This window comes from Oryx dammah, unplaced genomic scaffold (genome assembly GCF_014754425.2).
Source record: "Oryx dammah isolate SB20612 unplaced genomic scaffold, SCBI_Odam_1.1 HiC_scaffold_21, whole genome shotgun sequence".
NCBI lineage: Eukaryota > Metazoa > Chordata > Mammalia > Artiodactyla > Bovidae > Oryx > Oryx dammah.
The window spans coordinates 75,956,404-76,095,123 of NW_024070205.1; the positions used below are offsets into that span (position 1 = coordinate 75,956,404).

Below are 138,720 nucleotides of genomic sequence, written 5' to 3' on the forward strand. Positions count from 1 at the left end.
TCTGCCAGGGAACCCTGACCCAAGAAGGCAGAGGGGCCTCCAAATCGTTGGAGGCCACAGTCACACAGGCTGGGTGACCTGTGTACCCACTCAACATGGACACGGCTAAACAGCCACATGAGTCCAAAATTGCCAAAGAGGTGTCTGCTGACCCCAAGTTCAATGCAGACCAGCAAGACGATAGAGCTCATGGGATCTACATCATGGCAAAATTTAGGAGGTGATGATTCTGTACCATTCTCTGTGCTGGCCTGATTTTGGCTGGAAAGCCAAGTCCCATTCTAGAGACCATGTTACAAGAAAAAAGCAGATAAATGGAAAGGATTCCAGAGGACATAGGCCAAGGTGTCAAAATGTTTTAAATCCAGTCTTCTAGGAGGAATGACTTTGGTTGAGAGCAAAGAGTTATAGAGTAGAGAAAGACTGGGAGTGGATATTAAATTCTTGAAATAGTATCTAGTGGATTCTATAGGGAGGCAATAGAAACTCAGTGAGTAGACAGACTGGAGCTCTCCACTTATTTGGTCTCGCGAAAGGGAATAAATTGTGGGGTCCAAGCTCTATCCCAGAAGAAGAGACAATGACCACTCCTCCTCTGGGATTCAGGGAGAGTTGGTGTCGCCTTGTAGAGGCGAGAAGGGGCAGGGCAGGGCAAAGCAGGCCAGATCTGGGATCCTGTGTCTGCTTTCACAAATGAATTCTTCTCTAACTGCCTGGATCCTCTGAGCTCGAACCCCTCCCTCCTCGAGCCTGATGTTCTTCAGAGGGCAGCACCCAGGGCTGGGTGAGGACAGAGGAAGGGACTAGTCTCCAGCCCCCTTGACAGACAGGCTGGGATGTCCTGGGCCAGGCCAGGGGTGGGGATGGAAGATGGCTCATTGGTGAGTCACCCGTGGCTATTGTCTGCTCCTGCTCCTTCTGGGGGAGGGTGGCTAGGGCAGACGAGGCCTCTGGCCAGCTGGGCCTGTGAGGACAGGTCTCCCACGCCTGGCCTCACAGCTCCGGGGCCCCTCCTCACCCACCACCCAGCAGGGCAGGGCCCTGGGCCGTGTTGAGGGGCGTGTGTCCACCTCCGCCACTCTTCGCTAAGGGCGGGGGTCACACAGGACAGCCCAGGGGTGCAGCCTGTGGGAGAAGCTGCCTGGCCCATCTGGCACAGCCGAGGAAGCTGGCGGGCGTGCCCCCTCTCTGGTGACCACACCTGAGCCTGCCCGGTGCGCCCTCTCCACCACACCCATCCCAAACCTCCTTCCAAACTTGCTCTCATCAAGCAGGCCTGTCGAGCGCCGCGCCCCACCTCAGGGCCCTGGGGGAGCCCGGGGTGAGCGAGGTAAGCGTTGGTTGGCCCCTCACCAGGGCCTGGTCTGCTCTGCGAGGCAGGCAGGCCTCCCACCTCCAGGCGAGTCTGGGTTCCTGAGGCTTCCTGGGGTTGGAGGTCGCAAAAGTGCAGAATAACGGGCAGTTATATGTTCGGAGACACTGAGGCCCTCAGAGAGCAGACACAAGCAGCAAGCTGCTGAGTCTGCGGCAGGGAGGGCTGCTGTTCTCGGCGCCGGGCAGCCTCTGACCGGGGAAAAGCCTGAGGGGTGGGGCCGCCATACAGCTCTGCTGCTGTCATCCTTGCTTCTTTGCTTCTCTGTGGGCCCATGTGAAGGTGCTCCAAGGGGCAAAAGAGAGGGGTGGCCTGTGGGGACAGCAGGGTGGGCCCCGGAGCCAGACACATGAGGTCAGAGCTCCGGTTCCTGGAGAAGGAAATGGCAACCCACGCCAGTATTCTTGCCTGGAAAATCTCATGGACAGATGAGCCTGGTGGGCTAGTCTGTGGCATTGCAGAGTCGTACACAACTCACCAACTGAACACCATCAACACACAATCAGGCAGACTGCGATTCGGGGAAATAGTTCTTGATGGAAATGTGACATGAAATGAAGAGTGAAGTGACCTAGCAATATGCAATGCAGAGTTTTGTAAGAAATTAATGTTTGTGTATAGAATAATAATTGCAAATATTCACAAAATAAAGTCCATGGGATGGACGTGAGTCTGAGTGAACTCCGGGAGATGGTGATGAACAGGGAGGCCTGGCCTGCTGCGATTCATGGGGTCACAATGAGTCGGACGCGACTGAGCGACTGAACTGAACTGAACTGAAAGAAGGTCAGGGAAAAAAAAAAAAAGAACCCCGGTTCCTGCCACCTCCTACCAGCGGGAACGTGACCCGTGTCTAGGTCTCATTGAGCCTCAGCTTTCTCACCTGCAAAATGACAATTGCTTAGCATCTCGAAATGCAGAATGTACTTCAGCACGCATCTAGCGTCTCACGGAACTCTCACAGGAACCCTTTGCGGTGAACGCTGTCTCCAACCTTCAGATGAGAAAACGGGCTCAGAGGTCACATCCGCCGTCAGGATCTTGGGAACCCCGTGAGCGGCAGAGCTGGGACATCACCCGCGACAGTCTGATCCCAGGGCCTGCGCTCGGGGCCGCCCCACTATTCTGTTCCTTTCCCCCCAGGATGGCTGCGAGAGATGACGGGTCAAGTGAGGGAAAGGCCGCAGCACCCCCGCCCCAGGCCTTGATGGGGTGTCACAGGGCGCAGAGCTGGGTGAGGGAAGACGAGAGAGGGGCTTCCCGGTCCAAAGCAGGGGCCACTGAGAGGGCGCCGGGTCCGGGGCCGCGGCACTTCCGGTTAGTGGTCGGGAGGCGCCGGAAGTCTGCTGGAGGCAAAGCCAGCGCAATGGCTGCCCTGTGGCTAAAGCGGCCCCTCCGTGTTCCTGAGCCTGGGGCGGAGGAAAACCAGACTCAGCCGCGTGTGCCAAGCTGCCCCCGGGGCTTTCCTCCGGCAAGGAACATTTTTACTCTCTCTGCCTCATACTGTTTGCACTTTTTACACCAACTGTGCATTATTTGAACTTTCTTTTAAAGAAAGAATAAAGGTGGGTGGACGGCATCTTCTGTTTTGGAGTTTTCTCCAATTTTCTACAACAAACATGTGTTAATGATCTTCAGGAAATGCTATTTAAATGAGATTGTACCTGTAGTGTCTGGAGCAGCACCCCGCCATGATGGAAATGTGCCCCATCCGTGCTGCCCAGTACGGCAGGCACCGTCTGCAAGTGGCTCCTGAGACTTGAAATGTGGCCAGTGCAGCGGAGGAAATGAATTTTTAATTTTATCAAATTTTTATTAATTTACATTTAACTTAAATAGGCCTGGCTTTTGAGGGTTCAGTAAGACAGACAGTGGGTGATGATGCTGGGCTTCGGAAGTAAGCTTTCTGCCCTGTCCCCATCCGAACCCCTCCTGACAAGGGCCTTCTTCCCACCTTCCCTCTCCTCCCTGTCTGCAGTGCTTCCTCTAGTCAGGGTGGAATCTGGACCCCCTCTGTCTCCCTCAACCACCTAACCTTCCTTCTCCGACCCTGTACAGAGTACAGGGGTTCCTCAGTCTTCCAGGTGTGTGTGTCATCTGCAGTGAGAGCTCAGACTCAGCTGCACCTCACTGTGGCCATCTCGAGCAAGTCACTGCCCCTTTCTGGCCCTCAGTTTCCACATCTGTATAATGGGAGCATTGGCTAGAGATTTCATGAAGGCCTCACGGCTCTCACTTAGCTGCTGAAGTCACAGGCTACGATAACTGGGCAATGGCCAGGAGTACTGGGCACTACTGAGCAAGAGGGACTTAGGTGACAGAAAGGACTGTCTGGCTGGAAGGCTTCCGGGGCATGAGTGAAACGTATGTGATGAAAGGTGTGTCATCAAGGGACGAGAACTTTGCTAACCCAGCTCTCCTCTGGCAGCTAGATGCTCTTTCTTAGATCATAGCTTCATTGTAGCAGTTGCCGAGCTCTATTGTCATTTACCTATTTTTACCTTCATCTTTCTGGATAGATTTTAAGATGTTCAAAGGGAAAGAGTTTGTCTAGTTCACCTCAGTATCTTCCATCTCTGACATAAAGACCTTCGGTGAACAGATGAATACATTGTCTCTTTGGATCTACCCTAGCCTTTTCCCTCTGGGGTTGGTAATAAGCTCTGTGCCTCAAAGGACTCAAGCTGGGGAAAAATAGAAAGTCAGTGAAATTTGTAGAAAAAATTTTTTTCCTTTTTTCCTCCTTGAAAATGTTTTCTCCTTAATCTTTCAAACCCTAGCCTTTTTTTCCTCTGGCAGAGTAAATAAAGTTCTCTGAGGGATAAACTAATTCATACTAACATATAAAGGGCTCAAGGTTTACTCCTAGGGGCACCTGCATTTGTACATGTAAGAAGCAACACTTAAGCTGACTGTGGGTATCAGGTTTCAATTACAGGCAGTGGCATTGTCAGCAAGCCTGGGTTTGTCCTGGGGCTGCCATTCACCAGCTGTGTCCATGAGTAAGTTCCCCTCACCCTTCTGAGGCTCGGTTTGCTATCTGTAAGTGGAGTCTTATGACATCTCTCTAGTCACCCTCTAGGGTTATGATGGAGATAAAATTAATCCATGCACACAAAAAGCATTGTGAGCTGTGAGTTCCTGGCTAAGAAAAGGGATTGATATTGCCATGGCTTTGGGCCAGGGTGGGGCCTCCCCACGCCCTCAAAATCATACCTGAGCAGATGACGGCCGAATGGAAGCCACCTCCTTTTTGATCTTATAGCTACCAAGAGGAGAAGATAACTCTGGCACCTCTCTCATCTTTATCCCCACCGCCAGGGGAAGGTAAGAGGGAGGCCAGGAGAGACTTCAGGGCCAACCCAGGTCTCCCACGCACCCTCAGCCGCCTCCCACCCACTCTGGGCATCAGCAGTTAGGACCCCAGGGCTGGAGGACTAGTCTCTTGACTCCTGTCTGCCTGCGTTCCTGCTCACAGACCTCGCCCAAATCAACCCTCCCCTCCACCACTCCAGTCTGCTTCACAGAGACACATTCTGAATCTCCCAGACTCACCAGCTTTATCAGTCTCTCCATCCTAAATTCTCCATTTGTGTGAAGATAGGGACCCTAAGGCCCAGAAAGTTTGCGTGATATTCCCAGTACCACACAGCATAGTTGAATGTGAGCCCCCAAGTTCCTAATTTTCCAGATTGTCCCAGCTCTCCCTGGCTTATCTCCCCAAACGCCCCGTGCCTTCCCTCTCACTTCCAAGCACAGACAACCCCTCTGAGACCCCCAAGCCTCAGAAATTCTGGAGTGGGGTTCCCTTCCCCTCTTTCTGCTCCTTCTCCCTGGAGCGGCCTTAGAAGCCCCTTTCCCAGGTGGTCTGCCCTCTAGGGTGAGGGCCGGCAGTATGCCTGAAACACTGCATATTCCTGCAAGCCTTCCGTGATGCCTCTGCCTCACCTGCGAAACCAGGGCCTGACCGAAACCATCTGCTACAGGACACTCCCCCTGCTTGCCTCTTGCCTGACGGGTGTTCTTGCCCTTTGCTTGTCCCGTGTTCGGAGAATCCTCTTCAAACTTCCCCATCAGAGTAGAGCTCTCACTCCCTGGGCCTCCTCCCACCCCCAGCTCTGCTGCAGTGTTTATCTCTTCCTGCCTCTGTGTGTGTGTGTGTGTGTGCATGTGTGTGTCCCCACACTAGGCCATGGGCTCCCTATGGATATGGACCCTATCTTGCTTTACTTTTTGTCTCCAGTGCCTGGCACAGAGTAGGTGTTCAAACCTGCACTTCTTAAATTTCACTGAACCCAGGGCTCAGGGAAACTGGAGGCCACCCACCTGAACTCCAGGCTGCCCAATTGTGATAGGAGCTCTAAGACCAGCAAACAGAGAGGAAGGAACAGCATCCCTGCTCAGCCCCTTCTTTCTAAGCACGTGTGCTGCCGTTTTCCAGGTCTCTCCATCCCTGGCCTGGCCCTGCCTGGCCCTGCCTGGCTGAGAAGATGAGGAGGGGACGAGACTGAGATACACGATTGGTCTGTGCTGGTGACCTGTCTCTTGCATGAGTTTTTTTAAGGCCCAGTTTCGTGGGAAGTCCTCTCCTCATCACCTCCATCTCAACTCTGAGTGCTTGGGCCTGGGCTGGGCTCAACTCGAAAAAGAAAAAAGGGACCCAAGAAAGCAGCACCAAGAGAATTCGGCCTGCCTTAGGAGCCCAGAGATCAGAGCGCTCAAACCAGCCGGAGAGCTAGATCTTTCTAAAGCCTTTACTCTGGTCTTACCAGCGGTGCACTGAAATTGCTCTAAGAACAGGCAATCAAAGAACTTTCTGGCTGGGAAGCTGGTGGGCAGCAAGGCAGCTCCCAGCTCCTTTGGGAGGTTGGCTCCAATGCTTCTTCCTGAGGGCCCCTGCTGTCCCTTCTCAAGCCCTGCCCAGGCCTGTCCCGGAGCAGGTCAGAGCCTTCCTTGGGGACCCCTGGTGGCCTGCTGCCCCAGGGAGACACCCAGAGCTTGTGAAATCTCCTGTGGAAGCAGAGCCAATCAGTGAGTGGCTCCCCGGAGGCAGGATCATGGCCAGGGTGGCCGGTCCAGCACCCTTGGGGCCAGGACAGTTAGCCTTGGGAGGTGGGGCCCCAGGGATGGGCTGCAGTGGGGTGCAAACCTCGGGGAGGACCCATGTTGGGAAGCAGCGTTGGCATCCCCAGCCTGGACCGTCCTTGTGGCCGGCTGGATGACTCAGGTCCTGCCAGCAGGTCTGGATGTGCTGTGGCAAGTCCAGCCTCCCCTCCCTCCCCTCTCCTGTCTCGGCACTCCAGGTGGAGGTCGGGCCTCCTCCTTCCCACTCTGCTGGGAGGGTGGCTGCAATGCGTCAGCCTGAAGGCCACCGCCGGTCACTTTCTCTAGCCCTGCCCCAGAGCAGGTCAGAGCCCTCCTCCATGGGGGACCCCAGATGGCCCAGCAGCACCCCTACAGGCGTCTGCCTCAGAGAGAGATTGGGAACCTGGAGGGCAGGCACCCACATTTCACATCTTCTCTGAGCCTCATGAGCGCCCTGCCCCTTAGCCAGCGCAGGCGTCCTTATTTCAGACGAGAGGACAGAAGCCTGCAACCTCATAGCTAGTGCCGAGTGGCTGAGCGTCCACTTAAACCTGAGCCTCCAGATGCAGATTCTCAAGTGCACACCAGGGCCCATGGTCTGGGGGAGGCAGGGCCCCCCACACTCACAGGACCTGGGCCAGGCAGGCCTCACCTAGTCCTGGCTCAGGCTGGGGCCTGATTCCTTGGGACTGGATTTGTCTATAGGTCTTAGGATAAAGGTGTCTGGAATAAGCAGGTTCTCAGCTACCAGGGAAGGGGAGCTGTGAGCTCCTACTGGGCCTTCAAGAGTTGAAGGCCACAATCTCCTTAGTCACCCTCGGCCTCGCTTGTATCTGCGGGGTCTGCTGTAGACGTCTCTTGAGCAGTTCTGCACTTGAACATCCCTTGACTTCAGGAAGGAGGAGGAGTCATAACTGCCTCGGATTAGTCCTTTATCATGTTCTAGGCACCAGACTAAGGTCTTGACACACAGAATGTCTTCTCCCCTGCACCCCAAACCTGCGAGCCAGGTATCGTTTGTGTTCCTATGGGCAGAGGAGGAAGCTAACGGAGACACCGGGGACCTGGTCTAACCTGAGTGGTGGTGCTGGATTTGAGCCCAGGTCTGCAGGCGCCAAAGCCCAGGCTGTTACACGGGAAAGCTGACCCCACCTGAGGGCCCTGCCACACTGATCCAGCAGGCGCCCTGGCTAAAGCTCCCCTCTTCCCCCACCCCGGGGCTCCAGGTCTCCCCTTCCCACCCTGGAATCACCCTTGAGTAGCTCTGCGTGGTGAGGGTTAGGCGGCCACCCTCTGCCTCCTACCGTCCGAGGCCTTTGGTCTCGGCCCAGGCTACGCCTGCTGCAGCTCCAGTCTCCACACAGCTGGCACAGCAAACAAGCTGGCTCCAGGCTGGCCAGCTCCCTGCCAACTGCTGTTGGAGCCCTGGCCCCAGGCAGTTCTGCCCCCGGCCTGGGTGGCTGAAGCCGCGGGAATGTGCCGGCCAGGCCGAGCCCTCCGAACCCCAGTGTGGGGCTTGGGGCTGAGAGGGGCCTGGGACAAAGGCTGCCTGCTGTTCTGCAGTCCAGAGGACGGTGGGCCCTGATTCAGCGGCTCACCCTGTGAGCCCGGGCGGGTGAGGCCGGTGGGTTCAAACGAGAGCAACTCGTCCACTGTTTACAGAGTGCAGGGAGGCTCGGACATAAACACAGAAGGGCAGCGACTGTCAGAAGGAAACTCAGCTCCTGGTCAGGCTGGGCTTTGCGCGAAGCCGCTTGTCACAAAGAGGCCAACATAAGGCCTGCCAGTTCCTCTTTTTTGCAGAAGATGGCTCTGTAGGCGGGTGCCATCCCCCTCCTCAGGCTGTTTGCTTTGCGGCCTCAGGATCTGCTGAGAATGTCCCCCCTCCCCCCTCCCGCTCAGTGTGGACCTCGGCTGGCAGTGGCATTGAAGAACCAGTGCAGAGAAGGCGCCTGACCTTGGGGAGGAATGTGTGAAATGTCGGCAGCCACCCCCAACCTGGGGCCCAGGAATTCGGGTTCCTGGCCCAGCAGCCCGTGGCCCCCAAGGGAGGTGCATGTGTGGCTGGAAGAGAAGGTGGGTGCGGGGCCCAGGAATGGCATTGTTGGAAGGCCCTTCAAGGTGAGACTCCCACCTGGTTACAGAAGGTGAAGCTGAGCCGTCCGGCTGCCCTCCTGGAGGTGCCAGCCCAGCACTCACTCTGATCCAATTATGGCCACAGTCCCTCACCCCTAAAGGCCCCTGAAGCCCACGGCCATGCGTACAGCTGTGACTTGACTTCTCAGACCTTCAGAACCACAGATGTCAGAGCCCTTCATCCATCCATGTTGCAGATGCGGAAACTGAGGCCCAGAGAGATGGGAACTGGCCACAGGAGCACTGACTATGAGCCAGGTCTCGGGGGTGGGGAGTGCTTTCGCTACACCCCTCCCACTTCCATGAAGCCGGGGGCAGGGGCTCAGGTGGGCCCACCAAGCTCCCACAGGTTTCCAGCTGGGAATCCAGCGCCTTCCGCAGGTGCCCTTCCCTGTCAGGGCAGACACTCAGCGCTTGACCTCTATGCTCCGGCTCCTGGTGAGCCGGCAAACCTCTGCTCTGGCCACACAGCATTAATAAGGCCAACCCAACTGCAACCGACGCTCCTCTCTGGGACTGAAATCCAAGGACGTGCTGAGTAAGGACACTGCTGCCCTCTTGTGGCCATGCCTGGGCATGACTGCTGTCCTGCGGGCCTCCAGTGGCTTCTCTCTGATTCTCCTCCTCCTAGAAAAAGCAGTGGGGGCCAGACAGGGTGGGCACTATCTCACCCCCCTATCACCAAGGCCAACGCTTCAGCTGCAGAAAGCAAACGGGAAGGCTGGATCTGCCGACGTCAGATCTGACAGGAAGGAAGAAGGTCTCGTTACCCAGAACACTTGAGTGTTGGGAGCAGCTCGGTGGTTTCCACGGAAACAGCCTAATGACCAACACTAGACAGGGTGGTTTGAAAATCTGGAGGATTTATTTCTCGGGAAGGTCCACAGCAACTGGCAGGCACGCCCCTCCCCTGTTCCCAAGAGGTTCTCTCTCCTTTGGTGAGAGAGCCCCTCTCTTCTCGGAAGTGCCCCTGGGGAGACTGGGATGTGGAGAGAAACCACACGCAACACTCCAGAGCCTTAAAAAATACAGCCACAACGACCTCCCCCACACGAGTACACACATAGAAAATAAACAGACGTATAAAAGAGGCTGGCCCCACCCCCAGCCGGGACTACCCAGAGCTAAACCGACGGAAGTGCCCGCCGGCCAAGACGCGGCCCTGGCTTCAAGGAGGGCACCCAGGAGGCGGGCAGGGGCCCTCTCCCTGGAGCTCAGGACAAGGTACCAAGGAACAAACAAATAAATAAATAAATAAATAAAGCCCTAAGAGCTTGGGCTGAGGCTTGGGGCCCCCAGGGGCGCCTTCCCTGAAGAGCAGATCCAGTGACCAGCAGAAAGAAGAGGGAAAACACAAACCCAAAGCCGCACCCACCCGGCCTGCAGAGCCGGCATCCTCAGATCCCAGGAGGGCCCCACCCAGGACCCAGCTCTGGAGGAAGGAGGGGTGAGCTGAGAGCCTCCTGGGCCAGGGCGGCCACCCCTGCTCCTGCCTTCATCCCGACCATCTCTGTGAGCCGGGGCTGGAGCTGTCTGCTGCGTGGGCTCCCCCCCAGGAAAGCTCTCTTCGGCCTTCCTGACCCCAGGCGTCTGCTGGGAGAAGTCCTGCTGCGACTGTAAACGATCCAAACGGTCCATCCGGGTCCTTAGCTCCGCGCGGCCACAGGCATCTCCCCCACCTCCTGCGGAGGCTACACTTGACGCTCCCTTCAGGTCAACAAGGAAAAGGCATCAGACAGAAGAAGCACACACAGAGAAGGGGGCAGAAGTCGCCAGGACGGACAATTTGGGCAGGAGGTCAAACTAGACACGTGAAGATGCCCCACAGACTCAGGAGCCCCAGGGCCGCCCCCGATGCAGCAGGGCCCAGCGGGGAGCTGGGGGGCGCACGGGGCCCTCAGCTGGGCAGCAGCACGTGCTCCAGGAGGTAGGTGAGGGAGTCCCAGTGCTTCCAGAGCAGGAGGAGGACGAGGGCCAGGAGGGCAGTACTGGAGACGCGCAGGCGGGTCTTCGTGAGCGGCGTGATGAAGCTGGCAACGGTGGACACGAATACCAGCAGCACGGCCATGAGCGCCAGGACCACGCTGATGAACTTGCCCAGCAGGGCCCGCGCGTCGGCGTTCTCCACGCCCTCCAGCTGCGCCACCTGCTGCTGCTGCTGCTGGAGCTCCAGCTTGGTGACCCGGGTCAGGCAGGACTCCACGGCCTCCTGTGGGGGCACAGGGGCGGGCGAGCTTAGGGCGGGGAGCCCTCCAGTCCAAACCCCACCTGCTCCTCGGGAGGCGACGATGCCCAGGGCGCCCCCCTCCAGAGGATGGTCAGCTGCAGCTAGGGGCCCCTGTCCTTTCATGCTGACTATTTGGAGAGGCTGAGGGGAAGTGGAAGTCTTGATTAAGGGGAAGGGGCGGAAGCAGCCCACTCCCAGCTTCCTCTCAGGGCTGATGTACCTGGATGTCCCGGGCCCTCTCGTAGGACTGGTAGGCCACCTTCTCCTCCATGCTGGCCAGCTCCTGCTTCAGGTTGGTCATCTCATTCTGGTGAAGTTCGGTCAGGTCATTGAGCTGTTCCTCCAGCCGCTCGTACCTGGCAGAGGGAGAACGTGTGACGCCAGCCCTGGCTCCCCAAGTCTCCCATCTCCTCCCCCAGGGTCAATGTCACTCATTCTCAACAAGGACGCAACCCACCCCGTGTCCAGACCCGTCCAATTTTAACAGCAACAAGAAAGCTACTATGTACACAGCAGGCTTCCCAGGTGCTAGTGGTAAAGAACCTGCCTGCCAGTGCAGGAGACATAAGAGACGTGGGTTCAATCCCTGGGTCAGGAAGATCCCCTGGAGAAGGAAATGGCAACCTACTCTTGTACTCTTGCCTGGAGAATCCCATAGACAGAGGAACCTGCTAAGTCCTAAGGTCACAGAGTTGGGCACAAGTGAAGCGACTTAGCACACACATGTATATACACAGCCCTTCTTAGAGGCGGGCTCTGTGCTAGGCACTTTAGCTACATTGCCTCCTGGGGTCCTCCTCACAAACCTTTGGGTAAGGACTAGCACCATCTGCACGTTACATCCGAGAAGACTGAGGCCCGGAGGGACTGGGGACTGCCTGAGAGCACAGAGCTCATGGAAGGAGGATCGGGGCCTGACTGCCCACAGCCTGGGCCCTGGGCGTGGGCTAAGGTGCTCCCCTGGGGACAGGGACCCAGACGCACAATCCCTGTCCCAAAGGCACAGATATCAGAGGACGACTGTTACGTGGGAGCACTGAGTTTTCAGGCAGGTTTCTCCCCCCGTTTTCCAATCCTTCTTCAAATATGTCAAGGAGGAAAAGTGCTATCTAAAGAAAAACTCTCTAAGGATCCCAAGGAACAAGTGCCCAACACCACGCGCAAGGTACAGAGCAGAAGCAGAGCCAGCAGAGGGAGGGGGTGGGGGCTCCAGCTGACTCCAGGCTGGCTGGAGAGCTCCGGCCAGACATTCACACGGACCGTGCCAGATACCTGCACAGGGCGCAGTCCTCACAAACCCTGTGAGCTGGGATTCACATTACTCCCGCTTCACAGATGAGGACACCAGGTGCAGAGAGCAAGTACTTTGTCCAAGCTAAAGAGTGGGAAGAGTGGAGCTGGGGTCCAAACCCAGGTAACCTGCCTCTGGGGTCAGTGCTCTTAGCCAGAGTCTCTCCAGATAAGAAGCTGGCCCCTGCCTCGGTTTCCCCTTTTGCACAACCACCATGTAATCAAGTAGGGATGCCATAACGCTCCTTCCAGAGGCCCCGTCATCCTATCTTCCAATCGCCCTGGACGCTGGTGTAAGGCTCCTGGGGGCCTCCTCCTGGCCCCTTCCAGCAGCCCAGGGCGCTGGGAGATGCTGCGTCTGCTTCCACCACTGACCCTGAAATCCGGCCCCTCTCACCGGCGGGGCGGCGCACGCACCTGTAGCGCTCCTCCTGCAGGCACTGGGTCATGTAGGTGTAGTCCCTCTGCAGCTGCGCCTTCAGGTCCTCCATCGAGTCCTCCAGGTGCGACTGGCCCTCCTTGATCTCCCGCAGTTCTTCCAGCACAGCGTCCGCGTGGCCGGGGGCCCCGTACAGCGGGCCGGACTTGGGGCTCCCGGGCGCGGCGGCGGCAGGCCCGGCCCCCGAGTTGCTGCCCGCGCCCGCCGAGCTGGCGCTGGCGCTGGAGCACTCGTCGTCGCTGGCGTACTTGGGGCTGGACACGAGCGTGGCGCTGCCGCTCAGCGCCCGGGCCGCCTCCTCGGGGGGCCCGTCGTCCAGGGGGTCCTTCAGGTGCGCGATGTTGTCGGCGCTGCCGAACTTGTTCCGGATGAGGCTGGCAAACTCCCGGGGCTTGGATACCACGGCGGAGTGCGTGGCCTGCGAGAGGCCCGAGAGGCTGCCCTTGACGCCCTCCACCACGCCGCCCCCGAAGCCGCTGATGCCCGCGCGCACGTTGGCGCCCACGTCCTTGAGGCCCTGCTGCATGTCCCGCAGCACGTCCTTGGGCTGCCGCGACGGCCCGTTCTGCTCGATCTCCCTCAGGCGCCGGCGGTAGTGCTCCAGCTTCTTGTGCAGCTGGGCGATGGTCTGCGCCGACTTCTGGTTCTTCTTCTCGAACACCTGCTTGATGCGGGACGCCTGCTGCTTGTCGGCGTTGTTGGCCAGCTTCAGGTACTCGGCCACGTTGTCGTCCCGCGCCTCCTGCTCGATCTTGATCTGCTCCGTGATCTTCAGGATCTTCTGGTGCAGGTGCTCGATGGCCGCCTTGGTCCGCTGGGGGTCTGGGGCCCCGTCCGGCACGTCCAAGCTGATGGGGCCATCGGCGTCACCGTGGCCGGGGCCGCCGGCAAGGTTCAGAGCCAGGAAGTCCGCCTTGTCGACCTGGGGAGGAAGGCAAGCAAAGGAAGCTACAGTCCATCAGGAAACCGAGGCGGGGGGGTCCCCGGAGCCTCTGGACTTGGTTTTGCTCTCTGTAAAATGGACGCAGGATGAATAGGAAATTTTTAAGGAAGGAGTTCAAGAGAGTCCCAGCAGTGACAACAGAATCCCCTCCCGCCGTCATTTATGAAGGGCGTGCACACCTGCCCCCTGCCTGATCCCTACAACGTCCCTGCCATGCAGTTAGGCAGACCTGCACCTCCTTTGGTGCAGAGAGTTCAAGCAACTTGGCTGGGGATAAACAGCTACAGGAAGATAGAACCAGCAGCCCAGGATTCTTGCTGCCCCATCACATGGACCAAGTAGGCCCGAGGCTTCACCATTATTCCAGGTTATTTCTCAGGGAGCAGACACACCATTCCCCTGGACTCAAACATCCATAAGGCTCCTGCCTGGAGCAGTCCTCTCTCTCAGGCTGACCGGAGCCTCACTTGGGAAGTAACCCCCACTTTCCCACGTGGGCTTCCCGGGTGTGGCTCAGCTGGCTCCCCAGTTCTGCCGATGCCTCTCCCCGTCCTGCCCTTACCTTGCCGCTCCCTGGAGTTGTCAGCAGCCTCTTGCACTTCATGGTGGTGGGGGCGCCTGGGCCCGCCCTGTCCCAGAGGAGCAGGCGAGGAGCACACACCCCTGCCTGCCGGCGGGGTCTCAGGGGGCTTGGGTCCCAGAAGGCACCCACAGGCCGAGGGACGCAGGGCCCAGGCGAGGGGCCTGGGGACACCTGCTGCCCAGTGTGGAAGGAGCTGAATGGGCGGCAGGGAGATGACAGCGCCTTTTCCTCTCCAGCAGGCGGGCTCCCCGGGTGTATCAGGGCAGCACAAAGAGAGGAGCCCAGAAAGGAGACAAGATGGGGGGTGGGGCGGAGCGAGGGGCAGGAAGGGGCACAGAGGATGGGCGAGGGGGAGACAGGATGGAAACGGGCAGGCCTGGAGCCCCACTCTCCAGGGCCGGACCCCCCTCAGCCTGCTGGAGGACCTCGGTCCACAGCCGAGTCCCCAAGTGTCTTATCACCATGCAGCAACGGAAGCAGCAGGAAATAGCTCAACCCCATGTATTTTTACACACAGCACACCCCAGGACAGCGGCCGGGTCAGATCGTTCGCTCTCTATGTGTATGTTGTGGTGGGGGCAGGATGAGGTATACGTGGGGGAAGGGGTTAAACACAAACAAAGTGGCCCCTTCAGCTCACGCCACGGAAGCAGCCCGTGCCAATTACAGGCAGAAGTCACTGGGCTCCATTTCTCGCAAGGTACAAAGTTATTGGAAAACACCATGAAAAACAACAGCCCTGCCAAACTCAGGAGCCCGGGGAGGGTGGCTCCCCTGTGGGCTTCCTCTCCAGCCTTTCCAGGTCATGGTGCCACTGGGGATGCTGGGAACAATACCATCCCTTCCCATCCCTCCTAAGGTCGGGACTTTCCTCATGTTCCCGTGCCCTCTGCCAGGTGCTGGGGACTTCATGACTTTGCACACCAGAGGAGCCCACACCGATCCCAAGGTCTACTCATCACAGCGACTTCAAACAGCCTCCTCCAGTTAAACCCCTTCCACCTGTGCTGCTCCCTACAGTGATGGCAAACAGACGGCCTCTGGACTTTCCGGACCCTCGGACTTCCCCCCTGTAGAATGGGGACACTCGTATCTCTTCTCAGGCCTCTGGTGACGGGCATGCCACATGATGTCCAAGGGCACTTGGCACAGTGTGGGCACACAGGTACTCATCTGTGCTGGCTGGGTCTGGCAGCACAACTTTGTGTGGTGGAGGAAATGAAGTTTATTTAAACAATGATACCAAAAAATTCACTCATCATTGAAACTACGAGACAAAATTAAATTCTATATGCAACACAGCTTTTAATACTAACTCATTATTGATTGGGGGATTTTTGCAGAAACTAATGCTTGTGGCTGGCAATTTGCTGCACAGTGATATTGAAACCTCTCTGGTCAATAACGTTCAGGTAACAAAAGATGTTGGAAGTGTCGGTCACACAGTTGTGTCCAACTCTTTGCAACCCCACAGACTGTAGCCTGCCAGGCTCCTCTGTCCATGGAATTCTTCAGGCAAGAATATTGGAGAAGGTAGCTATTTCCTTCTCCAGGGGATCTCCCCGACCCAGGGATCAAACCTGGGTCTCCTGTATTGCAGGTAGATTCGTTACCATCTGAGCCACCAGGGAAGACAGTAGAAGCAAAGCTATGGTTTTTCCAGTGGCCATGTATTGATGTGAGAGCTGGACCATAAAGAAGGCTGAGCACCAAAGAATTGATGCTTTTGAACTGTGGTGTTAGAGAAGATTCTTGAGAGTCCCTTGGACTGCAAGGAGATCCAACCAGTCCATCCTAAAGGAAATCAGTTCTGAATATTCATTGGAAGGACTGATGCTGGAGCTGAAACTCCACTACTTTGGCCACCTGACGTGAAGAGCCAACTCATTAGAAAAGACCCTGATGCTGGGAAAGATTCAGACCAGGAGGAGAAGGGGATGACAGAGGATGAGATGGTTGGATGGCATCACTGTCTCAATGGACAGGAGTCTGAGAAAATTTCCTGGGAGACAGTGCAGGACAGGGAAGCCTGGTGTGCTGTGGTCCACGGGATGGCAAAGAGTTGGACACTATGCAGCGAGTGAACAGCAGCCAAAGATACGTCTCTGGTCAATAATGAGTTAAAGAACTTGACCCCTTTATAAGGCCGCTTTCCAAGGTGCTTTCCAAAGAGACTCAACACTTTCCCTCTCTTCCGCTCTCTTCATGGGAGAAAGAACAACCAGGAACGATTGTGACCTGGCTGCCTCACTGCCTGGTGCTCAGCTGGGCCCTGGGCTCGTCTTTATAAAGAGGAGCGCGTCAGTCCGCCCACTGGAGGAGTGTGGGAAGAGCTAATGAGACAGGGACTCAAAAAGCCTGCGAAAAGCAGAAGTTCTTGGGATTACAAGGGAGTGTAAGACGGCAAATTCCCTGCCTGTCCTGGCTCCAGCCTGGCAGCTCTGAGCCTTTTACCCCTCGATCTGGCGGCTGTCTAGCTTACAAGTAGAAAAACAGAGTTGCAACTGGCTGTGAAATCCCCGTGAATGAGAGAACAGACATTCCAGGAAACCAGCAGGGCTTGGTGGTGAGCTCTTCCTCACCAGCTGGCCCTCTTCTCTGTCGTGCAGCCCAGACTCAAGCCTAGGGGTCCCGCAGCAGGGCCCCAGCTCCCTCCTGCCCCTCCACTGAGGTCTACAATGCCTGCAGCGTCCGGTCACCTCAGGTTACAAAACACCCCACTTCTTCCTCCGTCTCCCCCGAGGGAGGCAAGTAGGGAGTTCTCCACCCCTTCACGTCCCCCAGCACATCCCCCAAGCCTGCAACACCCTTTTAGAACTAAAGGAAAACAGGGTCCCCAGGGAAAGAGAGCCGAGGAGGCTGCAGACAGACGGGCAGAGGCTCAGAGAGGGATTACGGTTTAACAAAGGAAGGAAAATTAGAGCATTAGGAGAAAAAGATGAGAAAGCTGTTAAGGGGGCCGTAACAAGCAGCCCTGGAGGAGAATGAGATTTGCCCAAAAAAATGAAGAAGAATGGCAACGAGAGAGGATGCAGGGCCCATGCAGGCCACTAGAAAGGGCACGAAGAATGCAAGAGGACACTGGCTTAGAACGCTGGCTCTGTCCCTCACCAGCAATTTGCCTTGGGATATGTCACTAACTTTCCTGGGACTCAGCTCTACCCACCTCGACAGACTGTTGGGGGAATGAAACGAGACCGTGAGGACAGTGGCCGTGGTGTAGCCTTGGGGCACAGACACAAGCCGCAATCAACCGACAGTGCACACCCACCAGGACAGCCATAGTTTAAAAAGGGAAATAACGAAGGCTGCCAAGGATGTGGGGAAATCAGAGCCTTCATACCGTGCTAGTAGGAATGCAAAATGGTGCACCTACTGTGGAACACAGTTTGGAGGCTCCTCAAAAAGTTAAACACAGACTTATCATATGGCCCAGCAACTCCACTCCTAGGTACACCCGCAAGGAGTTGAAGGTGGGTATTTAAACAAGCACTGGTGCACCCGTGTTTACAGCAGCACTATTTACCATAGCCAAAGGGTGGTGGACACAAGTCAGATGTCCGCTGATCACTGGTAAGCAAAACTAGTACAGTCACACTATGGAATATTACTTGACTATACAAAGAACGAGGAAGGACTGATAGACGCCACAACACGTATGAACCTCAGGAACACTAAGTAAAAGGAAACAGATACTAAGGGTCATATTCCTTTTATATGAAATGCCCAGAAGAATTAAATTCTTAGTGACAGAAGGCAGATTAAGGGCTGCCAGGGGCTGAGGAAGGGAGAAATGGGGAGTGGCTGCTTAACAGGCCCGGGATTCCTCTGGGGATGATGAAAGAGCTCTGGTGCTAGACAGAGGTGATGGGGCAGCACAGCCTGGGTGTGCGAGGCCTGGTCCTCAACCTGCCAGCCTGCGCTGCAGGTCCAGCCCATGCCCTGTTACAGAGTGGGTGGCAGGAGGGTGTCTGGCTCCTTCCTCTTACAGCCACATTCTGAACACAGCAGAAGCTCTAACTCACTCCCTCAAAAGAGGAGCAATACAGATCACCAAGCTCCAGGTCGCTAGCAGGAGGAAACTCCCAGGGCCCAGCGGCCCCCGAGCACGGCGTCGGGTGGGCTACACCGGCCCCAGCCCTCCGTCCAGGCCCAGCCACCACTCTCCCGTCTGAGAGGCCGGATGCTCTGCAGGTGCCTGGCCCCACAACGAATCCCTGAGCGCTGTCGGATGCGGGGCAAGTTCTAAGAAGAGGCGAACCATGAGGGGTGAGCCCTGCTTCCTCCATGACCCCTACCCACACAAGGCGGCCAGGAGGCTACCAGCAGGCAGTGGTGCTCCCTGCTCAGGGCGACTGACAGCCAGGGCTGAGGGTGTGGACACCAAGGTCCCAGAACTGCTGATGGACGCTCTGGGAGAGCCAAAGTGGGGGCACTGCCTGCGTCTGGGATACAACTCTCCCTACTCGTCTCCTTGCTCTGGTGAGACCCCTCCACACGTCCCCGAGAGCACCCTCATACAAGGCTTCACAGTGCTTTGGACTCTCCTCCCTGCTCCCTTCCAGCAGCACCCAGTGAAGCCAGATCAGGCGCTCCGCCAGATTACAGGGCTCCCTGCCCAGGCTCCCCAGGGCCTCCCAAGACTCCCAGCTCCTCCGGGGCCTGAGCTCATGTCCTCGGGTTAACCCCACTGGACACGGGTCTTCCTCCCACGTGCTAGCCCAGCAGCCTGGGTCTCTGAGGCTCTCATGAAGCCTGTCCGTACAGAGGGAAAGGGCACTATCGTGTCAGGGGTCAGTTTCCTCAGCAACAGGACATCATAACCATTCTTCAGGATGGACCACATGCACAGTCACACCTGCAAGGGGTGCGTGCTCCACACCTGTGCTCCCAGGTTCCCAGGACAGCACAGAGGCTCCCCGCCTGCGACTCCCCTTCTCTGGGGACAGCAGCCCTGCCTACATTTACAGAGTGCTCCCTGCTTACAAAGGGGTCCCCAGAGCAGGCTGACACGGAAGTTGGGGCTGTCCTGTTTTAGTTCCCTGTTCAGGAGTCGAAAAGCCAATGCTAAGGTCTGTTTTAGGGAAAAAAGGGGGAAAAAAGCGTGTGGCTCCTCTGCTTCCCTTTAGGAGGTCAGGGTGGCCCCGACATCCTGGGCCAGGTGGCCTGCGGTCCCCTTCCAGGGAGGAGAGCAATGGAGTCAGGCGTCCATCCCTCCTTGTCTGTGGGTCTGGCTGGGCGGGCCGAGCCCACGCAGGGCATTACCTCTGGGCAAGGCCTGGGCAGCAGAGGCCAAGAGCCCCGCAGGCAAGGGTAACGGGGTTGTGGGCCGGGGTGACTCAGCAGAGATGCCTCCATCTGCTGACTCCTGGCCCCGTGACTGTGATCTGAGCACCTTTCTCAGAATGGAGAGCACACGGATTCCTCTTCCACTGGCTCCCCGAAGGAAAGGGAGGGGAGTCAGGCCAGGGTGGAGAGGGGCAGTCATGGCTGGCTAACATCCCTCTGCCCAAACAGGCAGGTGCCCCTGTGATGAAGCTGGGAGGGAGGCAACCTGATGTCTCCCATCCGACCTGACGCTCGGGCCAGAGCAGGCTGGGAGGAGGACGCCAACCCTGGGCCCCGAGTTGATGGCTGGCCCGTTCTTCCAGATCAGCAGGTGTGGCCTGCGGGCTCTCTCCTGCTGCTAGGGACAGGCAGGCGTGTGAGGCCACTCACCCCAGCTCTGGAACATAATGACCGCCAGCCCAAGCCGGCGGGGGAGGGCCGGGAAGGCGAGAGTGAGGCGGGGAGGGCACCACTTTCCGCTGGCGCCTGGGAGCCAAAGCGGCTCTGCTCCCGAGGGCAGGGAGGCCAGTGTTTAGATAAAGGGGCACACGTGGAGGAGCACACACGCGCCTGGGTCTGGAGAAGAGGAGGATGAAAAACTCCTGCAGTGAGGCCCCAGAGATTCGAGGGCAGGCGCCGAGCGAGGGCTGGCTCCGGATGCAGCGCCCCGTCCTCCTGGTACCCCACCCTCAGCGGATTAACCAGGAGCTTTACCCTAGGGCCAAGTCCACACAGACGGGGAGACTCACTCCCTCCCCGTTCTGTGCAGTGCCCACAGTCTCCAGGCAGCTGGGCACTGAGGCTTCGATCAGCCTTCCCCAGCAGCCCAAGGGTGCCCGCCCACCCTGGTCCTAGGGGCAACTCTGCCTGGCAGAATGTCACGACTCTCACCCAGCCCTGGGATGCCAGTCCTTTCCTTGAGGCCCACCCCAGTTCTGGTCAGAACCACACCCTCAGTTTAGCGGCCTCCTTTCGCCCTGCTGAGCACAATGGCCTTCTGTCCAGCAGGCGGCCTGCGATCCCCTCTGCCTGCTCACCCCTTCCGCCTAATTTCACGGCAGCTCCTGTGGCCTGAGTGGAGTGACACACTCTGCTTGTTTCTGCAGGGCTCTGTGCCGGAGTCCCCTCCCCCAACCCCAGGGGCCCTGCCAGCGTCCAGCGGCCCAAGTGTGGAGGCCTGCTGGTCAGCCCTGCCCCCTCTCCCATCTTTCTGATGCAGACACTAGAGGAAAGGGGCTGCAGCCCGAGAGAATGTGGGGAATCCGATTCATCCGACAAACAGCGTCTTTCCCGCCCCTGCCCCTGCCAGGGCCTCACCTGCGTGGGCACTGCTTCCCGCAGCCGGGCTGGCGACGGGGTGCCAGGGGCTCTGAGGGCCCAGCCTTCTGCAGGCGGTGCCAGGCCCCCAGGGTCACATTCCCGGGGCAGCACTGGGCTGGCCAAGGGAAGCCGGGCTCTGCGAGCAGGTGTCCCGGAGCTCCCAGGCTCTGCACCCGCCATCTCCAGTCTGAAGCCAGGCCTGGGGATTAGGGGCGGATTGCTCGGGGAGATCCCCGCCCCGCCCTGGGGCTCACAGCTGCTCCTTCCCATCTGGGAGGAGGAAGGGAGATCACAGAGCAGGGGGACCTAGCTCCGATGAGGGGCCCCCTCCACACCGCCCATCCAGCTGTTGCCACTGAGTCCAGCGTGCAGGAGGACATCCGGGTGTGACCGACAGCAACTCCTGCCTGCAGGCAGGTTACAAGAGCACGTGGTGACTCGGTTCCTGCCTCTTTCACCAGCCCAGACGCATGCTCGGCCTCTCCCACCTCTCATGCATGGGTGCAGATGCTTCTCGCCCTCAGAAAGCCCCCTCACAAACAGGCACGGCGCCACTGACTCCCTTCATCAGCCTCAGAACAGAAGCACACCTCCTAGCCAGGCTTCCAGGGTGGAGGCGAGCTCCTCGAAGCCATACAGGCTGGAGCCTGGAAGGGGCTCCCTGACAGACCCCAACACGGCCGGGCCAGCCCGAGGTCCTCTGCCCCTCTCCCTGCAGCCCTGCCCACAGCTGAAGGCACCCTCACTCCCCAGACATCCTTCCTACTCCAGTGGCTGTCTGCAGGACAGCAGCCAGCCTCACCCGGGGACTTTCTCTTCTCTGAGATCCTAGAAATCTACTTTCTGCGCTGGGCACCACTGGCTTCCACTTCCCATTCCTCACCCCACCCCCCAGCAAAAGCGCCCAAGATAAACAGATGGATGGCAAACTCACAGCCTTCTCCTCTTCCTTGGACTTCATCTTGCCAGTCCCAGCAGGAAATCCTGCGAGTGGCCAGCAGAGGGGGCCAGAGATCCACAGGTGGGGCGCGCACGCCGTGAGGAGGGCGCAGGGTGGCCGGCGGCGTGCAGGGTCTCCTGGGTCCAAGGACAGCCTCCAACAGCAGGATCACCAGTCAGAGATGACGCAGATTCTGTGCCCACTGGGGGGTGACGAAGGACTCGGGGCTTAAATACGAAGGATCGGCATGGATCATGCTGACGGGGCGGTCCCCGGTTCAAGAAGGTGCACCCAGATAAGGGCCCAGTGCTATCTCCAGGCCCCAAAGCCAGAGCCCTCAGCCAAAACACCGAGAGCACGAGTCCCCACACCCTGGGCTGGGGGAAACCTTACAAACATTTGTGGTGGCGATGACCTGGGGTCTGCGAGGACAGGAGCCCAGCAAGGGCACAGCACAGATCCCAGTTTGGGGGCTGGCTCAAGCGGGAGACCCAGGTTCGATCCCTGGGTTGGGAAGGTCCCCTGGAGGAGGGCATGGCAACCCACTCCAGTGGTCTTGCCCAGAGAATCCCATAGACAGAGAAGACTGGTGGGCTAGTCCATGGGGTTGCAGAGTTGGACACAACTGAGCAACTAACTTTTTTTTTTCAAGCATGTGCGTCAGGGACACATGGGGTCAGGAACACTTTCAGCAGCTTCCCTCGTCTGTAAATGACCTCCTGCCTAGGCACTCGATTTTCACTTCATGCTTCCCTGGTGGCTCAGACGGTAAAGCCTGCAATGCGGGACACCCGGGTTCATCCCTGGGTCGGGAAGATCCTCTGGAGAAGGAAATGGCAGCCCACTCCAGTACGCTTGCCTGGAGAATCCCATGGAGGGAGGAGCCTGGCAGGTTACAGTCCATGGGGTCGCAGAGTCGGACACGACTGAGAGACTCTCTCTCTCTTTGGGCACTGTGCGATACTCCTCTTGCATAAATGAGTCGTAATGCTCTGAGACAGGCAGGGGTCAGATCTTAACTATACCCGGCCCTTCACTGTGCCTAGCATAACAGGCGTGTGTAATGACCACCTGACCTACCCCACTGAGCAGAGATGGAAGGAACGCCATCTACTGCAGTCTGTCCAAGGTAGCCCCGGAAGCAGCCTGGACTTCTCACTCAAGACGTCCCTCCTCTGCCCCCTCCCTTCTAGGCTCCACCAAGCTAGTCTTTGTAGCCTTTCCTTACAAGCGAAACAGTGGGAGGGAAAAAGGAGAAGGCAGGAGCCCAGAGGCGAGGAGGGGGCTGAGTCAGCCGAGCGGTGGGGCTCTCACGACACTGTGCAATCTCACTCCCGGCTGCTGGTGTCAGGAAGGCTCAGAAACACCAGGAAGAAGTCCCTTCCAGGCCTCACTGCACCAGTGAGTGCACTCACTGCACCTCAGGGAAGACCCTGAGGAGGCGTCTGGCATCCCCTTGATGGGAGGCTCAGCTCGCCTGCAGGGACGCCTCACCCACCAGCACAATAACTGGAGAGCAGGAGAATGGAGGGCGGAGCTCAGGGCAAGAGAAGAGACAAACAGGAGCTGGGGGCAACTGCCAGGCAAGCCAGCCGGGGCGAGGTCCCTTCTCCTGGAGTGTCGGTTCCTGTCCTTACGTGTCAAGGATGCAGAGCTTCCTGTTCTAGGGGTGAGGAGCAGGAGCCCAGGGCACCGTGATGCGGCGGGGTCCCATACCGGCTATGGGACCTGGGTCAGGTCGGTACAGGTGAGATGCAGTGTCCACAACTGCCCTGGGCAGAGCAAGTGAAAGCAGGGCTTGGAAAGTCCCAGCAGAAGGGATTGTGTTGCAGGAAAACATCTTGCTCCCTGGGGGGCAGACCTGTCTTTCAGTGGCAAGGCCGAGGATCAGGTCCGAAGGCCTGATGTAAATCCGCACCCCGCCAACTCGCTCCTGATGTACCCTCCACAAGCCCTGTTCACCCCTCTTCACAACGGCGAGAAGAGGCGGCAGCACCCACAAAGCAGTGGCTTGGAGAAAGAGGCCCCAGGGACGAGACTGGTGGCATCAGGAGCCAGAGGAGAGGGTGGGCGAGCTGAGGCCTGCAGCCTCTGCAGCTGAATCTGGTTTCTCAGCTGCAAAACTGTACATATGACTGTTACCTCCCAGAGCTACACTGGGGATCAAAGGGGAATATGAGTAAAAATTCCTGACACATCTTACGTTTTACTGAAATCCATGAGTCCTGAGGCCCCTTCACAAGAGTATATACACACACCCCACAGTCACTCTCTAGGAGGTGCGTGGAAGCGTGCACTTGGGACAAAGCCAGAAAGTAGCTGCACATGGAGCAAAGCCGGGAGGGGCGCAGGCGGACGCGGAAGAGTTGCACTAAAGCAACAGGCCCTGCGAAGACAGGAGCCCCAGGCGTCTGTCCTTGCACGGAGAGGAGGTGCCCTGGGTATCCGCCCCCAACTCCTGGCCACCCTGCCACCTCCCCTCTGGCCTGGTGGAGACGGGCCCCACCTGAGTGGGGCAGGGCAGTCACCCGCCCTTCACAGGTGTGCCTGGCTCTCTCCACTCACCGGCGTTAGCCCCCGTCCCGAGGCCACTGATGGGCTCCCATCGTCTTGGAAGGGGCCGGCCTTCCTCTGCACGCCCTGCAGGCCTCAGCCCTCTCTTTCCCTGGGTGCCCTTTAGCTTCCTCTTCCTCTTCCTCTCATTTTCACGCTGTGCCCCCTTTTTCCTTCCATTTTTTCTTCCTTTGGCCTTACTATTATTCTTCAGGTTCTCCCCACCCACCCACCCACCACACACATTTTAAACCTTATTTCAAATCTTCCTACTTAGTTTTCTTTCTCTTGGGGGAAAAAAGCACACACCACACACACATTCTGAAGGGTGGGAAACCTGAGAAGTCATAGGTTTTGAGAGCAAAGACAAATGCTGAAGAGCAGCTAAATTTAGTCATTTCAAATACCAGGTGAGGCCTTAAAAAAAACTTCAGGCTTCAAATGTGCTGTGAAAATCTCCCAGTTAGGGTTCCTCCATAAAAGGCGAGCCGCTGCTCCAGGGTTACCTCTCAGAAACGGGGGGCAGGAAGTGGTCAGTCCTCAGCGGTCCCTCCCCTAATACTCTCTCTTACAGCCAGCCAGTCAGTGCGCTTTCTTAGAAACTCAAGTCACCCAGGAGCCCTGCTTCCTCCTGGAACACACAGGAGAAACGGGCATCTTCTCCAGGGTGAACTGGAACAGCCAATGTGGGTGCATTTCCCAGGAGCACGTGGAGAGGATTGGCCACACGAGCCGGCAAAGAAGACCGGGGAGGCCAGGGTGGACTGCTGCTGGCACGCATTCCATGCTGCCTCACAGCTGCTTCCAGGGAGGGGGGCCGTCTCTCCCGCCCTCAGGTTCCCGGCCTGCCTAATGCCACGGACACTCATGCTACAGAGTCCTGCTCAGGCACGGTCACGAGCCAGACGCTGGGCAGTGGAGACGACCACACACCTAAGGTCACTTTTAGGAAAATCAGAACTGGTGCCAGGAAGGTAGGAAAAAGGCATGATTCCATGCCTCCTATAGCCGCTTGACTTCCCTGCGGGAGGTGATGCTGGGCACGAGCCTGGAAGAAAGTGACCCAGAGAGGAAGCAGCCTCTCCTTTTGGAGGAGTTTTGAGGAAGCAGAGCACCCTCCACCCCACCCTACTTGCCAAGAAAAATTTAGACTGACCCCTTTCTAGGAGCAGAGGGCTGAAACACAGAACGCTCGGGGCATCCTGTTGACGCAGGGGATCAGAATTTACCATGGAATGACGGGAATTCAACGAGAAATGTATGTAGAAGCAAAGCAGTCTGCAAACTGCAGCGTGCTGCCCACTGTGGTGCCAGTGCCAGGAGGGCTCAAAGGGACACATCGAAGGCCCGGGCTGGCATGGACTGGGGGTGCCCACAAAGCCAGCAGACAGGCACAGTGCCCAGATTATATCTGCGTCTGAAGCCGCCTTCTCGGGCACTGAGGAAACCTTATATAATGAGGCTAACACTACAGAGCACTTTCCTTTGCAGGGCAGGGCTCGCCTTTCCGGCCACCCAAAGGAGGCCTTCTGGTTACGGTATCACCTAGGATCTGGTTTAGCTTCTGCTGAATTATTCACTAGCTATGGATATTGCTCAGCTCGGGGTCCCAGTGGTGGGGCACCTGAAGAGGCTGAAAAGGACGCAGCGAGCACACTTCCCAAGTCCAGACCTGGAGGAAGGCCAAAGAGATGACAGACGCAGGCGCAGCAGGCTCAAAGTGTGGAGGACACGGGTATAGGGGCTGCGGCAGTGGAGGGGTAGGGAGGCAGAGAATAGTCAGACCCGCCGCCTGTCACTGGAGAGGGATGGAGGTCAGAGAAGTCTGTTGCCGCAACTTCGCTCTCTGCCCCCAGCCCCCACTGCAACTCCGGGGAGCCCTGGGTTTCTCGGAGCCTGGAAGGAATGCAGCAGGGTGTGTGCAGCCTCCTTGCTCCCGTGTCAGGGTCCTCTGCCCTGCAGCACAGGTACAAAGCCTAAACTGTGCCTTTGAAGAGCAAGAAGAGGCGGAGCAGGGATCGGGTAAACAATACTGTATTTCCATTGCCTCATCTGGCACCAGAGGGGACCAGGCTCAGGTTTCGCATCCCAGGGATGTGCTGGGTCCACAGAGGAATGTGCCTGGTGGCGGGGAAGACCTGGGCCAGCTCCCGTGACCCGGCCCACACCACCAGTGCTGGCTCCCCGTCAGCAGGAGCCGAAGACACAGACTCCTCTTGCTGCTGTCATCAGCGTGGGCATTGAGGGCTGACACCCAAGCCCTGGGCCACCGCCCCCCGGGGCACTGGGCCGGGTGCAAGGGGCTGAGGCTCCCGAGGGGGAAGGCTGGGCCTGACAGGGCTTCCCACCTGTGTCTGAGCTGGAAGCACCTCACCCTGCTGGGGCAGGGCTTGGAGTCAGGTGCGGTGGGAAGGCATGCCATCTAGGCCTTGCCAGGTAAGCTGGACATTATCTAGCTTCACCCCCGTACCCAGGGGGGATGCTGTATTCCCAGAAGCCAGAGCTAACCTGGGGAGCACTGGGTACTTTCTGTCTGGAAAGAGTCGTGGATGTCAGTGCGGAAAAGATGAATAAAGGCTAGTTCCAGAGGCCGGCGGCCTCCTGGGCCAACTGATCCCAAGTCCTGCCCTAAAGAGGCTGCTGTGTACAACCTCTGCTGCCAGAGCGGGGACTATGGGGCAGAGTCTTCTGTTTTCTTGACCTCTCTCCTGATTGGAGAGGACCCCTAAAGGGCACAGGTATTTCACCTGAACATGAGGCACTCAAATCAGACTAAAGGAAGAATGTCTTAACTCACCAGATCCCACAAACACACTGGGAAATAGGGGCTTTTAATCACTGAGACTGGAGAAGGCAACGGCACCCCACTCCAGTACTCTTGCCTGGAAAATCCCATGGACGGAGGAGCCTGCTGGGCTGCAGTCCCTGGGGTCGCTAAGAGTTGGAAGCGACTGAGCAACTTCACTTTCACTTTTCACTTTCATGCATTGGAGAAGGAAATGACAACCCACTCCAGTGTTCTTGCCTGGAGAAGCCCAGGGACGGGGGTGCCTGGTGGGCTGCCATCTATGGGGTCACACAGAGTCAGACACAACTGAAGCGACTTAGCGGCAGCAGCAGCAATCACTGAGACAGGGAGCAGCAGTTCACGACGAAGCACGGAGGCACCGGCCTGGGCCTGGCGAGCGGCCGGCAGCCAGAGGCCGCCGGGCTGGGGTGGGTGCCTCCCATCTGAGGAGCCTCCCCACACACACAGGAAGCGAGGAGGGAAGAGGAGGACACGGGAGAGGGCAGCCGTCCTCCTAGCCACCGGTGGCGAGCTCGGGCTGGCAGACTCCGCGTGCACACAGAGACTCTGACGCAGCTCTGAAGGTGGACGCGCTGGTGTGGATGGGCGGGCAGGCGGGGCCCTCGGCCTCTCAGGGAACCTGGCCGCTCACACATGTCAGCAGGCCTTGCTGACGAACAGGCCAGCCTCCCCGCGCCTGGGGGACATGTTCGGAAACCTCTCTCAGCAGAGCGGGCCCCACCCACCTCCGAACCAGCTCCCAGCCATAAATAAACCAGGCCCCTTGACACCTGCCAAAATCTGTCTTCTTGGCAGCAGCCTAGGACTGAGGGCGGCCCCTCACTTGCCATTCCTGCCAGTAAACAGGGGTGCTTGTTTATGGCCCTTATTTACCAGGGCAGAGTGGAAATCTTGTTGTTGGATAAATCTGGCCAGAGTGTACCAAACAGGCTGTCCAGAGCTCTGGTTTACGTGATGGGCGGAGCCCCCCACCCCTCCCCGGCCTCCCCATCTGGGACCTGGAGATAACACCTCAGTGAGGTCACGGCGAAGGTCCATGACGACATCATCTCCAGGCCCTCCCCGCAGCACCCCGCCTGCCCTCAAAGCCAGGGGCCACAGACTGGCCTGTTGCTAAAGTCCTCCGGCCACTGGGCAATCCATGTCAGTCTCCTAAGGCTCTGGACACCCTCTGTGAGCTTTGGACACCCACCCCTCAACCCATGCCGTGCCTCGTCCTTAGGAGGACCAGCCTCTCTGCACAGACGGGGCAGGATGACCAGGGCAAGGTCAGGGCCAGGCTCTCCCTCTCCAGAGACGCTCCCACTGAAGCACCCAGCTCAAGCCTTCCATGAAGCAACAGCTACGGAGAGCTTCTGAACAAGGCCAAGAGGGAAGCAACGACCCAGCCCAACTTGGGAGAAAGGGAAAACGAGTCTCTGACCCCTGCGACGACAAATCCACTCTCTGGAAGTCTGGGAGCAGGTTGTCAGGGTAGGACAGAAGAGTTGCTAGGCTTTCCTGACAGTGCACTACGTTTTCTAAGAATTGCTGCTCAGCAAAAGAGAGACTGGGAAGAGGGGTGAAACTTCTCTGCCGAGGAACCAAGCAGCCTAACTGTTGCCACTGCACATACCACCAGAGGTTCCTGCTGAAACCGCCAGGGCCCAGGTTTCCAGAGGTTAAGACCACTCGCAAACGGGGAACCCGGATGTCACTGCCTGCTCATCTGCCAGTGTTCCAGGGCAACAAGGACGGTAACTTCATGCATCTGCTTTCCAGATATAAGAGTGGTTATCTTGCTCAGTGTCACACCAATAGTAGAAAGCAGAATGGCGAGGCTGAGATGACAGTCTGTGTCTGTTTTGAAAGGGGAATCATTTAAGGCACAATCTCGAAGTGGATCTGGAGGCAAACCACACCACCAGGGCTGAGCTGCCTCCTGGGACTACGAACCCCTCTCTGTGCCTCTGCTGTGCCCTGCCTTCCATGGGGCTCCAGGTGCCCCACTTTGCTAGGGAGCAGCTGGGCTGAGCCTCTCAGGACAGCTGAGGAACTGAAGCTGCCTCCAGGGTGTATGGGCAATTCCACCCCTGGCAGGGCCGGCTCTGGGCTGAAAGTCAGCTGCTGGTTTCTAAACAATGGCAAGGGGTGTGGGTAGTGGGGGAGGCTTATGAATTAAAAATAGATGCTAGTAATCACCAGGGAGCTTGCAGAGAGCATGTGGGGCTGTGTTTACTAGAGAGAGAAGAATCCCTTCTATTCACGCCCAGAGACCAGGGCAGGACCAGCTTCGCACACCAGCCAAGGAGGCCTCTGGGTTTGAGGGAGTCGGCTGACCACGCAGGGTTCACTGACGCCTGGAAGACCCCTTTCCACAGGACGTGAAGGCACCCTCTCTTCTCAGCATCCCCCAGGGCCACACCCATTCCTGGGGGACAGTACCAGGTCAGAAGGGATGTACACAGAAGGGGAAACGGCAACCATGAGATAAAGTCATTGTCCTTGGGCAAAGGCAACCCGCTCACCATGGGTGTTGCATAAAAGGTCCCTGGTGGTTTTAGAGACTTCAGATCTCTGATTGGTCTTGCAGACATGCTAGAAACACAGGGTCTAGTCGCCTCTCTGCCACAGACTAGCCAGGTGCCCTTAGGCAAGCAGCCTCCTGATTCCTCTAGACCTCAGTCTGCTCATCTATAAAATGGAGATAACAGTACTGCTCTGGCAACTTCACAGAGATGTCATCAGGATTAATCAGGCAACAGAATGGGAAAGACTAGAGGTCTCTTCAAGAAAATTAGAGATACCAGGGGAACACTTCATGCAAAGATGGGCTCAATAAAGGACAGAAATGGTATGGACCTAACAGAAGCAGAAGATATTAGGAAGAGGTGGCAAGAATACACAGAAGAGCTATAAAAAAAAGATCTTCATGACCCAGATAACCACAATGGTGTGATCACTCACCTAGAGCCAGACATCCTGGAATGTGAAGTCAAATGGGCCTTAGGAAGCATCACTACAAACAAAGCTAATGGAGGTGATGGAATTCCAGTTGAGCTCTTTCAAATCCTAAATGATGATGCTGTGAAAGTGCTACACTCAATAGGCCAGAAAATTTGAAAAGCTCAGCAGTGGCCACAAGACTGGAAAAGGTCAGTTTTCATTTCAATCCCAAAGAAAGGCAATGCCAAAGACAAACTACCGCACTACTGCACTCATTTTGCACGCTAGTAAAGTAATGCTCAAAATTCTCTAAGCCAGGCTTCAACAGTAAGTGAACCAAGAATTCCCATGTGTTTAAGCTGGTTTTAGAAAAGGCAGAGGAACTAGAGATCAAATTGCCAACATCTGTTGGATCATAGAAAAAGCAAGATAATTCCAGAAAAACATCTACTTCTGCTTCATTGACTACACTAAAACCTCTGACTATGTGGATCACAACGAACCGTGGAAAATTCCTAAAGAGATGGGAATCCCAGACCACCTTACCTGTCTCCTGCAAAACCTGTATGCAAGCCAAGAAGCAACAGTTGGAACCAGACATGGAACAACAGACTTGTTCCAAATTGAAAAAGGGAGTACGTCAAGGCTGTATATTGTCACACTGTTTATTGAACTTATATGCAGAGTACATCATGAGAAATACCAGGCTGGATGAACCACAAGCTGGAATCAAGATTGCCGGGAATCAACAACTTGAGACACCACCCTATGACAGAAAGCAAAGAGGAACTAAAGAACCTCTTGATGAAAGTGAAAGAGGAGAGTGAAAAAGCTGGCTTAAAATTCAACATTCAAAAACTAAGATCATGGCACCCAGCCCCATCACTTCATGGCAAATAGATGGGGAAACAATGGAAACGGTGACAGACTTCATTTTCTTGGGCTCCAGAATCACTGCAGATGGTGACTGCAGCCAGGAAATTAAAGGACACTTGCTCCTTGGAAGAAAAGCTATGACCAATCTAGACAGCATATTAAAAAGCAGAGACATTACTTTGCCAACAAAGGTCTGTACAGTCAAAGCTACAGTTTTTCAAGTAGTTGTGTATGGATGTGAGAGTTGGACCCTAAAGAAGGCTGAGCACCAAAGAATTGATGCTTTTGAACTGTGGTGTTGCAGAAGATTCTTGAGAGTCCCTTGGACTGCAAGGAGATCCAACCAGTCCCCCTTAAAGGAAATCAGTCCCGCATATTCATTGGAAGGTCTGATGTTGAAGCTGAAACTCCAATACTTTGGTCACCTGATGCGAAGAGTCGACTCATTAGGAAAGACCCTGATGCTGGAAAAGATTGAGGGCAGGAGGGGAAGGGGACGACAGAGGATGAGATGGTTGGATGGCATCACCGACTCAATGGGCATGAGTTTGACCAAGCTCCAGGAGATGGTGAAGGACGGGGAAGCCTGGCGTGCTGTCGTCCATGGGGTCACAAAGAGCTGGACGTGGCTGAGCGACTGAACAACACAGGCGACGAAGCTCTGGAAGGATGAACCTTCTAAATAAGGATATAAGACAGTCCCCGGAATAACCATTTTCCCCATTTCCATCCTGCATCTCGGGAACCATCCGCCAGTGAGCTCACCCAAGAGTCTGCAGTCATGCCTTCCACCAGCAACAAAGAACAGAACCCTGTCTGCCTCCTGGATATCTTGGGGGCAGTGTGAAGACCAAACATGAACCTCGTGGAAAAACTACCCAGCTGATGCCCTCCTGTCCCCCCAGTCCCCTGCACTCCCACTCAGCAAACAGCAACAAACTTTGACAGCCTCCAAAAGTGCCCTCTGTGCACCTACTCCATCTGCTCAGACAGCTTCAAGACTACAATGCCCATGTTCTCTCTCCGTGTGAAATGGCTCCAGGACCAGAGACCCTGTTTTAGGATTGTTCTAAAGTGACTTTTAAAAGGTATCCACTGACTCAGTAGCAGCAAGAAGCGGGCCTGGTGCTGCAAATAAAATACTTGCTCACTGGGAATTCTGTAGCAGTCCAGTGGTTAGGGCGTGGCACTTTCACTGCCAGGGCCCAGGTTCAAGCCCTGGTGGGGGAACTAAGATACTGTAAGCTGTGCTACATAACCAAAAATAACCCAAAAGAAACAAAAACCACTTGCTCATGAAGGGCTGAACAACTTGCTTCTTGCTGCCAGTTCCCTCCGGGTCTCCCTTCCTTCCACAAAGCCACGTTTTCCTTTCAGCCGACACATCCAGATCTCATTCTTGGCACAGTCGTCTCTGCAGTTGAAACTAAGCTTCCATCGTTTTAAATACTCTATATGCTGACAACCCCTAAACGTCTGTCTCCAGCCTGGGTCTCTTCCCAAGACTACAGACTCCAACATCTGACTGCTTATTTGGCATTTCCACATGGATGTTTAACAATCATCTCAAACGGAACATGTCCAAAGACTAGCTCTGATTTCTGCTCCCATAGCCCCTCCAGCTGTGCTGGTCCAACTCAGCTAATGGAAATTTCTTCTTCTCAGCAGCCAGGCCGAAACCTGTGAGCCCTCTCTGCCTGCTCCCTTTCTGCCCTGCCCAGCATTCTTCAGGAACCGTTGTTGTTTGACCTCTGAGGGGAGTCCAGAACCCAGCCCTCCCCTGACTCTCACCCTGCAGTAATCTCTGGCATCTCACCTCTGGGGGCTTCCAACAGCTTCCTAGCCTCCCTGCTCACAGCCTGGCCTCCACACAGCACCCAGATCCGTCTCCTTAAAGGGTGTCCCTCATCTGTCCAAAACCTAACGGCTTCCCATTTCACTTTGCAAAGAAGTAAAAAGCCTTTTTCCTGACCCACTAAGTGATCTGTAGCCCTCTCTGCCCGTCTTCTAAAAACTAACACAAACCAGACTGCTCAACCAATTCTGTCCTTTCTCCCCCCAGAAGAGCTGCCCCTCCACTTCTACCATCTCCACAGTCTACTAAAACCAGTTTCTTGCCACAGTTATCAGTGACCCTCACTGCTTGACACCGTCTACATACGTGTCCAAATCCAATCTGACCTTTCACTCACCGCATTTCACTTTGTTGAAAGCCTCCTCCCTCTGAAAACTCCTCTGTCGTGCTTCGACATCACCCCTCCTCAGGTTCACTCCTACAGACCTGTTGCTGTCCCTTACACGTCAGCTCTGTCCTTGGCCTCCATCGTACTTCACCCTTGCTTCAAAGTCTCATCCACACCCAGCTCAGTTCCATCTTCCACGTCCACTTTCTTGCCTAGTACCATTGATGAGAACTGCCAGGGTCCTCTGAGTTTGTCTCTGCCCTCCCATCCTCACTGATGAGGCCTAGACTCCAGCAACAGCTCTGATAATGGTTTCTTTGACTCCATTCCTGCCCCGCTTCCTAATCTACCGTCTACACTAAGACCCAGCGGGGCCTCCTCCGGCCAGTTTCCTGCCTAACACCCTCTGACAACGTCACACTCCCCCAGGCTCCACATGGCAAGACCTGGTATGATCTAACCTCTGCCTACCTGTCAGTCCCCCAAAGCACTGGACACCCCAACTGCAGTGACCCTGAGGCAGTCCCCAGCAGTGGCTTGTTTCTCTGTACACTATACCCTTCCGGCCCCCACACTTGTCCCAAGTCCTCTGGCTAAATTGTACTCCTTCTTCAAGACTCAGCTCAGTGGCTTCCTCCAGGAGGTCCTCCCCAACAAGTTCTCACGTCCTCTGTCACACCCTCATCACCCCATTGTGTCTGTTCACCCCTCTGTCTCCCTTCTATTCAGTGAGGACAGCCCTAACCCTACTTGTTTCCTCCAGCTCATTCATTCTTACAGTGCATAACAAGTATGCACGAAATACTTAGTATATGCATGAAAATGTGAACATAGAAATTCAGAAACATCCAACTGGATTTTCTCCCTTCCAAACAGCCCTTCATGGATTCTTCCTCGCTCATCTTGGGTTGGGAATAATAAAAACTATAGCACACCAGACTCTATTCCAAGAATGTGACATGTAAGACCCTATTTAATCCTAGAGCAATTCTACTACTATTATCTCTATCTTCCATTGAGAAAAACTAAAGTGCAAAAATATTGAGTTGACTCAGGCAGAAAGTGGCACAACCACAGTTGACGCTAGTCCAAATTACCGCATGTATTGTTTCTTGAGCAAACGCTTAAGGAAAACACACCAAAATTACTATCAGCCCAAGGAAAAGATAATTTTGAAAAGCTAAATTCCTAAGCAAACAAAAATCGGCTCTGGGAGGCTCGCCCCTTGCTTCTGGCTTGGTCCTCTCTCTGGCTCCTTCCATGAAACAGACAGTTCCCCAGAGGCGGGGTGTCTGCACCCACCAGGCCAGGCCCCAGCTCAGATCCTCAAGGCCGGAGGCCCGAGGCCCCCTGCGCGGCGGCCCCAGCCCGGAAGGCCCGCCTCACCTTGTCACCGAGACCCTCGGCCTCCTCCGCCAGGAGGGAGCCGCCGTCGGGCAGCAGCAGGGCCGTGTCGGTGGTGGAGGAGGAGCGGGGCCGGCCCTGGTGCTGGTGCAGGATGGCGGCCAGGCCGCTGTCCTGGGGGGCCTTGCGCAGCAGGTGGGGGCTGCCGCGCTGCGGCTCCAGGGAGCCGCTCTTGGCGCGCCGGCTGCCGCCCCCGCCGCCGCCGTGCAGGCTGGCGCCCCGCTTGATGGAGGGCCGCGCGCGGATCTGCTGCAGCACGCGGTTGAAGGCGGTGGGCCGGGCGGGCAGGTCGTGCAGGGACATGGCGTAAGACACGCGGTGCATCTCTGGGGAGCGCTCCTTCTCGTCCGGGGACTCGTGGTCGGACATGCCCTGCTGCTGCTGCTGCTGCGCGTCCTGAGACGACGAGTGCTCCCTCTCCCGCGACCGGCGGCGGCTGTGGAACAGGTGCTTCAGGCCGTGGCCAAACATGGAGCCCTCTGAGAGCTGCTGGATTTTCTGAAGGGAGAAGGAAGAAGAACCCTGTGAGTGCAAAGCTGGTTGGGGGCAGAGGTAAGGGGTCTGTTCCTGGGATACTAGCGCAGCTCCTACAGCCGCCTGAAACTGGAAGATCCCCGTGAACGGCTGCGGGAAGGGGGCAACCCAGACCCACTCCTCTCCTCCCCAAATACATGTATCCCCATGGCTTCCCTCAGGACACTCCTAATCCACACATGGCTCAGGGTTACTGGTCACGGTATCCTTGTGGCTACAGTCTGGGGCTCAGTGACACATGCTGGCAGCAATTGGGTCATGAGTTTTATCCCTCTAGATGGATTCTCCCCCCACCCTGAGACCTCCCTCCTTCTAGATCAGATCCTTCCTCAAGATCCTCTTTTGGCCCAAAGGATGCCTCATTGCAATGCTCCTTGAGAAAATCAGGGTCTATGTAGCAGATAGTGTTAATCACCTACCCAAAATCTATTCTCCTTTCTTCCCAAATTGCATGGCCTTCCTGCACCACACTAAAAATTCTTGCTTCATCAGAGGCCCTGGCAGCCTGGGGTAGCTACATGACACAGTCTTGGCCAATGAAAAGCAAGATGAGCTTTCTGGGGGAACTTTTGCTTTCCTAATAAAGGCACTAGCCCTTCTTGCTTCTTCCCACCTGGAATGTGGAGGTAATGCCTGGATCATGCTTTACCAACAGCCATCTTGGTAAAGCCCCCAGGGATATGCCTGGGAACATGATGACCCTATGGAGTCACCAAACGGGGTGTGGATGCCTGCCCTGGGATTCTTGGTTCATGAAATAAACAAGTCTATCTTTACCTATATAACTTCAGAATAATTTTCTCTTATTTATAGCCAATCTCATTTCTGACATAGCAATAAATGTTACTGAAGCTTCCAGGTTGATGAACACTTCCACATGCCAGGAGGGTAGCACATCCCAGTTCCAGGGCAACAGAAACTCCTGTACCCAAGACCCTTCCAAACATCTTCCCTGGAGGTTAGTCGCTCAGGGCCTAACCTGTGCACCCAGGTTAGTCGCACCCATAAGCGAGCCTCTTCATTTGGCTGTTCATTTGCATCCTGCATAATAACCTGGTAAATGTAAAAAAGCACACAAACTACATCTACAGGCACACCTTGCAGTGCAGGCAGTAAAGTGACGACTTCCTCGGCATACACATTAGAACCAGCCGTCCACAGGCTGGGGCAAACCAAGGGGGCGCTGGAGCCCAGTGCTGCCCTGGCGTCAGGCTTTCAGAGTCTGCCCCTGAGGTGCTCCACCTGCTCCCCAGGCAGAACTGCTCAGACAGGGGCAGCCTACTGCCTGGACAGGGCGAGGCCAAGGGCGGGATAACCCCAGACCACTGCTTCTGCGTGGGGGCTGGCTCACGTGGTGGCGCCGACCCTCAGCAGAGAACTTCAGAGCCAGCAGGTGGAGGGCTGGGACTTGGAGGGCCAGCGGAACCCTTAACTCCTGAGAGGGGAACTCGGAACCAAGCGACCCGGGGCTCCATGAGCTACAGGAGGTCTTCATCTGTAAGGAATGCCCTCGGGAGGCAGCCTGTCAGCTGGGAAACCTTCCAAAGGATTACAAGTACTGGATTCTTTTTTTCTAGAAACAAACTTATAGAGGAGAAAACTTGAACCATGCAGACACCAAGAGAAAACCATCTTCAGATCTGTATTAGCCGACCCCACTCTCACTGTAGGCTACCCACTCCAGTATTCCTGGGCTTCCCTTGTGGCTCAGCTGGTAAAGAATCCGCCTGCAGTGCAGGAGACCTGGGTTTGATCCCTGGGTTGGGAAGATCCCCTGGAGAAAGGAAAAGCTACCCACTCCAGTATTCTGGCCAGAATTCCATGGACTAGGAGCCTGGCAGGCTACAGTCCATGGGATCGCAAAGAGTTCGACACAACTCAGCGACTTTCACTTTCACTCTGTTAAGGCTTTGCTGGTGGTTCAGCCGGTAAAGACTCCGCCTGCAATGCAGACCCCAGTTTGATTTCTGGATTGGGAAGATGCCCTGAAAAAGGGCATGGCAACCCACTCCCATCTTCCTGCCTGGAGAATTCCCATGGACAGAGGAGCCTGGCGGGCTGCAGTCCATGTGGTCACAAAGAGCTGGACACGACTGAGCGACTAAGCACAGCGCAGCAGCACTCTCACTGCTACTTGACACCTCAGCGTGGTTTGTGCAGACAGCTGCACTTACACCTGATGTCAGTAACTACGCACACTACGGTGGATTTGTGTCAAAGTGGAGGATTTTCATTTTTCACCCCGTTTGAATAGTCCCACAATCTTCGAAGTAGGTGGGGCCTTTATAACACCCATTTTACAGACCAGATAAGTTTTATCACCACAGCTCACTGTGAACTTATGGTTTACAGTTTTCAACATGCTCTTTCTCCTGCATGATCTCACTCGACTTTCCCAGAAACTAATAAAAGCAACAGCAGCAACATTTCCATTTTTAGGTGGGGAGATGAAGGTGACCACCACCGCTCCTCAAGAATTTAATCCTGGGGCAGCCCTGGAGGTGCTGGGTCTCCCCATGGAGCCACCGTCTCCAGGGCCAGCCCGGGGCAGAGTCGGGTCAGGTAAAACCACCACGTTCAAGGAAGGCCGGACTGAGGTGTGCATTCTGCCAGACTTGGAAACCGCCAGATCCTGTGGCCTCTGGACCAGAGACAGGCCGGGACACCCTCCCCCCTCCTCGGGCCCAGGCTGATACCAGACCTTCCTGCAGACATCACGGATGGGGCCAGCTGGCTCTGGCACTTGCCCAGCAACTTCTGCCAAGTGGTCACATTACATATTACAAACGGTCTTTCTAGCATTCTACTCCAGGCCTCTTCCTTCCCTCCCTGGCACTCCCAGCCTAGCTTCTCCAACACTGAGGCCCCTCTTCCACATCGACTCAGATACTGACTTCCTTCAGAAGACGGCACTAGAGTTCTGAGGCATCTCCTCTCCCTGAGCCCCGGGAGGTTGGGGTAGGCGCTGGGGACAGCAGTCACCACTGTCTGCCATATTGCTCTGCATCCAAAATACCTTGGTCAGATTATTTTAAACATCATACGACAGCATTTTTCAAGGTGCTTTCCAACGTATGCTGTCCTTCTCGCCTGACACGAGTGTAAGCCTGGGAGGCAGGATGTGTCTCCATTTTCCAGATGAAGAAATGTAAGCAGAGCGCAGCTAAGTGGCTCATTCCATTCCCGGAGAAGAGTCTCCAACTTCTACTCAAATGAGCCTCCACTGGCTCACACGCCGATTCCGAGACTAAAGCAGACACAGTATTTACACAGGTCCCAGAAGAGAATTGGCATCACTGACTCAATGGACATGAGTTTGAGCAAGATGCAGAGATGGTGAAGGACAGGGAAGCCTGGTATGCTGCAGTTCACGGGGTCGCAAAGAGTTGGACACGACTTAGCAGCTGAACAACAACAACGCAAGAGCATCACAGGCAGGATCAAAACAGAACAGAATGCCTGAGTCACGGGAAGCTCAGTCCCCTGAACTGCGGCGGTGGATCTTCCCGTGTTACATTGTAGGATGTGGGCAAGACCTGTACCCAGTGTAGGTCTTCCTTGCCCACCCAGCTCTCCGTTCTGCAGGTCAAGGGGAGACAGGGTGGCCCAAGGACCTTTGTCCCAGCAGCACGGAGGAGTCTGCTAAAGTCCATGATGGGGAAGAAGACAAAGAATGACGGGGGGAGGGAGGTGGCTCCGTACAAAGGGGTTTTTCCTCACAAAGTGCAAGGCGAGAGAGCAGAGTGGTACATGCATGTGGGTGTCAGAGAGGAGATGGTTAAGGAGTTTTGACGTAACATGGTAAGTATTTTAAAAAAAAACAAAACAAAAAACCCAGCATACACACATAACCAGCCTCAAGTTTTGGAAATGAGGAAAACCATGGTGACTAGCTTGAGGGAACTCAGCCACCAACGCAGCAGAAAGCACCACCTGCTCTGACTAACAGGTTCCAGCTACTAAATGTCACTTGCTTCTCCACATTGCCTCCTGCTTTTCCCCAGCTGCCAGGAGCCATTTTGGTGGCCGAATGCAGCCATGTATTTATTAGGAGAAGAGAGCTGAGCTGCTTCGGAGTGAGAGGTGGGATACAAACAGCTCTCCCGAACCACGAGAATGAGTACAACCTGTCCCACAACTGCCCAGCGGCTGGAAGGGAGGCAGGATGCAGAATGCCCCAGGGCCAGGTGTCCACGCCTGCAGAGGGAACTGAGGGACGTTTGCTGCCCTCCCCTGAATCGTCTTTAAGGGCAGGAAGGGCCCCGCCTCCTTGGGGTGCCATCATCCTCTCAGGAAGAAAGGGTGGACTAAATGGTTTCTGAAAGATCCTTCCTGAGAAGGCTGTGGTCTCCGAACAGTTAGGCTTCATCCGTTCTCCTCCCTGGGTGTGGGTCCCCAAAAGGGGAAGTCTGCTCCAAAAGCTGCAAACACAGCTGCCTGAGATCAAACAAAATGCGTTGGGGTGCAGTGACTTTGGTACCATCTGGTTAAAAATAGCCAAAAGTGGCTTCTAATTCTTCCAAGTCCCTGCGTTCTTAACAACTCCCATTAATGCTGAAAGGATCTTTAAAAGTGATGCTGACCTATAACTAATTACCCCGCCTGGCAGCTGACTGCATCTCCCCTCCTCCCAGCTGGGTTTGAAAGGCCCTCTGCCCCACCACTGGTTCGGCAGGTAGGGTTCAGTGGGGTGACAGGGTCACTGTGAGCCTCAGCAAGCCTAGGTCGCCAACGTTCCTCTATTTATAGGGTCTCTATGGAAACAGGGCCAGCATTAAAGAGCTAATCACTGTAAAAACCCACAGAGTCCTACTGTCAAGATAAAAAGTGCATTGCAGAAGTCTCCGATTTCCCTTAAGAAGCCTTGGGTGGGGAGCCTGGGGCTGGAGCAGGAGAGGAGCAGTCACCCCAGGTCTGGCGCTCATGGCCATAGTGATGGAGAAGAGTGAGCGGCTGCAACTGTCTCTCTTAAAATCACAGTGATGAAAGACTTTCGGAATCATTTTTTTCTTCCCCAGCAACCCAGCTGACATTAAAAAAAAAAAAGAACAGATTTCAACTTAGGGGCAAATGATTTTCCCATTCTCAATTTTATTTAAACTTCTTATTCCTTTATTGCTCAGAGAATTCTGCCTGGAGTCAATGCAAGTCAGGCCCAGTGACCTCATGCAATGAATGGGTCTTTAGGCAGAATTGGCTCAACATATACCAGCCTAAAAGATTCTGATTAAAGTTATCTTCCTGGTGTGCCCTCTCTCTGCCTCTTCTCATCCTACCCACCCTTCACCACCCACCTCCCCTGCTCCATACAGTTCTCTCGTACCACGCCAGTCTAAAGAGATCTCACCACCCTGCTCTGAACCCCAGAGAGCTTGTTATCTACACCATTCATCTTGCCATTAATCATGTTCTGCCTTGTGACATGGCTCTCTCAAACTGTTATCCAACTTTTCACTAGCTTCTGGATGGAATCCTCAATGAGCACATGGAAGGCAGCAGCTATATCATCTATTATCTCTGTGCCTCCAATAGTAGCAGGCAGAGACCTTCACACCAATACAGCCATTGAAAGTGAAAGTGTTAGCCGCTCTGTCCTGTCTGACTCTTTGAATTCCATGGACTGCAGCCTGCCAGGCTCCTCTGTCCATGGAATTCTCCAGGCAAGCATACTGGAGTGGACAGCCAATCTCTTCTCCAGGGGATCTTCCCGACCCAGGGATCGAACCCAGGTCTCCCGCATTGCAGGCAGATTCTTTATCATCTGAGCCCCGTCGCTACTTAATATATTTCTGAGCGGAAACTGCACATCTACAAGATCATCTTAAAAAGGAGATTTAATCCTTAGACAATTATCTTTTCCAAAGATTTAAAAGCTCAGTTGCACAACTTTTTCTCATGTCTAGCCCAGATCTCTCCTGCTGCAGTTTAAACCTCATCTCAGTCTGTCATCTCAGTAACTGCCAAGATCGGGCTTCCTGGGGAAGGATGAATAGAGCCCAGGAGCCTGGATGTGTTGGCTGTCCTCACAAATGGCTTAGGTCAAGGCCCATGTCCTCCCAGCTAGCTTTGTTTTCCAAGTGGACATCATTCAGCTAACCTGGCTGGACACCTTTAGCCAATAGGTATGAAAAGTCAAATATTTTTTTCATACAGTCACAAAACATACCTGTGATCCCTCAAACAGCTTTGTTTTAAGTTCTTAACATAGAGAGAGACCTAAGTGTTTGGTTGATGAAGGTGGACCCTGTCCAGTGTGCCTCGTTCTAAGAAAGTATCATTCTTAACTATGAGGATTTCAAAGCCCATTTCTTAGAGGAGAAATGAAAACAGACGTGAGTTTTGAGTTGGCCTCCAAGACCACCACTGAGAAGCCACCTGAGATTTGTTTTCCCCAGCCCTGACACGTATTTTTTAAAACTTCAGCCCTCTAATTCAGGTTCTATCAGATGTTTCAATTCCTTGCTGAGGGAGAGATTCTTATTAATGGGATTGGCAGTGAAGACAATTAAATACACAAAAAACAGCACATTCTGTAGATGCCAAGCCTACGAGACAGTTCTCACTGGAACAAGGGCAGCTGGGGATTCATCTAGAACCCAATATGCAGCAGAACAGACAGCTTCATTTGGCATGTGCTTTCCCAGTGGCCAACAATTCCTCCTGAGTCCATGTCCAGAACGTCTCTGAAAATTCCTGAAGGCAGAGGGGTTGGGGGAGGGGCAACCAGGCCCAAGGACCCTCCATGCTGCTCCCGTTAGGTCCAGGTGGGACAAAAACAGACACCTTCTGCATTCTTCATCACCCTCCACTGTGCCTGACTACTCACAGGGCTGGGGAACTGCCTGTAGTCAAAGAGGAACTGGCCTTACAGGGGACCTGGCACTTTCCCTCTCACGTAGAAAGTGCTCTCCTCTTCTTTGGTAATTAAAGTTCCGCCCTTTACAACTTGCTCAAAGTACACTCCTTCTGATCAGCCTCTTATGTTTCTGATTTCATCAATGATGCTCGAAGCACCCCTAATCTTAGGTGTGCTCTGATGATAACTTTCTTGCAAGTGTTTCAGCCTGTTTGCCTGGAGGCCGAGGCAGTACCTGCTGCCAAAGAACTGATTCCCCATTTCCTTATTCTTGGCTCTACCTCAACTGTATCTCTCCGGATGAAACCTCTCCTAGGGTCCCGCTCCCACCTGAGACTGCAGAAATCTTCACGCTGGAACATGTCCCTTCTGCAGGACAGCTGGGGGCCCCCTGATGCAGAAGGCCACAGAGAGCCCTGCCTACCGCCGGAACCCTTCACAGGCACCTTTCCACCCCACCAGCATCCCACGAAGCTGCTGATCTTCTCCGTTGAACAAGTAGAGAAAGTGAGGCCCATAAATTTTATCAAAACCCAGGGCCTTAAAAATAAACAAAAGAACAGAAAAATAAGCAGAAGCTTCTTGAGAATGTAAATGTTCCCCCTCTCGGGTAGCAGGTAGCTGGGGTATCTATTTTGCCCCTGTTATTTAAAGGGTACACACACTCTCAGACACTTTTACATACATGGCATGTTTCACAATCTAAAACAGGCTTTCCCATGGAAGGTCAGTGTCTGCTGCCCCGTGAAGCCTTCGCCAGCGGGCTCTCCGGGAGCGGCGAGGAACATGGTGCACCTGTGCTCAGCACAGGCTGCGAGCCAGCAAGGACAGTCCTACGGATTCAGCTGTGACTTCCCCTCAGCTCTTTGGTTTCGAATCGCTCTTCACTCCAAGCAGACAGGAAGACCCGTGAACGGTACAGATGAAGGCACCCAAGTGAGTCCCGAGTTACAAGCACTTCGAACCAGGACTGGGGTGATGCACTTCAGGGCACCCCCTTCTTCTTCTCGGAAAAAATATTAATACTGTTCAGAACTCTCTGGGGAAAGGAATCGCAGAGGCATCTGCGAAAGGAAAGAGAAGCTCAGGGAAAGTCTGGGGGACAGTTTCTGGGCAGCACATCCAGAGCCTTCCTTTCACAAAGGCCAAGTCCTCCAGTTGCTCAGGGGTGGGAGAGGTGGCAAGGCTGGCGACTTCCTCCCCTGCCCTCGGGCTTCTAAAAGGCCTCAGGGCAGAGCCAGCTGACTCTCGTGCTTAGCCACCCATCCCGGGCCTCAGCGACATCTACCACATGTCGTGTTTCTAACAGGAACGTGTGCTCCATGTCCCTTTCTGCAGTTTTCCCCGAGCTCCTCCCACTCCCGCTCTCACTGGCACTGGGTTTACTTGCTGGAAAATCTCAGTGTACTTTTGGTCAGCCAACACTCTCTGTAAGCAGCAATCTAATGTGTCCTCCTAGCTAGTAAGGAAACTGGCAAGAGCACAGGCCTGGATAATGACCACAAATGAATCCAAGACATGAACTCGAGTGGTTCAACGGAGTCCAAGCCACAAGCCAAGGGGGAAGACGATGTGACTCTGAATTTGGGGGCTCCTGTTGCAAGAGTGTCTGGTCACACTGCCCCTGAAGATCACGTCAAGTGTGCAGAGTAGCTGAGAAGGCCTCCAAAGCGCCTGCATAAGCTGCCTGTGGGGCAATGCAGTTTTTCAGGCTATTTTTCAAGTAGAGTTTTTAAATTGCTGCTTAACTATTTTTCCTTCTCACTGGTCCTCCATGGCCCCCAATCTCAGATCCCAGGCCACCACAAGAGGAATCTACAGTGCAGTCCTCCACAACACTGAAGGACAAGAAGGGAGACCACCGGAGCCCCTGCTCTGGGGCTGCTTGACAAGCTTGGCTATCAGGGCACATGCGGACCATTCTGTCCTCTCCTTTCGCCCAACTTCCACGAGGTGCTTCAGACAAAGCCTTTTTTTTTTTTTTCCTCAAGATGATTTCCTCCACTGCACCTAATCCATCACAACGCCTGGAGCTGTTACAAGAAAACAGCAGTGGACTAAGAGATCAGAAATTCCTATTTCCAAAGTTTAAAATGAAAACAAAACCAAGCCAGAACTGCAGGTTGCTCCAGGCCAGACACAGGTAGGGGACAGGGTGTTAAAAAATCAAACTTACCCTATTCCGGTACCACCATCACACCTAAAACAAGTTAGCTTCTATGCAGCGCTACAGCCAAAGATGGGATTTTTCCATTGCTGGAAAACTATGCCAGTGCTGGAAAATAAGTTTAGACATACTTCAAAATTCCCAGTCCCTTTCCCCAGAAAAAGGCTCAGAAAAGTTGAGTCACTTGCCTGAGATCACACAGCAAATTAAACTGCGATAGCCCCCAAGTTGGTGTCTGTCTCTGAAGTCCCTACTTTGTAAACATGTGATAAAGTAGACGGAGATAAACAGGAAAAGGCCATGCTTGTCTCCCTGAGCTCCCACGGAGCAGGCAACAGCTAGGTTTTCCCTGAGCTGCCAGCCTGGGTTCACACGGCTGTGGTCAGCTCAGAAATATGTTTTCTGATGGGGGTGGAGGACAACTTGGAAGGACAAGAAAAGAAGGTGTCCTTTTCTCACACCTGATCTCAACTGTGGTTCAGGGATGGCCCACATTTAATATCAAGTGTAGAGCTGTTGTCGCTGTGTCTGCCCCAACCAGAATGACAGTGTCAATCACCACCACCCTCCCCCAAAAAGAAGGAGAGAGAGTATAAGAGGTAAGCGGGTGGAGATGAATGAGCTTCTTTCAGCAGCTTTATCTACAGAGACAAAGACACTGCAGCCCCCACCGCAAGCCCACCTTCCCTTGTGAAGGCAGTGGGGGAAATGAACGGAGCCGGTGGTTCACTGCGGCCGGAGCTGAACCGTGGGGGAGTTTTCAAGGCTGCTTTTCACGGACTCGGGGTGAGGATCCCATCTCGCCAAGGAATCAGGGTGTGCTGGCCAGACCCATCTGGATCAGCCCAGAAGGAAGCCGAAGTTTGCAGCAGAAGGCTGCCCCTGCCCCCCATCAGCACTAAGGACAGCCCTTTTCCCTCACCATCTCATTGAAAATAGGAACCACGGCCCCTGACCACTCAGGTGGGCTCAGAGGTGGCAGGTGGGCCAGGCACCAAGGACTCTCCCTGAACTGCCTACCCAGTGGAGCTCATCTTACACATAAAGCTAGCCCCGATCCTCTGAAAAACGGCAGCAGCAAAATCAGAGGTTACGTTCAAATAACTGCCACCAATTTTTAAGATACACTCATGGAGGCAGAAGTCACCTTCTTACCCCTCCCCAAGAAACACAGACAGGTAACACACACAGGTAAGAGCACACTCACCTGCGCTCTGACTTCCTGGCTCTGTGCCGCTCAGGCCAAACGAGGAGTGTCATTGGTTTATTCTGGCGAGCTCCTTAGTGGCTGCTGCCGTAGGAGACAGGCTTTATTTAACATAATGGAGTCCTTTTGCTCCCCTAGCCAAGACCTTGCACCCCCTCTGGAGAAAATCTCCCCAAGGCATCAATCTCCAAGGCGTCTAAGTTCCTTCCTTGGGCTGACATCTCTTTGAGCCCGGCGGTGAGCTTGCTTGAGAAGCCTGAGCCTGCAGTTCCTGTGGCAGCTCCAGCAAAGGTACATTATTTATCACAGCTGCTGTTTTAGTTAATATAGAGACACATCCAGTACAGCTCAATAATTGTCTCGGCAACCTCAAGCTGGAAAATAAAGGACTCCCAGCTGCATGTGGCCGCCTCTTTCGGATCCTGGTTCTCCCTGCCGGCTCATCATGTGTGCAACTTGAACCGAGGCCCCAAACCAGCGCAAGCACCAAGCGGCCACCTGTCAGTTCTCCACCCTGGGGGCTGGTTTAGGAAACCAGCCCGGATCTCCAAGCGCTAGCTTAACCTCTGGCTCCACCTAACGGCAGGAAACCCACACTCCCCTTTCACAGATGGACAAACTGAGCTTCAATCCAGGAAGGTCCCAGAAGGAGGAAACTAATTCAGCAAAGGAGCTAATGGTCCTTTGCTTGGGTTCCCACCCCTGTCATTTTCTTCCCCTTCCAAAGAGGGGAAGGGATGTCAACTTTTTAGTTAGCATTTCGGATTTCTCCAGCTCTTTGTCTGCGAATAGCGCTTCACACACATTATTCAAACAACCTCCGATGCGTGAGTCACTAGAACGTCTGCTGAATAATGAGGAACAAACACAGAGGCCTGAAATAAGCTGAAAGACAGAGGCACAAATGGTACCTGAGATCTAGCCCAGGGTCTGGCTGAACATCTGCCCATCTTCTCTGACCTCTGTCTGGCTTCCCCATCACTTTTAGCCTGTTACAGCACTTCTGCGTGGGGCGGGGAAAGCTAAGTCGCCGGTTGGGCTCTCAAGGGGAGGGTCTGCGCTCACCTTTAAATCGGGAGGCTTGCTTCGGGGACCCGGGTTGGGCGCCGCGGCAGCGCCCGCATCCGAAGTTGGCCCGCCCGCAGAGTTAGCACCCGCGGCCTCCCCAGGCCGGATGTCCGCACCCGGCAGGTGGCAAGCAGCATCTTCCAGCCCGGCTCCATCCTCCTCGCCCTGCTGTTGCTGCAGCTCGTCCGATTTGCACCTCTTCATGGTGTAGAAGGGTCGGCAAGGGGAATCTGTCCTTCCAGCGCGCCGTCCTGGGGGGAGACCGCACCCCCTCTTACACTCAGAAACGAGGCTCCGGGTCTAAATTATTAACGAGGAGGGGAGTCGGCCGGATCACAATCTCTTGAATTGAAAAAATAAACCTTTTCAAGGGAGGGTGAGGGAAGGGCGAGGAGCGGGGAGCCTTGGTTACAGCTTGGAATAGTTCATCGCCACCCGGGGAGCGAAGGCAGGTCACAGTCGAGGTTGGGCAGCAGGATTCCTTGGGCAGTCATTGGAGCAGGAGGAGGAAGACAGCCCCCGGCCCCCAAACTTTCTGCTTCAGGGCACGCGCAGGGCGGAGGAGAACCGGACGGCACCGCGCATCCCTCCCGGCGGGCCGGGCTGCTGGGCGCGGCAGGCATGGGGCGGCCGGCCGGGCAGGTCCTCGTCTGCCGCCCTTGGCGGCGACTGCGGCCCCCCGCCCCGCCGCGGGCCCCCGGCCCGCACCTGCCGGCGGAGGAGCCCGCAGCGCGCCCCCGCCCCGCCGGCGCGCCCGGCCCCCTCCCGCCGCACCGCCTGCTGCAAAGCCGCCGCCGCGGCCAGAGCCCGCGGCCAGCGTGCAACCTAGCCGGCCGGTGCGGCGGCCGGGCGGGGGAGGCGAGGCTAGGAGGGCGTGACGACGGCCGCGGGCCAATGGGGAGCCCTGAGGGCCGGGGGGGCGTCGCGGCCGCGTCCTTGGGGTTGGTTGCACCGCGCGATCCCCCAGAAGCAATCGGGAGGGCTGGAGTGCTGCGTCTTAGCATTGCGGACAGCGAGCTGCGGAGTTGAGATCAGGGGCGTCGGGCCACCGAGGCGCGATTTTAACAGAAGCACCCGAGAGACCCTTCCAGGAAACACTCTGTCGGGGTATCCCCCACCCACTCATTTTATTTGGCGGGGAGGAGGCCCCATAGGGATGCTTATCATCACGCCTTTTTTGCTCTAACTTCGCACATTATAGCATCTCTTCGGTGAGGAAGACGCAGATCCTAAGACCTTTGATCTGAAACGCGGACAGATTGCTACCTTCAGAGCGGCAAATGCAAAGGGAAGGAAGAGAGCGGGTGTTCTGCCCCATCGCCTCTTCCCCTAATTATCTAAAGAGTCTCAGCTTTGTGCTCAGAAATAAGTATCTCATTTTTGAACACAATAATGTATGTGAGAGTTTTTGCAAACTGTGAAGCAGCTTTTAAATAAGAAGGGGTTTTAATGACAGGAGGTTGAAACGTGGAAGAGAGGAAAGGAATTCAATCTTTTCCCCCATAAATCTCAACAAAACTGCACTGAGTAATCTGGAGGCAGAAGAGAGCAAATACTGGGGTTACCAAGAGATGGAGCCAGTTAATAATAACAACCCCATCCGAGTAGCTACCTTGTGGTTACTGTGGATACCATGGGTTTTGCCCACCCAGCAGCCTAGATGAACAGTTCTGGAAGTAGGTCCCAGGACCAGCAGCCTCAGCATCACCTAGAAACTTGAGACAAGTGCAAATTATTGGACACCACCCAGACCTACTATTCGGAGAAGGCAATGGCACCCCACTCCAGTACTCTTGCCTGGAAAATCCCATGGATGGAGGAGCCTGGTGGGCTGCAGTCCATGGGGTCGCGCAGAGTCGGACACGACTGAAGTGACTTAGCAGCAGCAGCAGCAGCAGCAGCAGCAGCCAGACCTTTTGAATCAGAAATAGTGGGTCCCAAGATCTGTTTCAACAAGTCTTTCAGGTCATTCTGATGCATACTAACGTTTGAGAACCACTGGCCTAGACCATAGTGAAGGGACCACTTAGTGTGTGAGTCACAGTGATCTAAAGCGTTTCACAGTTTCCCAAGCTCTTTCACAGCCATAGTACCATTCTAGCCTCAATTCACTTACCCTTTCAGGCCTGCTAGTCTGTGAGTTTCCTGACTGTTCTTTTTCCCAGTCCAACCACTTGTTTTAATGCGTGTCCTAGAAGAGCCTAAGTTGTTAAGTATTTACTTCAGCCAAGCAGCTACTTTCTAAACAAGGCAGCTCCAATTTTAGAACGCAGAAGTTTAGAATGGGCTAGAAATGTAAAGCCCCCTCCACCTCCACTACACAGTGTCAGGCACAACGTGGAAAACAGGCCACAAGTCTCTAGCATTTTCAGTGGTGGGGGAAAAGCAGACTGCCAGTGAAGTCTGTGGCAGGACAAGGCAGAACCAGTCGGGGCTGATGACCCTGGTGCACGACGTCACTGTCCCCTGATGGCTCACCCCAGGGAAGTGCAGGGGTCCCACAGACCCTGGACAAGTCTCGGGTGGCAAATGGTGAGTGCATATGGGTGTACGTTCACGACCTGACTCTAGGCCGAAGAAAAGTGGAGGCCGTCAGTGTGAAGCTCTAAGGAAGCAGAGACCATTATCATTCTGAATTACATTTCCTTTCCATACTAGGTTGAAGCTGACTTTGAATTTTATATTTATATTTTCATGTACATATAACATGATGTCCAGATTTCCTGTTTGTGCCCATATTTTCTGAGGAGTGATGCAGGTCAATAAAAAAGTGTGTTTCATGAAATCAGCCGATACTTTACATTCAGTTTTGGAGAGACAGCGTTGAGAGGTTAGGAGCTCAGACTCTGCAGCCAGTCTGCTTGTGGAGAAATCCTGGCTCTGCTATCCACTGACTGTGGGATTGGAGGCAAGTTATCTAACCTCTTTAAGCCCCAGTTTCCTCATTTAGAAGTGGCGATACCAACCTTATAGGGTGTTGGGTAACATAGGGTGTTATATATATAATATATATAAAGCACTTAGACATTGCCCAGCAGAGTGAGGGCCATCGATTTAAACAGAAATGTCATCCAGCTTCAAAAAGTTGAACATTCCACTCCAGTGATTTTATCCTCTGGAGTTCAAATGTGTCTCACCCATTTCTGACTTACATTGAGTGTCATATTTTGCTGCCAAAGAAGTTTGGGTGAGAAGTGTAAAGAGCTGTGTGACATGCAATCACCAGTTTGAAGATGATGACAAATATTCATTAGCCATAGTCAATTATTGAGTACCTAAAATAAAGAGAACTTGAAAATACTTGGATTGAAATTTTATTTAAAGGACTAGATTATTCTATTAAAGGTTTCTTGGGAAAATGTAGGCACATACTATATTTTGATGTTCATGATAAGATAAAAATACAATACAAGAGATTATATTCAGTATGTAGGAGTAGCATTTTCCAGTTAACTTTGGTTCCACTGGTTAATTATAAATAAATAACATGAAGTAGTGGGAAGAACACTTGTCTTGGCATTAGAAAATTCATGTAAGAATTCTGGTTCTGTTACTCTCTGCATGTTTTCGGGCAAGCAAATCCCTTAACCTCTCTTATCCTTGGTTTTCTCTTCTGTAAACAGGGGCTAATAATATCTATCCTCACATGGTTATTGTAAGGATTAAACTGAAAATGCTTGTTGAAAAACGAGTGTGAAAACACTTGACACACTGTATGTGCTCAGTAAGCCTGAATGAAACAAAAACAATTAACAAACTCGTCTAAACCCACTGTTTGCCACATGAAAAAGCTGGGATTATCCCACTAAGCTTAATGCTTTTTGTGAAAGGAAATCCTAATTAGGCTGCTGAAAGGGGACACTCCTGGTAATATCAAATTTGCTAAACTAGTAAGTGTATAAACAAGGAGGATAAAGATTAGGCTTATAGAATCCTGTTTTCCTTGTCAACAGCCAGTTCATTTACCTTGAAAATGATGAAGCCTTAATTGTTGAAGATAAGGTGTCAAGATCAACAGGTAAGCATAAAGTTGTTTCTTTTCTTTTTTTTTGTAAATCCAATTAATTCTAAGAAATAAAAGAGTTCTCTTTTCCCAATAGCAAGAGGCAGGAAATTGTTTCCTATTCTGTGGGAATTCATAAAAAAAAATTTTAAACATCAAGTGGGTTGTCAGAGAGCTATTTTAAGATTTAGCATACTAACTAGAGTGCTTTGCTTAGAAGGTAAAAGTACTCTCTTCAGACACTAAATGTAATCATTTTGATCACTGTATCTTGATACTAACATCATTACAAGTATTCCTTTGTTATTGTAATTTTCTTCTCTTTCTTTTGGAGATTTCCGTTTTCACTCAATGCTCTCCCTAAAAGAAACTGGGTTCTGTTGGCATAGGAGGTGTAAGCTATGCAAATAACCATCAGGGAGATTGGCTGAACAGTTGCTGACGTCACAGTCCCACCACCTAAGTACACGCTGTTTATTGGCTATGGTAAGAGGCAGGCAGGACTGGGAAGGCGCTGCATCACTTGTGAATTGGAGAAAGCTCTGAAGTCTAAACTAAATTTTATTCTGTTTTTTTTTTTAGTTAAAATGTGCTCAGAAGCATTTTCCAATATGTTATTACATTTTTCCATGTTATTCCATATGTTATTACGTCAACATATGTCTAGGTAAACATTTCAAATGATTGTTTACCATTCTATCAAGTGACTATATCATGGTTTATTTAACCTCTATCCACCTTATTCTCAGCTATTCATTTCAGCTTTTTGCCTTCAGGTATTAAACTGTAATTACCGTTTTTATTGAGAAATTGTGTTTATTATTTCCTCCATTGCATAGAATCTCTGATATCTAACTAGCAATGCTTTAAAGAAGTAAACAAGCCTGGTTCGTCACTTTTGTAACCATTTTTCTCCTGGCTTCCCTAAGACCTGCCTGGGAAATCCAAAGTCTATCTCATCCCTGGGAGTAGTGAATCTCCTATCTGTAATACAAAAAGGGGAAGTTCCTGTTTCTAATTTCAGGTTGGATGCATATTCTTCATTCTGGGTGCTTGTTGCTTCTTAGTAATGGGAGAAAAGTCACAGGAATCATGGCCAGAACAGAGGAGGTTTGTGAAGCATAAACTTAAACCCTGATTGTCCTGCTCTGTGTGAGAGCCTGGGGCTGGTAAAATGGCTGCTTTGTGTCCTTTCCCATCCCCATAGGGAATCCATACAAATCCCTGGACAATCTGTTACTTAAAGCTGAAAATGCTAGACCTTAAAATATCAGAAAGAAAGAAGAGAAAAGAAAGAGAAAATATCAGCTTTGTTCCGAGAGTCTCAGTTGTTTATTATTTTACATCTGAAGATAAATATCTAGGGCAGTTCCATCTATTGTTCTGTGTGGCACTTTTAAATATAACAGTAAGAACAAGCATAAAGAACCATAGGGGTTAGGCATTTTGCTCGGAACCCTATGAATTCTCTCTTAATCTGCATGTCCAATCCACAAGGTGAGTGTTACTCACCTTACAAATGAGAAAACAGGCTCACAGAAATTATAGCACTTTCATAGGCCTGAGAGCTACACTTTCCTCTGTTTGACTCCGAACCTAAAAGCCTGATAGTCTTTTCCTAACTGTAATTTTGAGCCATTCTTGGGGTTAAGAATTTATCAGTGATTATTAAGCCACAGTCAGATGCATCTCCATTCATTCAAATATATTTATGAAAGAAATATAATTTACAAAGGCTTTGCAAGATGCTTGTGGGAGATAGAGAACAAAAAAAGACATTGGTCCCTGCCTTTGGACTTAAATCCAGTTGGGGAAATGAGGCACAAATGAAATGTAAAACAACCACCTAAGATTTAAGTGGTAATGTCTGTCAATATTCCTAGGGGGAGATAATTAAGTGTCACAGTCCAGAGAGAGAGTGATCTCCATGAGGGGTTAAGATGACTCTAAGTAAGAGTCATTCATCCATGAGTATTAAAAGGATAAAATGTCACTTTAGGATGATTCTGAAGTCTTTAAGTAGGTGAGAACTGTATAAATCTTCCTGAATATAGAATCACTCACTATTTGAATCTCTTTAATTTTATATCTGCATGTTTTTTAGTTTTTATGGCATATTAGTGATAGGAAAAACTTTTTTTCTTTCTCTCTCTCTTTATTGCCTGAGACCACAGAGCAGTGGTTCTCAAAGTATGGTTTATGGACTACCAGCAACATAAATTACCTTGAAATTGAGCGGCACATGTTGATTCCTGCGCCCCATCCCAAACTAATGGAAACAGAATTTCTGGGGTGAAGCCTGAAAATCTGCACTTTAACCAAATAACCTAGATGGTTCTTATGCTCACTAAGTTTGAGAACCACAGATGTAGGGGAAGACTTAGTTGATCACAATTATTGATAGATTTGTGAATTAGTAGTAGCTCTCGTTCGATTCCTGGGTCAGGAAGATCTCCTGGATAGGGATAGGCTACCCACTCCAGTATTCTCGCCTGGAAAATCCCCATGGACAGAGCAGCCTGGCAGGCTCCAGTCCATGGGGTGGAAGAGTAGGACATGACTGAGTGACTAAGCAGAGCGCAGCACAGCACCTTTTTATCAAGCATTATGTTTGGCATACACTCCCACTTGGTCTGTAAATCAAACTTTGTATATAAGTATCATAATCTCCATTTTACAGAAGAGGAAAATGAAGCTCGAAGAGAATTAAAGATTTGCCCTAGGTCACCTGGCTAGAAAGAGCTAGCTAAACCAGTTCTGCTTGTCTTCCGTGTTTATGCTTTTCCCACAATGCCTACTGTGCCGTGTGCCTTGGGATTGAATGCCTATTATATGTCATATAATTTCAGGCTAAATCTTTTAGTACCTTCCAGTGGCTGGTACTCTTGTCATGGAAGATAACTAGGATTCTTTTCGTAGACGGTAGCCCACCAAGCTCCTCTGTCCATGGGATTCTCCGGGCAAGAATACTGGAGTGGGTTGCCATTTCCTTCTCCAAAAGATATTAATATATATCCCCAAATTACCTTCCACCAGTCGGAATGGAGCTTCTTATTCTAGTATGAACATGAAATTGCAAGTTGATCAGTCTTGTCCAACTCTTTGCGACCCCATGGACTGTAGCCTGTCCATGGGATTTTCCAGGCAAGAATACTGGAGTGGGTTGCCATTTCCTTCTCCAGGGGATCTTCCCGACCCAAGCATCAAATGCCGGCCTCCTGCACTGCAGGCGGATTCTTTACCCTCTGAGCCGCCAGGGGAGCCTGGTGGCTTTTCCTCAATTTTCTCATGTGACTTTTCCTCAATTTTACTTCCTCCTGAAATTCCTAAAACATTTTCCACCTGCTACTGGGGCCTCCTCTCTCTAATGTTATTCATCCCGACCCTAGTTCGGAATAGAAAACCGTTAAGTGAAGTCCAGGCTTGGTTCTAACAGCTACCACACCTCTTCCCAACACAGAAATGAAGAGCTCAGTCTGTCTGAAGCAAGATGGAAATGTCAGCTGCTTGAAATATCTTCTGCTGATCTTGTGACTACAAAGAGAAAAAGACAACTTCATCAAGGAAACCTTTCCTGGGAAGGGGGAGTCACATTATCCCACATGAGATCTTATTCAAGAGTATTCATGCTTATGCTCTAAAGTGTTTTCAGGGAGTCTCTTATGCCCCTAGGGCACATCCAAGCACACAGAGGGACAAAGGGTTGTTTTTATTGGTAAATCTCCCAGGCTCGCCTTAAACCTCTCACAGGGTGCTGGTGAAAGAAGACAGTGCTCTCCTTCAAGATGCAGTCACGCAGCATAATTCAGTGATACAGAGCTGGAGCCACATAAATGCCTGCACCCTTTCCCCCAGGAAAACCCTCCTGGGAATTATCCTGGGAAATAATCCAAAAAAAGAAAACAGGCAGCGGCACAACAACAAAAAAATGTTTGTAACAATGAAAAACCCAAAACCACCTAAGTCCCCAAGAATAGGGAGTAGATGAATACCATTGGTATAAAAGATAACAGAATGTCAGGCTGTTATTAAAAGACATAAATATGGAGAATATCTACACACAAAAAGCCTTCTTTAAATAATATAAAGGGAAAGCACTAGAAAGCAAATTGTGTTGAGCTAGAATAAGGGCTCTGGAGTCATATGAACGTGTTTGAACTTAGACAAATCACTTAACCAGAGTCTCAATTTCTTCATCTATAAAATAGGGCTACAAATATATAACTTTCCAGGGTTGTCATAAGAATTAAAGATGATAGCAACTAAATGATAAAATTTGGGTAAAGCCTGTGTAAGGATAGAAGGGGAGTGCTAAGAAATAATCCTAAATTTTATGCCAAGATTTGAGACTATTGAAAATTTATTTGAAATGAATTATTTTTTATATTTTAAAGTTAAAGCTATTTTTCTTTTATTCCTTCTCACCCTTAAAAAATGTCATACTCTCCTATGTAGGAGATGTGTATCCATGTCATCTGGAAACATGCTTAGGGATCATTTCAGTTCAGTCGCTCAGTCGTGTCTGACTCTTTTTGACCCCATGAATCGTAGCACGCCAGGCCTCCCTGTCCATCACCAACTCCCGGACTCTACCAAATCTATGTCCATTAAGTTTGTGATGCCATCCAACCATCTCATCCTCTGTTGTCCCCTACTCCTCCTGCCCTCAATCTTTCCCAGCATCAAGGTCTTTTCAAATGAGTCAGCTCTTCGCATCAGGTGACTGAAGTATTGGAGTTTCAGCTTCAACATCATTCCTTCCAATGAACACCCAGGACCTATCTCCTTTAGGATTGACTGGTTGGATCTCCTTGCAGTCCAAGGGACTCTCAAGAGTCTTCTCCAACACCACAGTTCAAAAGCGTCAATTCTTTGGTGCTCAGCTTTCTTCACAGTCCAACTCTGACATCCATACATGACTACTGGAAAAACCATAGCCTTGACTAGACGGACCTTTGTTGACAAAGTAATGTCTCTGCTTTTCAATATGCTATCTAGGTTGGTCATAACTTTTCTTCCAAGGAGTAAGCATTTTTTAATTTCATGGCTGCAATCACCATCTGCAGTGATTTTGGAGCCCCAGAAAATAAAGTCTGACACTGTTTCTACTGTTTCTCCATCTATTTCCCATGAAGTGATGGGATGGGATGCCATGATCTTCGTTTTCTGAATGTTGAGCTTTAAGCCAACTTTTTCACTCTCCTCTTTCACGTTCATCCAGAGGCTTTTGAATTCCTCTTCACTTTCTGCCATAAGGGTGGTGTCATCTACATATCTGAGGATATTGATATTTCTCCCGACAATCTTGATTCCAGCTTGTGCTTCCTCCAGCCTAGCATTTTTCTCATGATGTACTCTGCATATAAGTGAAATAAGCAGGGTGACAATATACAGCCTTGACGTAGTCCTTTCCCGATTTGGAACCAGTCTGTTCCATGTCCAGTTCTAACTGTTGCTTCCTGACCTGCATATAGGTTTCTCAAGAGGCAGGTCAGGTGGTCTGGTATTCCCATCTCTTTCAGAATTTTCCACAGTTTATTGTGATCCACACAGTCAAAGGCTTTGGCATAATCAATAAAGCAGAAATAGATGTTTTTCTGGAACTCTCTTGCTTTTTCCATGATCCAGCAGATGTTGGCAATTTGATCTCTGGTTCCTCTGCCTTTTCTAAAACCAGTTTGAACATCTGGAAGTTCACAGTTCACGTATTGCTGAAGCCTGGCTTGGAGAATTTTCAGCATTACTTTAGTAGCGTGTGAGATGAGTGCAACTGTGTGGTAGTTTGAGCATTCTTTGGCATTGCCTTTCTTTGGGATTGGAATGAAAATTGACCTTTTCCAGTCCTGTGGCCACTGCTGAGTTTTCCAAATTTGCTGACGTATTGAGTGCAGCACTTTCACTGCGCCCTATTTTGAGAAGGGTTCTAGATCAGAGCTTCTGAAATCAGCTCCAGGGAAATAACAGGAGGCCTAAGCACTGACAGGAAAGTTGCTCAGCTAGGTCCAAGACCTACTTTCCAGGAGCTTAGAGATCTGTGTGAGGATTGTTGGGTAGTGCGCCTTCTTTCCACTACAGTTTGAGGATGGGGAATGTTCTCATGACCAGAATGACATCCTTTCACCTTTGCTCCAGAATCCTAACCTCACCTCCATTAAACCACCTCCCTGCAGAGCTTGATTCATGAGAAATGGGGTAGGCAGGAGGATGATATAAAATATTTTCTTTTGGCTAAAATATATAGAGCATGATTTTTGGGGGGAGGCATATTCTTTATGTCAGGCATTGTATTTGGCATATATTAATAGATACATACTAAGCCAGTTGGAATATGTTTTGGAATTCAGGTTTCAGAATCTTCCAGAAACCCTCCATGAAGATAACATAGAGAAAGGAAAGGGTATTATTGATAGTTTTTCATTTCTCCATCTTTCTCCATGCAGATCAGCCCAGAAAGATAAAAATATAACATGTTACAAGGTCTTTTGCTGGGCAAGCCAAGAAATTAACCAAAAATGAGTTCCACCAGAATGGCAGGTAACATAGTGAAAAAAGCATCAGAAACATTTAGACATGGAAAAGCATTACCAATCTTCCAGTCTTATTGATGAGAAATAAATTGTAGCAAAACAATGTTCAGGGCTTCTTCTAGAAAGGTTTGAGTCAGTTACTTTAGAAAACTTCTGGAAACTTCGTTCTTCTACTTGGCAGTAAAACAGATGACCTCTGTTTGGGGTTATACTAAATTTCTTTTAATTGATTGTTTTTCTTTCCCATGCTCTGCATCCTAACAGCCAGGAATGCCACTGTTGAAATATTCAGCATTGGAATGATACTTGATGTATAATTAAATAGAATGCATTTAGCAATTCAGTTTTATAGACCTTTAATCTTCAGGTTAATAAACCTTCATGTAGAGAATCTCTAAGTAAAATCAAAATATTCTTGGAAATACTGGATTTTCCTTGGAAAAATATATAATCCTGAATGTATTTACTGTAGGTAGGAAAGAAACATTTATTAAGCATTCTTAATAAATGTTAAGAATTAAGCAGGTAAAGTACCAACTGCTTTATACATTCTCATTTCTTCTTCCCAATTCTGTGAGATAAGCATTAGCTTTACTATACAGATAAAGTAACTGAGACTCCAAGAAGTTAAGTGATTCCAAATCACAAAGCAGCGGAGTAAATCACAAAATTAATCATAGCTCAGACCAGAACTCAGGTCAGATGCTGACTCCCGTGATTTTTCCTTAATTTTTACATTTCATTTCCAAAGCATTCTCTCTTCCTGTGAAGAGGGGATGGACTCACTCCATCCTCCACAAAACAGAGTGATGTTATGCACAATCACAGTACTCTGCCTTTTACAAGGCACAGATCCAGGATTAGAGCCCAGGCTTGTAGCGGTCATCGTCATCTCCATTATCTGGTACTGAATACTTTCTATGTGCAAGGCTCTGTACTAAGCATTTTAAATACTACCCCCCCCTTTTCAATTCTCATTATAACCTTATAAGGTGGTCATAATTATTATCCCATTTGATGACTGAAAACAAAGATGTAGAGGAGCCAATAACCTGTCCAAGATTATGCAATAGCAAGTCAGGACTAGAATTTAGGTTTGTAAAGATGATCACACAATTGATAAAAAGCAGTTGTCACTTGTGAATGTGTATGTGTTAGATACTGCTTTGTAGTTGCTGTTGTTTTGGCTGCACCGGGTCCTCGCTGTGGCTTGGGGCTTTCTCTAGCCGTGGCTTGTCGTGCAGCACAGGCTCTAGTGTGCAGGCTCAGTAGTTGCGGCATGCGGGCTTAGCTGCCCAACAAGGGATTGGACTCATGTCCCCTGCATTGGAAGATGGATTCTTAACCACTGGACCACAAGGGAAGCCCCCAGAAACTGCTTTTTAAAAAGACTTTTTATTTCTACATACTTTGAGATTTATAATTGCATTGTTCTTTTTAATGCTCACAAGAACCCTATGAAGAAGGTACCATTATTCCCATCTTATGGATGAGGAGCTAAGACTTATAGAAAATAAGTAATGTCTCCAACAGCATACAAATGGGACGGGGTAGAGCTAGGATTTGAACGCAGGTATCTTTGGCTGCAGTTCTATTTTCTTAATTCTGAGGCTTTGAAGATTCCTGTTCTGTCCCTGTGCACCTTTTCTACTCAAAGTGTAGTCCACAGGCCAGCAGCGTTGGCATCAACTGGGAGCTTGTCATAAAGGTGGAACCCCAAACCCACCCCGGATGTGCTGAATCAGATGTGTATCTTAATAAGATGCCCACATGTGACTTGTGCACGTTAAAGTTTGGGAAGACCGCTCTGCAACACACCAGCAATGTACAAGATAAGCAGAGAAGGGTAGCAAGATTGTCTAGAATAGGGATTCTCAAACAAGTTCCCTTGGAACTCAGTTTTGAACTAAAAAGAGATATGTTCTCCTGCTCAACTTGATAATGGTGCTCTTTCCCCTAATTCATAGATAAAATTAAGTTAATGAATTGTATTTTCTCACCTTCCGTAATTCTTCCTCTCTTCTTTGGAGTCAAATATCACTAGCCTTTTAGTAACTTTAGAAGATGACAACAGTGGAACAAGCAGTAAATACCTATGAAAAACTCACAAACATTGTTTTTTTTTTTTTTCTTTAATTTGTAGGTGAAAAAAAACACCTACAAAAATATTTATTTATTTATGGCTGTGCTGGGTCTTCACTGCTGTGTGCAGGCTTTCCCTAGTTGCAGAGAAGGGGGCTACTCTCTCTTTTCAATGCGCGGGCTTCTCACTGCAGTGGCCTCGCTTGCTGTGGAACAGAGGCTCTGAGGCATGAGGGCTTCGGTAACTGTGGCACGTGGGCTGAGTCGCTCCACCGCTTGTAGGATCTTCCCAGAGCAGGGATCAAATCCACGTGCCCTGCGCTGGCAGGCGGATTCTCCATCACTGGACTACCAGGGAAGCCCTGTGGGTTTTTTATTTCTTGGACTTGCGATTGTGATTTTATGTTGAATAGTTGAGAATAGTCATATCTTCTCTTAGTAAACTTGTTCCAAATTCACATGACAGAATTCAATATTAATGTCTGTTGGTGGAGCACCAAAAGCACTGATTTCCACCTATATGAACGTGAGGATCTGGGATCTCTCCAGCAATCATCTAACCTAGAGAAACTTGCTATAGAAAAGTTAGAAAAAGTAACATGTGCTGTGCTGTGCTTAGTCAATCAGTTGGTTCCAACTCTTTGTGACCCCGTGGACTACAGGCCACCAGGCTTCTTGGTCCATGGGGATTCTCCAGGCAAGAATACTGGAGTGGGTTGCCATGCCCTCCTCCAGGGGATCGTCCCAACTCAGGAGTCAAACCCAGGTCTCCTGCACTGCAGGCAGACTCTTTACTAACTGAGGCACCAGGGAAGCCCAACATGTCTTATCTATCCCTCTTCTTCCCAAGAGGATCAATATTAATACATACAAACATAAGCTACTGGTTCTTTCCAGATATAAATATGCATGGTTTTAAAACATGTTCTCTTTTGAGTTTTTCTGGATATTCAAAAATATCTACAGTGAACATCCAGCAAATATCTAATGGACTAAGTGACAGGCACTGTTTTAGGTGCTGGGACACAGCAATAAACGAGTCAGACAAAAACCTCTCTTCTGGATTGGTGGTTATCAAAAGCTGAGGTGAGGATGAGGATGGCATAAAATTCCAGTTATAAAATAAATAAGTCATGGGCATATAATGTACAGCATGTCAACTAGAGTTAGTGATACTGTAACTGCATATTTGAAAGTCGCTGAGAGTAAATCTTAAAAGTTCTCATTACAAGAAAAAACCATTATGTATGGTATATATGTTGACTTATTGTGGTGATCATTTTGCGATATATACAAATATCAAATCATTCTGTTGTATGCCGCAAACTAATATAATTGTTGTTCAGACTCTCAGTTGTGTCCAGCTCTTTCAGACCCCATGGACTGCAGCATGTCAGGCTTCCCTATCCTTCACCATCTCCCAGAGCTTGCTCAAACTCATGTTCATTGAGTCGGTGATGCCATTCAACCATCTCATCCTCTGTCATCCCCTTCTCCTCCTGCCTTCAATCTTTCTCAGCATCAAGGTCTTTTCCAATGAGTCTGTTCTTTCCGTTAGGTGACTAAAGTATTGGAGCTTCAGCCTCAGCATCAGTCCCTCCAAATGAATATTCAGAGTTGATTTCCTTTAGCATTGACTGGTTTGATCTCCTTGATGTCCAAGGGACTCTCAAGAGTCTTCTCCAACACCACAGTTCAAAAAGCATCAATTCTTCAGCACTCAGCCTTCTTTATGGTCCAACTCTCACATCTGTACATGACTACTGGAAAAACCACAGCTTTGACTATATGCACCTTTGTCAGCAAAGTAATGTCTCTGCTTTTTATATGCTGTGTAAGTTTGTCATAGCTTTTCTTCCAAGAAGTAAGCATCTTTTAATTTCATGGCTGTTGTCACTATCTGCAGTGATTTTGGAGCCCCAAAATATAAAGTCTGTCACTATTTCCATTGTTTCCCCATCTATTTGCCATGAAGTGATGGGACCAGATGCCATGATCTTCGTTTTCTGATTGTTGAGTGTCAAACCAGCTTTTTCACTCTCCTCTTTCACTTTCATCAAGAGGCTGTTTAGTCTCTCTTTGCTTTCTGCCATCAGGGTGGTGTCATCTGCATATCTGAAGGTATTGATATTTCTCCCAGAAATCTTGATTCCAGCTTGTGCTTCTCCCAGCCTGGTATTTCTCATGATGTACTCTGCATTGAAGTTAAATAAGCAGCGTGACAATATACAGCCTTGACATACTCCTTTCCCAATTTGGAACCAGTCTGTTGTTCCATGTCCAGTTCTAACTGTTGTTTCTTGACCTGCATACAGTTTTCTCAGGAGGCAGGTCAGGTGGTCTGGTATTCCCATCTCCTTCAGAATTTTCCACAGGTTGTTGTGATCCACACAGTCAAAAGCTTTAGTGTAGTCAGTGAAGCCGAAGTAGATGTTTTTCTGGAATTCTCTTGTTTTTTCTATGATCCAGTGGATGTTGGCAATTTGATCTCTGGTTCCTCTGCCTTTTCTAAATGCAGCTTGAACATCTGGAAGTTCTCCGTTCACGTACTGTGAAACTAATATAATGTTGTATGTCAATTATACCTTAATAAAAAAACAGAATCTTGGTCCTGATATCAGTATCTTTGGGCCTTTCCTCTTGGGCTGCTCAGATTCCTTGAAGAAGACACTGCATGTTTCCTCTCTGAAGAATAAACATATCCAGAGATCCAGGAATTAAATGGAGGAGGAGAGTTGGGAATCTTCACATCCAATATCCATTAGTTCATTTAATCTCCCTTTTTAAACAGAGATCTCTGAATCAGCCCTCTCTGGAGAATAAGTACTTCGGTCTTCTGAGGAGTGGAGTCAGGGGGACAGCTGAAAAAAAGGGAAGGTGACTTGGAGATCTGACTGCTCTTAAACAGCTTCCAGACTCCTTTTTAAAATCCCTGCCCAGGGTACAACCTGTACATGGCAGCCCTATTGTCCTATACCCCCACAGTAGCTAGTGGAGGTGGGGAGACCTACTGTTACAACTCCTGAGACTGGAGGTATTCTGCAGTACAGATCAGGTTGGGTCTCAGCTTTTCCCACTTTGGGTTTCAGATTCAGGTGTTTCCAGGCTAGTAACTTTGTTAACACTTGTCCATTTGCTTTTCAGCTTCTACTTTGTTTTCTGGTTTTGCCACTGGCTCCTCTCATTATCGCAGGCTTATGATTTGAAAAAAATTCCATTACTATCATTTTAGTTGTGTTCTAGGAGGGAACAAAAGTAGATCTGTGTATTTATTTTCATTAAGTGTTTAACACTCATAACTTTCAGGAAACACTGTCCCATACTAACATAAATCCTCTCTTGTTATCATTCAACTGTTATTCTCTCCCATTTGTCCTTAGATATTTGAAAAATATTTTTTTTATTTGTAGACGATTGTAATTTAGAAAGAGTTCACTGTTATTTACATCCTTTAAAGTTTTAAATAGCAGGGAACAGAGCTTCCCTGGTGGCTCAGTGGTAAAGAATCTGCCTGCCAATGCGGGAGACACAGGTTCAGTCCCTGATTACAGAAGATTCTACACACCGTGGAACAACTAAGCCAGGGCACCTCAAGTGCTGAGCTTGTGCTCTGGAGCCCAGGAGCTGCAACCGCTGAGACCATGTGCTGTAAGTGCTGAAAGCCCGAACGCCCTAGAGCCTGTGCTCTGCGCCAAGAGAAACCACCACAGTGAGAAGCCCGCACACCACGACTAGAGAGTAGCCCCCTCGCTGCAACGAGAGAAAAGCCAGCGAAGCAAAGAAGACCCAGCGCTGCCGAAAACAGATAAATAAACAGCAGGAAACAATTGCTCACTTTCCCCAGCAGATCAGAATTGGAGATGAGAATATAGATATTAAAAATTAGGTATCTAAAAGATTAGTTACTGCTACAGTGCTCATAATATCAAAAGACTGCACAAAGCCTAGAGGTTCATCGACAGAGGACTTGTAAAATAAAACATCCTAATCCGTATCTTTTTTTTTTTTTTCAACATTGGCTATATTCTCTGTGCTGTACAAAATATTCCTGTAGCTTATTTTTCTTAAGATTTTTTTGGCTGTGCTAGGTTTTCGCTGCTGCTCATGGGCTTTCTCTGGTTGCGGTGTGTGGACTTACTGTGATAGCCTCTCTGTTGCACAGCACAGGGTCTAGGGTGTGTGGCCTTCCTGTGGGCTCAACTACCCCGAGGCACGTGAGATCTTCCCAGACCAGGGATCGAACCACTGTCTCTTCTGCAAGGAGGACTCTTAACCACTGGACCAGCAGGGAAGCCCAAGGCAGATCTTTATGTTCTGGTGTGGAAAAGTCTGTAAGGGCAGAATAGAGTAAGTATGTGAAAGTGATAGTTGCACAGTCCTGTCTGGCTCTTTGAAACCCCAAGGACTGTAGCCCACCAGGCTCCTCTGTCCATGGAATTATTCAGGCAAGAATACTGGAGTAGGTAGTCATTCCCTTCTCTAGGGGATCTTCCCAACCCAGGGATCAAACCTAGGTCTTCTGCATTGCAGGCAGATTCTTTACCATCTGAACCACCAGGGAAGTCCAGAGGGTAAGTATAGTATGCTATAGTTGGAGTTTTAAAAATATATTTATATAGTATTTACATTTGCAACAGTAGTTACTTCTCGGGAGAGGAACTAAGTGACTGGGAGAAAGGCAGTAGAAAGAAGACTCAGTTTTCCCTTTCATACCTTTTGCACTATTTGAATTTTGCACCACAGTCCTATACTACTTGCTTTAGAAATAAATAAAGAACTAATGAATAGTTTTTAAAAGGCTATGCTCTATGACCTTTACCTCCTTGATTACTTCCATCTAGCCACGTTTCACTCTTTCTTCAAGATGCGAATTCCCAATTCCCTTTTTGGACAACTCCAGCTCAACTACTCTCTCATAGGATCTCCTTCGCTAGAAATTATTGTATGTGGCAAATCACCACACACTGCTTTGCTACAGCACTTCTTCTTTTAAGTAGGATCGGCCATTTTATATTAAACTTCATTTTGTATTTTCATTTCTGTTTCACTGAGCTTTTTAGGGATTGCATGGGGATTTTCAAAGATAAAGAATGACCAGTGGAGAATACGTGAGCAAGTAAAAGGGAGGGAGAACATGAGAAGGAATGGGAATATCCTCCTTAGGGGCAAACTTCACATGCATTTACCAAGTAGAGGTTCATGTGAAGCAGTGACCCCTTCTCATACAATGCTAAGAGCCCCTGATGGAGTAGCCATCATGGTCAACAAGAGAATCCAAAATGCAGTACTTGGATGCAATCTCAAAAATGACAAAATGATCTCTGTTTGTTTCCAAGGCAAACCATTCAATATCACAGTAACCCAAGTCTATGCCCCAACCAGTAACACTGAAGAAGCTGAAGCTGAACAGTTCTGTGAAGACCTACGAGACCTTTTAGAACTAACACCCAAAAAAGATGTCCTCTTCATTATAGGGGACTGGAAAGCAAAAGTAGGAAGTCAAGAAACACCTGGAGTAACAGGCAAATTTGGCCTTGGAATATGGAATGAAGCAGGGCTAATAGAGTTTTGCCAAGAGAACACACTGGTCATAACAAACACTCTCTTCCAACAACACAAGAGAAGACTCTACACATGGACATCACCAGATGGTCAACACCGAAATCAGATTGATTTTATTCTTTGCAGCCAAAGATGGAGAAGCTCTATACAGTCAACAAAAACAAGACCAGGAGCTGACTGTGGCTCAGATCATGAACCCCTTATTGCCAAATTCAGACTTAAATTGAAGCAAGTAGGGAAAACCACTAGACCGTTCAGATGTGAACTAAATCAAATTCCTTATGATTATACAGTGAAAGTGAGAAATAGATTTAAGGGCCTAGATCTGATAGATAGAATGTCTGATGAACTATGGATGGAGGTTCGGGACATTGTACAGGAGACCATGGGATCAAGACCATCCCCATGGAAAAGAAATGCGAAAAAGCAGAATGGCTGTCTGGGGAGGCCTTACAAATAGTTGTGAAAAGAAGAGAAGTGAAAAGCAAAGGAGAAAAGGAAAGATATAAGCATCTAAATGCAGAGTTCCAAAGAATAGCAAAGAGAGATAAGAAAGCCTTCTTCAGCGATCAATGCAAAGAAATAGAGGAAAACAACAGAATGGGAAAGACTAGAGATCTCTTCAAGAAAATTAGAGATACCAAGGGAACATTTCATGCAAAGATGGGCTCGATAAAGGACAGAAATGGTATGGACCTAACAGAAGCAAAAGATATTAAGAAGAGGTGGCAAGAATACAGAGAATAACTGTACAAAAAAAGATCTTCACGACCCAGGTAATCACGATGGTGTGATCACTCAGCTAGAGCCAGACATCCTGGAATGTGAAGTCAAGTGGGCCTTAGAAAGCATCACTACGAACAAAGCTAGTGGAGGTGATGGAATTCCAGTTGAGCTATTTCAAATCCTGAAAGATGATGCTGTGAAAGTGCTGCACTCAATATGCCAGCAAATTTGGAAAATTCAGCAGTGGCCACAGGACTGGAAAAGGTCAGTTTTTATTCCATTCCCAAAGAAAGGCAATGCCAAACAATGCTCAAACTACCACACAATTACACTCTAGTGTAATCACACGCTAGTAAAATAATGCTGAAAACTCTCCAAGCCAGGCTTCAACAGTGGGTGAACCGTGAACTTCCTGATGTTCAAGCTGGTTTTAGAAAAGGCAGAGGAACCAGAGATCAAATTGCCAACATCTGCTAGATCATGGAAAAAGCAAGAGAGTTCCAGAAAAACATCTATTTCTGCTTTATTGACTATGACAAAGCCTTTGACTGTGTGGATCACAATAAAGTGTGGAAAAATCTGAAAGAGATGGGAATACCAGACTACCTGACCTGCCTCTTGAGAAACCTATATGCAGGTCAAGAAGCAACAGTTAGAACCGGACATGGAACATCAGACTGCTTCTAAATAGGAAAAGGAGTCCGTCAAGGCTGTATATTGTCACCCTGCTTATTTCACTTATATGTAGAGTACATCATGAGAAACGCTGGGCTGGAAGAAGCACACACTGGATTTAAGAATGCCAGGAGAAATATCAATAACCTGGATATGCAGATGACACCACCCTTATGGCAGAAAGTGAAGAGGCACTACAAAGCCTCTTGATGAAAGTGAAAGAGGAGAGTGAAAAAGTTGGCTTAAAGCTCAACATTCAGAAAACGAAGATCATGGCATCTGGTCCCATCACTTCATGGCAAATAGATGGGGTAACAGTGGAAACAGGGTCAGACTTTATTTTTGGGGCTCCAAAATCACTGCAGATGGTGATTGCAGCCATGAAATTAAAAGACGCTTACTCCTTGGAAGGAAAGTTATGACCAACCTAGACAGTATATTAAAAAGCAGAGACATTACTTTGCTAACAAAGGTCCGTCTAGTCAAGGCTATGGTTTTTCCACTTGTCATGTATGGATGTGAGAGTTGGGAATTGATGCTTTTGAACTGTGGTGTTGGAGAAGACTCTTGAGAGTCCCTTGGACTGCAAGGAGATCCAACTAGTCCATTCTAAAGGAGATCAGTCCTGGGTGTTCTTTGGAAGGACTGATGCTAAAGCTGAAACTCCAATACTTTGGCCACCTCATGCGAAGAGTTGACTCATTGGAAAAGACTCTGATGCTGGGAGGAATTGGGAGCAGGAGGAGAAGGGGATGACAGAGGATGAGATGGCCGGATGGCATCACCAACTCAATGGACAAGAGTTTGGGTGAACTCCAGGAGTTGATGATGGACAGGGAGGCCTGGCATGCTGCAATTCATGGGGTCATAAAGAGTCGGAAACAACTGAGTGACTGAACTGAAATGAAGAGCCCCTGATTGATAAGTGAAACTCTCTCAGTTGTGTCAACTCTTTGCGGCCCCATGAACTATACAGTCCATTGAATGGGTAGCCTATCTCTTCTCCAGGGGATCTTCCTGACCCAGGAATTGAACCAGGGTCTCCTGCATCGCAGGCAGATTCTTTACTAACTGTGCTATCAGGGAAGCCCCAAAACTCCTGGTTTCAGTAAAGCCTTCCCATTTCACATGGAGTTCATCCAATTATCACAACATCACTAAGTCACAAGTGCTAAGAGCACTTATACAAGGAATGAGAGGTTGGGAGACAAAAGCTAACATTTTTGAAGCAAAACTCAGGAAATTTTAGAGGGCATAAAGATCGACTAGCCCAAATTCTTACTTCATTGATCTCAGGGTAAGGCATTAGGGAAGTTCAGACTCAGTCTCAAGTCACCTCTTAAATTTAGTTGAGGACCTACACTATCCAGCCTGTCTGAAAAGATAGCTGGCCTGGATAGAATATTGGGGCTTTAAACTCGCAAGAAAGATAGGCGGGATCTGTGTCTGGAGAAGAGGAGAAAGAAAGCAGGAAGAGAAAAAGAGGTGGCTGTCAAGTTCTGTGTTCTTCCTAATTGTGTCCTGAGCTCCATGACAGTCTGTGTCATTAGAAGTCTTCCATATTAGCAGCAGACAAGTTAAGATAATCAGAACTGGGTCCATATTAGCAGAAGCCAAGTTAAGATAATCAAAACTGGGTTGGAAGGCTACTAACCTCAACTTCCCCTTACCCAGCTCCATCTCTCTACTTCAAGAGACCAAGTGAACTTCAGCTTATGGCTCTTTAACGACCCAAATGCACACACACCACCCACCCACCCCCAGCTCTCTACACCTGGAAAAGGAAAGTCAAAAGGAGAATGCAATGCAAATATAGGAGATTTCCTATTTCCATGAAGTTTTCAGCCGGTTCCCCAGTATCTACTGTACCGGAAAGCGAGAGCCATTTAGGGCATAGTACTAGCCTCAGTCTTGTTTCCTTCCTTTCCTTTGCTATTAAAATCTTTTGCTCTGATTTCAATAAGGCACTCCCCTTTGTGCAGGAGTCCAGGTTCTGCAGAAGCTGTCTCACTCTAGAGACACTTTTGTAGGAAGGAGGAACATGTTTAAACCAGGGAGAGCGTGAGAACTCTGGGTGAGACTGGGGCAGAGCTATACCGGGTGTGTGCGGGTGTGTGTGTGGGGGGGGGGGTTGGGTGGGGAGTAGCCTCCACAGTCTTGAGGTTTCGGAGTTCGGCCCTGGCGCAGACTACAAGTCCCAGAAGCCCTCGCAGTGACCCGGTGCGCCGCCGAACCTTCCCCTCACTCTTCCAGACAGTTGAGATAAAGGTTCCGTTCAGGGCTCGCTGCGGGTTGGTTTGTTTTGAACGGCGGTGACGGAGGCTGGGAGCCCGGCCGACTGCAGGCGGGGGCGTCAGGAGGCGGATTCCTGCCGTCTTAAGCACGGGGGCGCGGGAGGAGGGGAGCCGGGCCTGAGGACCGGGGACCGAGCGGCGGAGACAGAACAGGCTGAAGCGATGGAGGGCGACGGGGTGCCGTGGGGCAGCGAGCCGGAGTCGGGTCCCGGCCCGGGAGGCGGCGGAGTGATCCGCGAGCTGTGCCGGGGCTTTGGTCGCTACCGCCGCTACCTGGGGCGGCTGCGGCAGAACCTGCGCGACACGCAGAAGTTCTTCCGCGACCTCAGGGGCTCGCAGCCCCGCGGCTGTCCCTCCTCCCCTGCGGAGGGCGCCGAGGCCGGGCGCGGCCCTGCCGGCGACGTCGCCGCGACAGGGCTGCCGGCGGGTAAGGAGGGCAAGCGGTGACGGAGACGGGGCCGGAGAGGCGAGCCCGGGGGGCGGGCCGCGCCCCTGCCCCAGAGAAACAGGCCCGGGGAGGGGCGGAAAGTGGGAGGAGGGCGGCGTGGCCGGGCCGGGGCCCTGCAGACCGGCTCCCTGAGGTGCCGGGGGAGGGCGTCTCGGGTGGGGGAGGGGGCGCCGGGGACCGGCCGGCGGGGCCGCGGGCGAGGGGCGCCCGAGGCGCGGGTTTCAGGAGCGGGCTCGGAGGGACCGGCGGCGGGGGCGGGAGCCGGGGCCCCCGTTTGGAGGCTGCAGAGGTGGCGCCTAGGAAAGTTACTCTAAGTTCGGAGGTGAGCAGTTGTGCTTAGAGTCCCAGTTCAGGGATGGTGGAGTCGGGGGGTGGGTGCAGGATGGGCGGTAGGCAGGGACCCTCAGGAGGCCAGGGGACTGTAGTGGAGGTTGTGTGTCCGCTGTGTGTGCGTGCGTGCATGCTTGATTTTGTGTGTGAAATATACATCAGTCATGAGGCGACTCTGAAGAAGTAAGGAATATAACTAAATAGGGCTGGAATCGCTAAAGGAAAGGGCATCTTATGTCTGCCACGGTATTTCCAGAGATGGCGGCTTGCGCTTATGGTAAAGTTAGACGGGGAAGGATCTCTCTCTCTCTCCTTTTTTTTTTTTTTGTCTTGAAACTTGACTTGATTCTCTCTGGCATGTGTTAGAGACCTTAAAGCACTTAAAATCGTGCAGCGTCTTTGATCTTGCCTAATTTCTTGCTTCCTCTTAAACTGCTGTTGGTGGGAACAGGAGGGTTTGTTAACCACTTGGTCTAATTAGGAAATAACAGGTTGGATGGGAGAAAGGACAGGCGTCCCATGTAGATACCTTGGGATAACACAGCAAAGAGTCAGGGGGTTTCATTCAGTGATTCTCCAACGAAAATGTGTCCTAAAACTAAAGTATAAAACATCTATCCCACAGATTTATTGAATAGGTCTAGTGGGTGGGTCCTAAGAATCTAAATGCAAGCCATCCCAAAGGGATCCTGGTGCATGTGGGCCACAAACACTTTCAGAAACACTGACTTAGAGGCTGACAGCAAATTTGAGCATCAGGTGTAGAATGTGTTGAATTGTTAAACTCTTCAGAGTTTCTGTGTCAGGCCTTGCGTTTCCAGAGTTGCACGTTTAACGTCCTAAATTTGTCTGAGACTCCAAAAATGGTGATAAAAATAAGATTCTGATTAATGATATTTCACTTAATTGGCCCCAGTTCCGTTCAGTCACTCAGTCGTGTCAGACTCTTTGTGACCCCATGAATTGCAGCATGCCAGGCCTCCCTGTCCATCACCAACCCCCAGAGTTCACTCAGACTCATGTCCATCGAGTCAGTGATGCCATCCAGCCATCTTGTCCTCTGTTGTCCCCTTCTCCTCCTGCCCCCAAATCCCTCCCAGCATCAGAGTCTTTTCCAGTGAGTCAACTCTTCGCATGAGGTGGCCAAAGTACTGGAGTTTCAGCTTTAGCATCGTTCCTTCCAAAGAAATCCCAGGGCTGATCTCCTTCAGAATGGACTGAGGGACTCTCAAGAGTCTTCTCCAGCACCACAGTTCAAATGCATTAATTCTTCGGCACTCAGCCTTCTTCACAGTCCAACTCTCACATCCATACATGACCACAGGAAAAACCATAGCCTTGAGTAGACGGACCTTAGTCGGCAAAGTAATGTCTCTGCTTTTGAAAATGCTATCTAGGTTGGCCTGGATGTAAATAAAAACTTTTATTTATCTGATAGGATACGTGGGAGGAGAGGGATGACTAGCTTTTCTGAAGTTGTGGTTTTGACATCTGCCCAGAGATTTGCTGTTGTAAAATGGACCCATGGAGGGGATTGATTTCTGTGAAGCGATTAAAAAACTGGTTTGTGTGAGAAGGGCGGATGTTTTCAGAGATGAGCCCCAGAATGTGTACTTTCACCCTCTTCCTCAGCAGTGCTTTCCAGCAGCTTTCCCTGCTCAGTTTTTCTTTTATCTTAAAAAACCCTGTGTTGCTGTAATTTTACAGCAACTGTTTATTGTAGAATTACTATTGAAAAGAAAGAGTAGATTCACCTGAGAGAGATGGAGGCTTTTGAGGCACATTGGTTGGCTCCTGTTTTTATTCTTTAAAGGCCAACTTAAGAAATGCAAATGCACCTTTGTATTTTGCCTCAGTGGCTTTTCTAGTTGACTGCGTCAAGAACTCATCTTTGCGCATTTAACTCTTTACACCCTCTGGAGTCTGTTCATCCAAAGTAAAGAGTAGGGGCGGGTACAGATGACAGGACTGGGAGCCTTTTGGTTTTGTTCCATAAAGTGCTTCCATTAGTTCAGAGTGGAGAGTTTTATCTTTGGAGGTGAAAAGGAGAAATTAGACAAGTGGCACCTATTCTGTATATTTTGGGGGATCTAATTTTCCCAGCTGTTTAAATGATTGTGTTAGAAAGTAGAAACGCCTCCTTAAAGGACTAGTTCTTGTTCTCTCCCTTTACAGACCATCTCTTTACAAGGTCACGTTCGTTCAAAGATTCTTAACTTTCTTCGGTGAATATTGGTTTCTGATTAATAGGAACTTGAAATGTCAACGAAAGGAACACTCCTTGCTTAACCTCATATACCTTCTGAAGGTTTTAATCATTGTTTCTGAATGGAAGTGTCTTCTTGGTTGGAATATAGTATGGCATTTGAGCAGTTGAAGATCAGAGACTAACTAAATTTTCATTATTTCACTTTTAACCACAAAAGAGATGGGGAGAACCCCCCAAATAATGCTTCCTTCTTAATTTTGACAGTTTTTAATTCACTGGGGCAGTGTAAAGAGTATATAATGTATATGTACTTGATGTTTTAGAAGTTAAAAAGCAGGTGGAATAAAACTCTGAAATCAGAGTTGCTTAGCCTGTACAGGAAAAACTGAATTATAAATTGCGTTGATTCAGTTCCTCCTTAAAAAAAAAAAAAAGGTTTTTTTAAAATTTATTTTTGACTGCACTGGGTCTTCATTGTGATGCCCGGACTTCTCGTTGTGGCGGCTTCTTGTGTTGTGGTGCACTGGCTCTAGGGCACTCAGACGTCAGTGGTTGCAGCACATGGGCTCAGTTGTGGTGCACAGGCTTAGTTGTCCCATGGCATGTGGAGTCTTCCAGACCAGGAATCGAACCCTAGCATTGGCAGGTGGATTCTTAACCACTGGACCAACAGGTAGTCCCAGCTCCTCTTTTCTTCCCAAATCATTGGCCGCCTTTTCACTTAACTATGGGGGCTGAAAGCCTGTCTGTTGATTTACCTCTGTCACAGGGGGTTCAGAGGTAGTGAAATAAAGGCTTTGAGCACTTCTGAAGATAGGCAGAGTGGAGTATTACAAAGTAGTAGAGGGAGAAGTATTTTTCTTATTTTCTGGTCCAGTAGAGTTCCAAGCTGTTGCAGTGTATCATAAACGTCTGGATTTTAAGAAGTTGCAATGACTCAAATATATATTTAGTTGGAATGTTCTGGTCTGTGCTATATCCTTTCCTCCTGGTTCTGGTCCTTACTGAGTGACCTTACTGTGATTTGCCAGTTTCCTCATCTGAACATGGGGATTGTAATAATAGTAGTTGCCTCTGGGGTTGTTGGGAGTTAATATATGTGCTTAGAACAGTGCCTGGTAAGGTGCTGTGTAAGTATTAGCTATTAAAGATGGGCATAATAAGGGAGAGAAATGGTATGAACCTAACAGAAGCAGAAGATACTAAGAAGAGGTGGCAAGGATACACAGAACTATTCAAAAAAGATCTTCATGACCCAGATAACCATGATGGTGTGATCACTCACCTAGAGCCAGACATCCTGGAGTGCAAAGTCAAGTGGGCCTTAGGAAGCATCACTACGAACAAAGCTAGTGGAGGTGATAGAATTCCAGTTGAGCTCTTTCAAATCCTTAAAGATGATGCTGTGAAAGTGCTTCACTCAATATGCCAGCAAGTTTGGAAAACTCAGCAGTGGCCACAGGACTGGAAAAGGTCAGTTTTCATTCCAATCCCAAAGAAAGGCAGTGCCAAAGAATGTTCAAACCGCCGCACAATTGTACTCATCTCACACACTAGCAAAGTAATGCTTAAAATCCTCCAAGCCAGGCTTCAACAGTACGTAAACTGTGAACTTCCAGATGTTTAAGCTGGATTTAGAAAAGGCAGAGGAACCAGAGATCAAATTGCCAATATTCTTTGGATCATAGAAAAAGCAAAAGAGTTCCAGAAAAATATCTGCTTTATTGGTTACGCCAAAACCTTCAACTCTGCAGTTCACAACAAACTGTGGAAAATTGTTAAAGAGAGGGGTATACCTGCCTCCTAAGAAATCTATATGCAGGTCAAGAAGCAACAGTTAGAACTGGACATGAAACACCAGACTAGTTCCAAATTGGGAAATAAGTATGTCCAGGCTGTATATTGTTCCCCTGCTTATTTAACTTGTATGCAGAGTACATCATGAGAAACACTGGGCTGGAGGAAGCACAAGCTGGAATCAAGATTGCCGGGAGAAATATTAATAACCTCAGATACGCAGATGACACCACCCTTATGGCAGAAAGTGAAGAGAAACTCAAAAGCCTCTTGATGAAAGTGAAAGAGGAGAGTGAAAAAACTGGCTTAAAACTCAACATTCAGAAAACTAAGATCATGGCATCCGGTCCCATCACTCCATGGAAAATAGATGGGGAAACAATAGAAACAGTGACAGACTTTATTTTCTTGTGCTCCAAAATCACTGCAGATGGTGACTGCAGCCAGGAAGTTAAAAGACACTTGCTCCTTGGAAGAAAAGCAGTGACCAACCTAGAGAGCATATTCAAAAGCAGAGACATTACTTTGCCAACAAAGGTCCATCTAGTCAAAGCTATGGTTTTTCTGGTAGTAATGTACAGATGTGAAAGTTGGACCATAAAGGCTTAGCACCAAAGAATTGATGCTTTTGAATTATGGTGCCGGAGAAGACTCTTGAGAGTCCCTTGGACTGCAAGGAGATCCAACCAGTCAGTCCTAAAGGAAATCAGGCCTGACTATTCATTGAAAGGACTGATGCTGAAGCTGAAACTCCAGTATTTTGGCCACCTGATACAAAGAACTGACTCATTGGAAAAGACCCTGATGCTGGGAAAGATTGAAGGCAGGAGGAGAAAGGGATGACAGAGGATGAGATGGTTGGATGGCATCAGTGACTCAATGGACATGAGTTTGAGCAAGCTCCAGGACTTGGTGCTAGACAGGGAAACCTGGCGTGGTGCAATCCATGGGATCACAGAGTCAGATACGACTGAGCAACTGAAGTGAACTGATTATTAGTCAATAAACATTTGAGTACTAGCATGGGGGATAAAGAGTCAAATAAAAACATTGGCCTTGGCCTTGGATTCGTGGAGATCAGTCTTCCCATTCTATAGTTTTCTGTTAAGAAAGATAAAAATTATAATTATCAATACTGTCCACCTGTTTGTTTATGTTGAATGAGGACAGAAAGGATGAAGAAAATCTGAACTTGTCCCTCTAGAAAGGTATAATCTTATCTCAGGCATAGACATGTGCAACATATAAAGTAGAAAAATAGCAGAAAGCTAAAGTTGGATTATAAGCCTTTTAAGTGAGTTACAGTTCTTAGGCTGTTACAGCTTTTTGCCTTTGGTTCGTTCTCTTTGTTCCTCCAGCATCCTTCACCCTCCTTTGGTCACATCTGGTGTAAACTGGCTGCCAGAATTGAAAGAGAAGAAAAGTCTGGTGTACCTATTGCTTTAAGAAAAGAAGTTGCCTCTAGTAATTTGTATTGATCTATTTGGAAGAGCTGCCTCAGCATTTCAACATAAGCTTAGCAGAGGTGGTGCTGTAAATGTGATTCTTAGTTATATTACTTTTATTACCTTAAATGAACAAAACCCCATTTCCCCAAGTATATCTAAAACTTTCACTTTCTTTGTTTTCTTCTGGCATGGAGGCAATAAATAGTAGTCAAAAGTTTCAACCACTGTTGTTTTTTGGTTTAACAAATGGGGGGGGGGCGGAAAAGAGTAGTCAGTTGGGACTTCCCTGGTGGTCCAGTGGTTGGGTTTCCTTTATTTCATTGCAGGGGGTAGGGGTTAGATCCCTGGTTGGGAACTAAGATCCCATATGCCATGGGGCAGCACCAAAAAAAAAAGTAGTCAAAAGCAAGCACAGGCATTTGAATTAGATCTGAGTTCCTCTTCTAGTTCAGCCTTTCATTAACTGTGGGACTTAGGGCAAATTACTTAACCTATTACGGGCTTCCCTGGTGTCTCAGACGGTAAAGAATCTATCTGAAATGTGGAGGACCTGGGTTCCTGGGTCGGGGAGATCCCCTGGAGAAGAAAATGGCAACCCACTCCAGTATCCTTGCCTAGAGAATCCCCATGGACAGAGGAGCCTGGTGGGCGCTACAGTCTATGAGGTCGAAAAGAGTGGGATGTGACTGAGTGACTAAGCATAGCACTTAACCTGTTGGATTCTTTGTATGTCAAATGGGAGTGATACAGAATGCCACAGCCATTTGAAACATCCAGAACAAGAAAATTTGTAAAGACAGAAAGTAGATTAATGATTTTGCCAGGGGATGAGGAGTAATTGCTAATGGGTATGGGATTACTTCCTAGGGAATAAAAATGTTTTGGAATTAGAGAGTGGTCATGATTGTACAACTTTGTGAATGTGCTAGAAACCACTTAATTGTATGGTTTAACAGGGTGAATTTTATGGTATGTAAGTTTTAACTAAATAGAATGGGAATGATAATGTCTACCTCACAAAGTTGTGACATTTAGAGATCATATAAAGCACATAGCACAGGCATATACTTAGTACTAAACACATGGGATGTTTGAGTGTGTGTGTGTGTGTGTGTGTGTGTGTGTGTGTGTGTATGTACTTGGTGAACATTAGATTAGGAGGTTGACACATGGGGATTGAGGAAGAATAAGAGGAACAGAAGGATGGAATGAGGGGCAGAACAATTTTGAGCTGAAGCCACAGTTAGGCCCAGGTCTCTAAGCTCCCAGTTCATTTCTTCAACTCTTCCCTTGTTCTTTCCTGCTCTGCCCATGAGACTGTAAAATGCACCCTTGCATTGGAGAGATTTTGTTACAAGTGAGTCATAACCCAGGCTCTGTAGCTTGCCATGAAACAGTATTTTACATCAGTGGGAGATTTTATCTGATTGAGTGAGTATAGTGTGACATTACCTACTCAAGCTTCTTATTCCAGTTTCCAGTCCCTTCTTTTCCCCTTCCTAATCTTCCTTTGCTAGGCTAATCTATTTTCCATGGAATGGGGTAGCCCACCACTAAAAAGGCTTGGATAATTCTGCCTGCTCTTGAAAGAAAAGACATTATTACCTTTAAGATGGTTATCATTTGCAACATGCTTAGTTTAGTCTTAAAAGTAATTTCTGATTTCAGTATGGTTAGTTCTTCGGCCTTGTGAGTAGCATTTAAAGAAAGCATGGATTTAAAATAAAAATCAGTTCTGGTTTTTAAATTTTATTTTGCTCTGTCCACTTTCCAGCATCAGCATTTATTTCTCCGTGCCTCTCTGTCTTACTAGGTTAAGGCAACAAAGAATCTTCCTGCAATAAATGCACTTCTCAAAAGCAATCTTTGGAAAATAAAGCCTCAAAAAAAACGTATTGAAGTAAATTTCAGCTTAAACCTATTGCTCAGTTCCTATAGGCTGTAGACATATAGATCATGCTTGTATTTATTTGTATAATAACTATGAATATATTTGTCTTATCTCACTTGCTAGATCATGAATTCTTAATGGTAAAGATGTGTTTTATTCATCTTTGTATCCCTGCAGTGCCTACCGTAGTACATAATAGACAAATTAGTATCTGTTAAATCGTTTCCATGTCTGGTAGATGATTGGAATGATGTGTTTTTCCATTTCAGAAGGACATTTTTCCTCCATGAAAGATATACTATTTTATATATTTGCCCACATTTTCCTGTCTGTGTCCCTAAAAAAGAGCAATAATAAGCATTTGATAGATGACTAGTTAGGCTAGAGTTGCCAGTATCCCAAAGAATGAGTTTCATGTCCCAAATAATTAGTTGCATCCAGTATCAGAGCTTCATCATGATATAGGAAATAAATCCTTAATATTCATTCACTCAGCAAACCTTTATTAATGCCCAACTCTACTGGGTTCAGGACACTCAATAGTGAAGCACTGTCCAATTAATTGATATTTTTATTTTTAAGTTGAAGTTTATGAAAGAAAGAAGGGTTAGCGTTTCATTGTGTACCCTCTGAAGTATTTCTTACACATTGGGGTTTCCCGCTTAACCATTAGTCTTTGAGGAGGGCATAAGGATAACGCATATGAGAAGTTCTAAGGTTCAATGGTATTGACAAAAAGAGGAGTTGAGATGCTTCACTAACTTTCTGACAGTACAGGAGAATTAGCCCCAGTGTATCTTTGATGGAATAACTATAATTGTCTTGTTGGCATGGTTCAAAAGAAGAATGCATTCATGAAGGTTGTGGTTAGAGTGTCTTTCATCTTCGTCAGAGCTTACTCACAGGGGAGCCAATGTGAAGAGTGTGAGGTGTGTGCGTGGATGTGGCTTTTTCTCTCACAGGTTTAAGATCTGAGGTGAACTTGCTGTTTACTTCTTGTAGGAAGTAAAAGTCACCTCCAGGGATGGTCCAGGGAGTTTGAAGGGCGTCATTCATGTTAATACCCGAGTGTGCAGTCCTTGTGAGGGATACAGCTTCTCTTCCATCACTCTCAGATGCCTGGAATGCCCTGGAGGGTTGTAGTCTACGTGTAGGCCACGCCGCGCCTGAAAATTGGCTGCATCCTTCGCCAAGTGCGGAGTCCGGTAATTTTAGGGATCCTGGAACTTGGTGCTTTAACAGGGCAGATGTAGCGGTGATTGAGATATGTGCTCCCTTGTTTAAATCAGCCTCTCTGAGAAGGTCTTCTCCTAATATTCCTCCAAAAGATTGAGGGCAGGAGGAAAAGGGGACGACAGAGAGTGAGATGTTTGGATGTCATCACCAACTCGACAGACAGGAGTTTGAGAAAGCTCCAGGAGTCGATGATGGACAGGGAAACCTGGTGTGCTGCAGTCCATGGGGTCGCAAAGAGCTGGACACGACTGAGCCACTGGACTGCACTGAATATTCCTCCAAAGGCCACACGAAAACTCTATGAAGGAAAGTTGGTCAAAGCATGGGGACTCCGAATTCCCCGTGGGCCCCTGGTTGAATTGCGCGTGATGTGCGGTACCTTCTTCTGTGGTGTTCAGTAGGCAATGTGAGTGGTTTGGATGTATCCCCAGCCTGGGGGTGCCATGTGGCTGTGGGAACCTTTTGACCACAAGCCTTTGAAGTTGGGCTTTATAATGTATTTCTGTTCCCTGGGGTGGTGTTCTCTGGGCAGGAAGATGGGAAGTAGAACTTCGGGGATTGTTTTGCTTTTCACTTGTTTTATATAAGGCATCAAAACTAGCCCAAAGAATAATGAAGCTTATGTATTCATAAAAGCCTTTGATTGTTTAAAAAAAAAAAAACACTCTTAAAGAATGCTTTTATTACTTTTATTTTACTCAGATATAAAAAGAGGTCTAATTTTAGCTTCATCAGATTAAAACTTGAGTGTGTTATTTATGCCAGACAGTTTTTACCCTTTCTGGGTCATATAATGGAAGAGAATTACATTTCCCAGGATTGTTTTCCAAACTAGAGAGACTCAAGTAAGACCATATCATAAAAGCAACTAGGTAATGAGACTAATTTGAGTAAAAGCTTTGTGTTTATTCAAATTAGAGGAAGAGTAACTGAACCAATATGGAGTTTACTTTTTAGAAAAATTCTGTATGATATACTCTACCAATAACTTTTAATGGGGGCTTCCCTTGTGGCTCAAAATGGTAGAGAATTTGTCTGCAATGCAAGAGACCCGGGTTTGATCCTTGGGTTGGAGAGATCCTCTGGAGAAGAGAATGACTACCCTCTGCAGTATTCTCACCTGGAGAATTCCATGAACAGAGGAGCCTGGTGGGCTACAGTCCATGGGGTTGCAGAGTCAGACACGACTGAGCGACTAACACATACGTAACTTTTAGTATTATGGAGATATGTAGGGGCAAGGAAGGAGGAAAGAACATGCAGGGAAACAGCTAGTAGGAGAGAAGTCATTCTTTTGGCACGTAAGCACCCCCCTCGGAAGACCTATTTCAGTTTCTCCTGATTGAAGAATTGCGCTCCTCTGCTGGCTCTTACTCCATGAAGAGAAGTGGAGAAATTCTGCTACTGCAGCTTGGAAACATGGCTTGTTAGTATAGGATAAAAGTAGTCTGTTGGCATATGATACTGAGGAGGCCTGGGCTGCAGTGGAGGTGTGTTCCCTACTGCTGAGTAATCAGAAGGCCACTGCAGGCAGTGCAACCTCGAGCTGCTTCTGGAGGCTTCTTGTTCAATGAACTGGGTGGTTATAGGTTACTGTCATCAAAGTGGGCTTCCCTGGTTCAGACGGTAGAGTGTCTGCCTGCAGAGCGGGAGACCTGGCTTCGATCCCCAGGTCAGGAAGATCCCCTGGAGAAGGAAATGGCAACCCACTCCAGTATTCTTGCCTGGAAAATTCCATGGATGGAGAAGCCTGGTAGGCTGTAGTCCATGGAGTTGCAAAGAGCTGGACACGACTGAGCAACTTCAGTAATTCATCAGAGTATCCTGTCCTAGAGTGGGTATTTTGTCTACCCCTGACTTGGGTTCTAAATCTGATTCTGAACTTAGATACTTACTTAGATGAGTGCCTTGGACTTCGCAGGCTCAGAACTGGCATCAGTAAACCATCCCTGGGAGATTGAGGAGACAGGAAGTAACGTACAAGGCAGAAGTGGGGACAGTGAAGACACTTATTGTTTAAAGTCTACTGTTTCTGTATATAGCAGACTTTCTTCCTGCTGGTTTTTTTTTTTTTTTTTTTTTGATGAGCAGAATTCTGTCTCTTAATCTCTTGTCTCTGAGATCCAGACCTGGATATATTTTGCTGGTTATCCTTTTGGCTTATTTTAAAAATTATTTTGGAATAATTTCAAGTTTATGTAAATGTCACCAGAACTACTACAAAGAGCTCGCATACCCATGCCATGCAGGCTCCCCAGTTGTTAAGATTTCACTGCATTTGCCCTCTCACCCAGTCTCTGTTTCTATTATATGTATATATTTTTGTGAACCTTGTGAAAATGAGCTCTCGATAGGTAGATAGCTCTTATCTCCTCTGAACACTTCCAGTTTACATTTCTCCCAAACAAGGACATGCTTTTACATATTAGCATTTGCTGTTGTTCAGCTGCTTGGTTGTGTCCCACTTTTTGCGACCCCATGGACTGAAGCACTCCAAGCTTCCCTGTCCTTCAGTATTTCCCAGAGTTTGCTCAGACTCACGTCCATTGAGTCAATGAAGCTATCCAACCGTCTCATCTTCTCTCACCCTCTTCTCCTGCCCTCAATCTTTCCCAGCATCGGTCTTTTCCAGTGAGTCAGCTTTTCGCATCAGGTGGCCAAAGTATTGGAGCTTCAGCTTCAGCATCAGTCCTTCCAGTGAACATTCAGGATTGATTTCCTTTAGGATTGACTGGGTTTGATCTCCTTGCAGTCCAAGGGACTCTCAAGAGTCTTCTCCAACGCGGTTCAAAAGCATCAGTTCTTCAGCACTCAGCCTTCTTTGTGGTCCAACTCTCACATCTGTACATGACTACTGGAAAAACCATAGCTTCGACTCTATGGACCTTTGTCGGCAAAGTGATATCTCTGCTTTTTAATACTCTCTCTAGGTTTGTCATAGCTTTTCTTCCAAGAAGCAAGTGTCCTTTAATTTCATGGCTGCAGTTACCATCTGCAGTGATTTTGGAGCCCATGAAAAAATCTGTCACTGCTTGCATTTTTCCCCCATCTATTTGCTATGAAGTGATGGAACCAGATGCCATGATTTTTGCTTTTTGAATGTTGAGTTTTAAGCCAGCTTTTTCACTCTCCTCTTTCACCTTCATCAAGAGGTCTTTAGTTCCTCTTCACTTTCTGCCATTAAAGTGGTATCATCTGCATATTTGAGGTTGTTGGTATTTCTCCCAGCTTATCTTGATTCCAGTTTGTGATTCATCAAACCTGGCATTTTGCATAATGTACTCTGCATATAGGTTAAATAAGCAGAGAGACAATATACAGCCTTGTCATACTCCTTTCCTTTGAACAAGTCCTTCCTTCCATGTCCTATTCTAACTATTGGTTCCTCACCTGCATACTCGTTTCTCAGGAAACAAATAAGGTGGTCTGGTATTCCCATCTCGTCAAGAATTTTCCACAATTTGTTGTGATCCACATAGTCAGAGGCTTTCACTGTGATCAATGAGTGTTGGCAATTTGATCTCTGGTTCCTCTGCCTTTTTTAAATCTAGCTTATATGCCTGGAAGTTTTTGGTTCATGTGCTGCTGAAGCCTGCTGAAGGATTTTGGGCATAACCTTACATTTCAGCGTGCAGCTCCCTAAATCAGGAAATCAACAGTGAGTCAGTACTACCATTCAGTGTACAGACCCCATTTAAGTTTTGCCAACTTTTCCGATAATCTCTTTGTCTTTTTTATCCAGGATCCTGTCGAGGAGCACGTTGCATTTAGTTGTTAATGTCTCTTCAGACTCACTTACTGTGGACAGTCTTTCGGCCTTTCCCTGGCATTTATATCTTTGACAGGTTTAGAGAGCAGGCTTTACATTCTATGGGATGACCCTTAGCCTGCATTGAGCTGTTTCCTCATGAGTAAACTCAGGTCATGAGCTCTCAGCAGGATCAGGCACAGAAATGATGTGATGCACAGTCATTACCAGGGGCACACGATGTCTGTCATCCACCGGTTTCAGATGTTAACCTTGATATCTGGTCACGTCAGTGCCCTTTACATTTCTTTACCTTCGAGTCACTGTTCTTCTTTTCCAGTTGCTTAGTCTTTTGTGGGAAGGTGTTCGAAGATTTCAGTGATCATCTTGCTCCTGAAGATGCCTCCTCCCACTGGATCTAGGGTCCATTGGCAGCACTCAACCTGCCTCAGTTGAAGGAAATGGCAGTGCACGCCAGTACTCTTGCCTGGAAAGTTCTATGGACAGAGGAGCCTGTTGGGCTCCAGTCTGTGGGGTTGCCAAGAGTCGGACATGACTGAGCCTAGGCCCTATGCCTGCCTCAGCGGTGGTTTCTCTGGCTTGTGTTTCGTCTGTGTGTCTTAGTGTTCGGGATGGAAGAGCTTTCCTTTGCCACTGTTTGTTTATTTTTTATACCAGTGTGGACTTCTGAAGTTTTTCAATGGACTTTAATTTCTTATTATTATTTAACAGATTTTTTTAAATGCTTAAATTGTCCCCAGTCTGGTCAGTAAGCCCTGTGTGTGTCTCTGTAACACATTCCCACCGTTGGATCATTCTTAATGGTTCGTAGCTGAAAGATGCTGCCTTCCCTCAGTGAAGCATGGGCTTGGCTCCCTGAGGAGCTGCTTATGCCTCTGCATCCCATGAATCCCAGCTGCAGCTGCCTTTCTGCTCCCTCTGCAGCGTGGCCAGCCTCAGGAGCAGTTTCCCCTGAGGAGCTTGTCAGCAGGCTGCTGAGTGCGCTCTGTGGGCTCCGTGTAGCTCCCGGGAGACCCACGTCTTCGGCCGGGCAGTGGGGGGTGTCACGCCCCTCTTTCCAGGTGCGGTTGGGTCTGCTTCTCCAGCACTGTTCAGGATCTCCACATGGCCACCAGGTAGGAGGACTTGATGGCATTTCTGCCTGTTTGACTCTCACCTGCCAAGAGCTTTGGCTGCTTGAGCACGTTTCTGTCGCCCATCCGCAGAAACCATCCCTTTCAAGCAAAATGCCGTGTATTACTTGATCCTGACAATTCTGAAACCCAGACTACCTAAGCATATGTTTTCCTTAAATGGGAATACCTCCTCTATAATTCAGAATCCTTTAAATTTAGCTGAAGGTCAGAGAGCTTGTTTGGAAATGATAAATGTTTCTTGGCAGAATTATTTCTCTCTCAACTCCTGGGGTTTTTTGTAGCTCAGTACTTTGAAGCTTGTAGTAGAATTGACTGCAGTAGAAGGACCGATTCATTTCTCAACTTAGGATTTGTCCTTTATTCTTGGCGCATGTAGTTAATAAGAAATAAAACTTACTACTTATTTGTGGAAATGCAAATTTGTGTCACTGATTACTTCAGTGAATTATAAAATCTTTTGTATTTCAGTCACTTACAGAGAGGACTTCAAGTTCAGTATTAAAGGTGACATAAAAAAATTTTACCAAAGGAGGGCAGTCCTTGGATATCAGGAACAAGTATTGCAGTAGTAACTCTGCTGAGACCTGAATTGATGCTGAAACCCTGGCAACTTTAGGAGTTGCAAGCATAGGAAGCAAAGATAGAGTTCCACTTCATTCACTCCGTGCGGCGCCTCCCCTCCTTGGCCGTGGGCTGTGCCTCACTCTGGCCTTCACTCATATCATTGATTGGGGTAGGGAACAGGCCCGAAGAAGAGTGTGCTGCTCCAAGCCCACTACAGTAAGTCCCCTCCCTGCAGGCGCTGTTCCGAGAGTGCGCTCCCAAGTCCAGTTTATTTGTAAGTCCCACAAAGTTAGCCTAGGTAACACGGTTGGCTATACAGTACTTTAATACATCTATATAATACTTTTCACACAATACATAAAAAACAAACACAAAAATAAGTCATTTTTGACAGTTAAAAGCTATTCAGTTTTATTAATATATATTCATTTCACATATAGTTGAAATAAAATCTTTTACAGTTCATTGTGTTAATTAAAATGCAGATTACAGGCTCTCAGAAGCATGTGACTTAATGACGGTTATGATTTCTGTGATTTACAAAACGGAGGCTAATCATTTAGTAAGCATGGATGTACATTAATTCGAAGTAGAAAAGTCATTTTTAATGTTTCAGTACAGTATATTGGAAAGTATGGTACAACAGCTGGCATACAGGGGCTGGCATCGAGTGAACAGGCCAAAAGAGTTGCTGACTGGAGGAGGGAGAGGAAGGGGAGAAGGTAGAGCTGAAGGGTCGTCAGCGACAGGAGACAGAACAAACTGCAGTCTCGCTCACGCCTGGGGACTGTGGCACAGGTTCTGGTTTCTTGCTGGATTCTGTTCTGTGTACCCTCTTGAAAAAACGGCCCAGTGACGTCTGGATAGTAGCTCTCCTTTTTTTCTCATCATAGATGACACAGTAGCAGTGGTTTGCATCCTGAAGGCTGCTGCAGTCTTCCTGTACCGATATGTTTGGTTCCCCTGCCTCAAAAACTGACAGTGCGTCCTCAGGTAGCACTAACATAGGTGACTGGAGCTGCGAATACATGTTAACTTGAAGGTTTGTATGTAGGGGATTTGCTGTACTCCAAAAACAATTTAAACAAAGTGTCTCCGCTAATGGATCACTAGATTCATCAGCATTACTTCCTGCCCTCTCTACCTTAACTTCAACCCAAAGCGTAATACAGACTAACTGATGAGAGGAATCATAAAAGTTTCTCTGAAAAGTACCTACTTTTTTTCTTTTTTTAAGAAAAGGGACTCTAAGAGCTCTTAGGTAGAATAACAACATTTTAAAAAAGCATTCACCACGAGTGGTAATACTTTTTCCTCCAGGCTTTATTCTTCATGGTCTTGGGCAGTTTTCATAAGGAATCTCTCAGTCTGTTTTTAATTGGGGTCCTGCGACTACTAAGTTGTGTTTGGCCCCACATTGGGAGAAAGTGTGGTGTAGGGGAGGGGTGTAGGGGAGGAAGAATTTCTCCTCTACCCTCTTATCTCCACCTGGGCCTAAGAATTAAACTGACATTAAACAGATAAGCAGGAGAAGAGCGTAAGTACACTGTTAAATCTTATCTGTACGTGGGAGTCCCCAGAAAAGAATGAAGAGCCAAAAAAACAGAGTTGTGCTTTTATACACTGAACTGGACAAAGAGAGGTGACCAGAGAGAGGCTGGCAGGGCGGTTAATGGTGGGAAAGCGACTAGGAAGACCCTGGTTAGTTTAACAAGGCTTATTTGTGCAGATTTTTCTTGACCTCGACTCCGGTAATAAGCATGTTGCTTTCCTCTGTTATAGGGAGGACATCTTCCCAGTGAGGGTTTTATTTTTTGCTTTCAGGAAGATAAAAGGGAGGTCAGAGTGCCCTTCTCATACCTGCTGTTTGTTCAGTGCCTTTAGCTCAATATCATCCTTATGCCAAAGAGGCCTTTTGGGGGATGGTATATTCTGCCACCCTTCACAGACATTGTTTACCATGAGGTATTCACCTGGCCCCCTGAGACCTAAAAACAGCTCCTGCTCCGCCCTGAAAAAATAGAGAAACATGGCTTCTTTTTTGTTCTGTTTTGCCTTTTAAGTTACTGCTTCCTCTTCTGTAAATGAGGATAGTAATAGTTTGTGTCTGGTAGGATTGTATTAAATGAGCTGAGGCAAATAAAATGATGTACTTAGAAAGGGCTCAGTAAATATTATTGTGGGGGAAGAAAAACAGTTTTCCCTCTATCCTTCTAGATTTTTGTCTTTTATAAAAAGACAGACTAATGAGGGAAAAACTACAGATGTGCACACATGGGAGCTACCCAGGAAAAACAAAGTAACTCCGAAATGGCGCAAGCCCATACCTTAAATACTGTCTCTAGCTAAAGATGAAACACGCTGGGGTGGGGTGAGGTGGGGGGAGTCAGTTATGGGTGGTTATCAGGAAAAGCACACTAAACAAGGGTGAGGTTGTTAGGCAGTTTAAAGCGGTTGCCTTCTGCACTGATAAGAGTTTCTAGACATTTCGAGTCTTCCTCCTATTCCTGAAACTGGAGGAATATACCCCTACAAATGTGAGATTTCCCTTTTAAGTATAAATGTCTCTTAGGAAAAGTAACTTCTCACTTTTCGGAGCTTCACCTGTGTCTGCTGGTTCTTAAAAATAACCTCAAAATAGTCAGTATGTCAAAGAGGCATATTTTGGGATGATATATTTTGTTCCCCTTCATTATCTGAAACAGATAAACAAAATGCATTGCTGCTTAGCTGCTCCTTCTTGTATTTGAAACATTTGTTTAGAAGCAACCCAAACCAAGATAATCTGTATTTAAGAATCATAAAGGGAAAAAAAATGTTTTGGCTTTTAAGACAGTTTGCTTTGAATTTTCCTGGAGTCGGAGCTGGCAGGGTTAATGTGCTCCAGCTGAGAGGCCGTGCTGTTACCTTCTGGCAGTCCCGTATGCAGATGCCGTTATATTAATTACAGGAGAAAACCTGATTAACTTGAAAGTCCGTAACTGTCAGTGAAGCAGCTGCTTTAGCTCTGAAGCAGGTTTTCTTCCTCCTTCCTCCTGTCATTCTCCCGTTTTTCATCTCTTCTTTAGAGAACTGCTGAGACTGCCCAGGAGGCCCTCAGAGCCCCCGGCTTGCTCCGTCACCTTTCGATCTGCAGCTGTAGCAGTTCAGGGGAGCTCTCCTAATTAATTTCACGTCTAGTTGAAAAACAACCAGACACTGCCTAGCCCCCTCATTTTTCTTTCAACAGTTAAAACCTGATGGAATCCTGGAATTTTAGAACTGGAAAGGATGTAAAGATGATCTAATCCAGCTCCCTAGTTCACAGATGAGAAATCTGAGGCTGAGAGAAACAAGTGGGTTGCCAGAGTCACAGGGCCAGTCATCGGGGAGGCCCCGGGTCAGAGCGCCGCCCTGGCCAGTGCTCTGCCCACCCCCCTGCTGTGCTCCATCCTCACCAAACCATTTGCCAAGGGGAGCGAGGAGTGCAACCCTCTAGTTTCAGCTTCATTTTTCTCCATGCTCTTGTTCAAATCTTGTAGACACATTGAAGAGCAATGGAAAAAACTAAAGACTAGTGGGAGAAGCAAAGAGCTTGGACAATGACATATTGAAAACCAGATGGAGATATCCATATTGAAGACCTTTCTCTGTCTAGTAAGTTGCACACACAGCCCTAGCCAAGCGCCTGGAAACAAAAATTCGAGCTGGACTCACTGTCAGCCCCCTCGCCCATTGCACTGGCCTACGGCTGTTTGACTCCAGCGAGTTTATTTATAGTGACTGTTTCTGTCACTGCAGAGATGGGGGTGTGATACTTTGGGTCAGATGAATAATGGGTGTGTCTGCTGTGGTTTTGGTCAGTGCCACATGGTTTGCTGGTTTTCCTATAGTCTCAGAGGTGTTGAGATTGCTCCCTTTGGTCCTGAAAAATGGTTAGTTTTCGTTCTCTGTTACCCACTCTCCAGGCAGCAGCAGTAGTCACGACTCATTTAGACTCACTGTTGTTATTCTGGACCGGCTTTTGTTACGGGCCCTATGAAGGGTGTTGGTATGAGCTTACTCAGCCACCTGAGCTCTGAGGAGGACTGGGAAGGAGAGGAAGATAGAAGTGCCGGCGAGAGCGGATCCTGCAGGAGCCCTCCTGCTCAGCCAGAGCCTGGCGGGTAAATCCTGCCGCTGAATGGGCCAGTCCTGTTCTGCCGTCCACCTCTGCTCTCCATGTTGAGATGAAGGGCGTTTTTAGGAATGACGGTTGCTCCTAAACTATTCATGGTACTGGACCGTTCATCATATTACTGGATTTTTCTGAGTACTTAGTAGAGCCACCTACGGCTTTCTTTAGGCAGTTCTCAATGAGCAAGCAAACAAATAACGCTCACTATTTTTTAGTCATTGTGTTGGGTGTTGAGGATACAGAGAGAAATGTGATGGTTCTTCCTGCCTTTGGTAATTATAAACATAGGACTAGAATAGTCTGAAGAGGTGAGCAAGATTTGCCATCCCCAAATGTGTCTCTTTGGTATGAGAATTAGTTTAGGCTTGGTTGTTGTTAAAGAAACGAAAAGCTCAGCAAGAGTTTTTATCTTCCTCACCTTAACTGCCTAAATGAATTTATATAGAGGGCCTGTCGCCAGAGCTAGCTACAGTGTAGTATGAACTTGGTGTAATAGTTGAGGGTCAAAATCTTCTCTATGTCCAGTTGTTTCTGGATGCCCAGCAAACATTTGTTTACCAAACATTTACTCTTCTGTGAATTGCCTTGTTTCCCTTTGAAGACCCAGCCCCCTGCCCCCTCTTTTTGTTCCAGGATAACATATGTATCTCATTTAACCCGTCTTTCAGATCTCTCATGTTCAGATTCCTCATGTGTATGTAATTAACTTTCATTTTCTACTGTTAATCTTTCTCATGTCAATTTAATTCTTAGCCCCAGCCAGAGGAAACCAGAGGAAAGGGTAGAGGAAAATTGTTTTTCCTCCCTGACAACTGTAGTAAATGCTGTTTAGTTGTCAGTGACGTATGGAGGGACTCAGGACTCCGTACTTGCTGAGTGATCACACACGCAAGGGGCTGTGTCCCCTTGCTTTTAGTTTGTAAGTCAGAAATTAGACCAGTTGTCTGGTGTTTTTCCCTCGTGCTTAATAAATGCCTTGCATAGAGTTGGGCCCTCCGTTAACGTTTTGCTTTCTCATCTCTTTCCCAGGAGAATAGATTTCCGTGTTTCACTGTCTGGTATTGCTGGTGTGCTTCTGCTGACCAGGTGATGTACTTAACAGGCAGACGTGAAAGGAAGAGCTTAATGAAACGCATAAAGGGGTCTGAGTGAAAGCCAACTTGTTTAAACCTTGTGCTGCCATTTGTTGGAGGGAAGATTTTAAACAGTGAGTTTGCAGCAGGGTGGGTAGAGCTGAGGGGCTCCCTGGTGGCTCAGTCGTTAGAGAGACCACTTGCAGCGCGGGAAACCTGGGTTTGATCCCGGGGTCGGGAAGATCCCCTGGAGAAGGAGCAGGCCACCCACTCCAGTATTCTTGGGCTTCCCTGGTAGCTCAGATGGTAAAGAATCTTCCTGCAGTGCGGGAGACCTGGGTTCCATCCCAGGGTCGGGAAGATCCCCTGGAGGAGGGCATGGCAGCCCCCTCCAGTGTTCTTGCCTGGAGAATCCCGTGGACAGAGGAGCCTGGTGGGCTGGAGTCCACAGGGTTGTACACAGTTGGACACGACTGAAGGGACGCATGCAGGTAGAGGCAGGCAGAAGCAGGACAACCTTTTAAATGAGTCTGGCCTCTCTCGCTTCAGTTACATAAACAGAATAAATAGCTTATGAATGGTTTAATGCAGCTCATGGTTAAATGACTAAAGCAAATACTGTTTCAGTTGGTACCACCCTAAATTTTAATGAAGATGTATGTATTTGGCTTCAAATACAGATCGGCTTTCTAACAGCCTAAGGACTGTGTGTCTGTGCCTTTCTGAGCAAACACGAAGTTGCCTGAATCTTAGACTTGGGCAGGCACTGTCACTGACCAAGTTGGGGAGTGATTGAGTTCGGAATCGGAGAGTTCCAGTCAACAAATTTCTGGTTCCTTTTCCCATATAGAAGTTCTCATACGTTAGGAAGCCTTTTGTTTTCTCTTGAGTATTATTTGATCTGTTTTGTGGAAGCTTGCAGTATAGATGAGTGTATCCTGAAAGGATATTTCTGAGATAGATCAAATCTTCCTTGATTTGCTTGGATTTATCCTAACAGGTAGTCTTTTCCCCTTTGTCTTACTCGGGGTCTTGTCTTCCATAAACTGAAAGAATATGATTTGATCAGAGATATTGATCTTAATTAAGCATTCAGTGTTTTAAGAAAACAAATGACTTGGCAGCTGGGATGCTGTTACCAGCTATCAGAGAAATGAACCAGAAAAGATTCTATGCTTATGCACACTCGAATAACATTTTATTTCAATGTATGTGTGTTAAAAGACTACACACATTTAGTATATAGATAAGGGAAATAAACTAAAACTGCATGTGGCAGAGTCATTTTAAGAACCTTTCTGTGTTCAGGTATTAGGTTTTGTGTCACAAGGAAGGTTTTTATTTTGATTTGTGTTCAGTCCTTGGGGGTTTCCGAGGTAGCGTGGTGGTAAAGAATCACCCTCTCAATGCAAGAGACACAGGAAATGAGGGTTCTATCCCTGGGTTGGAAAGATCCCCTGGAGTAGGAAGTGGTGACCCACTCTGGTATTCTTGCCTGGAAAATTCCATGGATGAGGAGCCTGACAAGCTGCAGTCCACGATATCGCAAAGAGTCGTACGCATCTGAGGATTAATGCACGTATTCAGTCCTTGGACTCATGTCCCAGCAGCATAGTCTTCTCTGGTTTTGTCAATTTAATGTCCTTTGATTGAGTCCTTGTAAACTCCTGAGGCTGTCCCTCCACTGATTGAAACTGGGTCAGGAAGGGGAGATTAGGCCACTGCCACCTTTCTGGAAAGAAAGAACTGCTCTGGGGGCGAGCCAGAGAGGGGACTCCTGTGTGATATTTAAGAAACTTTTCCTGACTGGGATGTTTTTCTGGTATCTCCTTCCACCAAGAGCTCCCTAGAAGTTTCTCTTCTAGGAGGCTGACATCTAATGGGATCTCTGCGTTAGTCTCTGTCTGCCCCTCCTCACTCTTCTCTCTGTACTCCTGTCTCCTTCTACCCCCATCCCCGCCCAGGCCCGCTGAGCTGCATTTCCTTCCCACCCAAGGAAGAGAAGCGCCTCCAGCAGATGGTGGACTGCCTGCCCTGCGTCTTGATCCTCGGCCAGGACTGTAATGTCAAGTGCCAGCTGTTGAACCTGCTTTTGGGGGTGCAGGTGCTTCCCACCAACAAGCTGGGCGGTGAGAACTGTAAGCTTCGGCGCCTCCGCTTCACCTATGGGACGCAGACTCGGGTCAGCCTGGCGCTCCCTGACCAGTATGAACTAGTGCACACGCTGGCTGCTCACCAGGGCAACTGGGAGACCGTCCCTGAGGAGGACCTGGAGGCCCGGGAGGACAGTGAGGACGCTGCCCGCGTTCTGGCCGAACTGGAGGTGACGATGCGCCATGCTCTCTTACAGGTACCGGTCTCATCCTTACACGGGTGCACTTGTAGGCACCAGCTTTCATTGTGCCTGAGCTTTCTCAGAAAGTAGTTTGGCAGTGTGTACTGTGGGCTCTGAGCATCAGCAGATAGAGTCAAAGGAACGTGATTTAGGAAGTTGAAAACCAGACAAGGCTGTAGCAGTGTCCGTCCCCGCCTCTACGGCTGTGCTGCAAAGCCCTGGGCAGTTTGTCTAATCCCTTTCTAAAACTGAAGAATGTGATACTTATATCTCAGCCTGCCTTTACAGAAAGAGGGTCAGGGTTAGCAATCCTTTTTCATTTCTTACAGGAAGGCATGGCTAGAATTGTCTCTAGCCATCCCTTTCTAAAAGGAACAATCATATGATTGATGTTCTTACAGAGCTGAGAACAAGTGAACAACTTCTGAGTTTTTCCTTAGATCTGCCTTCATTTACTAAGTGAGACAGGTCCTGTCTCCTACTTTCTAAGGGACTTCAGAACACGAGGACAGATCTGGCTCAAATAAAGAGGTATGGAGATCCTATCACCTGAAGAATGTCTGTTTCTCTCTTGAAGTAAACTCCTGAAGAGGACACAGGTCTTGTGGCATTTCCTAAAAGATAATTTTATCTGTCTGGTATTTATATCTCTACGTAGGAAGGACCTGTCTCTTGTGCAAGGCTTCCTTTGCTACTGTATAGCTAGGACTAGACTATGTTATTAGACCAAAAGGTGACAGGCACAGCATGTGAATGTATCAGGAGAATGGGGCTGGGCAGAGAAGGTGCCTGTGTCAGGGATCAGGAGCTGGCAGGAATAAAAGAAGCAGACATGCTCAGAGCAGAGAGTTCGTCATCTTGATTAGCTGTGCCAGGAAGGAGGGGCTCGTTTGGCAGGACTTGGAGAGCGGTTTCTTCTTCGCTTCACCTACTCCTGTTCTAGAAGGCTTGGTCTCTCAGTCAGTGAGTGAGACCTTTGATTGTGGCTTTGGCTTATGATTCTCTGAAAGTAGAAACTGTCATCTCGTTTCTTTCCAGAGTCCAGTTATCTTTTATCTCAATAAATGCTAGAGGGATTTAGTATACAAGCCAGCATTTTCTCTCAGCTCAGTTTCACTGGTGGCTTTCCTCTGTGTTCAGACTGAGAGCGTGCACTTCTTAGCTCCAGGACAATGCGAGAGTTCTCGGATGACTCTGACTGATCCTTGTTTATTGACTGAGCCTGCTCAGTTGACTCATAAGCTTTGTAGGTGTATGATCCAAGCACAGTCTCTCTATAGTATTCTGTTCTGGTCTAGTTACTTCAGTTTCCAAGAGCTCAGCGGTTTTCCAACTTTTTTAGATTTTAATTCATGCTTAGAAATAGCATTTTATTATTAGGACCCTAACATATACGTGTGTGCATTTGGAATAAAGTTTCATGAAACAGTACTTTTACTTCTTGCAAAACACACTGATATTTTCTTTATTATATTTGACTTCATTTTTTGGAAAAATGATAGCAACCCACTAAATTGATGATCTGACAATGTATTCTGACTTACAGCTTAAAAAACACTGTTAAGTAGCTGAAAGGACTGCTCTTGGTTGGGTGGTGATTTTTCCTGTTCTTGCATTTTAAAAACAGTCTTGGAATGTGAACAAAGCCATCTGTAGGACAGTTGCGTTATTTGATTGATTTCTCTGTGTCCCTTCATTTTGTTGGTTTTGATTTTTAATGCTCATTTACTTTTGTCCCATGAGGTGAGCTGATAAAGTCACAGAAAAGAAAATGAGAGCTATTTCCCAAGTAGTGTGTGTGTGTGCACGCATGCGTTCGTCTCTCAGTCATGTCTGAGTCTTTGCGACCCCATAGATTGTAGCCTCCAAGGCTCCTCTGCCCATGAGGTTCTCGAGGCAAGAGTACTGGAGTGGGCTGCCATTTCCTTCTCCAGGGGACTTTCCCGACCCAGGGATTGAACCCGGGTCTCCTGCACTGCAGGCAGATCTTCTACTGTCTGAGTCACCAGGGAAGCCCTGAGCACATGTCTTACTGGTGAGAGTTCCCAGCGATGCTCAAGGAGTACATTGTTGCTTAGTCGCTCAGTTGTGTCCGACTCTGGGACCCCGTGGACTATAGCCTGCGAGGCTCCTCTGTCTGTGGAATTTCCCAGGCAAAAACACTGGAGTGAGGTCCCATTTCCTTCTCCAGGGGATCTTCCCGACCCAGAGATTGAATCCCCATCTCCTGCATTGGCTGGCAGATTCTTTACCACTTAGCCACCAGGGAGACCCCCATGTATATAAGCAATCAAACTGAGTTAACAATTAAGAAGGCTGCTTGGCTGGGAGGGAAGTTAAGATACCTAATCAGTTTTCTCTCTGCACGGTTGAAATATGTATAGATTCTCTTTCATGAGAAATATCCTTCTCTTTTCTTGAAGAATTTTCTAGCCTCCCATGTCCTGTTTCATGTGGTTTCTGAGGCTTCTATAGTAATGTTTCTTTGGATCTGCTTTATACGGCAGTGATTTTGATGTGGAAACAGCCACGGACCCCCACATTTCTAACTTTAGACTCCCTTGATGGTGAGCCTCAGAGGGGCCTCAGCCTCTGGCGCTCAGGCTCTGCTCTGCCTCTGTCATCAGACTCCTGTCTCCATTGGCTTACTGCTGGGAGCATTTCCTAAGCTACCTTGAAGATTTTTCTTGACAGTGAGAAAGATCTTTTTTTTAGCTCCAGTTATATTTATTTATTTATTTTTTTTTTATTTTTTATTTTTTTTTCCAGTTATATTTAGAACCAGAGAATTAGCTCTAAACAGCCCTTCAATTTGGTTCCTAAAAGGGGTCGTAAAGAAAGGAAACATTTAGCTAAAGGAAACCAAGATTGAATTAGGGGAAATCTGATGTTCATTTTTAACTGTCAAATTACTAAAGCAGAATTTCCCCTTACCCTCTTACACAATGGTCATTCTTCTAATATGTTACTTTAAAGTCCTCATAAATTAGCCATTTTCAGTTTGTTCCAGAGTAAGGCAACTCACATGGACCCCATAACCACGTGGTACCCACATGGGATATTGCAGTATTCCTAGTGTTTTAGCTCCGGGTCCCCTGAGATTCTCAGTTCATAATTCAATAATAGAGAAATACTGTCAGGCCATTAGTTCCTGAAACCTCATTCAGTGTTAAAACGTGGTCGTTTTCCAGCTGGCAGTGCATTCCGCCCTTCCCCGTGTTCACTAGCTTTGTCTTCATGTGCATGCTTCCCCATCCTGGCCTTCGCCCCCTTTCTGGCTTATACCTCGGCTCCTTTTCTGTTTTGTTCCATTTACAAGCCCAGCACCACACGGTCGTCTGCCTTAGAATCGCCTCAGTCTGATGCGTGTAAGTCTAGATGTGGTTTCCCTATGACACCTATAAGAAAAGGAAGAAAAAGAAATGGAGGTGGTTAAACTTCCTCAGCCTGAGATGGGATTCCTGCAGCCTGACGGTGGATTTCATCTTCAGTGGCTGTTTCGCAGCCGTCAGCGCTCTGTTCTTAGCCTGTTTACCCCTCCCAGGTGTTTTCTGGCCCTGCGGACAAACACGCGTGTCACATGGCCGCGGGGCTGTCACACCGTCATGGTGACCGGCTCCTGGCGATGTCTGGGAAGGGGTATTTCCGGGAACTTAAGTACACTGATGTTTCCAAGAAAGGTCTAATGACTTGCAAATAAACTTATTTTTTTTCTTTGCTACTTTGAACTCTAATGAGTTGAAATAGTTAAATTTTCTCTTTATAACCCTCAGTAGCCATCAATGGAAGTAATCTATTTGTCATTTCATAGTGACATTGATATTTTTACTTTTTAATCTTTAAAAATTAAAAGTTGTTTTATTTGATATATAATTATTTAGTTGATTTACAATGTTGTACAGTAAAGTGATTCAGTCATATATATATATATATGTATGCATGTTGTGTACATCTGTATATATGTTCTTTTTCTCTTTTCCATTATGGTTTTCTGCAGGATGTTGAGTGTAGTTCTCGGTGCTATACAGGAGAAGCCTCTTGTTTCTCTGTTTTATATATAGTAGTTTGTATCTGCTAATCCCAGACTCTTACTTAGTTTATTCCTCCTCACCCACTTTCCTGTTTGGTGACCAGGAGTTTGTTTCCTTTGTCTGTGAGTCTGTTTATGTTTCATAAATAAGTTTGTCTGTATCATGTCTTAGATTCTACATGTAAGTGGCATCATGGGGCGTTTCTCTTTCTCACTTATTTCACTTGGTGTGATGCTCTCTGGCTCCGTCCAGGTTGCTGCAGATGGCACTATTCCGTTCTCTTTGAGGCTGAGTAGAAGGGTACATTGTGTATATGTAGCACATCTTCTTTCTCCATTCCACTGTGGGTGGACGCTTGGTTGCTCCCATGTCTTGGCTATTGTAAATAGTGCTGCCGTGAACATTGGGGTGCCTGTGTGCCTGTGTCTTTTCAAATCATGGTTTTCTCTGGACATACGCCCAGCAGTGGGACTGCTGAATCATAGGGCAACTCTATTTTTGGTTTTTTAAGGAACTTCCATACTGTTCTCCATAGTGGCTACTAATTTACATTCTTACCAACAGTGTAGGAGGCTTCTCCACACCCTCTTCACCATTTGTTAATTTGTAGAGTTTTTAATGATGGCCCTTCTGACTGGTGTGCGATGGTACCTCACTGTAGTTTTATTCTGCTGTTGCGATCTATTTTTTTCTAAATTTTATTGGCGTATAGGTGATGTATCATGTTGTGTTAGTTTCGGAGTACAGCAGAGTGAATCAGTCACACGTATAACCATTCTTTTTCAGATTCTTTTCCCATATAGGTCCTTACAGAGTGTTGAGTAGAGTTCCCTGTGCTGTAATAGTAGGTCCTCATTAGCTATCTCTCTTACATACAGCAGTGTGTGTGTGTGTCAGTCACAGTCTCTCAGTTTATCCCTCCCCCTCTTTTCCTCTCTGACAAGCCTAAATTTGTTTTCTACATCTGTGACTCCATTTCTGTTCTGTAAATAAGTTTATTTGTACCATTTTTGTTTAGATTCCACACATAAGCAATATATATGATATTTGTCTTTCCCTGCCTGCCTGACTTCACTCAGTGTGACAGTCTCTGGGTCCGTCCGTGTTGCTGCAAATGGCCTTATGTTGTTCTTTCTTATGGCTGAGTGATATTCCACTGTCTGTGTGTACCACATCTTCTTTATCCATCCCCTGGTCATCTCCTTCTAGTTTTGATTTGCACTTCTCTAATAATTACTGACGTTGAGCATCTTTTCATGTGTCTGTTGGCCATCTGTATGTCTTCTTTGGAGAAACTTGTATTTAGGTCTTCTCATTTTTTGATTGGGTCGTTTGTTTTTTTGGTTATTGAGTTATGTGAGCTATATGTGTATTTTGGAAATTAAACCCTTGTCAGTCACATCATTTGCAAATATTTTCTCTCAGTCTGTATATTGTTTTTTCATTTTGATTATTGATTATTCATATTGATTATTGTTTTCATTTTGCTGTGGAAAAGCTTATAGGTTTGATTAGGTCCCATTTGTTTATTTTTGCTTTTATTTCTATTGCCTTGGGATACTGACTCATGAGCTTTCCGGACACTACTTTGCTGAAGAGACAGTTTTCTCCATTGTATATCTTGCTTCCTTTGTTGGAGATTAATTGACCATAGGTGTGTGGGTCTGTTTCTAAGCTCTCTGTTCTGTCCCATTGATCCATACAGACAATGTTTTGTTTTTGTTTTTTTTTTTAATTTCTCAGCAGTTAATACTTTCACAACCCCAAATCAAAGTAAAAATGACAAATTTATGCAAAATTTAAACCCTCAAATTTATTAAACATTGTTGCTAGAAAACCGTCTTCTTTCAATTTTTGTTTAATTTTTGGCATTTGTTTTGGTGCCTTATGAAACTAAATTTGTTAAATGTTGCCTACTTTTAAGTTAGATACCATGTCTTCTCTGGAATGTATCTCGATTGAAGGGTAAACATATGAAAGAAGTTTGGGTGATAGTCTTTTATCTGACGGTAAGCAGATAGTTTTGGGAAAGAGAGTATATGGAATTAGGTCAAAGATGGCCATTTCCAAGGGAAAAAGAACAAAGTTGGAGTAATATGTGTAAGAAAAATAAAGAATGCTATTCTAAAAATATACATTAAAATAAAGAAACCATTATTTTATGGGGCAAAAAGAAAGGGGAACTAAAAGTAATGTGTTAAAAAAGGATATGGGAAGTTCAGGCAAATGCTGAATATAAGTTCCTTCTAGGCAGTAATTCTGTGTTCTTTGAATTCAACGTCTCTCTGCCTTCCCTCTAACACACACTAACATACACAGTGAAATATAACCAATACATTGCTCTTTGCTAACAAACCTGGTAATACTTACTATAGGTTAATTTACCTGTTAAGGATATGTATGCTTTAGAGGTGCGATTCTTTTTAAAATCCCAATGCTCGCTCTAGTGGCCTTGATCCCTCTTAAAAAGACTAGCTTAAAGGGCTCTTTTTTCAATTCACCACCACTTGTTCAGTTTTGGCCTTCCAAGTTTAACTCTTTGGGAGAAAATCTGGCAGAGATTATGGTCTTAATCTTCCTTTTTTGAGCAGAGCAGGGGTTTTTACTTGCAGCCAACATATACTTTTAACACAGAAAGCTAGAACTGTTACAGTCCCTGAAATCGTCTTCTCCATCCTTTATTCTTCTCTCAGAACTTCCCTAACACCAGGCCAGACAATTCCTGACACAGTGGGCCTCAGTCGCTGTTTATACACAGCAACTGAGGCTTTGTAGTCAGAGGAGCCTGGATGTACAGCCTGGCTTGGCTACTTAACCGTGTGACTGTGGTGCTAGGGCACCCCCCATTTGTAAAACAGAAGTAGTAATCCGTGTGTTTTAGGGCTGGTGTGAGGCTTACATGAGAGGCTAGGTGTAAAGCAGCTAGCACAGTGTCTGGCCCTTACTAAGCCTCCCTTTGAATGAATTGAGAGGAGGATTTCCTCCTCTCTCAGACACCTATCTGTTCCCTGACAACCATCCATACTGGAACTCCTTCCACTGTGAAACTTAAGCCCTTCTGGTTCCTGCTTACTTAGACTTATTATTGTGCTCCATTTAGAAGCAAAGTTCTTCATAATTATTATGAAGTGCTTTTGTAATAAAATTAAAGAAGAGAGAGGTGTTATAAAATACAGAAGTTAAAGTTATAAAGTTAAAAGGTAACTTTCACCTTTGTTCAGACGCTTCTTTCTTTCTTCTCCATTCTTCTGTTGACTTTCTTGATGAGTCTCGTGAATGGTGAGAGTCTAATAAATGGTGAGAGAATTCACATTCCCAATTCACATTCCCAATTCTGTATCTGTGGGTCCCTGGATGTTTGAATATCCACACAGTAGAATGCCTGGAGGCTATCCAGCACCTCCTTGTCAACTTGTGTGGTGTCTGGTTCCTCACAGTGTGAAATCAGATGGTTTTGATCCTTCAGGCTCCGTGCTTGTGAGCTGAGATGCAGACCTAAAGCCTCTGCTTTGATGTGTGTGGGGTCGTACCACACTTCCGCTTTTAGCACGGTGGCCTCATGTTCCTGTGGCTAGTTGAGGGCTTTGGTTGGGATTATGGGTTTCCTCAAGTCTTGTTCTGGTCTGTGAGTTACCACTCCTTACTTTTACTGGCTAGGGAGATGAGCTAGTATCCATTTTATGCTGACTGCTGGGGTGAAGCCCTGGGTTGGCACAGCTGCTTGTGGCCTGTTAGATTCTAGAAAGCAGCTCAGTCACAGCTCCCCACTGGAGAGTGTTCAAGAGTCAGGGTGTTTTCTACAGTGTAACAGGAAGAGGGGGCATGCATGGACTGTGTGTGCTCAGTGGTGTCTGACTCTTTGCAACACCGTGGAGGGATGTATTTGCCTTGCTATATAACTGACATTTAAGAGTGATAGTGATTTCAGAGAACTGTACACAAATGAGGAAGAATCAGCCCCGTGTAAAATGTGGAAAACTTCTATTGTTCTGTGAGAGTGGGCATGGGAGGAGAATTGATGGTGATGGTCAGTGGAACATGGAGACAGGGCCTGGAGTCCGGGATGTGTCAGTTGTTAAGCGAGGGGTAGGACCATATAGTTATGTGCTGCTTTTCTGTGTGATGGAATGAGGTTGCAGAACTGTAGACAAAACAAAGACATTCATGACCGATCTGAGTGTGTGATTGTCTTCTGTTTGAACTGTTGGTTAAGACGACCATCCGTAGCTATCGCTGAGGGTGTAATGTGCTGTGAGCCATAGAGAAAGAGTCCTCACCAGTCAGAGCCAGTATTCTTAGGAAGTGGTCAGGCTTCAGTGACTGAACCATTTCTTCTTGGCACTTATGATAGTGTCATTTTATATTAAAAAAAAAAACAACCAAAGAGGAAAATCCTGGTGTTTGCAGAGTAGCAGTTTGCTTTTTTATTACATTCTCTTAATCTTGCCAAGAGAATTGATGGTAATATATCAGCTTCTGTAGAATCCACAGATTTTTGCAGATATATTATAAAAGAGATATCTCTTTAGGAATTTTCTGTGATTTAAGATGGGAATTATGGCATACTCTTCTGATTCCCTGGATTCTTCTTCCTTGACTGATTTCAGAGCTTCCTCACTGCTTCATTCTTGGAGTAGATGCAAACAGCAGTTCCAGATAAATGTGTGAGATATGGGTTAAAAAATAGACAGTTTTACATATGATGATTGAAAATGGTTTTGAGCAAATAGTAAAGGCATCATTCATTCATCCAGTAATTGTACATTTATTTAATGTTCAGTAAGTACAAACACTGTTCTAAGTGCCAGGAAGGAGTACAGCCTTCCATGAAATAGTCTGAGGTCAGTCTTCCCTCTCAGGTGGCCGTAATATATGGGCCAAGAACAGGGCTCATCCTCTCTGTGAATTTTTTTTCACTCCCTGTCTCCAGGAGACAGTGCGGCTTCCCTTTTTGTTTATAACCGTCAGGCATGAGTCATCCCTCTGCCGTGAGTATTGCAGAATCACGTATCACATTCCAGTCTAGTTTGTACTGCTGCCAGGGTCTCAGCCAGCAGCTCTTTTTGCCTGTCTTTCAACAGTCAAGATAGTCAGAACAGTGAGACAGACTACACAAATTAATTAACTGGGGAATAGAGAAGAGAGAGCACAGTACTTGTTTTCTATCCGTTTTTGTTTGTGCAAGATACATTAAGGAGTAGATACTTTCTTTCTAGGTGCCAATGCACCAGGCAGTGTCTACCATCAGAGTTCATTTTAGGGGAATTTTTAAAGCTTGATGTATAGCTGATGTATAGTATTATATAAGTTACAGGTAGAAAATGTAGTGGTTCACTATTTTTAAAGGTTATATTTCATTTATAGTTATTATAAAATATGGGCTATATTCCCTGAAGCTTATTTATTTTATACACGGAAGTTTGTACCTCATAATCCTTGACCCCAATCTTTCCCATCTCTCCTTCCTTGTCCGCACTGGTAACCACTAGTTTTTTGTCTGTGCCTTTGTGTCTGTTTCCTTTTTGTTATAATCACTAGCTTGTTTTATTTCTTGGATGCCACTTGTGCGTGAGATCATGCAGTGTGTGTCTTTCTGTGTCCGTTTCCCTTGGCACAGTGCCCTCCAGGTCCCTCCGTGTGCAGATGGGCACATTACCTTATTTTTATGGCTGAGTAGTATTCCATTGTGTGTGTGTGTGTGTGTTATATAGTGAAAGTGTTAGTTGCTCAGTCATCCAATTCTGTGACCCCATAAACTGTAGCCCATCAGATTCCTCTGTCCATGTAATTCTCCAGGCAAGAATACTGGAGTGGGTAGCCATTCCCTTCTCCAGGGGATCTTCTGGTCCCATGGATTGAACCCAGGTCCTCCTACATTTGCAGACAGATTTTTTTACCATCTGAACCACCATGGAGGTGTAGGGGTGTGTGTGTGTGTGTGTGTGTGTGTGTGTACATATATACACCACATCTTCTCTATCCACTAAATTCTTTTTTCAAAAATGAATTTGCACTTGTGAGCAAATAAAGTCAGCTCTCCTTTACAAAGGGTATTGGTTCTACGGCAGCTTTGGCTGCCAAGTTCTGTTGCACACATAAAATGGAAATTTACTTTAAATTTTTTAAAAAATCCATCAAATAAACAAGCAGCAAAATTCTTCCTGAAAACTTTCTAAACAATACTTACTTCGGTTTGAATATTTAGACTTTTTTCTCTTAATATTTCTCTAATAAGTTTGATTGATTTATATCTTTAAAAAGATATATTTAAGACAGAAGCCATTTAACAAAATTTTTAAAAGCCACTGTCACCTATAATTATCTTGTTATAACTTCATTTCTTGAAATTCTCTTCTAGTCTGTAGTTACTAAATGTAATTAGAATGTTGGCATTTAAGTGATTGCATGCTATACTTTGGACCTTAAATGTCCTTATGTACCCTCTGTTTTGAATGTGCCTCATGAAACGATTCATACTCTAGCACTGTGACTCCGGGCAGTGAAAGGGGGCTTGTTTCAAATAGCAGAGTGAGTGTCAGATTAGTCTTCCAATAGAAAACATTCCATGCAGTTTGAGGCACAGGTGAATAGCAGATTTCTTCTTGGCATAGGCTTGGCTAGAAAACAAGTAGATTTATACAGTGTTTGCTCAAATTACAAATGATGAGATGCTAAAAGCACTTATAGGGAGTTCAAAGTGGCCAGCCAAATGAAAGTTCTGTGGCCTACCTGAGAATGAAATTTATGAATTCTTTGTTGAGGAAAAAGGTGAGACTTTTGTACTTTAGTGGAAATAAGAGCTTGCTGTCTCTCACTCTCTGTCCTTTAGTACAGGCACACACGCACGCACGCGCACACACACACACTTACACACAGTACAAGAAACAATAAGCTGGCATTTCCCAGCCCTTCTCCATTGTCTAGAGAAGGAGATCAAAAAGAAAAACTCTTTAAAACATTTTAGAATTCTGCAAAGGATTGATTTTGAGTCTGCAGACTTCAGAGTTGGTGTGCCTGCAGGGGTAATATAGGCATGAGTCTCCAGATCAATGCTTAGGTCTGGAGTGCCAGGCAAAGTACACAATTTCAGAGGTTTAGAGGAGCAAAATTTATTTCCCTCCATATTCCCATATGGATGGAAATGTATGCTCTTAAGTGAGTCGAGATCCTTAATGAAGAAGTAGAATGATAAGCAGAAACTACTAGCTAGGGAAATGACCTGTTTAGGAGTTGGGTGTATCAGTGATGATTGAGTTCAAACATAGGTAACAATCAGAAAAATAGGGGTTTGCTTAAGCAAGACAAGAGGTTAATATATTTTTCCGTTACATAAGTCCAAAGCTAGGCAGTTGAGAGCTGGTGTGGCAGCTCTGTAGTCATCAGAGATCCAAGCTCCCAGTCTCTTTTTGCTTCCTCGTCCTCAGGGCTGGCTTCCCCCCTCAGGATTGCCCAGGGCTGTAGGAGGGCCACTGCTGCTCTGTCCTCACACCTGCGCTCCAGGCAGGAAGGGCAGGGCCAGAGCGTGCACTAGCTAGCAGAGTCAGCCCTTTGAAGAGCTGTCTGTTGTCCTACCTACTATTGGCTGCCCCTCCATAAAAGACATTGCCTTCCCAATGATGCAGAAGTTAGATATCGGGTAGGCAGACCGTAGTCTCTGCCAGACCAAGTGATCATGAGCATAAAGGTGTTCCTGAGACCTAGATGGCTGAGACCTTGGGATGTTTGCCAACTCTTAAGGTAGGATGGTAATGTTTGACAGATCTAACCTTTAGTTTGCTGCTTGATTGATTGATTCAGCAGTATTAAGGACTTAATCTATACCAGGCACTGAAATTACAGGAGTGAAAAAGATAGACATGTTCCCTCTCTCGGAAGAGTTTATAGGCTAATTGGAAAAAAAAAAACAAAACACTTGTTTTTAAATAAATAAATTATAAGTATATAAGTGTATTGACTATTAAGAGAAGGAGAAGTAGAGAGTACTCCCCTAGTAGGGATTTCTTATTAGGAAAGACTCCAGAAGGGTATGACACTGTATACCCTGAGATTTAAAGGGTGCATGGGAGTTAGAAAGTTGAGGATGAGTCAGGTTAGAAAGAGGGGGAGGAATGTTCCAGGCAGATCCACTCCCAGTCTAAGAGTTCTTTCTTCATCAGAGGGAATCAGCGGGAGTTTCCAAAGCAACAAAAGGGACTCCAGGTTCTTTTTTCACCTAAAATGGCTGAAAGGACTGCCATCCTTTCTACTTACTTATTTTTTCACTGTCTCTTGATGAGTGCCTGCCTGCTTAGGTGGCACCAGGGAGTGTTGGTAACCGAGGAAGGAGGGGGACAAGTGATTGGGGCATATCCTGAAGCCCAGTTGCCCCATCATAGATCTGCATTTTGGTCTCAGTGTGGGACTCCGGGGAGGCAAGGACTGGTTCTGAGCCTGAAGTGCTGATGTGACCCCGTTCCCCTTCCAGGAGGTGGACATTGTGCTAGCACCGTGCCGAGGCCTCCGGCCCACAGTGGATGTTCTGGGTGACTTGGTGAATGGTTTCTTGCCTGTGATAACCTATGCGCTCCACAAAGATGAACTCTCTGAGAGGGATGAGCAAGAGCTTCAGGAAATCCGAAAGTATTTCTCCTTTCCCATATTCTTTTTCAAAGTGCCGAAGCTGGGCTCGGAGATAATCGACTCCTCCACTGAAAGAATGGAGAGTGAAAGATCACCACTTCATCGCCAGCTGACTGACCTGGGCTATCTGAGCAGCGGCCACTGTAACTGTGGGGCCCCCGGCCAGGACACCAAAGCTCAGAGCATGTTGGTGGAGCAAAGCGAGAAGCTGAGACACTTGAACGCGTTTTCTCACCAGGTGCTGCAGACTCGCCTGGTGGACGCAGCCAAGGCCCTGAACCTGGTGCACTGCCGCTGCCTCGACATCTTCATTAACCAGGCTTTTGACATGCAGCGGGACCTGCAGATTACGCCCAAACGTCTGGAATACACTCGAAAAAAGGAGAATGAGCTGTACGAATCATTGATGAATATTGCCAACCGGAAGCAAGAGGAAATGAAGGACATGATCGTTGAGACTCTTAACACCATGAAGGAGGAACTTCTGGATGATGCTGCCAACATGGAGTTCAAAGGTGGGTCCTGGAGAGAGCTTGGTAGGATGCAGGAACTGGGGCATCCTCGAACCCTTTCCAGCTGGCGTAGAGTACATCAGTTCTGAAGCCCAAAGGAACCTACCCCGACGGGGCCCGTTAGCAGCAGCCGACCTGAAATCATTGAGTGGAGTTGGCCTCACTTGCTCTGAGAGGCCTTCTTGGAAAAGTCTGCCGCCATTCCTTCCCATTTGATAAATCCGTCCCAATACTGCCCTTTGGTCTCCAGTTCTTATTGTATCCCCTTGCCTTTTCAAGACTGGAGAAGAGCTGCTTGAAGAAGGTCGCTGAGTCATGCTTTCATCCTGACTGCTTTGTCATGGCCCATGCTGCTTTGTTGGTTCTTTTTTGTGTGTCATGGTCTCATTTTCTTTCCAGGGTGCTCCTGAGACCTAACTCAGAAGGATTTCCCAAAGTAGCAGTTTTAGCTTTTCTGGCATTCCTATCCTTCATGAATAACCGTTAACAAAACTGGGCCAAATGCTTAGTCATGTCTTCTGGTATCTGAGGTCTGGGTGCTACTGACTTTGTATAGTGACTCCTGCGTGAACATTAGCTCTCAGTTCAGTTCAGTTGCTCAGTCATGTCCAACTCTTTTTGACCCCATGGACTACAGCACACCAGGCCTCCCTGTCCAGCACCAACTCCTGGAGTTTTCTTAAACTCATGTCCATTGAGTCAGTGATGCCATCCAACCATCTCATCCTCTGTCATCCCCTTCTCCTCCTGCCTTCAGTCTTTCCCAGGATCATAGTCATTTCCAATGAGTCAGCTCTTCACATCAAGTGGTCAAAGTATTGGAGTTTCAGCTTCAGCATCAGTCCTTCCAATGAATATTCAGGACTGATTTCCTTTAGGATTGACTGGTTGGCTCTCCTTGCAGTCCAAGGGACTCTCAAGAATCTTCTCCAGTACCACAGTTCAAAAGCATCAATTCTTTGATGCTAAGCTTTCTTTATAGTCCAGCTCTCACATCCATACATGACTACTGAAAAAACACCATAGCTTTGACTAGACAGGCCTTGCCGACAAAGTAATGTCTCTGCTTTTGAATATACTATCTAGGTTGGTCATAACTTTTTTCCAAGGAGTAAGCATCTTTTAATTTCCTGGCTGCAGTCACCATCTGCAGTGATTTTGGAGCACAAGAAAATAAAGTCTGTCACTGTTTCCATTGTTTCCCCATCTATTTGCCATGAAGTGATGAGACTGGATGTCATGATCTTAGTTTTTTGAATGTTGAGCTTTAAGCCAACTTTTTCACTCTCCTCTTTCACTTTCATCAAGAGGCTCTTTAGTTCCTCTTTACTTTCTGTCATAAGGGTGATGTCATCTGCATATCTGAGGTTATTGATATTTCCCCTGGCAGTCTTGATTCCAGCTTGTGCTTCATCCAGCCTAGTATTTCTCATTATGTACCCTGCATATAAGTTAAATAAATAGGGTAACAATATACAGCCTCGATGTACTCCTTTCCCAATTTGAAACCAGTCCGTTGTTTCATGTCCAATTCTAACTGTTGCTTCTTGACCTGTATACAGATTTCTCAGGAGCAGGTCAGGTGGTCTGGTATTCCCATATCTTTCAGTATTTTCCACAGTTTGTTGTGATCCACACAGTCAAAGGCTTTGGCATAATCAATAAAGCAGAAGTAGATGTTTTTCTGGAATTGTCTTGCTTTCTCTATGATCCAGAGGATGTTGGCAATTAGATCTCTGGTTCCTCTGCCTTTTTAAATCCAGCTTGAACATGTGGAAGTTCTCAGTTCATATACTGTTGAAGCCTGGCTTAAAGAATTTTGAGCATTGCTTTGCTAGGTGTGAGATAAGTGCAATGGTGCAGTAGTTTGAACATTCTTTGGCATTGCCTTTCTTTGGGATTGGAATGAAAACGGACCTTTTCCAGTCTTGTGGCCACTGCTGAGTTTTCCAAATTTGCTGGCATATTGAGTGAAGCACTTTAACAGCATCATCTTTAAAGATTTGAAAGAGCTCAACTGAAATTCCATCAGCTCCTCTAGCTTTGTTCATAGTGATGCTTCCTAAGGCCCACTTGACTTTGCACTCCAGGATGTCTGGCTCTAGGTGAGTGATCACACCATTCTGATTATCTGGGTCATGAAGATCTTTTTTGAATAGTTCTTCTGTGTATTCTTGCCACCTTTTCTTAATATCTTCTGCTTCTGTTAGGTCCATACCATTTCTGTCCTTTATTGTGCCCATCTTTGTATGAAAGTTTCCCTTGGTAGTTCTGATTTTCTTGAAGAAATCTCTGTCTTTCCCATTCTGTTGTTTTCCTCATTTCTTTTCATTGATCACTGAGGAAGGCTTTCTTATCTCTCCTGCTGTTTTTGGAACTCTGCATTCAGATGGGTATATCTTTCCTTTTCTCCTTTGCCTTTTGCTTCTCTTCTTTTCTCAGCTATTTGTAAGGCCTCCTCAGACAACCATTTTGCTTTTTTGCATTTCTTTTTCTTGGGGATGGTCTTGATCACTGCCTTCTGTACAATGTCACAAACTTCCATCCATAGTTCTTAACATAGTAGAACAGCCTCCATAGGTGGGTTCTGCTTATTGCCATTTTCTAGACAAGGGAATTAAGACTCAGATAGCTTCAGTAATTTGCTCAAGGTCACACAGATACTAAGTAATAGAGGCACAACTTGAATCTAGACAGTCTGATTCCTGAGCTCATACTCATAATTTCCACACTTACTGCTTCTTTATCTATTCCCTGTTATTGATGTTACCATATTCCTGGGAACCAGCTTCAGAACCTCAGCATGAGGACTTCCCTGGCGGTCCAGAGGTTCAGACTCCGCACTTGCAGTGCAAGGGTACACATTGTGTATCCTTGAGGCAATAACAGCGTTCCAGTTTTACTTTTTATTTCTCTAGTAATTGATTAGAATTGAATTCTTGACTCTTGTATTTTTCTCATTAATATGCTAGGAAGTGTGAAATATTACAAAGATTAGAGGCTTTGGAATTCATCAACTTTGCGTTCAAATGCTAGGCATATTATTCCCTAACTCTACCATCCCCTCCCAGTGCCCAGTTTATTCTCTTTTTGAGGCTTTTTCCTGACTTATCAAATATAACCAGTGATACCCTTCTGACGTTGTTGTTAGGGTTAAATTAGATTAGATACGTAAAATACTTCCTCCCCTTCTGTAAATGTGATGTAAGAGCTGACAGATCAGTAGGTTCATTCTGTACAGGTGCTCCTTCAGGACTCTTAGATACCTCAAATGGTTGAGGATTGCGTGGCCCCTCATGCTGAGAGTCAGAGGTAGTCAGCCATGTCTGTTTTGTAGCCATCAGCATGCTAGCTCCTTGGGTCCAACTTTATTCAGTGTACCTGCCCATTCCCCTCACAACCAACTAGGGTTTTGCTGTGCCTCCATAGATGTCATTGTCCCTGAGAATGGAGAGCCAGTGGGCACCAGAGAGATCAAATGCTGCATCCGACAGATCCAGGAGCTCATCATTTCCCGGCTTAATCAAGCAGTGGCTAACAAGCTGATCAGCTCCGTGGATTACCTACGTGAGAGCTTCGTTGGAACCCTGGAACGGTGTCTGCAGAGCCTGGAGAAGTCTCAGGATGTCTCAGTTCATATCACCAGTAATTATCTCAAACAGGTACTCAGAGGGTAGTTAAGAGCTGGCCACAGATAACACATGAAACAGAATCCACCCACGAGCCCAGCGTCAAGTTAGCCAAGAATTTCCCTTTCAGTGTTTTTGCCAGTCCAGTTTGAATTTTGTTTTCCTGTCTCATGACCACTGTCTGTGGGAGGTGCTTGTGAACTGTCAGGTTGCAGTTCAGCCAATGAGCAACATGATGAAGATGAAGTAGAGGGGTCCCAGTGGCCACAAAACAGATGGCCCCCCTGCCTTGACTCTGCACATACACTGAGGCGTAGATTTGGGAGCCTTGAAACTGGACCATGTTCTTGAAATAAATATCACTTGTTGCAATTTTAATTAGCCACTTTACTCAGGGCATATATATATTGACTTTCTTATTGTGTCTTCTTTTTCAGGTCTTAAATGCTGCCTATCATGTTGAAGTCACATTTCACTCAGGGTCCTCGGTTACAAGGATGCTATGGGAGCAAATCAAACAGGTAGAGGTTTTTTAGGGAAAGAGTTTTCAGTCCGTAATTGGCTCAAATGAATCTTGGTCGCTCCAGCAGAAACTAATGTCTAGGATATCTGTCCTAGACAAACTGATATCTGTCAGTATAGGTGGCTGTTTGTCCTGATTTTCCTGCCTGGGGAAGTTCTGATTTATGCCTGTTCTGAAATAATTATTAACAGTGTCCCCTTTAACTCTTAAAAGTGATGTATCTAAATGATATTTTATGGAGCCATAAAACTCTACTTCTCTAGCTTTTTGATGTTTCTTTGCCCCAGCCTAAGTGTTTTCTCAGAACCAGGCTTTGTTACCAAAGACCATGAGTATGATGTATTTTCTGGTATTCAGTCTGGTTCTTATATTGAATTATTTGCTGACGTTAGAAAGGGATTTATCAGGCACCCCCAGTACTGATTGTAATGTATTGAGGATTCATGAACATGCATTCCAAGCCTAATGTTCTTTGATGTTTTCCATTGGACTGAGCCCCAATTTTGTGGTAGGTGAAATTGGAGAGGGGTGTTGAACCTCATAAGCTCTCGTCTTAAGATCCTGGCCAGCTGAATGGTAATCCAGCGAGGAAGGGGTTCTAGTGGTCCCTGTCTCCACCCCTCAGTGTTCTCACTACCCCTGTCCTGACAGATCATCCAGCGCATCACTTGGGTGAGCCCACCTGCCATCACCCTGGAGTGGAAGAGGAAGGTGGCCCAGGAAGCCATCGAGAGCCTCAGTGCCTCCAAGCTGGCCAAAAGCATTTGCAGCCAGTTCAGGACTCGGCTCAACAGTTCTCACGAGGCCTTTGCAGCTTCCTTGCGGCAGGTGAGTCTTAGGAAAGGCGATGCAACCGGATCAAGCAGAGAGGTGCCTCATCCGCTGTGGAGTGCTTTATCTACTGCCCTCTATGTAATTGTTTAAAAATTGTCAGTATATTTCCTTTCTGTTGTGTTAGAGGATAATACTCAGTTACAGGGTGTTTCATCGATAAACGTTTCGTGTGGATGTTTTTCTAACTCGAGAGAGAACGGAGAAAATGCAGTTAATTTCTCCTCACTTCACTGAGTGAGGAATGAAAATCAAGGGGTAGGAATTTTATATGAATTTATATAGTATTTTAGGAATGAGGGACGAAAAGGGATGGCATTCCAGCTTCCATGTGTGTGCTTAGTCACTCAGTCATGTCTGACTCTTTGCAGCCCCATGGACTGCAGCTTGCCAGGCTCTGTGGGGATTCTCCAGGCAAGAATACTGGAGTGGGTTACCATGCCCTCCTTCAGAGGATCTTCCCAACCCAGGGATCAAACCTAGGTGTCCTGCACCACAGGCAGCTTCTTTACTATCTGAGCCACTACTTTCATAGTAGTTTGCAATTATGTGACATTTGCTTGCACCTTTAGGGGTGTGTGTGGGTGTGTGCAGGTGCATATGTGTACATGTTTGTGGAGGGGAGGGTGGGTAGATGTGATTATACATCCAGGAGGAAAATATTATTACTTAATGAGTGCTCACTACCTGCCAACCCCTGAGTTGCGTTACATGCATCTTACTTCTCACAGTTACCCTCATGAGGTAGATATTGTTATTCCTATAATAGGCAAGGAAGCCAAAGCTGGGGACCTGATAAGCCATATTACTTTCTTCTGTTTTTTGTCCCAGCTGGAAGCTGGCCACTCAGGCCGGTTGGAGAAAACTGAAGATCTATGGCTGAAGGTTCGGAAAGATCATGCTCCCCGCCTGGCACGCCTTTCGCTGGAAAGCCGTTCTTTACAGGATGTCTTACTGCATCGTGAGTCCTTACTTTTCCCCTAGGAAATGGGAGGAGGCTTCTGGATACCTAACATCCTCAGGCCCAACCTCGGAGAATCTCACTGTCTAAAGCTTGCAAAGCTGTCTAAACATCTACTATTTTTGAGTTTCTGATGAAGTCTGCTTGGTCCTGCTGTTTATATAGTTCAGATAACACAACCGCAGTTTATTTAAATTAAAGCAGTTAGGTTACTACTGGTTTACAAAACATCCACATTTCTTCCCCTGGCATAGTTCTGACTTCCTGCTTCTAAGCAGGTCCGTGTCTGAGAATCTTAAGAGTCAGTTGCCCAGCAAGTTCACATCCTTCCGGCCTTATCTCTGTCCCTTACAGGTAAACCTAAACTGGGGCAGGAGCTGGGCCGGGGCCAGTACGGCGTGGTGTACCTGTGTGACAACTGGGGGGGGCACTTCCCTTGTGCCCTCAAGTCGGTTGTCCCTCCAGATGAGAAGCACTGGAATGACCTAGCTTTGGAGTTCCACTACATGAGGTAAGTTCTGGTCTCAGTCAGCTTTGTGGAGAACAGTTCTTCTAGAGAAGAGCCTAGAAACCTCGTATAAATGTTGTACCAAGAGATACAGTGTGCCCGGTCTCTCCATCCCACGTCTCCCAGTGGTGTAGCCTGTATTTCGGTGTCAGGTCCAGAAGTGTGCTCTCTTCCAGGCCTTTCCTCCTTTCCCTGCCCTTTCCCCCCATCCTGATTCTTAGGCACATCCTTATATTTGCCTTTCTTGTTTAGTCCTCAAGGCCTGTCCCCTTTCAGATCCCATCATTCTCTGTCCTTGTTAGAGAGGCCATTCTCTTTGCCCTCTCTCTGTCCTGAGGGCCATGACTCTGGGCCTGGACTAAGCATGGTCCCCCGTGGTGACGTGCTACTCCAGGGTAGCACCTAGGTACTCCAGCCCAGGCCCCTCTGCTCCTCACCAGGTCTCTGCCAAAGCATGAGCGCTTGGTGGATCTGCATGGCTCCGTCATCGACTACAGCTACGGTGGTGGCTCCAGCGTCGCCGTGCTGCTCGTCATGGAGCGCCTGCACCGGGACCTCTATGCGGGACTGAAGGTGTGGGGCCAGCGGGGGCAGCAGGGGGGCAGCGGGGGGCAGCAGGGGCAGCCGGCAGCCAGGTTCCCGGGCTTCTTTTCGGCCCTTCCTCCCTTCTTCCTGACTCAGAGCCTCTGACTCTCAGAAGACATTCGTAGAGTAATCACACCTAAAAAATGTCTCAGAAGTTGTTTTTTGGCCCCATTTTATATCTAGAATATTGGAATTCGCTATTTTCACCTATTGTGGTAATAGTAAAAATCTAGACTACACAGAGAAGCAGAAAAGCTTCCTATAACTCTACTATTCTTTCTTTTTTTTGTTCTCTGTGAATTAAACCAGTTTTTTTGTCAACAAATATTTATTAGTGGTTACTTTGTACAAGACCTTGTATTAAGCAACATAAGAGGATATCAAAAAACATAGAATTTGAAAAAAATATATATATATATTGGCTAGGACTTAGAAAAACATTGTAGTCAGTGATCATTTCATGAACAGGTGGCATTTGGGTTTGATAATACCCTGGTGGGTAAAATTTGGGCAGATGCTGGAAAGAAGAAGTTATACCAGGGGAAGAAATAGGCTAGTGCCCAGGATATGTGAAGGACACTATGACTGTGTTGGAGCAGGTGGTTCATTTGGGGAATAGAGGGGAAACGATATGCAAAGAAGTGCTGGGAACAAATTATAGAAGACCAAAACTGTTAAGAATTCCATAAAATTCAAATTCCCTTGTAGACAGTGAGAAGCAAAAGATTTCGAACGAAGGTAGAAATGTTCTCAGTTGAATGCTGAGTTCCCCTCATCTAAAACAGCCCCCAGCAGGGAAATAGGGAAGTTTCTTTTGTTTGTCCTCTACACTGGAGATAGAAAAGCTAACCCCAGAGTGTCTGGTAGGTTTCTTCTGACAGGTGCCTCTTTTCCCAGTTTATATGGAAGCTTTCAGAAGTAAGACAGAAGAATCTTCAGAAATGCTTGCAGGAGCCATGAGAAACCAACCAAATGAAGAAAAGGACTCTCCAAGTGGCTTCCTTCTTCATTTCAGGGGAGTTAGGCTCAGCACCTTGAGGTGCTTTTCCATAAGTGGGTTAGAGAACCATGTATGGGCTTCTGGATAAGTGATATAACATTCTTCAGAATTCAGAAGACCCTAACTTGGAACCTTGCTAGATGTAAGATGAATGACTTTGGCATTTGAATCCATAAAACCAAACCTGGACTAACCAGGCCTACAGAGCAACAGAAGGAAACCTGCCTGAGAGTCCTGAAAATGCTCCCTCTGAGTCTCTGGGCTGTTCTAGAGTTTATTCAGCTTAGAGATGAGCCCATGCCTTCAGGTGTCTGGTTGTGGCTCTCTTGGTCACCTGTGGGGCTCATCCAGCTGCCTCAGTGCTGCCTCCAGGAGACTTGCTCTGGCCCTTGCAGCTTGCCTTTCCTTGCTTTCCCTTTGTTTCCCTCTCCTGCCTGCCTTCCTCTTTCCTTGTTTTTATCCACTTCTCTGCTTGTGTGCCCTAGTGTGCACAGTCTTCTCAGTACCTCACAGAGGAACTCTTGGTTGGTATAAGCCAGTTGGGTTGAGGAGTTGTCCTCTTGGTGACACGTAAACCCTTTTGTCTCCCCAAGGCTGGGCTGGCCCTGGAGACCCGTTTGCAGATAGCCCTAGATGTTGTGGAAGGAATCCGCTTCCTGCACAGCCAGGGGCTTGTCCACCGTGATGTCAAACTGAAAAATGTGCTGGTAAGTAAGAGCTGTTTCCCCAGGGTAACTCCCTGTCTCTGCGCGTAAGTGACCTTTGGAAGGGGGTACACATACATCAGGGCTTCCCTAGCGGCTCAGATAGTAAAGAATCTGCCTGCAGCGGAGGAGACTCACGTCTAGGAGAGGAGTCCTAGGTCAGGAAGACACCCTAGAGGAGGGAATGGCTATTCACTCCAGTATGCTTGCCTGGAGAATTCCACGACCAGAGGAGCCTGGCTAGCTACTCTCCATAGGGTCTCAAAGAGTTGGACATGACTGAGTGACTAATACTTTCACACATAAATATAAATTTGTTCACAGGAAAAGACTGGGGTGAGAGTAGAACAATTCACAGCAGAATAGGTGGATGGTATCTTGGACTTGGAGCTTAGGGAAGAATTGTGTCATAGGTCTAGCTTATATTGCTTAAGGTTTTTTCTCCTAACCCTGGTGAGAAAATTTAAACTTACAGAGAAGCTAAAAAAGTGGTATGATGAAGACCCACATACTGCTCATTCAGATTAATATTCTCTCTTCTAGTGTCTCTGTCTTTGTCTCTGTCTCTCTCTCTTCACCTGCATATGCACACACATTTTTTACTAAACTGTATGAGAGTAAGCTGCAGATAAAGGTCTGCTTCTAGGGAATTCCCTGGTGATCCATGGCTAAGACTGTGCTCCCAATGCAGGAGGCCCAGGTTCGATCCCTGGTCAGGGAACTGGATTCACATAATTGCAACAAAGCGTTCTCGTGTTGCAACTAGAGACCCTGCGTGCCACAACAAAGACAGAAGCTCCCAAGCGCCGCAGCCAAAGCTGGGAGCAGCTAAACTGACTTAAAATAAGTGTTGCTCCCAAATACCTCGGCTTGTATCGCTTAAGGGAAAGACATTCTTCACATAGTTAGAATGCCGTTATCGGGGCTTCCTTGGTGGCTCAGTGGTGAAGAACCCACCTGCCAATGCAGGAGACAAAAGAGGAGTGGGTTTGGTCCCTGAGTCGGGAAGATCCCCTGGAGGAGGAAATGGCAACCCACTCCAGTATTCTTGCCTGGGAAATCCCATCGACAGAGGAGCCTGGCAGGCTTCAGTCCATGGGGTCATAAAGAGTTGGACAGGACTGATACTCAGAGTATATTATGAGAAATGCTGGGCTGGAAGAAGCACAAGGTGGAGTCAAGATTGCTGGGAGAAATATCAATCACCTCAGATATGCAGATGACACCACCCTTATGGCAGAAAGTGAAGAGGAACTAAAAAGCCTCTTGATGAAAGTGAAGGAGGAGAGTGAAAAAGTTGACTTAAAGCTCAACATTCAGAATTGTGTTCGCAGCCACCGCCGCGCCGCCGTCGCTCTCCAACGCCAGCGCTGCCTCTAGCTCGCTGAGCTCCAGCCGCAGGAGAAGGGGCGTAAGTAAGGAGGTCTCTATACCATGGCTTGTACAAAGCAGACTGCCCGCAAATCGACCGGTGGTAAAGCACCGAGGAAGCAACTCACTACAAAAGCCTCTCTCAAGAGTGCGCCCTCTACTGGAGGGGTGAAGAAACCTCATCATTACAGGCCTGGTACCTGTGGCACTCCGTGAAATTAGATGTTATCAGAAGTCCACTGAATTTCTGATTCGCAAACTTCCCTTCCAGTGTCTGGTGCGGGAAATTGCTCAGGACTTCAAAACAGATCTATGCTTCCAGAGTGCAGCTATTGGTGCTTTGCAGGAGGCAAGTGAGGCCTATCTGGTTGGCCTTTTTGAAGACACCAACCTATGTGCTATCCATGCCAAACATGTAACAGTTACGCCAAAAGACATCCAGCTAGCAAGCCGCATACGTGGAGAACGTGCTTAAGAATCCACTGTGATGGGAAACATTTCATTCTTAAAAAAAAAAATTCTATTCTTCCTGTTATTGGTAGTTCTGAATGTTAGATATTTTTTTTCCATGGGGTCAAAAGGTACCTAAGTATATGATTGCAAGTGGAAACTAGGGGACAGAAATCAGGTATTGGCAGTTTTTCCATTTTCATTTGTGTGAATTTTTAATATAAATGTGGGGACATAAAGCATTAATGAAAGTAAAAATGATTCAGTGAACAAGTTTCAGCAGTTCAACTTTATAACAATTATAAATAAACCTGTTAAATTTTTCTGGACAATGCCAGCATTTGGATTTTTTTTAAAGCAAGTAAATTTCTTATTGACTGCAACTAAATGGTGTTTGGAGCATTTTTATCATGCAGTAGATTCCATCCACTCACTATACTTTTCTAACTGAGTTGTCCTACATGCAAGCACATGTTTTTAATGTTGTCTGTCTTCTGTGCTGTTCCTGTAAGTTTGCTATTAAAATACATTAAACTATAAAAAAAAAAAGAACATTCAGAATACGAAGATCATGGCATCTGGTCCCATCACTTCATGGCTAATAGATGGGGAAACGTGGAAACAGTGTCAGACTTTATTTTTGGGGGCTCCAAAATCACTGCAGATGGTGACTGCAGCATGAAATTAAAAGATGCTTACTCCTTGGAAGAAAAGTTATGACCAACCTAGATAGCATATTGAAAAGCAGAGACCTTACTTTGCCAACAAAGGTCCGTCTAGTCAAGGTTATGGTTTTTCCAGTGGTCATGTATGGATGTGAGAGTTGGACTGTGACGAAAGCTGAGTGCTGAAGAATTGATGTTTTTGAACTGTAGTGTTGGAGAAGACTCTTGAGAGTCCCTTGGACTGCAAGGAGATCCAACCAGTCCATTCTAAAGGAGATCAGCCCTGGGTGTTCTTTGGAAGGAATGATGCTGAAGCTCCAGTACTTTGGCCACCTCATGCGAAGAGTTGACTCATTGGAAAAGACTCTGATGCTGGGAGGAATTGGGGACAGGAGGAGAAGGGGACGACCGAGGATGAGATGGCTGGATGGCATCACTGACTCGATGGACATGAGTCTGAGCAAACTCCGGGAGTTGTTGATGGACAAGGAGGCCTGGCGTGCTGTGATTCATGGGGTCGCAAAGAGTCGGACACGACTGAGCGACTGAACTGAGCACAGTACAGTTACAGTTACCTAAAGATTTATAACATTGTGTTAGTTTCTGGTATTAAAATGATTCCATTCTACATATCTGTATTCTTTTATCATATTCTTACCAGTTTTATGCCTTTACAAAATACTGAAAATAGTTCCCTGTGCTATAAACATTGTTGATTATCTGTTTTATATGTATAGTTTGTGTGTGCTAATCCCAAACTCCTAATTTATCGCTCTGCCACCCCGTTCCCCTTTGGTAGCCACAAATTTGCTTTCCACGTCTGTGAATCTGCTTCTGTTTTGTAAGTGAGTTCATCTGTGTCGTGTGTTAGATTCCACACAGCAGTGGCATCATATGCTTGTCTGTCTCTGTCTGGCCGACTTATCTCCTTTTGGTAATCTCTAGGTCCCATCCATGGCGCTGCAAATGGCATCATTCCATTCTTTTTTATGGCTGAGTTATATTCCATTATATATACATACAGTTGCTTCTTTATTCCTCTGAGACATAGATTTCCTTAGGAAAGGAAACTTGAGGGTGTCAAAGAAGCGCTCAGCTGACCAAAGGACCTCAACCTTCTTACGTACCAACTTTCTGCCCTGGGTTCTGGAGGTCAGAGGAGAATAATCAGAAACTGAAACACTTTCCTTGTGTCCTTCCCTTACTCATTCTTCCAAGATTTGCTAAGCTCCTGATGCGTGCCAGGCACTATGCAATATGCTGGGGACACAAAGATGAAAAGACAGTCCTTGCACCAGGTTGCTTGTGGTCTAGGGAGAAGGAGGAGTGGGAGTGGATCTGGAGGCGGGGAGGCTGGAGGCAGAGCTGATGAAGTGCTGCTCTGAGGTAGATGCCTACTTTTGAGCTTGGGTATGCAGTTGAGCACTGTGTGCAGGACCAGGCATAGGGTGACTGTCATCCTGCTTTGTCGGCAGTTGGACAAGCAGAACCGTGCCAAGATCACGGACTTAGGATTCTGCAAGCCAGAGGCCATGATGTCAGGCAGCATTGTGGGGACGCCAATCCATATGGCCCCTGAGCTTTTCACAGGTAAGCCGGAGGGCGGGGAGTGGGTTTGGGCAGAGCTCTGTATTTTAACCAAGTGCTACCCTTCGGACTAGGTGATACCCACAAGTACTACTGGCAGTTCTGGTACAGGCAGGGGAGAAACCAGAACAGGAGAAACCCAAGACAAGTAGGGAGAAAAAGGAAGAGGTAAAGGAGCAAGAAAGACAGTTATAAATGGGAATCCCCAGCTATCTTTGGCTGTCTCTCTAGGCTGTTAGTGCCATAATTGCCATAGTCAATCAATTATTTAATCAGAAAGTATTGATAAAGTCAGAAATAGAAAAATATCGTATATTAACACATATATTACAGAATCTGGAAAAATGATACTGATGAACCTATTTGAAGGGCAGGAATAGAGATGCAGATGAAGAGAATGGACTTGTGGACACAGCAGGGGAAGGAGAGGGTGGAACGAATTAAGAGAGTTTCACTGACATATATACACTGCCATGTGTAAAATAGATGGCTAGTAGGAAGCTGCTCGGGCTTCCCGGTGGCTCAGTGGGGAGGAATCCGCCTCCCAATGCAGAAGAGTCGAGTTTGCTCCCTGGGTCGGGGAGACCCCCTGAAGAAGGAGATGGCAGCCCACTCCAGTATTCTCGCCTGGAGAATCGCATGGAGCCTGACGCGCTACAGTCCATGGGGTCGCAAAGAGTCGGCCAAGGCTGAGCGACAGCATTAGGATCCGGAGTTAGTTGGACACACTAACTACAGTGTACTAACTGTAGTTTTACACACATCGAAAAGAAGTAGACAGTCATCATTTTTCTTTCCCTGACTTTAAAAAAATTGCTGTTCCCACTTCTATTATTTGATCTTGGCTACTTCATATTTAAACTCCTTTGATCGTTTCTACTGCAGTTCATCCTACTGTTGTAAAAGTAATCTTTCTAAAGTATTATTTTCTTCATGTTACCTCCTGCTCTAAAGCATAAATGACCCCTTCTCCCCACCGAATCCAGACTATCTGGTTTTAAATATCTTTATGTTCTGGTTCCAACCTATTTACCCACCTGTATTTTCCAATTTTATTTCCCTAATATGACCTTTCAGGATTAATCTTTTTGACAGTCCCATTAAAATTAAAGGCCTGTTTTCCTTCTTCTTTGTCAGGTTCTAGTTTTGGTTCTCTTAATCTTTGACCCTCCCAGTCCCATAATTGTTCATACTATAAAATGAGCATTATAAATGTGTCCTTTCTAACAGGGTTGTTATAAGAGATAATGGATAGCAAAGGCTTTTGAAAAAAGTGTGAAAAGGCCTCCACTGATGCAGGTGAGTGTGATGCTGTTGATTCCCTCCCTGCTCACTACTTGTCACCCTTTCTTGCTGCAGGGAAGTATGATAATTCTGTGGATGTCTACGCTTTTGGCATTCTCTTCTGGTATATCTGCTCAGGCTCTGTCAAGCTCCCTGAGGCATTTGAGAGGTGTGCCAGCAAAGACCATCTCTGGAACAATGTGCGGAGAGGTAAGAACCACGAGCCCTGCTTCACCGACTCCCCTGGTGGGAGCACGCTAAAACCCCCTGCTCCCGCAGCACCTCCCATCCCCTGCTCTGGCCACTCCACAGCATGACCTCATACACGTTTAAACCATCGTGGAATCCAAAAAAGACATTTAAGTCCAACCTTTCCTTCCAGGCAGCATGGTTCTGAATTCTCAGAAAGGCTTTTTTTCTTTAAAATGTCTAATTCTTCAACTTCCTATGCAGGTATATTCCAGTTTTTCATCACTGTTACTATTAAGTTCTAACCTCGATAACTGCAACTGAAGCCAAAGCTTATTGCATCTTTTAACATCCTGAGCCCCAACTGGGTAATTGATCAGAGCTGATCATGCCTCTTTGTTGTGTCGGTCCCTTCTCACTGCCTCTGGTCTTATTTCGATGCTCTGTTCTCTAGGGGCCCGTCCAGAACGCCTTCCTGTGTTTGATGAGGAGTGCTGGCAGCTGATGGAAGCCTGTTGGGATGGTGACCCCTCTCAGAGACCTCTCTTGGGCATTGTCCAGCCTATGCTCCAGGGCATCATGGACCGGCTATGCAAGTCACATTCTGAGAGGCCAAACAGAGGACTCGATGATTCTACTTGACAGCAGAGACCTTTCTCTTTCACTCTTTTTTTTCCTTCCCCTCACCTTTTGGCTATGGGAAGAATTTGACATTTATTCATTACAGAGAGCTCCCAAGGGGACTGATGCTTGCTGGGAGACTTGGGACGCTCCCAGGCAGAGATGACTCCCAGATAGTGAAGAGTTGGCATATCCCGCAGTCCCCTGTACCCAAGCTGTTTCTTTAGCCAAAAAAAAAATCAGCATAAATCTCTTCTGAATGAAATTTCAAGAAAAGTCATCCACAGTTCCCTTTTCCAGACTGTCTTTTAGCTCCAGCTGTAATCAGGACTCTGTGCTTCCATTGTGGAGCCCACATTCCCAACATTCTTTGAAGCCTTAGTAGTTCATACTCCTATTTGCACACGGGAGGTTAGGTTTTTCTCTACCCAGAGCCACTTTTCAGTTTATCCCCTGTGGCCTAGTTTGCTCTCAGACATTAGTTTACTAGCAGATGCCCCATATTTTTTGCCTGAGTAGGAAGAAGCAAGGGAGGGGCTAATGCTTAGTAAGGAGATGGGTGGTTACAGTTCATTTTTTAAAAAGTATTCCAAGAAAAGGTGCAAAATATTCCTGAAAGTCTCCATGCTAGCCATAGTCCAGATGTAGATATTTGGAAGTGTTATTTAAACACTCAGCAGGCTGAGTACAGGAATACATATGTATAACATGTGTTTATACTTTGCTTTTGTTTAATAACAATGTCCACTAATTTGGGGTTCTTTATTCCTTGGCACCATTATTTAAGTGATGGAATGCCATGAAATGTACTGTATTGTATATTACTTGGGAAGACACTAGATATTCACAGAAGTCTGGCAGTACTTGGGCTGTAGAGGGCTCCACAAGACCAAAGTCTTGAAGATTTTACCTCCTCGCTTTGGTTGTCTGTGCTCCCACGTGATGAGGTGAGATTGTGGCTGGGGTAGGAGGAAGGGTGGAGACAAGAATTATCCTTACTGTGTTCCCTCCTTCTTACCACCTGAATTAGGGAAATTCACCTCAGCCTGAAACTGACCACCTGGCCACTTTTAATGCGCTTGAAGTCTGGTCCCTTCTGTTGCTTCAGAACTGGCTGAGGAACCTTCCTGCCAAGCAGTCAGGAGACACAGAGGGGCCTGGGCCTCCAGAGTAGCTGCCGTGGCCGAGGGAGCTGGCAGCCAGGTTGGTCTGGGCAGACTGAGGGGTGCACGTTGGGGTAGATTTCCCTAGACATGCCCTAGTTCCCTGGATCCTCTGCAGAGAGGGGCTCATTGAGCAAAAGCCTTTCCCTTCTCTGGAAAGGAGGGCTGTGCTGGTTCTTCCCAGACCAAAGAAGTCATTTGTGACTCCCATCAGTTTTAAAGGGACAGAACCTAGGCAGCAGCTTATCCTAATTGTTAACACTAAAAAGAGTGAAAGGGAAGGCTATATTACTGCCACAGATAGAAATGCGGGACTGTACAACTCTCAGCTCCTACCTGTCAGCTCTCCATTGCATTTTTTTTTTTTTTTTTTTTTTTGCATTTTTGCGTGAGCTGCCAAAGAGGTATCGAGAAAGTTTTTCCCTGATCGGAGAAGTGGTTTGGGGTAGCAGGGCTGCAAAGTGATAACTGCACTGAATGACACTTTATTTTTTGGCTTATTATTTAGCACTGAGAAGCCAAGGGGGTTGGTGATTGTAATAGCACTTTGGGGAATAGACTCCCCCTGGCCTTGCTTTGGAGAGAAGGCATGTGTGGTATTCCATCTGACTAGTCAGGAAGTTCATACTGCATCAGAGTGGGATAAATGGCCCTCCAAGAGTCCCATTGCCAAGAGAGTAGTTGCTTTCTTTGAGTTTTCAAAGCTTGATTTTTGGATTTGCTGGATCAAATAACCCACTTTTTCTTTAAAAGAAAAAAAGAGGGTTTATCCTTCTAAATATGAGGGTGGGGTGGGTTAGGGCTAGTGGGTACTTACGTGGGTTAGGTGGGAGTAACCTTGAGAAACTTGTATGGCAAACTCCCTTGGGGATTTTAAATAGCACTACTGTTCTTAAAACGGTTTTATTTTTAACTTTATCTGCTTTGTTAACATCCAGTCCAACTGAGCTGATGGAAAACAGACTGTGTGTGAACACCTGACATTGGAAACCGGTCTGGATAGCTTGTTGTCTTTTGTCTTTATGTAATGTTTTTGTGTGTGTGTTTTAAAGGACTAATGTTTATTATTACAGTGTTAAATAAAAGTGTAATATACTAAATATGTAGAATAAAAGTGCAATAACAAGAGAAAATTACTCGGGCACAAACTCCAGTTCTTACACTCTCTCCCCTCTTGTGCTCCCAGTCTCTATCCATAATATTGTTACAGCAGGACAGTGTTAATTGTGTATATTTTTAAGCCATGCAACTATGGGTTAAGTCTTCATTTAGTGTAATTTTGAATGGCTGGACTTGGTTTTATAGAGTGTGCTTCTGGGATGCACACACACCAGATGTGCTGTATAATAAAGATCACATTAACATTTTAGGTTTACATCTATTTGGCTTTTGTTTTCCCTTCCCTCGCTATGTCTACTGGATGCTCCCTATTCCATCCCATTTCCACTGGGCTCCTAGAGGTCTTTCAGTTTGCCGTAAAGATTGACCGAACATGCTACTCTTCCCCATGGATCGCTCCCAGTCCCTCGGCACTTGACATGACCAGAGGGTGGGGCCCAGGAAGGGGAGGTAGGACAGCAGAGAAGGGGGAAAAATGCAGTGATAGCAATTTATTTTTCAGAGCCTCTCCTGGGTTCACACCCTTTGCACCAGCCTCTCTTCAGCAGGAACTTGGCAACATTCTAAACTCGTGCACAAGCCTGGCTACTCTTTATTACACTCTGAGATATTTGGGGCATGGCATACAAATATGGGCCTCTCTGCATTTGGAATATTTGAACTTCTGTTTAGGCTCAAGCTGCTCTTCAGATTTGCTTCCTTGGCAGTGCCCAATGGACACCATCATAGGCCTCTACCAGCAAGCAGCAATATCTGTAACCACCAGGGGCTGTCAGCATGGAGCATGCCTTCTCCCAGGGGCAGGTGTGTGTTGTGTTTTGTTTTGGATCACATGAGACTCCATAGCTGCTTCACTTTTTGCTGTAACTGCTTGTGATTTTTTGTTGTTCAGTCACTAAGTGATGTCCAACTCTGCAACCCCAAGAACTGCAGCACGCCAGGCTCCTCTGTCCTCCACTGTCTGCTGGGGTTTGCTCACATTCATGTCCCTTGAGTTGGTGATGCTAACTATCTCACCCTCTGCTGTCCTCTTTTCCTTTTCCTTCAATCTTTCCCAGCATCAGGTTCTTTTCCAGCGAGTTGGCTTTTCGCATCACGTTGCTAAAGTATTGCAGCTTCAGCTTCAGCGTCACTCCTTCCGATAAATATCCAGGGTTGATTTCCTTTAGGACTGACTGGTTCTCCTTGCTGTCCACGGGACTCTGAAGAGTCTTCTCCAGCATCACAATTCAAAAACATCAATTCTTCGGCACTCGGCCTTCTTTAGGTCCAACTCTTATATTCATACATGACTACTGGAAAAACCATAGCTTTGACTCTACAGACCTTTATTGCCAAGGTGATGTCTCTGCTTTTTAATACACTGCCTAGGTTTGTCACAGCTTTACTTCCCAGGAGCAAGCGTCTTTTAATTTCATGGCTGCAGTCACCATCTGCAGTGATTTTGAGCCCAAGAAAATAGTCTGTCACTGTTTCCATTGTTTCCCCTTTTATTTGCCATGAAGTGATGGGACCAGATGTCATGATCTTAGTTCTTTGAATGTTGAGTTTTAAACCAGCTTTTTTACTCCCCTCTTTGACCCTTATTAGGAGGCTCTTTAGTTCTTCACTTTCTGCCATTAGAGTGTTATCATCTGCATATCTGAGGTTGTTATTTCTCCCAACAATCTTGATTCTAACTTGTGATTTATCCAGCCTGGCATTTTGAATGATGTACTCCACATATAAGTTAAATAAGCAGGGTCACAATAATACAGCCTTGTCATACTCCTTTCCCAGTTTTTAATTAGTCAGTTGCACCATGTCTGGTTCTAACTGTTCTTGACCTGCATACAGAGTTCTCAGGAGATGGTAGGGTGGTCTGGTATTCCCATCTCTCTAAATATTCCACAGTTTGTTGTGATACACAGTCAAAGGCTTTAGCATGGTCAGGGATGCTGAAGCAGATGTTTTTCGGGAATTCCCTTCTTTTTCCATGATCCAGCAAATGTTGGCAATTTGATCTCTGGTTCTTCTACCTCTTCGAAACCCAGCTTGTACATCTGGAATTTCTTGATTCACGTACTGCTGAAGCCTAGCTTGAAGGAATTTGAGCATAACTTTACTAGTATGTGAAATGAACACAATGGTACAATAGTTTGAACATTCTTTGGCATTGCTCTTCTTTGGGATTGGAATGAAAACTGACCTTGTCCAATCCTGTGGCCACTGCTGAGTTTTCCAAATTGCTGACAATTGAGTGTAACACTTTAACAGCATTGTCTTTGAGGATTTTAAATAGCTCAGCTGGCATTCTGACACCTCCACTAGCTTTGTTTGTAGTGATGCTTCCTAAGGCCCACTTGACCTCACGCTCCAGGATGCCCAACTCTAGGTGAATGACCTAGACCTTTTTTGTACAGTTCTGTGTATTCTTGCCACCTTTTCTTAATTTCTTCTGCTTTTATTAGGTCCTTACTGTTTTTGTCCTTTATCATGCTCATCCTTACATGAAATGTTCCCTTAATATCTCCCAATTTGCTTGGAGAGATCTCTAGTCTTTCCCATTCCATTGTTTTCCTCTGTTTCTTTGCATTGCTCATTTAGGAAAACCTTATCTCTCCTTGCTCTTCTCTGGAGCTCTGCATTCAGTAGGGTATATTTTTCCCTTTCTCCGACAACCACTTTGCCTTTTTGCATTTCTTTTTCTATGGGATGGTTCTGGACCATAACATTGTCTCCTGTACAATGTTATGAACTTCTGTCCATAGTTTTTCAGGCACTCTGTCTACCAGATCTAATCCCTTGAATCTATTCATTATCTCCACTTTATAATCATAAGGAATTTGATTTAGGTCATACCTCAATGGCCTAATGGTTTTCCTTATTTTCTTCAATTTAAGCTTGAATTTTTCAATAAGGAGCTCACGATCTGAGCCACAATGAGCTCCAGGTCTTGTTTTTGCTCATTTATAGAGCTTCTCCATCTTCAGCTGCAAAAAATATAATCAACGTGATTTCAAATTGACCATCTGGTGATGTCCATGTGTAAAGTCATCTCTTAAGTTGTTGGAAAAGGGTATTTGCTATGACCAGCATGTTTTCTTAACAAAACTGTTAGCCTTTGCTCTGCTTCATTTTTCTGTACTCCAGCATCAAACTTGCCTGTTATTCTGGGTATCTCTTGACTTCCTGCTTTTGCATTCCAGTCCCATATAATGAAAAGGACATCTTCTTTTTGGTGTTCTACAAGTTCATGTAGGTCTTCATAGAACTGGTCAACTTCAGCTTTTTTGGTGTGACTGGTTGGGGCATAGACTTGGATTACTGTGGTGTTGAATGGTTTGCCTTAGAAATGAGATCATCCTGTTATTTTTGAAGTTGCACCCAAGTACTGTATTTTGCACTCTTGTTAACTGTGAAGGCTACTTCATTTCTTCTAAGGGATTCTTGCCCACAGTAGTAGATATGATGACCATCTGAATTAAGTTTGACCATCCTGTCCATTTTAGTTCACTGATTCCTAAGATGTCAGTGTTCAATCTTGCCTTCTCCTGTTTAACCACATCCAATTCATGGACCCAAAGTTACAGGTTCTTATGCAATACTGTTCTTTACAGCATCCGATTTTCCTTTCACCACCAGACACATCCCCATCTGAGTGTTGTTTCTGCTTTGCCCAAACGCGTCCTTTTTTCTGGAGCTACTAGTGTTTGCCCTCTGCTCTTCTCAAGTAGGGGCTTCCCTGGTGGCCCAGTTGGTGAAGAATCTGCTGTAATGCAGGAGACCGGGTGTGATCCCTGGGTCAAGAAGCTCCTCTGGAGAAGGAAACAGCAACCCACTCTAGTATCCTTGCCTAGGAAATCCATGGACAGCAGAGTCTATACAGTCCATGGGATCCCCAGAGTTGGACATGACTTAGCAACTAAACCACCAGCACCTACTTCCCCAGTTACATACTGGACACATTCCAACTGATGCGGGGGTGGGAGAAGCTCATCTAGTGTCATATCTTTTTGTCTCTTTATGGGGTTCTCGTGGCAAGAATACTGGAGGGGGTTGCCATTTCCTTCTCCAGTGGATCACGTTTTGTCAGAACTCTTCACTATGACGCATCCATGTGGGGTAGCCTTGCCTAGCATGGATTATGTAAGCCTCTTTGCCATGACAAGGCTGTGACCCATGAAGGGGTGTGTAAGTATAAGTATTTATTTCATCATTATTTGTAATACTAAAAAGTTGGAGGCAGTGTTAATGTATGACAACAGGTGATTAAATTCTGGTTCTTACACCATAGATTGCTATGCAGCCACTAAAAGGAATGGTGTAAATTTCTCTGTACTGACGAGGGAAGATGTTTGTATCATCCTATAAAAAATATACATATATAAGAAATATATTTAGTGTGACCTCTTTTTTTTGGTAAAACCTCTTCCATTCTCCCATAACTCCAAATTATCTAGAGATCTAGTCCATCTCTCTATATGTACACAGAGAAAAGTTTATAAGGATATATATCAAATGATAACAGTGGCTTTCCTAGGGAGAGAATGTCCAGCTTCTAGTGGATTGAATTTCTGTTATTCATCTACTATGAACATCTATTTTTATTGTAATTTTAGAAAATGAATGAAATGGCTAATTTAGGAGAAAGGAAATATGTATTGGAAAGACATCAGAGGCTCACGAAATCAATAGGAAACTGTAAATTCAGACTCATCGAATCAGCTAGTCAGAACCAGAGCAAATTTTCATGGTGGCTGTGAGGAATGGTCTCCATCCTGACGTGTGTGCTGCCAGGGAGGGTGTTCTCAGCTGGCCCAGCACAGCCCCAGGGCCATGTCCTCTCTGTACTGGCTCTGGGTTGGAAGGCTCTCTCCTCCAGATCCCACGGTGGGAGCCCGGCGCCTCAATCTGCCTGCTCACCAAAACCGCATTCAGTGGAGAAGACGTGATTCCTGAAAGGTAATCAAAGAACTGCTAGAAAAGGAACACAGACTCAGGACAGGCTCTAGGTGACAAGTGCCTGCCGTAGGTCACCTCTTGGGCTGCGTGATGTTTACATCTACCCTTCCGGCACTCCTGGGTGGCAAGGTCATGAAGGTTTATAGATTGGAGCCTGTGCATGGAGGGGAAACAGCCAGGTTTCTGGGAAGTTCATTTTTCAGCCTCTGGGCTTGCTTTCATTGTAAGAAGACTTTGGTTTTTATTTCCTTTCTTTCCATTTCCTTGTTTTCTTACCAAGGCTTCTCAATGAGATTAACCATAAAAACACTCAAGCATCCAGCAATGTGCTATACCAGAGGCCTTTAAAAAAATCGAAGTGTAGTTGATTTACAATGTTGCATTCGTTTCTGGTGTTCAGAAGTATTTCAGTTACACATACACATATTCTTTTTAATATTCTTTTCCATTATAGTTTATTACAAGAGATTGGATATAGGTGACTTCACTGGTGGTCCAGTGGTGAAGATTCCATGTTCCCTATTCATGTGGCCCAGGTTTGCTTGCTGATCAGGGAGCTCAGATCCCGCATCCTGAAACTAAATACCCTGCACACCACAGCAAAGACAAAATCCTGTCCCACCAGTAAGACCAGCACAGCCAAATAAATGAATAAGTAAAAAATAGTTTTCAGTTCAGTTCAGTTGCTCAGTTGTGTCCAGCTCTTTGCGACCCCATGAACCACAGCACGCCAGGCTTCCCTGTCCACCACCAACTCCCGGAGTCCACCCAAACCCATGTCCATTGAGTCGATGATGCCTTAACCTTAAGCTTCTGTAGCTTTTTATTTTCACTCACAAGCCTCTGATTTTATCGAGCTAATCTGTTGTCACTGTAGTGCCTCCGTTTTTACTGCCGTGTATCATTCTGATGTGCACGTGTATTGCAGCTGAGCTATTTACTTTTTCTCAGAGAGCCAACTTTTGGTTTGGTTGTTTCCCCGTTGTACCTCTGTTTTCTGTTTCATTAATTTCTGCTCACCTTAATTGTCTTTTTTGTTCTCCTTTTTAGGGTTTTTCTGTTATCCATCCCCCATCTTCTTAAGTTGGATGCTTAGCTTATGAATTTTCAACCTTTCTTCTTTTCTAATGTAAGCATTTATGTTCAGAATCTCCCTTTAAATACAAACTATTGCTGTATCCCATAAATTTTAATCTGTAACATTTTTGTCATCATTCAGTTTTAACTGTTTTCTAATTGCCATTGTGATTTCTTCTTTGCCCCAAGTTTTACAGAGGCATGTTTTTAAAATCCTGACTATGAGGATAAATTCCTTCTTTGTTAATGATTTATGGCAATTACACTGTGGGCAGAGAGCATGGTCCATATGATGCCAGTTTTTAAAAAGTTGTGGGAACTTACTTTATGACTAGCTCATGGTGAATTTTTAATAAGTGTTTGTTGTGAGCACGAAAGTGGTTGGTATTTTTGATGCTGTTTATTGACCCACTGAGGGAGGCTGTTCCCCTCTGAGCCTGTGAGCAGCCCGCGGGCATTGCAGCTCTGTGTCGTTCATGTTGGGCACACGGCAGGGGTTGCACCGAGTGCTTCCTTGCCCCTCCACACCCGCTCTTACCTCTCCACCCCTCTCTGTGGGCCACGCCTTTTTCTCTGGGGTTTCCCATTGGGTTCAGCTGTACCGGTGGGAGTTTGGAGGGTGGCAGGAGACAGAGATTGGGGGATTCTTCACCATAGCTCACTTCCAGCTGGGCTGGGTTGGCAAAGGCTGTCCACTTCCCGAAAGTCACAGCTCCTGTCTGAGGGCTCTCGTCTGGAGCTACAGCTCTGGCACTGTAGCTTCCACTAGCCACGCTTCCTGTTTCCCCATGCCGCTAGGAGCTTCCCACTGCTGTTAATCTTAGGATGCTTGGCTAATTTCCCCAAATCCTGCTTGCATCGTTTAAATAGCCTCTTCATTAAACTTCAGTTCCCCCTTTTGAGTATGCCATCTCTTTCCTGATGGCATCATGACTGATTAGTAGCATAATGAATATTTGTTGAATAAATTATGTGAAAACATGCACAAATTTGCACAAGGCAAGAGAGAAAGAACTTGGTTTTGGGGAACTGAGAGTTCAGTGAGGCTGAAGAATAGAGTGCAAGGGGGCTACTGGAAGGAAATAAGACTAGAAAGATTGGCAGAGACCAGATCACAAAGGACCCTCTAGGCCATGAGTTATGCTCCTATAGGTCTAGTTCCCTGAGACCTCTGGGGTCAATGTTTATATATAGGAAGCTACTGGGGAGATCTCTAGACCCCTTAGGATCAATACCTTAAAGACGCAAAGGAAGCAAGAGCAAGCAGAGGTGAAGCTGCAAAGGCAGCCCCAACCTGTCCATGGGAGCTGTGGACCTTAGAATACTTCAGAAGTGTCTACCTGGAGAGTGCAGGGCAGAAGCCCACAGCCTCTGCCACTTTAAATGTCACAGTGCTCAGGAGAGGCTGGAGCCGTGAGCTGGCAGACCTTGGGGCCTGTGTTCTCAGCACAGAGTTACACCTTTTTCTCCTTCAGCTTCTGGTGCCAGAACCAGATCTGGTCATGCTTCATCATTTAGCATCATGAAGACCTAGAAAGGGTAATGAGAAGCTGGGGAAAAGATCTCTGCTGTTTCCTCTTCTCTTTCCTAAGAGAGGTTATCCCTGGGCAGTAGCCCAGGAGGCTTTCAGAGACAGACTTGGAGTTGGAAAGACTTTCTAAAGCACCCCATTTAAGCCCCTCTCTTACAGCAGAGGACGCTGCAATCCCAAGAGGAAAGGGTGCCACATAGCTAGTTAGAGACCAGTACAAGACTAACACCCATGTCCCTGACCCCCAGGCCAGTTTTCCTTTCTTAATTATTCCCAATGGCCCTCTGAGCTGAAAGGAGGCTGGGAGATGGGCTCCTTCATCTCTTCCAGCCATGCGGTCTGGCATAACCCCACGTATGGGACCCCCCATCCAATGCCTGGTACTAAGCAGGTGTCTGTGGTATGTGATATCATCAACCTCATGGGCCTGGAATGCTGGGATGTGAGAACAACTTATGAAAAAGAGCTTTCCGAACCAGACGCTGAGATGAGGGGTACAGGCCGGGGCAGGTAAGGATGGAGGCAGCCTGAGGATGTCATCAAGCGCTCACGAACTGCGGGTTGGGGAGTGGGGCACCAGCTGGGCCAGCGTTTCCCTGAGAGGTAACTTCTCCCCTCCCCAGACAGGGGAGGAGGATCTTTGGCTGGACAACACTGCAAGCTAGATCCAGAAGAGCCAACTACAGCAGGAAGAGAAGGGCCTGGCAGAGCAGAGAAGGGCAGCTGGAGAAGGTATCCATTTGTCTTCGGTGGGCCCGGTGAGCTAAGCAAGGTTGGAGACCATCTCAGAAGGTAAAGCTGACCCAAGGAGCTGGAAGATTTTTGCCATTTGTTGCTTTCAATTGTCAGCTGTTGGCTCCAGGTCCTGGACTTCCTGAGCTTATTATATTCAGGAGAGCTCTGTGTGCCATCTTGGTGTGTGTCATCCTAACAGATGTTTCTGAGTAATGGAGAAGGACCTGTCAGTCATAGACCCGTTCGATGGGCCAAGCTGCTGGATGAGAGGGCCAAAGATTTTCTTGGCAGTTTCAGGACAGAGGAAAAGTGTGGGCAGAGGCTAGCTGGATGCTGTCCCTGGTGCTGGAACCCTGGGGGGGAAGAGACGGGGATAGCTGTGCACCTACTCGTCAAGCCTGTGACTGCCCTTCCTCCCTCGTGAACCTGTACCATGTCCAGACTTGCAGGGCCTGACCGTGGAACCTACCAGTATGTCCTTTAAAAACAGGAGCCTGATCCTCACGCGCAAGGACAAGGTGGGAGGAGGGGGTTGACTGGTGTAGTGCTGTAATTAAGCGGAAAGTCTGAGTGGTCACTACCTCCTTCCCTTCCCTAGACTGTGAAGCTGGCAGGCAGAGAGGGCAGACCGCCAACACCATGGGAAGATGAGAGCATGGGTGGCTGAGCTCTGACACTGCAGGGCAGGGGTGGGCAGATGGGCAGGGAGCTCAAGCCACTCACTCTCAGCAGGCTCTGGACCGCAAGGCGCAGGCTTTCTGAGAGATGCTCAGCCCCGTGTCTCACCCTCCCTGGGCACACACAGCAGAGAACTCGAGCAAGAGGACTACACTCTCCACGGGCCCAGGCCAAGTGGCCCACGTGCCCCAGCATGCCCTCAAGTATCTTACTGTCCAGAAAATGTGCACTTCCTGGTGAGGAGCCCCCAGCTGCCCACCCACATCCTGGAATTGGGAGGACATACCCATCTCCTTGGAGAAGGCAGTGGCACCCCACTGCAGTACTCTTGCCTGGAAAATCCCATGGACAGAGGAGCCTGGTAGGCTGCAGTCCATGAGGTTGCTAAGAGTCGGACACGACTGAGCGACTTCACTTTCACTTTTCACTTCCATGCATTGGAGAAGGAAATGGCAACCCACTCCAGTGTTCTTGCCTGGAGAATCCCAGGGATGGGGGAGCCTGGTGGGCTGCCGTCTATGGGGTCGCACAGAGTCGGACACGACTGAAGCGACTTAGCAGCAGCAGCACCCATCTCCCTGGGGCTTCCCAGGTGGCGCTAGAGGTAAAGAACCCACCTGCCAGTGCAGAAGACATGAGACACGGGTTTGATCCCTACATTGGGAAGGTCCCCCGGAGGTGGGCATGGCAACCCACTCCATATTCTTGTCTGGAGAATCCCGTGGACAGAGGAGCCCAGCAGGCTACAGTCCACGGGGCCACACGGAGTGGACATGACTGAAGCAACTTAGTACGCATGCACACACCCATCTCAGGGTGAAGGGCTGTTCAGCTGAAAGAGGCCCAGCATCACCACAGTGCTGGGGGCACAGTGGGGTCAGCTGCAGCCCGTTCGTCTCTCGCTTACAGGAAGAGCATGGCCTTGGGGATGGGCACGCCAAATTCAGACTCTGCTCCTTAGCCAGTCCATGTATCTGGTCATTTCTCTTCTTAGAGCCTAAGCAGCTCATGTGAAAACAGTGATGTCAGCTATTTTCATCATGTTTGCAGAGTTATTGTAAAGCTTTGAGGACTGGTGATATAATATATGAAGAGTTGCTTAGTGTGTGTGTGTGCGGAATATATTTACATAAATATATAGAGAAAAAGCCATGAAGAGATACCCCATGGCCAAGGTAAGAGAAACCCAAATAACACGGTAGGTGTTGCAAGAGGGCATCAGAGGGCGGACACACTGAAAGCATACTCATAGCAAACTGGTCAATCTAATCACACTAGGACCATAGCCTTGTCTAACTCAATGAAACTAAGCCATGCCCGTGGGGCCACCCAAGATGGGCGGGTCATGGTGGAGAGGTTGACACAATGTGGTCCACTGGAGAAGGGAATGGCAAACCACTTCAGTATTCTTGCCTTGGGAACCCCATGAACAGTATGAAAAGGCAAAATGATAGGATACTGAAAGAGGAACTCCCCAGGTCAGTAGGTGCCCAATATGCTACTGGAGATCAGTGGAGAAATAACTCCAGAAAGAATGAAGGGATGGACCCAAAGCAAAAACAATACCCAGTTGTGAATGTGACTGGTGATAGAAGCAAGGTCCAATGCTGTAAAGAACAATATTGCATAGGAACCTGGAATGTCAGGTCCATGAATCAAGGCAAATTGGAAGTGGTCAAACAAGAGATGGCAAGAGTGAACATTGACATTCTAGGAATCAGCGAACTAAAATGGACTGGATCAGATGACCATCATATCTACTACTGAGGGCAGGAACCCCTCAGAAGAAATGGACTAGCCATCATGGTTAACAAAACAGTCCGAAATGCAGTACTTGGATGCAATCTCAAAAATGACAGAATGATCTCTGTTCATCTCCAAGGCAAACCATTCAATATCACAGTCACCCAAGTCTATGCCCCAACCAATAATGCTGAAGAAGCTGAAGTTAAATGGTTCTATGAAGACCTACAAGACCTTTTAGAACTAACACCCAAAAAAGATGTCCTTTTCATTATAGGAGACTAGAATGCAAAAGTAGGAAGTCAAGAAACACCTGGAGTAACAGGCAAATTTGGCCTTGGAATACAGAATGAAGCAGGGCAAAGACTAATAGAGTTTTGCCAAGATAATGCACTGGTCATAGCAAACACCCTCTTCCAACAACACAAGAGAAGATTCTACACATGGACATCACCAAATGGTCAACACCGAAATCAGACTGATTATATTCTCTGCAGCAAAAGATGGAGAAGCTCTATACAGTCAACAAAAACAAGACCAGGAGCTGACTGTGGCTCAGATCATGAACTCTTTATTGCCAAATTCAGACTTAAATTGAAGAAAGTAGGGGAAACCACTAGACCATTCAGGTATGACCTAAATCAAATCCCTTATGATTATACAGTGGAAGTGAGAAATAGATTTAAGGGCCTAGATCTGATAGATAGAGTGCCTGATGAACTATGGATGAGGTTTGTGACATTGTACAGGAGACAGGGATCAAGACCATCTCCATGGAAAAGAAATGCAAAAAAGCAAATGGCTGTCTGGGGAGGCCTTACAAATAGCTGTGAAAAGAAGAGAAGTGAAAAGCAAAGGAGAAAAGGAAAGATATAAGCATCTGAATGCAGAGTTCCAAAGAATAGCAAGAAGAGATAAGAAAGCCTTCCTCAGCGATCAATGCAAAGAAATAGAGGAAAACAATAGAATGGGAAAGACTAGAGATCTCTTCAAGAAAATTAGAGATACCAAGGGAACATTTCATGCAAAGATGGGCTTGATAAAGGAGCAAATCTGGAAAACTCAGCAGTGGCCACAGGACTGGAAAAGGTCAGTTTTCATTCCAATGCTAAAGAAAGGCAATGCCAAAGAATGCTCAAACTACCACACAATTGCACTCCTCTCACATGCTAGTAAAGTAATGCTCAAAATTCTCCAAGCCAGGCTTCAGCAATATGTGAACTGTGAAATTCCAGATGTTCAAGCTGGTTTTAGAAAAGGCAGACGAACCAGAGATCAAATTGCCAACATCCGCTGGATCATGGAAAAAGCAAGAGAGTTCCAGAAAAACATCTATTTCTGCTTTATTGACTATGCCAAAGCCTTTGACTGTGTGGATCACAATAAAGTGTGGAAAATTCTGAAAGAGATGGGAATACCAGACCACCTGACCTGCCTCTTGAGAAACCTATATGCAGGTCAGGAAGCAACAGTTAGAACTGGACACAGAACATCAGACTGGTTCCAAATAGGAAAAGGAGTCCGTCAAGGCTGTATATTGTCACCCTGCTTATTTCACTTATATGCAGAGTACATCATGAGAAATGCTGGGCTGGAAGAAGCACAAGTTGGATTTAAGAATGCCACGAGAAATATCAATAACCTGGATATGCAGATGACACCACCCTTTATGGCAGAAAGTGAAGAGGCACTACAAAGCCTCTTGATGAAAGTGAAAGAGGAGAGTGAAAAAGTTGGCTTAAGGCTCAACATTCAGAAAACGAAGATCACGGTATCTGGTCCCATCACTTCATGGGAAATAGATGGGGAAAGAGTGGAAACTGTCAGACTTTATTTTTTGGGGCTCCAAAATCACTGCAGTTGGTGATTGCAGCCATGAAATTAAAAGACGCTTACTCCTTGGAAGAAAAGTTATGACCAACCTAGACAGTATATTCAAAAGCAGAGACATTACTTTGCCGACTAAGGTCTGTCTAGTCAAGAGTATGGTTTTTCCAGTGGTCATGTATGGATGTGAAAGTTGGACTGTGAAGAAGGCTGAGCGCCGAAGAATTGGTGCTTTTGAACTGTGGTGTTGGAGAAGACTCTTGAGAGTCCCTTGGACTGCAAGGAGATCCAACCAGTCCAGTCTGAAGGAGACAGCCCTGGGATTTCTTTGGAAGGAATGATGCTAAAGCTGAAACTCCAGTACTTTGGCCACCTCATGCAAAGACTTGACTCATTGGAAAAGACTCTGATGCTGGGAGGAATTGGGGACAGGAGGAGAAGGGGACGACCGAGGATGAGATGGCTGGATGGCATCACTGACTCAATGGACGTGAGTCTGAGTGAACTCCGGGAGTTGTTGATGGATAGGGAGGCCTGGCGTGCTGCGATTCATGGGGTCGCAAAGAGTCGGACACGACTGAGCGACTGAACTGAACTGAACTGATAGAGAAAAAGCCAGAGAGAGATCAAGCAAACCTGTAGCCGGCCCTGCTCACCTTCTTTTACCCTCCTCATCTTTTCTTTCTTCACTCTCTTCTCTCCTTCTACTTCAAGTGATCCTTTAAGAAGCCAAAGTAGGAAAAGAAAAATCACCAGGAGATAGAAAGGTGATCTAGACTGACAACCTGCTGCATTTTGATGACTACAGTCAAGAAGTGGTTGGCTCCAAGGAGCAGAAGCCACTGGGATGAAAATGGGCCTGTTACAGAAAAACTATTCAGTGACACCTGTTAAAGATCTTATTCTGGACCACTGTGATAGGCCCAGGAACCACCGCAGTGGAATCTTTACAGCAGGGGAGAGAGGTCAGGTTCAGCTCCAAATACAGCATGGCCAAGCCGGATCACAGCCACGGAACAAAGTGGGCGTCAGTGGGTGGAAAATTACCGACAGGAAACGAGGAGGTAAGAGGAATCCTGGGTAAACTGACCTAACAGGGTTCTTTCTGAAGACAAGGCCAACATGATCAGACATCACCTGGGGGGGTGAGGAATCTGATCAGATATCAAGGGTGATCAGATATCAAGAATGGGGATTCTGGTTCAACTAACTCAGCAGGGTTCTTGTTAAAACTAGATTTTACAAGGAAGTGCACAGATGAGCCTAGGAAAAGGTTCAGGGGCCTGACTATTGTTTGGTCAAGCAAAGAATCTTTGTCAGGCCCCATTCAGGTAGATTTGAGGACTATATCTGTTGAGGGGTGGCAGGTTTCCTGGGGAGGTCTCTGTCCCTCACCCTGAGGCTGGGGACGTCGGTGAGTTCTTTGGGCCAAAGAGAAGTCCCCATGAGGAAGAAAAGGAGCCTCCTCCTCAGCTCTGCCTTCCTCCCATCAGAAGTTTGCTTCACAGAGGCCATGAGTGTTTAAAAGCAGGGAGCAGGGCTGGAGGAAACCAGTGAGGGCAGCTGAAGAGATGGGAGGAGGGAGCTGAAGGCAGTGTGTGCAGGAGGGGTGTTAACAGGCAGCCCTGCCACTCCCTCAGTCCTGTGGGCAGCCCTGGAGCAAATCTTCCTACTTCAGCAGAGCTGAAGAGGAGCCAGAGCTGCAGGGACTGTTGGGAAAGGCCTGCAGGCTACAGCAGCTGCTGCAGCTCAAAGACAATGGCTGGATACTGCGCTGGAAATGGGTTGGAACACTGACGGCTAGAAGCTTTGTTCCAAAGCGTACCTGCAATCTCCACAATATACAAACAGTTCATGTCGCTCAAAAAAAAAAGCAACCCAATCAAAAAGTGGGCAGAAGATCTAAATAGATATTGCTTCAAAGAAGACATACAGGTGGCCAGGAGGCACATGAAAAGATGCTCAACATCACTAATTATTAGAGAAATGCAAATCAGAACTACAATAAGGTACTACCTCACACCAGTCAGAATGGCCACCATCAAAAAAATCCACAAACAATAAGTGCTAGAGAGGGTATGGAAAAAAGAGAACCCTCTTACATTGTTGGAGGGAATGTAAATTGGTACAGCCACTTTGGAAAACAGTATGGAGATTCCTTAAAAAACTAAAAATAGAACTACTATATAATCCAGCATCCTACTCTTGGACATATACCCAGAGAAAACCGTCACTCCAAAAAATACATGTACCCCAGTGTTCACTGCAGCAGTATAATAGCCAGGACATGGAAGCAATCGAGATGTCCACTGACAGATGAACAGATAAGGAAGATGCGGTTCACACACAATGGACTACTACTCAGCACTGTGCCATTTGCAGAGGCATGGATGGGCTAGAAACTGTCAGACATGGTAGAGATGAGTCAGAAAGAGAAAGACAGACATTGCATGTTAACACATGTGAAATCTAGAAAAATGGTACTGATGAACCTATTTGCAAAGCAGAAATAGAGACACAGATGTAAGAGAACAAATGTAAAGACACCAAGAAAAAAGCGGGGCTGGGATGCACTGGGAGACTGGGACTGATATAGATACACTACCATATATAACAGGTGACTGCCGGAGTCCAGCTCCAGCAGCCAGGGAGTCAACCTGAAGGGGTGGGTGGTGTCGGAGAGAAACTGAGGCAGCCTCTCGGTTTTTTTTGGACTGCCTGCTTATTTCAAGCTTATGATTCTCTTTTATACTTTTACAAAAGCATTAGGTCAGAGGTTTGATATTTTTAGTTCCCATTGACCCAGATTTATTTTTTTCCAAAAATCATTGTTTGCCCTCAAAAGGAGTTCCTTCCTCAGCGATTCTCTTATCTACTTTTTCTCATGTGTCCTTGTGAATACACTGTAACTCATGCTAATGTTTGGGCTGCATACCACATTCCTCAGTTTAATTCTTATCTTTCTAAGTCTTGTTTGCCCCTAGTATCCTAAGCTCACTATTTCTTAGAAAGGGCTTCTAGCTAATAATATCTCTAAAGTCCCTAATTTCCATAAGCTATAGTAGAATATTGTAACATTACAACATTCCTTAAATCTTTAGCTTCTAACTATTTTAATCATTCCTAAGTCCTAAATTCAGCAAACTCCTCTGCCATAAACACTTTTCTCACAAATGGACTTCAGATAGCAATCCCTCCCACGGCCTCAAGCTGCGGCCTGTGTGCTCACCCTGGAACACTTTTTTGTAAAAGTCCTTGAACAAATGTCAGTGATTAACTTTATGAATTATTCTTTGAGCACAGCTGCGGAAGGCTTTATGCCTTCTCATGCTTCTCTCAAAAACAATAAGCACCTTAATATTCTCTTCCGTCAACTCAGCCGAGGAAAGGAAAACACAAGTCAGAATCACAAAGCCTAACTCCTTCATTCCCCTACGGAACAAAGGGAGGGGGTTTAGGGCCGTGCCTGTATTTTGTCAGTAAAGCCTAACGCGCTCCCGACAGGTACCTAGTGAGAACTTACTGTACAGCACAGAGCTTCCCTGGTGGCCCAGTGGTAAAGAATCCTCCTGCCAGTGCTGGAGGCGTGGGGTCGATCCCTGCCTGGGGAAGAGTCCCTGAGGAAGGAGATGGCAGCCCACTCCAGTGCCCTTTCCTGGGAAATCCCATGGACAGAGGAGCCTGGCGGGCTGCAGTCCATGGGGCCACAAGAGTTGGACACAACTTAGTGACTAAACAACAACTATATAGCACAGGGAAAAGAAAAAAGGTACCAAAAAAAAAAGTATATCTGTGGCAACTTTCAGTATTTGTGCCCACACTGGGCTCATTTGTAATTTGGATTCTTTTTCATGTATTTTATTTATGTCTTGTGGCTTTTGTTTTCTTCCTATCACCATATTAACAGATTTCCAGGTTTCTATAGCATCTTCACAGCTGAAGTCTTACTGTGACCTCTGCTCCCTCCCCTTTTCTTCCTCCCCTCCCTCTTTCTCTCCCTCTCTCCATCCCACCCCACCTCTCTTCTTTCCTTCCTTCCTTCTTTCTTTTCTCCTATATTAGTGAGTTGCTGCTACTGTCAGGCCCTGTTCTTTATGCTGGGGGATACAATGGTGAATAAGAAAGTCTCTCTTGGAACTGATTTTCCAATGCACTTGATATAAAATAACATATTAAAACATAAGAGCATAACTTAATGCCAGAAAGAGGTAAGTGCATGAAAAACAAGATGGAAGACAATAAACGAGAGGTGGCATTTTAAATTAGGTAGTCAGGAAGTAACTCTATGAAGAATGACTCAGTGGCATTTGAGAAGAAAAATGAATAATAAAGATTGATAAGCTATATACAAAGTTGGAGGGCTAGAGGGAAGGCGAGGGAGATTGGATGTCCTTGGCAGTAGGAGCAGCAAAAGCTCTGAAAGGTAACGAACTTGGCGTGTCTATGAAATAAGATAATCAAGGTGGGAGAAGCCCAGAAAGCAAGGGAGAGAGGTCGGGGTTAGGTAGGAGAGGCAGTTAGGACTAATTTATGATCTGCTGTGAGGCCAGGGTTAGGATTGTGGATTGTTAGTGCAGTGAGGAAACACTGAGGCAGTGTCTGCTGGGTAGACAGTGGGTCACAGAGGAGCCGCAGGAGAAGCAGAGAGACGCACCGAAGGATGGTAGTGATATAATAGAGGTGGGGCAGAATAAATGCATTCTGGTTAGACTGCCGAGACTGAGCTAACACAGTTTGCTTGTAATTTGGATATGGATCTGCTGAGGAAGGGAGCATTGAGAAGGATTCCCAGGTTTTGGCTTAGGTAACTGGGTCCGTGATGATGCCATTTACATCATTCCCTGATGAATTCTGCTAAACATTTAAGGAAGATATTGTATCAGTTTTCTACAATCTTTTCCAAGAGACAGAAGCAGATGGAGTGCTTCTCAACTCATTCTACCAGGGCATTTCCCTGATACCAAAACCAGACAAAGATAATACAAGAAAATAGGATTACAGATCAGTATTTCTCATGAACAAAGATGCAAAAAATTGTCAATAAAATATTAGCACCAACAATGTCTATGAAGAATTATAGAATTATACCATGATTTAGTGGGATTTATCCCAGACATTCCTCCAGTATTCTTGCCTTAGAGAATTTCATGGACAGTGGAGACTGGTAGGCTATGGTCCGTGGGATTGGAAAGAGTCGGGCACGACTGAGCACACAGCACATCCCATATATTCAAGGCTGGTTCAACATTCAAAAATCAATTACTGTACAGTCATTCCTTGGAATCCATCAAGTATTGGTCCTAGGACCTCCACTAGCACAAAAACCC

General features: G+C 47.7%; 2 protein-coding genes across 5 annotated transcripts; one reads left to right on the plus strand and one right to left on the minus strand.

The window, feature by feature from the left end:
• Window positions 1-9,436: 9,436 nt before the first annotated feature.
• On the minus strand, window positions 9,437-47,060 carry TMCC2 (transmembrane and coiled-coil domain family 2). Of its 4 annotated transcripts, XM_040262984.1 has the most exons (7): window positions 46,243-46,317; window positions 45,178-45,261; window positions 43,980-44,078; window positions 34,396-34,911; window positions 12,528-13,471; window positions 11,041-11,176; window positions 9,437-10,802 (listed from the first exon to the last, which is right to left on the minus strand). In XM_040262984.1, the coding sequence occupies exons 4-7, from the start codon at window positions 34,882-34,884 to the stop codon at window positions 10,491-10,493; spliced, it is 1,881 nt and encodes a 626-aa protein (XP_040118918.1). In that variant the 5' UTR covers window positions 34,885-34,911; window positions 43,980-44,078; window positions 45,178-45,261; window positions 46,243-46,317; the 3' UTR covers window positions 9,437-10,490. The 4 variants fall into 4 exon arrangements, with proteins under 4 accessions (XP_040118918.1, XP_040118916.1, XP_040118915.1 ...); XM_040262982.1 differs by lacking the exon at window positions 43,980-44,078; XM_040262981.1 differs by lacking the exons at window positions 43,980-44,078; window positions 45,178-45,261 and having other exon boundaries at window positions 46,243-47,060.
• Window positions 47,061-68,126: 21,066 nt separating this feature from the next.
• Window positions 68,127-121,114, plus strand: DSTYK (dual serine/threonine and tyrosine protein kinase). Its single transcript, XM_040262985.1, has 13 exons — window positions 68,127-68,541; window positions 90,136-90,521; window positions 103,002-103,671; window positions 107,098-107,330; window positions 107,735-107,818; window positions 108,472-108,648; window positions 109,483-109,612; window positions 109,967-110,123; window positions 110,561-110,693; window positions 112,299-112,412; window positions 116,371-116,485; window positions 117,842-117,976; window positions 118,410-121,114. Exons 1-13 carry the CDS (start codon window positions 68,277-68,279, stop codon window positions 118,595-118,597), a joined length of 2,787 nt encoding a protein of 928 aa, XP_040118919.1. The 5' UTR covers window positions 68,127-68,276; the 3' UTR covers window positions 118,598-121,114.
• The last annotated feature ends 17,606 nt before the right edge of the window (window positions 121,115-138,720 follow it).

Coding starts and splice junctions, on each gene's coding strand:
- TMCC2 (XM_040262981.1), bottom strand. CDS start 46,449: ATGAAGAGGTGCAAATCGGACGAGCTGCAGCAACAGCAGGGCGAGGAG. Junction 34,912..46,242: donor GCAAGCCTCCCGATTTAAAG/GTGAGCGCAGAC, acceptor TTCTCCCTTCAG/AAAATCCAGCAGCTCTCAGA. Junction 13,472..34,395: donor CCGAGGGTCTCGGTGACAAG/GTGAGGCGGGCC, acceptor CTTCCTCCCCAG/GTCGACAAGGCGGACTTCCT.
- DSTYK (XM_040262985.1), top strand. CDS start 68,277: ATGGAGGGCGACGGGGTGCCGTGGGGCAGCGAGCCGGAGTCGGGTCCC. Junction 90,522..103,001: donor TGCGCCATGCTCTCTTACAG/GTACCGGTCTCA, acceptor TTCCCCTTCCAG/GAGGTGGACATTGTGCTAGC. Junction 103,672..107,097: donor TGCCAACATGGAGTTCAAAG/GTGGGTCCTGGA, acceptor GTGCCTCCATAG/ATGTCATTGTCCCTGAGAAT.